The following is a 144179-nucleotide window of genomic DNA, read 5'->3' as shown; positions in this document are numbered from 1 at the left end:
ATGCAGATCAAAACCACAGTACGATACCATTTTATACCCACCTAAATGGCTCTCACAGTCATCATCATCATCAAGGAAATTAACAGGTTTTGGTGTGGATGTGTGGAAACTGGAACCCATTGCTGGTGGGAATGTTAAATGGTACAGCCACTATGCAAAATGGTTTGGCAGCTCCTCAAAAAGCTCAGCATAGAGTTACCATATAATCCAGAAATTCCACTCTAGGGCTATACCCAAAAGAATCGAAAATGGAGACTCAGATAGATATTTGTTCATCAGTGTTCATGGCAGCTTTACAATAGTCAAAAGATGAAAATAACTCAAGCGTCTACCAACAGATGAATGGATAAACAAAACATGTTCTATACATACAATTTAATGTTATTCAGTCATAAAAAAGAATGATGGGACTTCCCTGTTGGCACAGTGGTTAAGGCTCTGGGGGCCTGGGTTTGATCCCTGGTCAGGGAACTAGATCCCACACGCATGCCGCAGCTAAGAGTTTGCATGCCACAACTACAGAGCCCACCTGCCGCAACTAAGACCCGGCACAACCAAATAAATAAATAAATATTTTTTAAAAAATGAAGTACTGAGACATGCTACAACGAGGATGGACCTCCAAAACAATGCTAAGTGAAAGAATCCAGTAATGAAAGACGACATATTATACTATTTCATTTATGCAAAGTGTCCAGAATCAAATCTGTAGAGACAGAAAAGTAGTTTAGTGACTGCTTAGTGCTGACGTGGATGCGAGCATAGAAGGGTGATTGCTAAGGTACAGGGTTTCTGCTTGTGGAGATGAAAACGTTCCAAAATCGATTGTGGTGATGTTTGCACAGTTCTGTGCATATACTAGAAACCATTGAATTGACCACTTTAAATGGGTGAATTGTATGGTGTGTGAATTTCATCTCAAACTGTTTAGCTTACATTCCAGATTCAGAAGGATTAAAAAAAATTCAGGTTAACTATTGATGTGGAACGCTGTTTATAATTTTAGAAAAAGTAACAACAGAATACTTTAAGAAAACAAAACGTAAAAAGCTGTGTATTAGTGCCCAACTTGTTATCTGAGAAACGTACCAGCTGGCGTTACATTGTAATTTGCTCGTTAATATTAATGATGATAATGATGAAAATTGGAAATGTTTTCTTTTGCATTTTGGTTAAAGATACATACTCAGGAGAAGTTTTTCTGATCTTTTCAGTATACCTATGTGCCCATGAGAGCGTATCTTCTTGTGTGCATAATTTATGTATAACCTGAGATGCACACACATACATGGAAATGAATTTGACCCTGTGCATGTTTTAGTTATCCTCATGCATAGATCTGTACAAATTGCTGGTCAGATCCTTTTTTCTTCCTTCATGGCCGCACTTGTTCTCTTCACTTGCATTATGTGAATGATGCTCTTGGCTATGTGAATTATCCTTGTCTGACCCTGTCAAGTGCTATGACCACTGGTCCTAGGGGTCCATGGAGACATGAGCAACCGATGGGCCTTGCACAGAGCCTTCTTAGGCACAGCATCTAATTCCTCCTGGTTCCAGCTTCTGTTTCCCTAATGTCTTTCACAATCTAGCCAATCCACTTGTTAATTCAACCAAGGAAATGGTGATAAAAGTTTACATCCTGAGACTAAGAATGGAGTCTATCAGAACGGGGAAGAACAAGAGGAAAATATGAGGAGGAAACCAATTAAAAAAAAGATTACTGTGCCACACTTGATGGTTTGGTTTAAAAAGTCAGGACAGAATACACATATCCCAACAGGTCCAAGAGAGAATGTGTTGAGAACCCACGCCTCCTGGCCTGAAGGGTTTGTGTGGTCATTCATGTGGTTGTTTATAGTAGGGATAGTCATTGTTTTTAACATAACCTTGAGTTTTAATTTATTCTTAAAATCTTTCCTCTTATGATTTTTAAATAGACTTAAGTTTTAAGAGCAGTTTTAGGCTCCTAACAAAATTGAACAGAAAGTACAGAGACTGCCCATATGCCCGCCGCCCCACGTATAGCTTCCCCCACTACCAACATCCCTCCCCAGAGTGGTCTACTTGTTACAATTGATGAATCTCATGGTGAAGATCATTATCACCCAGAGTCTGTAGTTTACATTAGGGTTCACTCTTTTGTTGTCTGTCCTAAGGGTTTGGACAAATGTATAATGACATGTATAGATCATTACAGTATCATGCAGCTTAGTTTCACTGCCCTAAAAGTCCCCTGTGTTTCACCTATTCATCCCTCCTCCCTCCTAATTCCTGACCACTGATCTTTTTAACTGTCAATAGTTTTGCCTTTTCCAGAATGTCCTATAGTTGGAATCATACAATATGTAGCCTTTTCGGATTGCCTTCTTTCACTTAGTAATATGCGTTTAAGGTTCCTCCACATCTTTTCATTTCTTTGCAGTGCTGAATAATATTCTATTTTCTGAATGAACCAGAGTTTATCTATTCACCTACTACAGGACATCTTGGTTGCTTCCAAGTTTTGGCAATAATGAATAAAGCTGCTATAAACATTTATGTCTAGTTTTTTTGCGTGGACATAAGGTTTCAACTTCTTTGAGTAAATATCAAAGGAGCACGATTGCTGCATTGTATGGTAAGAGGATGCTTGGTTTTGTAAGCATTGTAGCTGTCTTCCAAAGTGGCTGGTGCATTCTGCATTCCCACCAGCAACGAATGAGAGTTCCTGTCGCTCTACATCCTCACCAGCATTTGGTGTTGGTGTTCCAGATCTTGGTCATTTCAGTAGCTGTATAGTGGTATCTCGTTGTTGTTTTTTTTAATTTAATTTTAACGTCTTTATTGGAGTATAATTGCTGTACATTGTTGTGTTAGTTTCTGCTGTCTAACAAAGTGAATCAGCTATATGTATACATATAACCCCATATCCCCTCCCTCTTGCGTCTCCCTCCCACCTTCCCTATCCCACCCCTCTAGGTGGTCACAAAGCACCGAGCTGATCTCCCTGTGCTATGCGGCTGCTTCCCACTAGCTATCTGTTTTACGTTTGGTGGTGTATATATGTCCATGCCACTCTCTCACTTCGTCCCATCCTACCCTTCCCCCTCCCCGTGTCCTCAAGTCCATTCTCTACGTCTGCGTCTTTATTCCTATCCTGCCCCTAGGTTCATCAGAACCATTTTTTTGTTTGTTTTTAGATTCCATATATATGTGTTAGCATACGGTATTTGTCTTTCTCTTTCTGACTTACTTTACTCTGTATGACAGACTCTAGGTCCATCCACCTCACTACAAATAACTCAGTTTCGTTTCTCGTTGTTTTAATTTCAATTCCCGAGTGACATGATATTGAGCATCTTCTCATGTACTTATTTGCCATTTGTATATCTTCTTTGGTGAGGTGTCTGCTCATTGCTTTTGCCCTATTCCTAATTGTTTGCTTTTTTTGTTTTTCTTATTGTTGAGTTTTAAGAGTTCTTTGTACACTTTGGAGAACAGCCCTTCATCAGATGTGTCTTTTGCAAATATTTTCTCCCAGTCTGTGGCTCGTCTTCTCATTCTTTTGTTAGTGTCTTTTCCAGAGCAGAAGTTTTTAATTTTAAAGAATTCCAGCTTATCAATTCTTTCTTGTATGCATTGTGCCTTTGGTATCACATCCAAAAAGTCATCGCATACCCGAAGTCTGTAGGTTTTCTTCTGGAGTTTGTATTTCACATTTAGGTCTCTGATCCGTTTTAAGTTAAGTTTGGGGAAGGGTTTAAAGTCTTTGTTTAGATTTTTTGCGTGTGAATTACTGAGCATTTATTAGAAAAAATTTCATGTTTTAAAGGAGTATTTCATTTCCCTTCCATGTGGGCCTTTTCAATGTTACATCATTTAGAATCATTCCTAAACAGTTTTTAAAGCTTTTTCAGAGTCTCAGTAAGGGACATGAATTTCTTATCATTTAGAAGCGGTGTGGACCTCAGCCAAGTACAGATTTGTTCTCTTGATCTGATTTTCTTTCCTTTTTCAACTTGGTTAGTAGGCAGGCAAGGCAGGGCATTTATCAGTGCCAGCCAGTTCCAGGTAAACATTGAGTAGGGGAAAAGGTTACTGCTGGTTTGGGTTTAGCGGGCAGCGGCAGCTGTTGTATAGGGCTAAGAGCACAGAAACGGATCCTAAATGGTCTCTGGAAGGGAAAACACAAAGCAGAAGCTACGGAGTAGGGCAGGAGGGGGCAGTGGTGATTCAGTGCTTTATGACTCCTTTTCTGAGTCACCACAGAAACAGTTTTCTCAAAGAGATGGTGATTGTTGGGGGAATGGCACCAGGAAAGCCAAGCCGAGCCCAGTTCTGCAAAGTGAACAAACTGCAGGGAAGGTGGGCCAAGCTGGGCCCCTGTTTCCTCAGGGGGTGGGGCTGGGGTGAGTGAGACCCCAGCAGACAGACACGCGGGGCATCTCCCGTGGCGCGTCCAGGCGCTGGTGGAAGGGGCAGTGGTCACGGCAAACACTGAAGTTCACACTTCCACTTTTCTCCATGTCTGGGTTTTTCTCCCTGGCTAATTCCTCCATCTTTCCCCTCTCTTTGCCCCTGCCGACCCCCACTCCATTTCTCACTCAGAGCCTTTCCTTGTTCTGGACTGTGGTTTTCACTGAGCCCCGCAGTGCGCCAAACCAGATTACTGAGTGTCTGCGCTGAGCCCAGACACTGGACCGGTACTGGGCCTTGGGGAAGAGAGAAGCAGAGGTACAGAAATGTACAAGACAGTAGAGTTACGGAGAGCTGGGAGGGGAGGTGCATGATGTGTCAATACCGCCATTTGGACATCAGGATCATTTTTTTCAGAGTATGGTAAAAAAACACATAATATTCGATTTACCATCTTAATCATGTTTAAGTGTACAGTTCAGTGGTAAGTATATTCTCATTTTGTGCAACAGATCTCTAAAACTTGCAACACTGAAATACTATACTGATTAGATACTAATTGCCCCAACATTAGAATACTTTTTATTTTTTTATTTTTAAATTAATTTGTATTGGAGTATGGTTGATTTACAATGTTGTATTTGTTTCTGCTATACAGCAAAGTGAATCAGTTATATATCTCCACTCCTTTTTAGATTCTTTTCCCATGTAGGTCATTACAGAGTATTGAGTAGACTTCCCTGTGCTATACAGTAATTTCTTGTTAGTTATCTATTTTATATATAGTAGTGTGTACAGAATACTTTTTAATATCTATGTCTTGATAATCACAGTGTCAGAAAACAAATGATTAAAACTTTCATCTTGAAAAACATCAAGTATATATATTTATATGCTTGAGCATATCCTGAATATCTCCGGAAAGATGAGTGGCTGCCTTTGGGAGAGGAAGGGACAGGGTAGTAAGGGAGACATTTTTCATGATACATTTTTTGTGCCTTTGGAATTTTGTGCCGTGTGTATATATCCTAGTAGAAAAAGTAATGAAGAAAACAAAAAAGATCAGGTCGTGTGTTTCACAGACCGCACACCACCAATCCCTGAGCAAAAGCTAGGCTCAGGGAGAGGTGGAGAGAAGGGGAAAGGGTAAGGGTTAAGGATGTCTATTAATATTTCTTGGTTATTAAAAATGAAATACAATAAGATAAAAACAACAAAAAGTAAAACCAATAACCTGTTTATATTTAGATACGACTGTTTGGATCCTGCCACCTCAAAACGTCTTCCACGCCCGAGTGGCCCTGTCACACCAGCGATGTCAGGACATCGTACTTGGCGGTACACCCCGAGAGATAAGGTACCATTGGCACTGCTCAGCAGGGGCACTGACAACAGCAGAGGCAGCAGGGACCACGGCGGGCTACGATGGCCTCAGAGATGGGATGGAAGGAGGGCGCCTGCAGTTGTGCCTGGGAGGACGGGTCAGGAGGGCAGAAAGGATGGAGGGGGACCTAGGAGACAGGAGAGGGAAAGTACCAGACATATTTAGCCAAGGGAAAGGCAGGAGTCTCGCTGACATGAGTACAGCAGAGAGAGTGAGGTGGGGGCCACTCTGTGGGAGATGTGGTTTGGTCAACACGCTGTAGACAGTGGTGAGGGGGGCCTTATGTCATCCTAATGCTCCACACACCTAGCTGTGTGTTCCTGGGTGGGCTGCTTAACCTCTCTGTGCCTCAAGTTTTCTCATCTGTAAAGTCAGAATAACAAAATGAAGATTGCTGTGGTTATTAAATGAATGGATATATGTCAAGATCTTAGAACAGAACCTGGCACGTAGTACGTGCTTAGTAAATGTTGGCTATTGTTATTTTTACTTTTATTATGGGAAGATTAATCTGTTAGATCAGATTAAAGGACAGAGAAAATGGAGGCAGGTAGATACATTAGGAGCAGAGGTAGTGTGAACCAAAAAAAAAAAAAGAGGTAGTATGAACCTAAAGAATGGTCGAGGCAGTGAAAATTCAGATGAATGCTAGAGAAAAGTTGAGGAAAGAACTCGGTAGTTGGCTACATCTGCAGTGGTGGGTTGGGGAAGGCAAGAGAGTGAGCAAAGTCCAAAGTGACCATGAACTTGAGTTTGGACTTGGGAGGCTATTGAAGCCATTAGTAGAAATAGAAGTCAGGCAGGGCAGCTGTTCTGTGGGGATGGAGGAACTCTAGCTTAATTTTAGATGACTTTGAGGTGACAGTGGGCCATTACAGTAGAAATGTCAAGTATGCAATCGGAAACGGTTGACTGGAGCCCATGAAGAGGGGACTCCATGGTCACTAATGGATTCATGATGCATCTTAGATCACAGTGGAGGCCGTTGTCCTCGCGGAGAGGTGACGGGGGAGGGGAGGGTGGTGGGGAAGCTCACTTGTCTAACGTAGAATGTCGTCTGAGTCCAAGGAAGGATCATCATGATCCTGGGGAGAGAGAAAAAAATACTGGAGAAAAGGACTCCAGAGTTGAAAATAGGAGATCCATGTTGACATTTTAAAGCACAGGACACTTTTCTGTTAAAACATTTAAAGTAAAAGCTTCCTGGCTTACAGTATTGAATGCAAGCTACAAAATATAAAGCAACTTTGGTTATTTTTGTGTCTGGCAAGACAAGTGCGTAAAGATTAAGAGAGAAACCACACGTTGACCACAGCACCCTGCGCTAAGGCCGCTTACCTGCTCTCCAGGAATCTCCTGATTCCACAGCAGGAGCGTGACTTCTGTTCTGGCCTTTCCTCCAGCAAACGTTTCCTGAGGCTGCCTGGGTACCGGGCTCTGGGGACACAAAGGTGAAGGAGGCGTGCTGGGGTTGGAGCAGCTCACAGCCTGGAGGGGGCAGGGATGAGCCCCCACTTCCCCTCCCCGCCCCCAATTGCCTTCTCTACTCAGATGTGGTTGTAAAGAACTTGTGTCTGAGTAGAGTGGGGTCGAGGATACTCACTGCATTTGCAGCTCTGTGTACCCCTCCCTGCCCCCCCTTTTGTCCATTTGCTGCTGCATTTTGAGTTCTCAGATGTCTTCTCTCCTTCACCTTGTTCAGCCTACTTCTTTCTAAAACTGGTCTTTCCACTGTGGGCGAAGACTGTCCCCTGCCGTATCAGTCAATGAAGGATGTTGCAGCCATCAGGCCATCAGTCACTGCAGCCGCCCTGACTGTGCACCCTGAGGGGATTCAGGATGGGGAAAAGCAGAACACTGGCTCTAGATAAGGTGCGTATCAGAGGAATGATTTCAGTGAGCCCAGACTCTTGCATCTTCCCATACACAGACAAGTGCTAAATTCATTAACTTGAGATGTCTGGTTTTTCTTTAATTAGCAGTAATCTTTTGAGGTTCCATGGTGAGGGTTTTTTTTTTTTCTAAAATTCCTATATCCTGGCTCCTTCCTTACCTCTTCAGAACAGTCCCTCTGAGCAATCTGAGAGGCTGTTTCCCTGGCTTAAGTCCTCAGCAAGTCTACCAAATAAAACATAGTTCGCAATTTTTAGGTGCATTTTTTTCGGTCGACACCACCCAGTGGTAAGAAAACGTCCTTCACCCCCCACCAGGTCCAGCCTCTGGAGTGCACTCTGCTCCGTGGCTTCTCTGTGTCCCTGCACCCCAGCCGCTCTTATTCATCTTCATGGCCCTCCCCACAGAAGCTTTCCTCTCATTGAATGCCCTCCACTAGGCTTCCATAGATTCTCCTGCTACAGTCTGTTCTTGGTAATAAACGAATGCCATGAACCGACCACCATCAGGCAGTTTTAGGGTATTGCCTTTCTCAGCTAACTTTGCTGTGAAACTTCCAGAGCCACGAGGGGTAAGTGCATGAAATGAGACCCCAGATTATGAGACTGGGCTGTGATTCCCTGCACTTCTCCGTAGCTGGTATGCAGGTTAAGCATGAATCTTCAAAACCAGCCCTGTTTTCAACTCAGTTAATACAATTTCCTTTAATGTTATAAAGCACATTCATGAATTCATTTAAATTCAATATGCTTGATTTTCTTTTTATTCACTTCAGATCCCTGAGCGGGCAGTTTATGACCTCAACACACAAAATTTTCCCAAGTAATGTAAAAAAGTTCTTAGAAATCTAATAAAAATTTAAATATTGTAAATCTCATGTTTTCTTAAATATTCCAGCATTGTTTGCAAATTTAGACAGATTCACACTGTTCAACTTCAAATCGTTAAGTCTAAAGATTAATGGCACATTTTAAATTGGAATCACTAACTCATCTGTCAAATACTCTAAAATGTCATTCTCTGAAAAATGACACTTTAAACACCAAATACATAGATTATATCTAACCTTAGCCCCGAAGTATCGATAGTGTGAATTTCATTTTAAACTTTCCGTGGTTGAAAACGATTTCACCCTTATATAATCTCAGTCTAAGGGTTTGTCAACTGAAAAATAAATGTGCAACCTAAAAATTGAGAATTATGTTTTATTTAGGGCATCACTGAAGACTATAGCCCAGGAAGGCAGCTTCTCAGATGTCTCTGAGGGTCTGTTCCAAAGAGGTCAGGGAGGAGCTGGGATATATAGGAGTTTTTGCTAAAAAAAAAAAAAAAAAAAAAAAAAAGGTAGTGGAACATCAAAAGAAAACCGCTAACTACATAAAACAGACATCTGGGCTTCCCTGGTGGCGCAGTGCTTGAGAGTCCGCCTGCCAATGAAGGGGACATGGGTTCGTGCCCCGGTCCGGGAAGATCCCACATGCCGCGGAGCGGCTGGGCCCGTGAGCCATGGCCGCTGAGCCTGCGCGTCAGGAGCCTGTGCTCCACAACGGGAGAGGCCACAGCAGTGAGAGGCCCGTGTACCGCAAAAAAAAAAAAACCAACAAAAAAAGACATCTTAAGTTAATGATTTTAGCACTTTTCTATATATGGGAAGATGCAAGAGTCTGGGTTGGTTGAAATCATTCCTTTGATACGCACTTTAACTATCTAGGGCCAGTCTCCTGTTTTACTCCTTCCTGAATCCCCTGAGGGCACACTGTCAGGGCAGCTGCAAGGGCTGCTGGCTTGATGGCCAGCATAATTTATTGTTTACCGGAAAGGCAGGCAACATTCTTTGTTCACAGATTTAAGGCTGCATTCTCTAGTTACAGAGCAGTGTCAAATTCCACAGCTGGCACTGAGATCTTGGTACAGAAGAAAAAAATGTCTGTTTTCAAGGGGGGGTAACAAATGATTAAAACAAAAGTGGTAGTTAAATATTTGTTATTCAATTTTTTTCAATTTAAAATGCAAATCGAGTGTTGCCCATGCTAATTAATGGCCTGAGGGGATGGAGTGGGGTCAGAAGAACGTCACTACTATATATATTTTTTATTACGAGGTCTTTTTTCTAATTTTTATTGGAGTATAGTTGATTTACAATGTTGTGTTAGTTTGAGGGGCACAGCAAAGTGCGTCAATTATAAATACACATATATCCACTCTTTTTGAGATTCTTTTCCCATATAGGCCGTTACAAGAGTATTGAGTAGAATTCCCTGTGCTGTACAGTAGGTTCTTATCAGTTATCTATTTTATATATAGTTGTGTGTATTTGTCAATCCCACTCTCCCAATTTATCCCTCCCCCCTTCCCCCTTGATAATCATAAGTTTGTTTTCCGTATCTGTGACTCTATTTCTGTTTTGTAAATATTATAAGTTCATTTGTACCATTTCTTTAGATTGCACGTATAAGTGATATCACATGATATTTGTCTTTCTCTGTCTGACTTACTTCACTCAGTATGACAATCTCTAGGTCCTCACTACTGTCTTGAATGAGCCCAGTGGATGGGAGTTTCTCAGGGGCCTCCCAGGACTTCTGTGACCTCTCTTAGGTTATGAGAGGTCCTTCCTTTTCTTCTGAGTCCCTCAACACAATCCCAGTTCAACAGTGAGAATGTCCCATCCCATATAAAAGCCGCGCTTCAAAGGTGTGACCTCTACCCTCTCCCTATTGGTGGGGGTGGGGTGGGGTGCTGCTACAGTGGGGTGCCAGGCCTCCTCCCCACTCCCTGCAGGATGAAGGGCTGGGGCCATAGACAAGTCCAGGTGGGGAGGCCTGTCCTAGGCTGGATTTGTGAGGTCATGCATCTCTTTTCTGGTTGGCCACTTGCTCCTTCTGCAGCCCTAGGAATCTGGGGGTGCTTTCAGCTTCTCCTGGCAGAGACCTAGTTGCCCCTAGTTTTGGACCAGCCCTGGAACCCCACGCTGGCTTCCTCTCGCGTGGCTCACCTCTGGCTCCTGGGAACACTTGTGCGTCTGCATCCAGACAGATCCTGGAAGCGCGTCCCCTCCTCTCTCCCTCCTCCCTCCCATTCCTCTCACTTCCCCTGGAGGGGCTGTCAGAAGATTCCAGATTTCCCTGGAGGGCGAAACTGTGCCCCTGCAGGCGGAGCACAGAGCATGCTCACAGAGGGGCCTGCTGAAGCCGAATTCAGGTGACGGCAACTTCCACCTCCCCTCTTTGAGGAAAGGGGATGAGGGGTGTCTCTAAACCCCTCATTTTAGATTCCAAAATCTCCTCATCTCCAATCTGACTTACATTCCTGATCTGGATGATGAGAGGTTTAAGATCCGTGTCCAGCGCCCCGAGTCTGGGTACCCCACTTGGGTAGCTCACTCCTCAGAAACCCTGCTGGAGCTACCATTTTGCCTTTCATCATGTGGACCAGCTCCACAGGCAGTGTCGGGGACCAGCTTTATTATTATTATTATTATTTAAATTAATTAATTAATTAAATTTTGGCTGTGTTGGGTCTTCGTTTCTGTGCGAGGGCTTCCTCTAGCTGTGGCGGGCGGGGGCCACTCTTCATCGCGGTGCGCGGGCCTTTCACTCTACGGCCTCTTGTTGCGGAGCACAGGCTCCAGATGCGCAGGTTCAGTAGTTGTGGCTCACGGGCCTAGTTGCTCCGCGGCATGTGGGATCTTCCCAGACCAGGGCTCGAACCCGTGTCCCCTGCACTGGCAGGCAGATTCTCAACCACTGCGCCACCAGGGAAGCCCTATTATTATTATTTTTTACTACCAATACCTTCACATGATTCCATCAATTTCCCTCTCGGCCCCCCTACCCCCTATGACATCTCAGACAGACCCACGTTTGTCCTGTTTTAGCTGTAAGAACAGTCTCCTTTGCAGTCATTTAAAAGTTAGCCTAAGTCAGCACTGTGACGTCACCCTGAGTTCCAGACGGGTCCCCTCCCCTGGGGGTGAGGAAGGGGCCTGGGGTGTGTACTCTGGCTCCATCTTGCTCTGTCACGCCTTCTACGTCCTCCTGCTGCAGGCTCCTCAAAGGTGTAGGGAGAGCGGGGGGCACAGAAGGAAAGGGTAAAGCCTATGTGACAGGAGCGCCATGATGAGGCCAGCTGGTACCTCTTTACTCTAAAGGCATGAGGTGTGTTTCTGGAACACACCTTTGCAAGGACCTCTGTGCCATGCTCTTTCTTGCCATTTGGTGGATTCTCTCCCTACCCTGGTCCCCATCTGCATCTACAATATCTGCTGTGGTCTGAATGTGTCCCCGCGACATTTAAATGTTGAAATCCTGCCCACCAATATGATGGTCTTAGGAGGTGAGTCCTTAGGGAGGTGATTAGGTCAGGAGGGTGGAGCCTTCATGAATGGGATTAGTGTCCTGATAAAAGAGACCCCAGAGAGATTCCTTGCCCCTTCTGTCATGTGAGAACACACCAAGAAGACAGCTGACTGTGAACAAGGAAGCAGGTTTGCATCAGAAACTGAATCTGCCATCGCCTTGATCTTGGACTTCCCAGCCTCCAGAACCGTGAGAGATAAATTTCTTCTGTTTATAGGCCACTGGTCTATGATATTTGTAACATGGACTAAGGCAGCCTCTTTCTGCTGATTCCCTCATCGCTGAAGACACTCCTCTTGGAAGGAGGAACTTCAAGGTGTTTCAAGCAGGCTGTGTTCCCTGGATCCTCTTGCTTCATGGGGATGTGTCCATCCTTGCACTCCTACTCACTGCTTATGAGCTTATGTTCACACGTATCCTCTGACTCGGGTTCTCCCCAACCCTCTCTCACCATCTACATCCTGGTGGCCCCACCAAGATGGTCCCATGAGTTTCTGTAGCTGGAGGGAGACCTCAGGCACCCCTTCCCCGGGAGCTCCCCGTCCGGCTCAGTACTTTTCCTGGAGACCTCTCAGCTGGCTTGTGGGAGGCCCCTGCCTCCCTCTTCTAGTCCTGTGAATTCCCTGCCAGTAATTCTCCTTTCGGTCTTCTTGTTCTAGGCTGGGGGTGTCCAGCTAGATTGGTTCTGCTCTAGTTTACTGGGTTATTGGATCTGCTCTCATTTATTAAAATGTTAGTTTATTAAATCTCAGCTGTCTGTAGGAGTAGAGGTCCTTGTCACTATCAGCCTCAGCTTGGGGACTTCAGCCCAAACTCTGAGACAGCAGGAAGCGTACCATCACGCCCCGCGTGAAGGATGTGCTTACACATAGGTTATCATACTTTTGGTTGTTGATCTTTTTCTTAAACCTACTTCATTTATGATAATCCCCTGCAAGCTTTGAGATTGTAACCCCGGCTCTATATCTCTCCTTATTTTTTAAAAGATTGTTTGATCTTTTTTTTGAATTGGAGTATAGTTGCTGTACAATGTTATACAAGTTACAGGTGTACAATATAGTGATTCACAATTTTTAAAGGTTATACTCCACTTATAGTTATTATAAAAGATAAAAAAGATTGGTCTCACTCTGGCAGAAGTGAATTAGGCTCCCATTGCTTTGTGTTTTATTAATTTTGCTGCATGTTCAACTTTTTGTGCTTTTTGCAGGAAAAGTTATCTGAAACTTGGAAACAGGAAAAAGAGAGAACACTGAAAGTGTTCTTTCCGTGCAATGCTAGGCCTGACTCTATTTACTAGGTATTTCACAAGCCCGTGGGGCGAGGTTAAGTTAACTTGCAGATGGTCGTCAGGTAGAGATGAAAATCATTTCTGTCCGGCGGAATAGATAACCCCAAAGGTTTATGGCCCTGTTGGACATTAACCAGTTTTGTATTTAACCCGTAATTAAATCATATGTACATATCTAGCTTCTCAGTTGATCTTTTGATAGGTTTGTTTGTTTGATTTTTTAACAACAGAAATTTATTTCTCAGAGTTTTGGAGGCTGGAAGTCTGAGACCAGGGTTCCCACATGATTAGGTTCTGATGAGGACCCTCTTACTGATTTGCGGACAGATGTCTTCTCTCTGTATCCTAACATGGCAGAGAGGAGAGAGGGAAGCAGGTTCTCTCCTGTCTCTCTCTCTCTCTCTCGTTTTAAAAATTAATTAATTAATTAAATGTTGGCTGCATCGGGTCTTAGTTGCAGCATGTGGGATTTTTTTTTTACATCTTTATTGGGGTATAATTGCTTTACAATGGTGTGTTAGTTTCTGCTTTATAACACAGTGAATCAGTTATACATATACATATGTTCCCATATGTCTTCCCTCTTGCGTCTCCCTCCCTCCCACCCTCTCTATCCCACCCCTCTAGGTGATCACAAAGCACTGAGCTGATCTCCCTGTGCTATGCGGCTGCTTCCCACTAGCTATCTACCTTACGTTTGGTAGTGTATATATGTCCATGCCTCTCTCTCGCCTTATCACAGCTTACCCTTCCCTCTCCCCATATCCTCAAGTCCATTCTCTAGTAGGTCTGTGTCTTTTTTCCTGTCTTACCCCAAGGTTCTTCATGACATTTTTTTTCCCTTAAATTCCGTATATATGTCTTAGCATACGGTATTTGTCTTTCTCTTTCTGACTTACTTCACTCTGTATGACAGACTCTAGGTCTATCCACCTCATTACAAATAGCTCAATTTCGTTTCTTTTTATGGCTGAGTAATATTCCATTGTATATATGTGCCACATCTTTTTTATCCATTCATCCAATGATGGACACTTAGGTTGTTTCCCATCTCTGGGCTATTGTAAATAGAGCTGCAATGAACATTTTGGTACATGACTCTTGTTTGTTTGTTTGTTTGTTTTTGCGGTACGTGGGCCTCTCATTGTTGTGGCCTCTCCCGTTGTGGAGCACAGGCTCTGGACGCGCAGGCTCAGCAGCCATGGCTCACGGGCCCAGCCGCTCCGTGGCATGTGGGATCTTCCTGGACCGGGGCACGAAGCCGCGTCTCCTGCATCGGCAGGTGGACTCTCAACCACTGCGCCACCAGGGAAGCCCTACATGACTCTTTTTGAATTATGGTTTTCTCAGGGTATATGCCCAGTCGTGGGATTGCTGGGTCATATGGTAAGTCTATTTGTAGTTTTTTAAGGAACCTCCATACTGTTCTCCATAGTGGCTGTACCAATTCACATCCCCACCAGCAGTGCAAGAGTGTTCCTTTTTCTCCACACCCCCTCCAGCATTTATTGTTTCTAGATTTTTTGATGATGGCCATTCTGACTGGTGTGAGATGATATCTCATTGTAGTTTTGATTTGCATTTCTCTAATGATTAATGATGTTGAGCATTCTTTCATGTGTTTGTTGGCAGTCTGTATATCTTCTTTGGAGAAATGTCTATTTAGGTCTTCTGCCCATTTTTGGATTGGGTTGTTTGTTTTTTTGTTATTGAGCTGTATGAGCTGCTTATAAATTTTGGAGATTAATCCTTTGTCAGTTGCTTCATTAGCAAATATTTTCTCCCATTCTGAGGGTTGTCTTTTGGTCTTGTTTATGGTTTCCTTTGCTGTGCAAAAGCTTTGAAGTTTCATTAGGTCCCATTTGTTTATTTTTGTTTTTATTTCCATTTTTCTAGGAGGTGGGTCAAAAAGGATCTTGCTGTGATTTATGTCATAGAGTGTTCTGCCTATGTTTTCCTCTAAGAGTTTCATAGTGTCTGGCCTTACATTTAGGTCTTTAATCCATTTTGAGTTTATTTTTGTGTATGGTGTTAGGGAGTGATCTAATCTCATACTTTTAAATGTACCTATCCAGTTTTCCCAGCACCACTTATTGAAGAGGCTGTCCTTTCTCCACTGTACATTCCTGCCTCCTTTATCAAAGATAAGGTGACCATATGTGCGTGGGTTTATCTCTGGGCTTTCTATCCTGTTCCATTGATCTTTCTGTTTTTGTGCCAGTACCATACTGTCTTGATTACTGTAGCTTTGTAGTATAGTCTGAAGTCAGGGAGCCTGATTCCTCCAGCTCCGTTTTTCGTTCTCAAAATTGCTTTGGCTATTCGGGGTCTTTTGTGTTTCCATACAAATTGTGAAATTTTTTGTTCTAGTTCTGTGAAAAATGCCAGTGGTAGTTTGATAGGGATTGCATTGAATCTGTAGATTGCTTTGGGTAGTAGAGTCATTTTCACAGTGTTGATTCTTCCAATCCAAGAACATGGTATATCTCTCCATCTGTTTGTATCATCTTTAGTTTCTTTCATCAGTGTCTTATAATTTTCTACATACAGGTCTTTTGTCTCCTTAGGTAGGTTTATTCCTAGATATTTTATTCTTTTTGTTGCAATGGTAAATGAGAGTGTTTTCTTGATTTCACTTTCAGATTTTTCATCATTAGTGTATAGGAATGCCAGAGATTTCTGTGCATTAATTTTGTATCCTGCTATTTTACCAAATTCATTGATTAGCTCTAGTAGTTTTCCGGTAGCATCTTCAGGATTCTCTATGTATAGTATCATGTCATCTGCAAACAGTGACAGCTTTACTTCTTCTTTTCTGATTTGGATTCCTGTTATTTCCTTTTCTTCTCTGATTGCTGTGGCTAAAACTTCCAAAACTATGTTGAATAAGAGTGGTGAGAGTGGGCATCCTTGTCTTGTTCCTCATCTTAGTGGAAATGCTTTCAGTTTTTCACCATTGAGAACGATGTTGGCTGTGGGTTTGTCATACATGGCCTTTATTATGTTGAGGAAAGTTCCCTGTATGCCTACTTTCTGCAGGGTTTTTATCATAAATGGGTGTTGAATTTTGTCAAAAGCTTTCTCTGCATCTATTGAGATGATCATCTGGTTTTTCTCCTTCAGTTTGTTAATATGGTTTATCACGTTGATTGATTTGCATATACTGAAGAATCCTTGCATTCCTGGAATAAACCCCACTTGATCATAGTGTATGATCCTTTTAATGTGCTGTTGGATTCTGTTTGCTAGTATTTTGTTGAGGATTTTTGCATCTATGTTCATCAGTGATATTGGCCTATGGTTTTGTTGTGGTACATGGGCTTCTCTCTAGTTGTGGCATGCAGGCTCCAGAGCACATGGGCTCTCTAGTTGTGGTGTGTGGGCTCAGTAGTTGCAGTGCATGGCCTTAGTTGTCCCCAGCATGTGAGATCTTAGTTCCCTGACCAGGGATCGAACCTGCGTCCCCTGCATTGGAAGGCAGATTCTTAACCAGTGGACCACCAGGGAAGGCCCTTGATAGGTTTTAACATCTTTCTGGTTACCTCATTAATTAGTTAAAATCTTTGACATATGTTCTTTTCTTTTAAGGTTATACTCCATTTATAGTTATTATGTAATATTGGCTATATTCCCTGTGTTGTACAATACATTCTTGTATCTTACTTATTTTATACATAGTAGTTTGTACCTCTTAATCCCCTACCCATATTTTGCCTCTCCCCAGTGGTAACGACTAGCTTGTTCTCTATATCTGTGAGTCTGTTTCTTTTTTGTTATATTCACTAGTTTGTTTTATTTTTTAGATTCTGCATATAAGTGATATCATTCAGTATTTGTCTTTCTTTGTCTGACTTATTTCACTTAGCATAATGCCCTCCAAGTCCATCCATGTTGTTGTAAGTGGCAAAATTTCATTCTTTTCTATGGCTGAGTAGTATTCCATTGTATATATGTGCCACATCTTCTTTATCCATTCATCTGTTAATGGACACTTAGGTTGTTTCCATATCTTGGCTTTGTAAATAGTTCTACTATGAACATTGGGGTGCATGTATCTTTTCAAATTAGTGTTTTCCATTTTTCTGGATATATAGCCCAAAGTGGAATTGCTGGATCATATGGTAGTTTTTAGCTTTTTGAGGAAACTCCATACTCTTCTCCCCAGTGGCTGCACCAACTTACATTCCCACCAGTAGTGTATGAGGCTTCCCTTTTCTCCACGTTTGCCAGCATTTGTTATCTCTTGTCTCTTTGATGATTGCCATTCTAATATTTGTGAGGTGATATATCACTGTGGTTTTGATATGCATTTACCTGACAGTTAGTGATGTTGAATACATTTTCATATACATGTTGGCCATTTATATATGTTCTTTGGAAAAATGTCTAGGTCCTTTACCCATGTTCCAATTGGATTATTTGTTTTTTTGTGTTTTTTTTTTTGCTGTTGAGTCGTATGAATTCTTTATATGTTTTGGATATTAACACCTCATCAGATATATTGTTTGCAAAGATTTTTCCCATTCTGTAGGTTGTCTTTTCATTTTGATAATCATTTATTTTGTTGTGCAAAAGTTTTTTTTTGAATAGTCCCACTTGTTTATTTCTATTTTGTTGCTGGTATTGATACTTTAGGTGTGATTTCCAGAAAATCATTGCCAAGACCCGTGTCAAGGAGATTTTTCTTATATTTTCTCCTAGGAGTTTTATGGTTTCTGGTCTTGCATTTAAGTCTTTAATCCAGTTTGAGTTAATTTTTGTGAGGTGTAAGGTAGGGGTCTAGTTTTATTCTTTTACATGTGAATATCCAATTTTCCTAGCACCATTTATTGAAGAGACTGTCTTTTCTCCATTGAGTATTCTTGGCACACTTGTCAAATATTAGATGATTGGATAAGTATGGGTTTATTTTTGGATTCTTGATGCTGTTCCATTTGTCTATGTGTCTGTTTTTATGCCAGTACCATACTGTTTTGGTTTACTGTTTGGTTTACAACTTTATAATATAGCTTGAAATCAGGATGCCTCCCACTTTATTGTTCTTTTTCAGGATTGTTTTGACTATTTTTTTTTTTTTGTGGGTCCATATAAATTTTAGGATTTCTTCCTATTTCTGTAAAAAAAAAATGCCCTTGGAATCTTGATAAGGATTGCATTGAATCTATAGATAGCTTTGAGTAGTATGGATATTTTAGCAATATTAATTCTTCCGATCCACGAACACAAGATACCTTTCCATTTATTTATGTCTTCTTTGATTTCTTTCATCAATGTCTTGTAGTTTTCATTGTAGAGATCTTTCACCTCCTTGGTTAAATTTATTCCTACGTACTTTATTGTTTTTGATGCTATTATAAATGGGATGGATTTCTTTATTTTTTTTCAGATAATTCATTGTTAGTGTACAGAAATGCTGATTTTTGTATGTTATTTTGTATCCTGCAACTTTACTGAATTCATTGATTAGATCTAATGGTATTTTGAAGTCTTTATGATTTTCTATATATTCAATTATGTCATCTGCAAGTAGAGACAATTTTACTTCTTCCCTTCTAATTCTGATGCTTTTTATTTCTTTTTCTTGCCTGGTTGCTCTGATGGGGAATTCTAGTGCCATGTTGCATAGGAGTGGTAAGAGTGGGCACCCTTGTCTTGTGCCTGATCTTAGAGAAAAAGCATTCAATCTTTCACCATTGAATATAATGTTAGTTGTGGGCTTGTTATATATGGCCTTTATTACGTTGAGGTATGTTCCTTCTATACCTATTCTATTAAGAGGTTTTTTTTTATCATGAACGTATGATGAATTTTGTCAAATGCTTTTTCTGTACCTATAGAGATGATCATATGCTTTTTTTTTTTCATTCTATTACTGTGATGTATCCTATTGACTGATTTGCATATGTTGACTTATCCTTGCATCCCAGGGATAAATCCCACTTGACCATGGTGAATGTTCTTTTTAATGTGAGTTTGGTTTGCTAGTATTTTAATGAGAATTTTTTACATCTGTATTCATCAGGGATATTGACCTGTAGTTTTTTTTTCTGGTAGTGTCCTTTTCTGGCTTTGATATCAGGGTAATGATGGCTTGTAAAGTGAGTTTGGGAGTGTCCTGTCCTCTATGATTTTTGGGAGACTTTTAGAAAGATTGGAGTTAATTCTCCTTTGATGATTGGTAAAATTCACCAATGAGGCCATTTGGTCCTGGGCTTTTCATCATTGAGTGATATTTGATTACTGACTCAATCTCCTTATTAATAATTGGTCTGTTCAGATTTTCAGTTTCTTCTTGATTCGATCTTGGTAGGTTGATTGTAAGAATTTTTTCATTTCTTCTAGGTTGTTCAGTTTGTTGGCATGTAGTTGTTCATAGTGGCCTCTTATGATCCTTTGTATTTCTGTGATATCAGTTGTAATGTCTCCTTTTTCATTTATAATTTTGTTGATTTGGGCCCTCTCTTTTCCTTGGTTAGTCTAGCTAAAAGTTTGTCAATTTTATCTTTTCAAAGAACGAACTCCTAGTTTTATTAATCTTTTCTATTGTCTTCCTGTTCTCTATTTCATGTATTTCTGCTCTGATCTTTATTATTTCCTTCCTTCTACCAACTTTAGGCTCAGTTTGTTCTTTTATTTTGGTCATGCTGTGTGCTTGTGGGATCTTAGTTCCCCAACCAGGGATTTGACCCGGGTCCCAGCAGTGAAAGTGCCAAGTCCTAACCACTGGACTGCCAAGGAATTCCTTCTTTTTCTTTTTCTAGTTTTTTGAGACATAGAGTTAGATTGTTAATTTGAGATCTTTCTTGTTTCTTAATGTAGGTGTTTATAGCTATGACCTTCCCTCTTAGAACTGATTTTGCTGCACCTGTAAGTCTTGGTATGTTGTGTTTCCATTTTTATTTTTTTCAAAATACTTTTTAATTTCCCCTTTAATTTCCTCTTTGATCCATTGGTTGCTCAGAAGAGTGTTGTTTAATTTCCATTATTCATATATTTTCCAGTTTTCCTCCTATTATTAATGTCTAGTTTCATACCATCATGGTCAAAGAAGACACTTGGTATGATTTCAGTCTTCCTGAACTTGCTGAGGGTTGTTTTGTGGCCTAACATTTGGTCTATCCTGGAAAATGTTCTGTGTGCACTGGAGAAAAATGTATATTCTGCTGTTATCAGGTACAATGTTCTGTATATGTTATGTCCATTTGGTCTATAGTGTTATTCAAATCTGCTGTTTCCTTATTGACTATGTCTGGATGATCTATCCATTGTTGAGAGTGGGGTATTAAAGTCCCCAGTTATTATTGTATTGCTGTTTATTTCTCCTTTTAGCCCTGTTAGGTTTTGCTTTATACATTTAGGTAGTCTGATGTTGGGTGCATAAATATTTACAATTTTTTATCTCCTTGATGGATTGACCCCCTTATCATTATATAATGACTTTCTTTGTCTCTTTTTACCATTTTTAGTTTAAAGTCTATTTTGTCTAAGTATAGCTACCCCTGCTTTTTTTGGTTAGCATTTGCTTGAAATATCTTTTTCCATATCCCTTTACTCTCAGTCTGTGTATGTCTTTAAGGCTAAAGTGAGTCTCTTGTGGGTATCATATTGTTGGATATTTTTTTAAAAAATAAATTTATTTATTTATTTATTTTTGGCTGCTTTGGTTCTTCGTTGCTGTGCACAGCTTTCTCTAGTTGCAGTGGGGGCTACACTTCATTGCGGTGCATGGGCTTCTCATTGCGGTGGCTTTTCTTGTTGTGGAGCATGGGCTCTAGGCGTGTGGGCTTCAGTAGTTGTGGCACGTGGGCTGAGTAGTTGTGGCTCGTGGGCTCAGTAGTTGTGGCACGTGGGCTTAGTTGCTCCGTGGCATGTGGGATCTTCCCAGACCAGGGCTCGAACCTGTGTCCCTGCACTGGCAGGCGGATTCTTAACCACTGCATCACCAGGGAAGCCCCCCCCCCTTTTTTTAATCCGTTCATCCATTCTATGTCTTTTGATTGGAGAATTTAATCCATTTACATTTAAAATAATTATTGGTAGGTAAGGACTTATTATTGCCATTTTGTTAACTGCTTTCTGGCTGTTTTGTAGATCCATTGTTCCTTGTTTCTTATTCTTCTGTCTTTCTTTGTGTTTTGAGGTCTTTTAGTATCAGTATGTTTTGACTTCTTTATCATGTTCTTTTGTGTAATTACTATGGGTTTTTTCCCCTGTGATTACCATGGGACTTACATAAAATATCTTAATATTATAACACCATATTTTAAACTGATAGAAACTTAACTTCAATAGTATTCCTAACTTTATGCCTCACAATTTAGGTTATTGATGTTACAGTTTACAAATTTTTTATATTGTGTAACCAATAACAGATTATTGTAGTTATGGTTATTTTTTTACTACATTTGTTTTTTTAACTTTTTTTTTTTTTTGCAGTACGTGGGCCTCTCACTGTTGTGGCCTCTCCCATTGCGGAGCACAGGCTCCAGACGCGCAGGCTCAGCGGCCATGGCTCACGGGCCCAGCCGCTCTGTGACATGTGAGATCTTCCCCGACCGGGGCACGAACCCATGTCCCCTGCATTGGCAGGCGGACTCTCAACCACTGCGCCACCAGGGAAGCCCTGTTTTTTAACTTTTAAACTAGAATTGTAAGTGAATTATGCACCACCATTATCATATCACGAAATCTAACTTTGACTATATATTTATCATTACCAGCAAGTTTTATTCTATCTTCTTATGTTTTTAATATGTTAAATAGCATTCTTTCACTTTCACTCAGAGAAGTCCCTTTAGCATTTCTTGTCAGGAAGGTCTAGTGGTGATGAACTCCTTCAGCTTTTGCTTGTTGGGGAAGTCTTTAACCCTCCCTCATTTCTGAAGCTTTGCCAGGTATAGAATACTTCATTGACAGGTTTTTTTTCTTTCAATATCTTTAATGTGCCACGGCATTCTTCCTGGCCTAAAAAGCCTTACTGAGTTTTCTTTATGTGAATCTTCTCTCTTTTCTCTTGCTACTTTCAAAGTCTTTTTTTGTCTTTGACTTTTGACAATTTAATTATAACATGTCTTGGAGTAAACCTATTCAGGTTCAACTTATTTGAGATCTTCTGGGCTTTATGGATCTGGATGTCCATTTCTCTCCCCAGGTTTGGGAAGTTTTCAGCCATTATTGTTTTAAATATACTTCTTGTCCCTTTCTCTCTTTCTTCTTCTTCTGGAATTCCCATAATGTGGATATTACTTCTTTTGATTGTGTCCCATAAGTCCTGTAGGCCTTCTTCACCACTTTTCATTCTTTTTTCCTTTTACTCCTCTGATTAGATAAATTAAAATGTCCTGTCTTCTAGGTCATTGATTCTTTCTTCTGCACAGTCAAGTCTGCTTTTGAAGGTCTCCTTTGAATTCTTCAATTGTATTTTCTTAAAGTCATTGTATTCTCAGTTCTTGAATTTGTTTGTTTTCTTTTGATGTTTTCTATTTATTTGTTGAAATTTCCATTTTGTTTATGCAATGTTTTCCTAATTTCATTTAGTTGTCACTGTGTTCTGGTGGTTCACTAAACTTCTTTTTTTTGTGGTACTCAGGCCTCTCACTGTTGTGGCCTCTCCCGCTGCGGAGCACAGGCTCCGGATGCGCAGGCTCAGTGGCCATGGCTCACGGGCCCAGCCGCTCCGCGGCATGTGGGATCTTCCCGGACCGGGGCACGAACCCGTGTCCCCTGCATCGGCAGGTGGACTCTCAACCACTGTGCCACCAGGGAAGCCCTCACTAAACTTCTTTAAGAGGATTATTCTGAATTCTTTGTCTGACAGTTCATAGATCTCCATTTCTTTAGGGTCAGTTATCATACCTCTATTGGTTTCCTTTGGTGGTGTCATGTTTACCTGATTTTTCATAATCCTTGATTCCTTATGTTGGTATTTGTCCATCTGAGTAAGTGGTCTCCTCTTCCAGACTTTACATGTTTCCTTTGGCAGAGGCAGGTCTTCACCGGTCAGCTCAGTTTACGTTTCTGAATGTGTGTGCTGGTAATGCTCTTGGGCAGGTAAGACTTGCTAGCAGGGTCTATTTTTGGGTGAGGCCACTGCCTGAGCTCTGAGGTGGCAGAATGGGGTTGTGCCACTGGCTGAGAACAGTTGGATAGGACTACTAGCTTGGTTCCCTGCCCAAGCAAACTTGGTTCTCTGCCTAAGCAAAGTTGTAGGATGAGCTCTCTGGTTGCCTCAGTTCTCTGATCAAGTTTACTAGATGGTCAGGATTGAGTACTCTACTCAGCAAAGGATGGGGCTATGAATTAGCTTCCCTGTCTTGAAAGGGCAGCAGGATGGGCCCCAGGACCTGCATGGCTTATTCTCTGGGGACTTGAATCAGGTAAGACTGCGCTGAATTCCCTGGCCAGTTGGGACCTCTGGTTTTGCTCTGCAGACAGGGAAAGCCGTGAGTGTGCTCTCTGTTCAAGTGCCTCTGTAAGTAGGACCATTGGGTGGGCCGTGCAGCTTCCCATGTGCTCTGGTCAGGTTTTCTGGTAGGATGAGCAGAGGGCTGCATTTAGCAGTGGGTGGGGCTACAAATTAGCTTCCCTGCCCAGGTGCAGTGGGAGAACCAGTTCCAAGGCCTGCAAGGCTCTTTGTATGTGGTCTTGACTCAACCTGACCCATGCCCCAAGTTCCCTGGCTGAACAGGGCCACTGGCTTTGCTCTGCAGACCACCAGCTCTCTGCTCAGGGGTTGCTGGGTTCACAGCTTCCAGGTGTTATGGTCAGGCTTTTTGGTCAGGTGGGGCTGGAAGCTACACTCATCAGTGAGTGGGGCTGACTCAACTCCCCTCCATGGGCAGGAGGAAAAGCCAGCTCATGGCTGCTTCCCAGGTGTTCCTGATCAGGCTTTCTGGTCAGAAGAGGCCAGGAACTACACTCAGCTGTAGGTGGGGCTATGGTTTAATTCTCCTGCTTGGGTGAAGAGGGGAATTCTCCAAGCCCAGCAAGGCTTTTTGTTTGTGGTCTTTACTCAAGCTGACCCACTCCCCAAGTTCCCTGGCCAGTTGGTGCCACTGGCTTTGCTCTACAGGGCATCAGCTCTGCCTGCCATATCCCCTGCTCTGCTTGAGCACTGCTGGGCTATGCAGCCTCCCAGGTGTCCCCAGTCAGGCTTTCTAGCTGGAGGGGCTGGGAGCTACACTCAGCAGTCGGCTGGGCTCTGACTCAGCTCCGCCGCCTGGGCCAGGGCCGAACAGCCTCCAGGGCTGGCAAAGCGCTTCGTTTGAGGGCCCACACCAGGCAAGCCTGTATCCTGCCGAGTTCCCTGGCCAGACTGTGCCCATCTTGGCTCCGCAGATGAACAAAACGGCTGCAGTCGTTGGGACCACTGCTCAGACGCCACAGGTAGGACTCGGGCTGCTAAGATCTGAGTGGCGGTTGTTGCCAGCCCTTCCCCACTTCTCCATCACAAGCAGATTCCCGGGGGTCAAGTCCTGCAGGTACCCCTGCAATTCCTGTGGGGCATGACCAGAGTGGGGGGCTCCCAAGAAGGGACCCACAGTGGGAGCTGGATATGTACCCTTGGCTCTCTTTTCCCACTGGAGGCGCCATAGACTCAGGGGCGATCTCTCAGTGTGATACTGCACCCGCCTGGGGATGAGGCGGTGCTGTCAGCATGCAGCGGCTCCTCTTACCCTTCTGATGTGGTGTCTTGGTTCTGCAGGGCAGTGCTTGCTTCACCCTCACTCTTGTGTTCTAGGGTTCTCTCAGTGGTGTCTTGCCCATGAAGAACTGTTAGTTGTTCTTCTTGAGGGGGAGTGAAGGCCTATAGGAATGGATAGTGTCACTGTCTTGGTGATGCCACTGTCCTCTGTTGTCTCTTGTCTAACATTATTGGATGAAGGTTCCACCCTGTGACCTCATTTACCCTTAGTTACCTCCAGAAAGGCCTGATCTCCAAATTCAGTCACATTGGGGGTTGAGGCTTCAATGTATACATTTGGGGGGGACACAAACATTCAGCCCATCAGAGCAGGGCTTACTGATTTTGCCGTGGGGTTGCCGTCTGGGTTGTTTCTTGAGGAACTCTATATGATTGTGTGTTTAAGTCTTTCCTCTCGGGCTGGTTATTCTCTAGAAGAGCCTGTCAGTTTCTGGCCTGTGGGGAAACATCTTGTCAGCATTCTGAAAACTGAGCTGGGGAAGACGGCGGGAAGTCTCAGTACTCACTACTTAATATGCATGGGTTCACTTCATCATCCTGTTCTCAGTTGTTACCCCGACCTTCGGCTTCGTCTGGAGTTCTCTCACCCAAAGATCCTCTCTTGTTTGACTCCCTTAATTCACCTCCAGTCTGTTGCTGAGGTAGTAACAGAGCACGTGCTGAATGGAGGGAACCCAGGGAACCCAGGACCTATAAAGGGGCTCTGTCAGTCCTGCTCCGGCTCTTCCCTTTCCCTCCAGTGTATGGTGTTGCCAGGTCCTGTGGCTTAAATTGTACTGGAACTTTCTCCACTATCCAGTCTCAACTGCCAACTGAGTTACTATCGTCCATCTGCTTTAGAGCTTCCAAAATCTTAGCACTTTCGTCTCCTCTTTTGTCCTTGTGGATTAAAAAAAAAAAGAAAAGAAATCCCCTTTAGTCTGTGTGAGCTTTGGTTGGGAGCCAAACTAGATGTGCACATTCACTCCTCTATTTTAATTCGGAAGCGTACATCCTTTTCTCTGAGAGTAACTTCCAGAGTTACTTGGTTTCAGCTCTCTATTTAAGTGGATTAATTACTTACTGCTGGTTCTCTGTCTGTATTATTCCTATTCCTAAGTTCCTTATTTGGATATATCTCTTGGCTGTATTTATTCGAGTTGTTTTTCAAAGGAGAGCTCACTGACAGTTGTGGTGAGAAGTGGCTTGAGGTTGATGGGGGTGGAGAGCAAAGAGCATCTGCAAGGCAAACATAGCTTCAAAAAAAAAAAAAAAGGAAAAAAAATCCCTTTCCAACCCAATTGCCAGCCTGAAACCATCGGTTTTAGAAATTCTAGAGCCACCACTGCTTATAGGTATTAGGGTCCTTAAATCTTTGCAAGTTTGCGAAAGTCAACCTGTTGCCTTTATACTTAGCTCTTCACTTACCAGCTTTGTGGCCTTGGTTACATCATTTAACCATTCGGAACCTTGGTTTCTCATTCATAAAATGGGGGCCAAAATTCCTACCTCGGAGGATTGTTGTGAGGGCAATACCAGGCCTGTCCGCTCAGATATTCTTCCCTTTCTCCTTCCCTTTCCCCAGAGTTCCTTTCCCTTCCTTCAGGTTGATATAAGTAGTCCCTTAACTACTGCCCCAGCACCCCAAGCACGCGGTGGTCCAAGACCCTAGTTTTTGCAAAGCTAGATGGAGGCAGAAGCCAGCCTCAAACCCAGGCAGCTGGATGCCATGCCGGCTCTTCCTTGGAGGGTGGGGTGGGGTGGTGGCCAAGTGCCGGGCCCCTCCCCACGCCCCGCTGGACAGTAGGGACTATCGTCTTCCTGGCTCACTTCCCTGGTGGCACAGTGGTTAAGAATCCGCCTGCCAATGCAGGGGACACAGGTTCGAGCCCTGGTCTGGGAAGATCCCACATGCCGTGGAGCAACTAAGCCCATGCGCCACAACTACTGAGCCCACTAGCCACAACTACTGAAGCCCGTGCACCTAGAGCCCACGCTCTGCAACAAGAGAAGCCACCACAATGAGAAGCCCGCGCACCGCAACAAAGAGTAGCCCCCGCTCGCCACAACTAGAGAAAGCCCGCGCGCAACAACGAAGACCCAAAGCAGCCAAAAATAAAAAGATATTAATTTTAAAAAAAGGGAGAGAGTTACAGAGAGGGCATGTGAGCCCTGAAATACCATTAAAAAAAAAAAAATGTTGTGAGGTTAGCTCATACCGCTAACCTCACAGACAAGATCGGCCCTGAAACAAGAGGATAACCTTCCCTGCAGGGCTTGAGCAGTTGAGGAATGTGACCTGAAGCAGTAACTTCCATCAGGGGAGATGAAATAAGGTACGGTCACCTCTGACCTCAATGAAAGTATGTTCACGCTCCGGCGCCTCTCGGGGATGCAGAGCTTGGCATTTTGTGTGATGGGACTTGCTCCCAACCGCAGGTGCTGCTGCCTCTGCCAGGGCACGGCCAGGCCGCAGGCAGGTTGCTCCTTCCCCATCTCCTGGAAGGTGGGTAACAGTGAAGGATGGAAGGGCTTGGGGGCGAAGAACCACAGGGAGGGACACAGAAGCCTGTCACGGATGAGTGAGGCTTATAGAAAAAAACGAAAGCAAATCTTAGTATTGAGTCAACGAGTGTATGCAGCCCCCATGCTTCATACACAATTCTAGCTATTGTGACAATGAGGATATAAAAGAATGTAAGATATGAGAAGACCCACTTAAAGTGTGGGATCTGCAGACAACGGGAAGCTAGGAAGTCATTAAAAAGGATGAAGTAGATCCGTGTGTACTGACACGGGAAGATGCTGGTATTACTTACATTTTGTGGCGTGAAAAAGGTTACAAAGCGACATGCACTGTGTGACCATTTTACGTAAAGGTGACTGATGGCTGTGTGTGTTCGGGTGCGGGTGAGACGCATGGAAGCACGTTCATCACAGGGCTTACCAGTGTCTGATGGTGGCATTTCAGGTTATTTTGTACCTTTCTGTTTCATTTCAATCTGTTATATTGAGCATATATAATTTTTAGAACCAAAAAAAGCTATTTTTATTGAAACGGAAAGAGCAGACTCTCCCTTTGCTCTGCGTTCTCTCTTGATGACATCGTGCCCTTCCACTACCTGCACTGGGGAAAACCAGGCTGGTGACAGGACTCAGGTTACAGGTTGTTGTGAGGATGACATAATATGAAAGCATGGCCTCGTGCTCAATACTTGTGTCTTCTTTAAACATAAGCTGACTGAAAACATGGGGGTGGAGTGGAGAAAGGCCGAGTCGGTGACTCGCGTTGGAATCCTAAACCCACTTAGTATTATAGCTGAGCTCAGGGCTTCTGTGCTGGGCCGCTCTGCGGGCAACTTTCACGTGGATGTGTATGCGATCCGTGGACATTTAGGGCTGGTGCCGACTCTAATGGGCAACGTGGTGGCCCTGGGGCTTCAGGCCCAGCCATGATGACACCAGCCTGTGTCTTCATTTGTTCATGGGCGAAGATGAGCGTTGACCATGAGGGCTGCATAAGGGTGGCCTAGATAGAGAAGCAGCACATGGTGGGCCTCAGATGGCAGTTCCCTCCTTGGAGGAGGAGTCCTCCAGGTGGACAGAAGGGTATTCTAGGCATGTGGAGACAGGAAGAGATAAGGCTGCACATTTGGCTGTAGAAAAGCAACTGGTTTGCCCCTTGTTACAGGCATGTGTTTGATTATCTATGTTAAAATCAGATTCTTTAAAAGGTCTGTAAGCTTAGTTTCTGGAGCTGCCTGCACGGAGTTCAACACAAGCGTACAGAGGGCACACACGACCCTAAGGCACAGATGGGGCACAGATGGGGCACTGCTTCTCCTCCCTGCCACGGAAGGGGGCCAGCCTCCCTCGGGGGACTCCCTAAGTGGATGTGGCTACCTGTGCACACTCATGGGAGACCGCAGTCCATGCTAATACTGGACAACCTTCCGGGAAGCCCCCAGAATGACAGTGATATTTGGAAATGCTTTTTGCTGTTGCAGAGTCTCAGCTAGTTTCTTGTCCCTCAAAGCATGGATCTGACGATTTGTAACCTTAGACTTATGTGAATGAAACAGAAGGAATGATCAAAGGATGGGAGAGAAGGCAAAAGTTAGAGATTCTAGCAAAAAATAAGATTCTACTGCCAACAGATAAGAAACTCCCATGTTAAAATGGGCCAGATACTGCACTTGTTACATATTGGTCATAATAGCCAGTGCCTGTAGTGTGTTTTACATTCCACAGGCCCTGGTCTAAGAAACTGACATACGTGAGCTCATTTAATCCTGACAACTACTGCATGGGGGAGAAACTGTTATAATTTCCACTTTACAGACAGGAAACTTGCTGAGAGGCAGAGTGTTCTTGCTCGAGGTCACACATCTGTCGAGAAGCCACTTCACTGGAGTTAACCGCATTTTACATAATGTCGTGGTTTAGGCAGTGTCTCTCAAATGGGACCCCACTGGACCTTGCGCTTACCCTGACAGATGGGCGATTCTCTCATGTTATAAATTGGAGGGGGGGGAGTGTGTAGCTGAGAAAGGGGAGGGGACTTGCCCACAGCTTCAGAGTTAGTAAAGGAGCCCAGGTTTTCAGAACCTAGATCTTGAGCTCTTTCATCAGCTTAAGGGTCTGTGGGTTCTTTATGAACAAAATTTTGTTTTTAATTAGGTGATAATCTTAAAAAACAACCACCACCCATAAAAACCTTTGGAAATGAAAACCTGCATTTCGAAAGCTGTTTTCATAGAACAGGCTTTGGCTTTTAAGTTGTACTTTTCAGTATTTGTTTGTGTTAGCAGGCATTTTTTCCTTTAAAAGGGCTCCACATTCATTCCTAAGTTGGGGAAACAGTGAGCTCTACCAGGCCCTTTTACTTGGCGATAATGTATTTTTAAAGTCTCATTTTTTATTTGAATAGATTTCGGTCTGTTTTTGACAATTTAAAAACAACAACAAAACCTCTCCAGGTGATTTAACAAAAACTTGAGTCAAAAGCGGAGCTATGTGAGTGGGCCTGAGATGGTTGCTAAGGAGTCATTCAATACAGATCAGAAACACAAACTGCAGCTTTAAACGTTTCACGCGGAGGCCGACAGGATCCTGCCTAACTGATCTTTCTCACGAGGTGGTCATTTGAGCCGGTGCACGTAATCTCTAGGAGAGCCAGGCCAGCCGGGCTGTGGAGGCGCCAGGCACCACAGATGCCGGGGACAGTGCTTGGCAGTCAGGGGAGAAGCTGAAGCTTCTAGCGGCAGAAAGGCTCGGTAAAAGAAATGTTCACATATCGAGGTCTGGGGAAGTCATTCTGGCTTATCCATGAGTTAACTTGAATCTGATGCTAAACAGAACAGCCTGTTTGTGGCCTATCAAACATACACTGTACATCTGCTTTAATTATTAAAGAAAAGGGCGCACTGACTGGAAGAATGTCGACGTTCAACATGAAGATTAAATGCCTCTCTGGCTGGGAAGCCAATGCCGATACTCCTTCCATGACAAGACTTCCTTCCCAGGTGCCAAGAGCATACTGACTCGCTGTGTACGTGCTGATCTTTTTTGTTTTTTGGGTTTTTTTCCCCCAAGACTGTGCTGAAAACCACGCTTCTCTGGGGCAGTTCCTCAGTTATCTGAGAGGCTGTGTTCTGGGCTATAATTGTCAGTTTGGCTCAAGATGGAGAAGTAGCTGACTTCCTTAAATGGCACTCACAGGAAGCCTCTGCAGTGCCACAGCGAGCCCACAGGATGTCAACGCCGTTTGCCTTGTAGCAGTTTAACAAAATGGCAAACAGGACCCAGGAAGAAACAAACAGTGCCCCGGGCAGGAAACCCAAACCCGTAAGCTCATGGCAAATGTCACTGCGTTTACAGGGAGAGGAAAAAACCTTACGTGATTCTTCCTTGTATGTTGAAGATTTTATTTTTCAAACCTTTAGAAGAATCAATTCCATTTAATAAACCTTTGTAAAATGCCACAGAAGCCAAGGGATGCAGGGTTAAGCTATGTTCTTAAGAACAGACCCTCTCCAGGCTGAGTCTCCTTAGATTACCTGGAAGTTACATAGAGGCAGTTCTATAAAGATGAAACTTTGAAAAAGCCAGTCTCTTTCCTATTTTTAGATTTGGGCCTGTTTTCCATTTTTTTGCTTTCACAAAAAAGTTTAACCCTGATTTTTCTCCGTTTAAAACAAACCAAAATCGATTTAAAGAATTAAAATAAAGGGAACAGCACCTGTGGATGTGCCTCTTGACATCCACAGATGTCACCCAAACCCAGACACATGCACAGCAGACTCTGCCTGCTCAGGACACACCAATGGGGAAGCCAAACGCCTCTCTGGGAGAAAGTGCCGCCCACGGTGTTTTGCAATTGTCAAGAGTGCGCAAAGTACAGACGATTAAAAATGTGAAAGGCTGGTTTCAAGCTTGAAACATAAGCCTACAATCTTGCTTCTTCTCTCCCCATCACACTGTTATTTCAAACCAGAATGATGTCCGTGAAAAGAAAAGCTCATTTTCTTGACCTGTGCTGGAAGGCATATGTAGTTATAGGTCAGAGATCAACGTGACAGTTTTCACATGTCCCAACCTGGCGCTTTGTCTGTACAGGATATAAATAACCTGCTGATAGAAACTGGATATAAATAACCTGCTGATAGAAACTATGTGTCCTCCTCAAATGACATAGCCAGTTTTTAGTTCATGAACCATGCAGTTCAAATGAGATGATCAGTTTGCTTTTGTCACTGTGCCTGAGTCATGGTTAGGTCACTTGCAGGCCTCATGCAGAATTTAGAAATTGGATATAGGACTTAAGCCTCGAAACGGAAGTGACGTCTTGAGAACATGCAGGAGGGCGCGGTGCGGGGGCTCTGAGCGCCCAGGCTCCGTAGGCTTGGTCAGCAGACACCCGGCCCGGCCCTGAGTGCGGCTTCCAGTCTCTGTGGCTCCAGCGGGAGGGCGAGGGGGAGGCTCCTTGTCAGGGGGTCAGGGAGGTCCATGTGCTTCGCTCAGCCTCTGTGCTGAGTGTTCAACACATCCTGAATCTCTGTTTTCTGCCAGGGAGGACAGGTGTCAAGGTGCGCTGGTGTGGCGGTTATTTTAGATTTTTTACCATGTACGGACCTTGCAATCTGTAGCCAATCTTTCTGTAATAATTCCTGGTGCCAACCCCTGTGAAGAAGCAGAAAAACGTCAGAAGAGTCTCTTATTAAGCATTACTTTAGCAGCCCTCAAAAGCCAGCACACGTGCCCCTCGTAGCCGTCCTCCTTTTCCCACTCTCATTCACAGACCAAAGTCCTTTCCAGATCGAATCTCATTTGATTAAGTTTGGAACTTTAAAAACATTCTGAATTCAAGTTGCATTAAAACACAGGAACTGTATTTCAGAGCCTGTGGGTTTACAATCCTGTGGGTACCATGCAGCACGGCTTCAGGTGTTATAGGTGAATGGGAAGTGGTGGATCTAACGTGTGAGATGTCCACACTCCAAGTGAAGCGAGACAGCGTTATGGTTTCCTGGAAGGTTGGACGAGAGGTCAGGTATGGGAAGTAGAGTCTCCACAGCCGCCGGCAGCCAGGGTGCCCTGACCAAGTGAAGTGTCAGTGCCACTCACTCATCCAGAGCAACGATTTTCACCAAACACCATCAGTGGCATTAAATTAGTGCTACTTAATTTGCATTTCATTCACTTTAATTTTTTTGGGGGGGTATTAATTGGTATACTTGTTTTGATATACGAGCAGTGTTAAGTACCAGGAGTTTATGTCAGTATTATATTTGCATCCATTTGAGGAACACTAGCTGATTTAAGTCAATATTAAAGGTCCGTGAAGTTTTTTTCTTTAAAAGGAATCATTATCCTAAATGGTGCCGCTATAATGAAACATGATCACATTTAAGAAGCTGAGCTCCTAGGAGGATAAAGCATGGCTTACGTGGTACTAGCTATACGAGTGGCTAAGAGAACGGGCTTTCGATCACTCAAAAGATATGGATTTAAGGTCTAGACCTGTCATTTTAAGGGCTGTAGCTTTGGCCATTACTTAATTACATTTTATCATCTATAATAACGTACCTATGTTTTAAGGATATTAAATATTGAATGAGATAGTCCTTGATATGTGCTTAGTCCGGAGTCTGGAAAAAGCCAATTCCTCCAGAACACTGGCTGCTGCTGCTATTATTTTAGAGCTTTTCATGGTCTGATATCTGATTATACTTCTAGCTTCACTGCTTGCTACTGTTCTCCCCTGAAACACTATGCTTCAGCCCCAGTGAAGATTTAACTTTTCTGAAAGCTCCCGGCATGTCGGGCTCTGCCTAGCTTCCAGGCTTGGCTCATGCTGTGCCCTCTAGCAAACTGATCGAACCCAAGGAGGGGGTCGTGGGAACCTCTGATCTGGAGCTCGTCGGTCAGAAGCACAGTGACAACCTAGACTTGCAGTTGGCATCTGAAGTGGGGTCAGTCCCACCGGACCGACCTGTAACCTGTGGAGTCTGATGCCACCTCCAGGGAGACAGTGTCAGAACGGAGGCAATGGTAGGCCACCTGGCTGGTGGTGCAGAGCTGAGTGATGTGTGGAAACCCCACACCTCCGGCGCAGTAGCGTTGTGGTTTTCGTGTGTGTCACGTAAAGGAAGACGCCGGCGTTTCTCTTTACCGTACTCCTCCCCACGGCTCTCCCCACGGTGCACTGCGATTGCTGGTCGGCTTCCCCACGTGGTGGAAGCTCTTATGTATCTTGTTCGTCACTTTGTAGTCCTAGCGATCAGTATGTGCATGAAATCAGATCCCTGCTAGCCCCCTCCAGTCTCGCCTAATTCTGTAGCCCAAACATTTACTATTTAGGAATAGGGTTTCCTACCGTGTTTTGTTTCCCACCTCTTTCAAAAAAATTTCAAGTATTAAGAAAATGGAACTGAAACTGATGTGATGAAGGTAACAGAACCGTGTCATGTGATAATAGGTCACTGGAGAATTTCCCTTTTAATCCAAGGATTACTGATATTCTGTCTTGCACAATTTCAACCTTGTCTTTGTGTTCTAATCATTACTTTTGTTCAACACTGTGGCTTGGGGTAGAGCAGGGGGAAGACAAAAACATGAACAAATAATGGGTCAGGCAGCAGCTCAGACCCACCGGATCCAGGAAGACATCTCACACCCCTCAGAGGGTACAACCACTTTATTGTTTGCACTCTCTCCTAAAGTTCTATATCCGGAAGCATGTCCTATGACCCAGCAAGTATACTCCCAGAGTGAAAAGAGAAATGAATGCTTACAGCCAACAAAAGACATGTTACTCATAACAGCCAAAACAGGAAACAACCCAAATATCTATCAATAGTAGAATGGATAAATTGTGTATTTTCACGCAATGGAATATGATACTGCAACAAAAAAGAAAGAACTAGAGCTACCTGCAATGCCATGGATGAATCTCACAGACCTAATTTTGCATGAAAGAAACCAGATGTAAAAGATTTCATCAATGCAAAGTTCAGACGCAGGCAAAACTAATTTTACGGTGATACAAGTCAGAATACTGGTTACATTTGGAAGATGATATGGACTGAAAGAGGGAACAAGGGAGTCTTCTGGAGTGCTGAAAAATGGTATATCTTGATCTGGATTATCACTGCATGTACGTCTTAGCTCAATTTAAAAAAACTCAAGAGGGGGCACATGCATTTACTAGATGTTCAATGTGTTTTGAGAGCTCAACTTGTCCAAAGAATTCAGCAAAATAAGGAAAAAGGATGAGAGGCAGGTGGTTAAGAAATCATTACTGGAGTGATCACTCTATTACATAGATGCCTCTGACGTCATTCAATGCAGTGCTTTCTATTTCTAGAATCCTGCATGCTAGAAACTATTTTTTTCATCCTCTTTCTCTGCACTTTAAAAGTTCACATTCAAACTGAACTATGCTCTGTGACATGACAGCATTCGTCAGAGGCACAGGCATCCTGAGATTAAAACGTGCTTTTCCTCATCACCTACATGTACAGACTACAGCATAAATCTAAGAATTCTGAGCAGAGACGTGACATGATTGACTTACATTTGAAAGAGATCACTCTGACTGCTATTTTGAGAACAGAATGAAAGCTCCAGGAGGGCAGGGATTTTTACCTGCACCCGGGGCTAGCACCCGGAGCAATGCCTGCATATATTAAGTACTCATTGAAATATCTGTTCGATGAATGAATAAGTGACCAAGGGCAGAAACAGGGAGACCAGTTAAAAAGCTATTGCAATAATCCAGATAAGAGATGGTGGTGGCTCAAAGCAGAGTCAGGGTGGTGAAGAGTAGCTGGACCCTGGAAACATTTAAAGGCAGAGTCAAAAGAATCTGTTGATGGATGTAGGGTGGGACACACAGAGAGGGGCCCAAGATGACTCTAAGGTTTTTGGCCTGAGTACAGGAATGGTTTGGAGAAAGAATGAACTGCCAGTTAGTGAGACTGAAAGATGGTGAGAAGAGGGTGGTGGGGGGAGGACATCAGGAGCTCGGCTTTGGCTGTGCTGCAGGTGAAATGGCTATTAGACATTCAAGTGGGGATGTTGAGGAATACGTGGTTTTGGAAGCCTTTCTTGCTCTTAGATGGTCTCTTTTCTTGGATGCTCTTTTGGAAAGAAATTTGTTTTCTTTATCTTAATTGAAGGATAATTGATTTATAATAATATTAGTTTCAGGTGTACAACACAGCGATTCAAAATTCTTATAGATTATACTCCATTTAAAGTTATGATAAAATACTGGCTATACTCCTTGCTCTGTACAACATATCCTTGTAGCTTATTTTACACATAGTAGTTTGTGCTTTTTTTTTTTTTTGCGGTACGCGGGCCTCTCACTGCTGTGGCCTCTCCCGTTGTGGAGCACAGGCTCTGGACGCGCAGGCTCAGCAGCCGTGGCTCACGGGCCCAGCCGCTCCGTGGCATGCGGGACCTTCCTGGACCGGGGCACGAACCCTTGTTCCCTGCATCGGCAGGCGGACTCTCAACCACTGTGCCACCAGGGAAGCCCTAGGTTGTGCCTCTTAATCCCCTACCTTCCCTCTCCCCACCGGTGACCACTAGTTTGTTCTCCATAGCTGTGAGTCTGTTGGAAAGAAATTTCTGACTGGGGCAGTTGTCTTACGAGGGGAGTTGGCTGAGGAGGAAGCAGGTGGGTGGAGGCTGGTGGAGTGGGCAGCTGAAGACAACCTGGGTCCTTTTTGATACTGTTGAATCAACAACTAACCAAGTCTGAAGCTGCTCTACCAAGGAAGCTGTTAGGAAATAATGTTTTCCGTTTGGTTTAAGCCATTTTGTTTTGGTACTTTTTTGTATTGTACTAATATACATAAGATACTTATCATTTTAACCACTGTTAAGTGTACGGTTTACTGGTATTAAGTACCTTCACACTCTTGTGCAACCATCACCACCATCCGTCTCCAGAAGTAAAACTGAAACTCTGTACCTAGTAAACAATAGCTCCCTGTTCCCTCTTCCCCCTGTCCCTGGCGACCCCCCACTCTACTTCCTGTCTCTATGGATTTGGTTACTCTAGGTACCTCATGTAAGGGGAATCATTCCGTATTTGTCTTGTGGTGACTGGCTTATATCTTCAAGGTTCATCCATGTTGGGTTTAAACCATGTGAGTTGAGTTCTGTGTTACTTGTAACTGAAAATGTTGTAACTGACATGTGAGCTTGAGGACAGGAAGAGATTAAACACATGAGGTCAAGTCAGCACTTAAAACCATAAATCAGGGTGGTAATTCTAACCATGCTGCTGTCTTATTGGCAAGTCCCAAGACAGAGCTCAGATTCCTCAGCCTGATTTTCACAAAGCTTTTCACGTCCCGTCTGGTTTACCTCTAGTTCCTGCCACAACTGACCTCAGTCCTTATAGTCCGGCGTTACCAAACAAGGCATAATTTCACTAATCCACTGGCTTGGTCGCTGCCCCTTCAGTGCTGCAGCCCATGCCCCAGGGCACTCCCATTCATCCTTGAACCCTCACTCGGACACCACTTTCGCCAGGAGACTGCTGCACACACCTCCCCTCTCCACAGAGTCTGGCATTCATAACCCCCCTCTCCACGCTGGCGGGATCCTTTAGAGTTCTACTGTTTCAGTAGTCATGCTGTGCTTTATTTTACTTGCATGTCTAACCCCCTTCCTAGAATGTAAGCCTTTTGAAGTCAATGACTTCTATCCTCAGGGCTTAGTACATATAATCAACAGGCAATAAATGCTTGCGGATTTACTGTACTGTATTCAGTTATCATTATGTTGTGTATATATAAAGAAATGTGCTCCTGGGGGATGTATTTTTTTTTAAAAAAGAAAGAAGAACTGGCCCTATGTTAGCTGCCAGGTAGTGGGAATGACTCAATGGAAAAGGGATGAAGGCGGGTAGGGCTTCTTAATCTAGTTACAGATTTCCTACTTGGTTAGCTTACAGATGTAGAGGCAGCTCTCTGATTTATACTATTACCTCTAATAAAAAACTTCCCCTAAAATTTTCAGAAATATTTCTGGATTTTTAAAAAATTGAAGTACAGTTCATTTACAATGTTACCTTAGTTTCAAGTGTATAGCAAAGTGATTCAGTTATGTGTGTCTGTGTGTGTGTATATATATATATATATACACACACACAGACACACATATAAGACATTGAATATAGTTCCTTGTGTGATGTAGTAGGTCCTTGTTGGTTTGTGTGATGTAGTAGGTCCTTGTTGGTTATCTATTTTACATATAATAGTGTATATCTGTTAATCCCAACCTCCTAATTTATCCCTCCCCCCACTTTCCCCTTTGGTAACCATAAGTCTGTTTTCTATGTCTGTGAGTCTATTTCTGTTTTGTAAGTAATTTCATTTGTATAATTTCCTTAGATTCCACATATAAGTGATATAGATTCCACATATAAGTGATATCATATATTTGTCTTTCTCTTGCTTACTTAATATGATAATCTATAGGTCTACTATGTTGCTGCAAATGGCATTATTTCACTCTTTTTTATGGCCGTGTAGTATTCTATTTTCTGTGTGTGTGGGCATTATTTTGTTCCTTTTTATGGTTGAGTAATATTCCATTGTACATATATACCACATCTTCTTTATCCATTTATCTGTTGATAGACATTTAGGTTGCTTCCATGTCTCGGCTATTGTATCACTCAATAATGCTGCAGTGAACACTGGGGTGCATGTATCTTTTCGAATTCGAGTTTTCTCTAGATATATGCCCAGGAGTGGGATTGCAGGGTCATATGGTAATTCTATTTTTAGTTTTTTAAGGAACCTCCATACTGTTCTCCATAGTGGCTGCACCAATTTACATTCCCACGAACAGTGTAGGAGGGTTCCCTTTTCTCCACAACCTCTCCAGCATTGATTATTTGTAGACTTTTTAATTATGGCCATTCTGACTGGTGTGAGGTTGGCTTTTTATACTTCTAATTTTACAAAATAGATGCCATTTCCCATGGGCTTTTACAGAGAATTTCAAATATACAAAAGGAGAGACAATGGTATATTGAACCTCCACAGACCCACTACCCAGCTTCAACGATTATCAATTCATCCATCAGACTTCTAATGCTTCTAGCTGTCTACCCATGTGAAGTCACAAGACAGATTTAACATTTCCTTTTGGTTCTGCTCAGCTCAGTCACTGGAGACATGTTTAATTCCCCTCTTTCAAATAAAGATGATGGTAATCTTTACCATCTTCTTTACCAGTTATTACCAGATTGAAGATGTGCAGCTGGTCAAAGAGCTTTACTTCCCCAAACATGCCACAAGCTTCATCTGTCCACCATAAATAGCTGTAGAGGTGAGAGAGAAGCTGTTCCTTACACCTAGCACAGGACTCAACACCCCTGGACAACCACAAAGTGCCATGTTCTGGAGTGCCCTGATTCCCTAAGTGTGCTGGTTAAAGGGACAGCTTTACTGGGGTATAACTCAGCATTCCTCAGTCAGATTCCCACTGAGCATGCAGGCTCCTCAGGTTCTCTACTTTTGCCCTAATACAGGAGGTGGGCGCTGGAAACTGCTACCACCTTGAGGAGAGAGGCACTCAGGCTTTGCTATGAGCCTTTTTGAAGGAAAGGCATATCTTTCAAGCTCCTCTCCTTGTTTTCAGTAACATGCTGTAGCACTGAGATGAGAAGTCTACTTCTAGACCTTCAGGGAGGCCTTAAGTCTTTTAACCTCTAGCCAGTCTGGACTCCAACCTCTTACTTAAATGACTAAACAAAAATATTCCCCATTTGTATTTCTCTGTGCCTCTTGTTTCTTGAAAGAAAGATTCTTCCTCCGTTTCTACACTCTGCAGAACAGGCTGGCAAAAGTATTAGCATTCTTAGCCAGCTTAGAAGGGAACACACCATCACCAGCGTGGGTGGGCCACACTCGGCAGCCTTCTCCTCCTTGGTTAGCAGGGCTCCTACAGTCCTCGTCACAGTAACTTTCCTCTTGTTAGCCAGCCAAGAAAAAGCAATTACCTTTCACAGCTGACGTCAGCCAAGCTCCTGGACTGACGTGGGCAGCTGTGTCACAGGCTCCTGCCCTTGAGGACAGACACGCAGCGGGGCTGTACAAGTATCCGTGTTCTCTACCTGATCGCCTGCGTGCGATTCTGCCAATCCCTGGGCTGGGGGTGAGCAGGAGTAATCTCTGTGCAGCAGTCCTCAGGGAGCCCTAGTGGCAGAGCCAACAGTTGTCAGCGGAGCAGTAAGGACGGGGAGCAGAGGGGCAGTCCACATGCTTGCTTTGTTTTATCCTCCAAGTTGCTGAACCCACAACCTGTATCTACCTATATCACGGGGGCCTTTTTCCTACTCTTGGAGGTAGGATAAATATTTTTATCCTCACTACTTTACCAGCTATGATGATGATGAAAGGAGAGAAAGTGAAAAAGAATACCTTGGGGCTCCCCTGGTGGCTCAGTGGTTAAGAGTCCGCCTGCCAATGCAGGGGACACGGGTTTGAGCCCTGGTCCGGGAAGATCCCACATGCTGCGGAGCAACTAAGCCTGTGTACCACCACTACTGAGCCCATGCACCTAGAGCCCGTGCTCTGCAACAAGAGAAGCCACCACAATGAGAAGCCCGCGACCGCAACAAAGAGTAGCCCCTGCTCGCCACAACTAGAGAAAGCCCGAGTGCAGCACTGAGGAACCAAAGCAGCCAAAAAACCAAAACAAAACAAAAAACTAAAAAACAAAAGTGTGTGTGTGTGAGGGGGGAAAATCACAAAACCTTAAAAAGATGAATCAAAGATGAAAATGGAAAAAACCTAGCTGTTTATTTAAATTCTACTGATTCTATATTAGAAAGTATGCAATCTATTTTAACATAACTTTAGAGGAAGCAGGCAAAAGGGAGTAAACTAGTCAATGTGGTACCTGATTTGGCTGCAAAACTCTGCTTCTCCACCTTACTGCAGCCCTTTCTTTCTAAGGGGATAAATCCAACACCAGAGTAAAGCTTAGAAGCTGAAAATAAACACATTTTCCCTTTAAAAGAGAAAATAAGTCAGGAGCAGGAAATGAGCCTCAACTCAACCCAGCTTGTGATTCTAACTAACTCCATCTCAAAACAAAAGAAGCAATAACTTTATAGCTGAGCGACTGTGAAGTACAAAGCTAGAGGAAGACGACTCTTCGGAGCCCTTAGATACATGCCAGGCACGCATGCTGGATGCTCAACACACACCAACAAGACGAGATTACTATCCTGGGAGGCGCGAGAGCTTCAGAAAGGGTCATAACTCAAGGTCACATGGCTGGGAAGTAGAAGAACCATAATTCAGGGCCAGCTTGTCTCCACAGCACGCAGAGTGTTCCCAAGGAGCCATGGTGCCTGTGCTGTGCGTGACGCCAGACCCTGCTTCCCCAGCTCTGGCTTTAAATATCTAGTTGGCTCTGATAACAGTACATCCATTTTTTATTAAAGCACAGAAAGGACATTTGACTTGTCTCAATCACCTCACCTCCTCTATCTGTGTCTAATTTCTCAGTGTCCTTTGTTTGATAAATCACTAGATGAAACAAACATGGTGACCTTATTTCCATTTCACTAACAGAGCTCAGTAAGAAACAATACTTACATAAAAGATTCTGATAACATAGGTAGGCAACACAAAACTGTGTTAAAAGACATGGCTTACAAGTGTGAGAACTACTGGGAAGGGGGATACTTTTAAATAACAACTTGATAAATGTGGTCACCCTTTTTAAAATGAAGAGAAATACGATGTAGAGTTTGGGGGAAAAAAAGCAACAAAGATGGAACAATGATGGAAACTAGACCCTAGAGGAGGAGACAAGTCAGGAGTATTTAAGCTTACAGAAAAGGTGACTTCAGTCTTTGACCAGGATCAACTTCCCAGCTGAAGACAATTTAGACAAAATTAAAAATGCTTCCACTAGAAAAATATCAAAGATCTAACAGTTATTATCAGGCAGAAAATAAGGAGAAAACGTGAGCTTTGAGACGGAAGTAGAGCCTTTTCTACCTCAGTGGTGATGCCAACCCAGGAAGGTCGACCAGAGACAAGTAGGATGGGAGGAGTCACGTGGCCACCAGAGGCAGAGAACCAGCTGCCAACACCTTGAATCTCACTCCCCTTCACGAAGGGAGGTGGGGGAGCAACGAACATCTAGGTCTTGAAGTATTCCTGAAAGCAAATTCTCTCATAAAATGCTCAGCGAATAATAAAAACAAGGCACACTTAGAGACGACAACATGATAAGAAATAAGAGACTTCAAATCTGGAGTCCCTGCCATTATCTGACATAGACTGTAGAAAAGCTATGTTTACTACATACATGGAAATGGATACCGAATTTAAGAATGTTTAGAAGCAACAGGAAACTATAAAACATGAAATAACAGAGTTGAAAAAGATGCCAGAAATCAGAGAATTGAATGACAAAATAAGAACTTAGGCATCAATGGATGAGTTTAATGGTAGATTAGACTTAATCAGTAAAGTGTAAGTTAAGTCAGAAGGAACTATCAACAAGGAAGCATGGAGAAACAGAATAAGGGGTGGGGGAAAGAGGGTATGAGACACAATGGATACAATGTATAGGTCTAACATATGTTTAACTGGAGTCCCAGGATGAGGGGGAAGAGAATGGGATAAAATCAATATATGAGTCAGAGACTGAAAATTACATGGGGAAAAAAAAAACAAACCACCACCAATTAAAGAAACCCAAGGAAACCTAAGTAAGCTGAAGCAGAGGAAATGCACATCTAGCAACAATCATGGGAAAACTAGAGAAACAAAGACGATCTAAAAATAGAGATACTAAAGAAAACATAAAAGCAGCCAGAGCGCATCCTCAAAGACAGACATCTGACCTCCTAACTGCATCATTAAAAATCAGAAGACCCTGGAAAGACAGCTTCAGGTGCTGAAAAAAAGTAAATGCAAACCCAGAATTCTATACTCAGTGAAAACTTACTTTAATAAGCAAAATAAGATATTTCATACAATCAAAATTAGAATAATTTGCTACCAGCAGATTATTACTAAAATAAATTCTTTAGGTACAAAGAAAATACTTGCAAATTACCCGAATAAAATACTCATCAGTAGTGAAACAGATAAACTGTGCTATATCCACATCATGGAATCCTATATATCAATAAAAATGAATAAACTATCTTAGAGATTCAGCAACGATTGAAGAGCAAAGAAAGCGATAAATATACCAGTAAATCTAAATGAATATGGACTGTATATAACAATAATTATAGTAGTAATAATAATAATATCTTTTGGATTTTTGAAAAAATATATCTCACACCCAGACACTTCAGAAAAGAGGACATCTAAATGGCCAACAAGCATATGAAAAGGCAGTCAACTTCATTAGTCATCAGGGAATGTAAATTAAAACTACAAAGAAACACCACTACATACACATCATACTGAACAACTGAAACTCTTATACATTCCTGGTGGGAGTGAAAATTGGTAGCCCTTTGGAAAACCACTCTGCAGACTCTTATAGTTGAACACATGTATTCCCTGAAATCCAGCAATGCCACCCCTAGGTATATATTCCACACAAATGTGTGTTTATGAGCCTTAAGATACATATATAAGAATATTCATAAGCCCAAACTGAAGACTACCTAAATATCCAGCAAGAGTAAGACAGATAAACTGTGAGATATTTGCGTAATGGAATCTAGCCTATCAATGAAAATGAATGGACATAGCCACACACAATGTGACCTAATCTCACAAACAATGTTGCACCAAAGTAGCCAGAACAACAAAAATATACCAAAATGATCCCACTTATCTAAAATTAAAAACAACAAAACTAAACTATTTATAAATGATTCATAATTAGGTAGTGAAATATAAAGAAACACACAGAAGAAAGTAGGAAAAAAGAGGCTACTGGTGAAGGAGGAAGGCAAGGAGAGGGGAGGGGATTACAATGGGGTGGGGTCAACAGGGATGTTGGTTATGTTCTTGACCTAAGTGGCAGCTGGTTAAACAATTCATTTTTTAACATCTAATCAACTTTGCTGTCTATTTGCTACAGTTCACTGTCAACTTTTAAAAATGAAAAAAAAAAAAAAATGAAAACGAGAAGGTAAGATTAACTTATTTCAACTACATGAATGTTTCTTTAAATGGGGAAATAAATCAGTTCTTCATGCATATGGAAAATCAAATGAGAAAACTTGGGTTTAGTGATTCCAACTGGACAAAGAAAACATGAAATTTCTAATGTGACTTAATAGAGGAAGAAATCGTTTAATCAAGTATTTATTGAGGATATACTAGGAGCCTGGAAATTAATGAGTTTTACCTCCTGGAATCTTCAAGAAAAGAAAAACTCTAGCCTAATAGACATTTTCATGTCTGAAGAAGGAAAATGAATTCGAAATCTGGAGGTTCATTCCTGTTCTTTGACACGACCTTTGTTAGGGCACAGGGCTGTGCTTCATGGCTAGTTATGTGTTGGACTGAATTAAAATTGAGCCCACATCACATTCCTAAAGCCAAACTTGAAAAAAGAGAGAAAATATGCTAAATCTATCCTTTGAAACTTAAATCTCTGATTTTTCTGATTAGATGCAAAAGACTGAGATAAGTCATGATCACTTAGTAAAAAAAAAAAATCAGTGAAATAAAAATAACTTCAAAAAACTGTTTTAATTACTTTTGGGTTCAATTAATCAACTATTTATTGAGTGCTTGATATATGACTAGCAGTATTAATACAAGGCAAATGTATTCATTAGTTTCATTCATTTGCTGCTGAAATGAGATTTTATTACATCTCATTGATCTCTTAGTAGGATGGCAATATTTCACTCTTCAACAATACACACTGGTATCAGAGTTGGGGAAAGGTTTTTCTTCTGTTTGAAAATGAGCCAGATTAACTCAATGACCCTAAATCTTTGAAAGAGAATTTTTTTTCCTGTTCTGTTAAAAAGAAACTCTTAGAAGGTTACCCACATATGATCTTAGCTCTTCAAAGTAGTTGGTTATTGCAAGTCATTAACACAGCACATTAGTACATTTATTCTCCATCACAGAGACTATCTCAGGAGAAGAGATTCAACCAGTTACCCAGCAGCCTAAAGGTTCCCCTGTTCCTTCTGAAATGGGTACACCAAAATAACAAAGTAAAAATGAACAAAGAATAAAAGCAGTAACTTATAAAGCGCGTATAGACTCTAAATAGAAGCTACTGTGGTAACTTACAGTAGGGTGATACTTACAGTAGGGAGATGCTGGAGGGTTATCCTATAGCTCTTAGGTTTATTCTTCACAGGGAGTCTGACATAGGAGGGCCCACAGTCATCTAATTCAAAAATGAGTGGCTCTGTTCCCACCAGTGCAGAATGTATGCTATGTCACAGATTGTTTTCACTACTTCATGTCTCAAATCATTAGTGTGTTTCTGTAGAAGTTAAAGACTGTCATCGGTAACCTGGTAGGAAGAGGGATCCCTTCTATTTAGTCTTTAAAAAAAAAAAAAGACTTTAAGAAGGAAAATGGTAGAGTAGAAAACGCTAGAGATCAGTCCCTCTACTGAAACAACCAGTAAGCTGGAAACAACCATCAAAGCCAACTACATGGGGACACCAGAACCTGATAAGGCACTTACAGCAACCAGGGGAGTGCCTGATGAAGGGAGAGGCCGCTGCCCTTTGGTAAGAGGGCAGCAGATGTGAACCACCTACCATCCCCCTCTCCTAGAGTGGCCAGCTGGAGCCAGGGTGGGCAGTAAGGGTATCTATTGTATTCCCTTACCACCTTTTTAAAAAAGATTCAGACATTTAAGGAAATCCCTGTCAGGTCACAGGCTGATTGCAGAGAAAATGAAACAAGAAATTTTAGTGAGCACATGCAACAAAGAATACTGACTTTGCCAAAATAGCTTGAAGAAATACAAGTGGATGACTACAGCCCTTAAGAGCAATCCCCGAGAAGGGAGAGAATCTGACTTTTATAATTCTTGAGTATGTGCAGTTCTAAACAAAAAATTGCAAAGCATACCAAAAACAGGAAACTAAGACTCATTCACAAGAAAGAGAGAAGTGGACAGAAACTATGCCTGAGGAATCTTAAACACTGATTACTTGGCAAAGTCAACTGTCTCAGTTATGCTCAAGGAGCTAAAGGAAATCATGTCAAAGAACTAAAGGAGCACAAACAACAAAAGCAGAAGTCAACAAGTGGGACTGCATCAAACTAAAAAGCCTCTGCACTGCAAAAAAAAACAAACAAAATGAAAAGGCTACCTACAGAATGGGAGAAAATATTTATATTTGCAAACCATATACTGGATAAGGAGTTAATATCCAAAATATATAAAAACTCATATAACTCAATAAAAAAAATCTGATTAAAAAAACTGGCAGAGGAACTAAATAGACATTTTTCCTATTGGCCATAGAAGACATTCAAATGGCCAACAGGGACATGAAAAGGTGTTCTACATCACTAATCATCATGGAAATGTAAGTCAAAACCACAATGTGATAGCACCTCACATCTGTTAGAATGACCATCACCAAGAAGTCACAAGAGATAACAAGTGCTGGTGAGGACATGAAGAAAAGGGAAGCCTGGTACACCACTGCTGGAATGTAAGTTGGTAATGTTTTTTTCCACTATGGAAAACAGTACAGAGGTTCTTCAAAAATTTAGAACTACCATATGATCCAGCAAATTCCACTTCTGGGTATATATCCAAAGGAAATAAAAACAGGATATTGAAGAGAAATCTGCACCTCCATGTTTATTGTAGCATTATACACAATAGCCAAGATATGGAAACGACCTAAGTATGTCAATGAATAAATGTATAAAAAAACTGTTCACACGCACGCGCGCACACACACACACACAGAGAGAAATATAATTCAGCCCTAAGAAAGGTGGAAATTCATTTTCAAACCATTTGCAACAACACAGATGAACCTTGAGGACATTATGCCAAGTGATATAAGTCAGATAGAGAGAGACAAATACTGTATACCACTTGTGGAATCTGAAAAAGCCAAACTCGTAAAAAGAGAGCATAGGATGGTGGCTACCGGTGGCTGCGGGGTAGGGAAATAGAAGAGATGCCATTTAAGGGTACAAACTTGACACCTGTAGATAAATAAATCCTGGTGATCTAATACACAATATAATGATTACAGACAACAGTACTGTGTTATAAATATCAAATCTGCTAAGAGACTGGATCTTTATTCTCACCACAAAAAAGAAATGATAATCATGTGATGTCTTAGAGGTGTAACACTCAAATGGCAATGATACTGCATTATATAAATGTAACAAATCAACATGTTCTACATCTTAAACTTACACAGTTATATGTCAAATCTATTTCAATTAAAAAAAGAAAATAAAAAGGACTAAAGGAAATGAGAACACTGTATGAACAAAGGGGGGAACCCAATAAAGATAAATTATAAAAAGGAATCAAACAGAAATAGTGGAGCTGAAAAGTACAATAGCTAAAATAAGGGACCTGTGTTACACCACCACCATCAAGCATACTAACACCACATCATAGGAGTCTCAGAGGGAGATGAGAGAAAGGGTAGAAAAAATAAATAATGGCCAAAAACTTCCCAAATTTGATGAAAGACGTGAATCTACACTCCTAGGAAGTTCAACAAGTTCCAAGCAGGATAAACTTAAAGAGATCCACACCGAGGAACATTATAGTCAAAAAAAAAAAAAAAAAAAAAAAAATTTTTTTTTTGGCTGTGCCGAGTGGCATGTGAGATCTTAGTTCCCTGACCAGGGATCGCACCCGGCCCTCTGCAGTGAAAGCACAGAGTCTTAACCACTGGCCCACCAGGGAAGTCCCCAGTCAAATTGTTGAAAGCCAAAGACAGAATCTTGAAAGTAGCAAGACAGAAGTGACTCGTCACATACAAGGGATCCTCAATAAGATTAAGAGCTGATATCAGAAACCATGGAGGTCAGAAAGGAAGTGGGGTGACACATTTAAAGTGCTGAAAAAAAAAAACTGTCAACCAAAAATTCTTTATCTGGCAAAAGTATTTTTCAAGGATAAAGGATAAATTGAGACATTTCCAGATAAACCAGAGCTAAGGAAATCTATTATCTAAACCTACCCTACAAGAATCCTTCAGGATGAAATAAAAGGATATTAGGTAGTAACTCAAAGCCATGTGAAGAAATAAGTAAACACTGGTAAAGATAACTACATAGGTAAATATAAAAGCTGATATTATTGTTCTTTTGGTTTGTAACTCCTCTTTTTTCCCTATATAATTTAAAAGGCAAATTCATAAAAGAATTATAAATTTATGTCAAAGGTCAGACAGGTATAAAGATGTAATCTGTGACAGTAACAATGTAAACGAGATAGAGATGTATAGGAGCAGAATATTTGCATATTACTCAAACTAAAATGATTATTACCCAAACTAGGTTGTTATAAATTTAAGATGTTAATTGCAATCCCTAAGGTAATCACTAAGAAAATAACTCATTACCAAAAGAGAGCTGGGGTGGATTTAGTATCAAATGAAACACATTTTAAGTAAACAAAAGTTTATAAGAGACAAAGAGGGACGTTGCAAATTGATAGAAGGTTCAATTCATCAAGGTTTAACAATTATAAATGTATATACATCGAATGACAGAGCCTCAAAATATATGAAGCAAAAATGGACAGAACTGAAGGGAGAAACAGATAGTTCTACAAGAGCTGGAGACTACCATACACATTTTCAATAATGGAGGACTTGAACAACACTTTAAACCAATTAGATCTAACAGAACACATCACCCAACAACAACAGAATACACGTTTTCCACAGTGGACACGTAGCATTCTCCAGGTTAGATCATATATCAGGCCATAAAACAAGTCTTAATAAATTTTAAAAGACTGAAATCATACAAAGTATGAAGAAAAAAAGTACAAAGAAAAAAAGACTCAAATCACTAAAATCAGAAATGAAAGAGGAAACATTACTACTGACTTTACAGTAATAAAAAGAATTATAAGAGAATATGAATAACAATATGAATATGTATGTACACCAACACATCGGATAACCTAGTTGAAATGGACAAATTCCTAGAAACATAAACTACGAAAACTGACTCAAGAAGAAACAGGAAGTCTATATAGTCCTGTAACAAGTAAAAAGATTGATTCAATAATCAAAAACCTCCCATCAAAGTAAAACTCAGGACCAGATGGATTTACTGGTGATTTCTACCAAATGTTTAGAGAATTAACACCACAATCCTTCTCAAACACATCCAAAAAACTGAAGAGGGACACTTCCTAACTCATCCTATGAGGCTAGCAATACCTTGATACCAAAGCCAGACAAAGACACTACAAAGAAAATTACAGACCACTATCTTTATGAATATATATGGGAGAAAATATTTAAGAGTCTTGTAGCCAGAGAATATTAAAAATTCCTACAACTCAACAACAAAAAGACAAACAACCCAATTAAAAAATGAGCAAAGGACTTGAACAGACATTTTTTAAAAGGCACAAATGACAAATAAGCACACAAAAAGATGTTCAACATCATTTTAGTCATCAAGGAAATGTAAGCCGAAACCCCAATAAACATCACTTCATATCATTAGGATGGCTATAAAATTAAAAAAATTAAAAAAAAAGGAAAATAACAAGTGCAGGCAAGGATGTGGAGAAATTGCACCCCTTGTGCACTGTTGATGGGAAAGTAAAATGATGCAGCAGCTGTAGAAAACAATTTGGTGACTCCTCAAAAAGTTAAATGGAATGACCACTGATCCAGCAACTCCACTTCTGGGTACAGACACAAAGGAACTGAAAGCAGAGACTCAAATAGATATTTGTATACCAACGTGATAGCAACATTACTCACAATAGTCAAAAGATGGAAACAACGCAAGAGGTGTGTGTGTGTGTGTGTGTGTGTGTGTGTGTGTGTGTAAAGCATGGATGAGCCTTCAAGACATTATGCTAAGTGAAATAAGCCAGACACAAAAGGACACATATTGTATGATTCCATTTCACAGAGTCAGAAAGTAGATTAGAAGTTACCAGGGCACTTAGGTTGTTTCCATCTCCGGGCTATTGTAAATAAAGCTGCAATGAACATTTTGGTACATGACTCTTTTTGAATTTTGGTTTTCTCAGGGTATATGCCCAGTAGTGGGATTGCTGGATCATATGGTAGTTCTATTTGTAGTTTTTTAAGGAACCTCCATACTGTTCTCCATAGTGGCTGAACCAATTCACATTCCCACCAGCAGTGCAGGAGTGTTCCCTTTTCTCCACACTGCCTCCAGCATTTATTGTTTCTAGATTTTTTGATGATGGCCATTCTGACTGGTGTGAGATGATATCTCATTGTAGTTTTGATTTGCATTTCTCTAATGATTAATGATGTTGAGCATTCTTTCATGTGTTTGTTGGCAGTCTGTATATCTTCTTTGGAGAAATGTCTATTTAGGTCTTCTGCCCATTTTTGGATTGGGTTGTTTGTTTTTTTGTTATTGAGCTGCATGAGCTGCTTGTAAATTTTGGAGATGAATCCTTTGTCAGTTGCTTCATTTGCAAATATTTTCTCCCATCATCGGATGAATGGATAAAGAAGATGTGGCACATATACACAATGGAGTATTACTCAGCCATAAAAAGAAATGAAATTGAGCTATTTGTAATGAGGTGGATAGACCTAGAGTCTGTCATACAGAGTGAAGTAAGTCAGAAAGAAAAAGACAAATACTGTATGCTAACACATATATATGGAATTTAAGGAAAAAAATGTCATGAAGAACCTAGGGGTAAGACAGGAATAAAGACACAGACTTACTGGAAAACGGACTTGAGGATATGGGGAGGGGGAAGTGTGAGCTGTGACAGGGCGAGAGAGAGTCATGGACATATATACACTAACAAGCGTAAGGTAGATAGCTAGTGGGAAGCAGCCGCATGGCACAGGGATATAGGCTCGGTGCTTTGTGACCGCCTGGAGGGGTGGGATAGGGAGGGTGGGAGGGAGGGAGACGCAAGAGCAAAGAGATATGGGAACATATGTATAACTGATTCACTTTGTTATAAAGCAGAAACTAACACACCACTGTAAAGCAATTATACCCCAATAAAGATGTTAAAAAAAAAAAAAAGTTACCAGGGGCTTGGGAGATGGTGAAATTGGGAATTACTGCTTAGTGAGTACAGAGTTTCTGTTTGGGGTGATGAAAATGTTTTGTAAATAGTGGTGATGGTTGCACAACGTTGTGAATGTAACTAATGTCACTGAACTGTATACTTAAAAATGGTTGTAATAGCAAATTTTATGTTATATACAATTTACTGCTTCCCCAAATGGGGGGAAAAAGTCTTTAAGGTGCATTAACTATCTTCGGTATTTATGGAGAGGAAGGAACGTCCGTCGATTAGGGTCAGATCTCCCTAGGGAAAGCATGTACCCTTGCCTAAGATGCTCTTCTATATTCCATAGCCTAGAAGGAAGACATAAATGGGCAACATCTTAGACCTAAAGCGTGAGACATTTAGACAGGCCTGTAAGGGGAAACAGAGGAATGTCCTCATGGAAGAGAGGGCAGACATAGGTCAGATGCAGGTGCTTCTTGTGCGGCCTGCCAAACTCCGCTTAAGACAGTGTTAGGTGTGCCTGTGCTGCATGATGGCTGCATGAAAATACTGACATCAGGACGGGGACAAGAACCCCTAATGCTAGGTATGCCCAAAGACAGTCCATCCTGGGAGAAGGCTACATGAAGTTTCCTGTAGAAAGGGGCTGGATGCCTATTAATCACAAGTTAATGAAAGTGTATTCGCTCACTTAGTATCCAAAGATGGTCACTACCAGAGCCTCTCTCTTTGAGAAGTGGGATTTTTTCCTTTCCCTTTAAATCTGGGCTGGCCCAATGACTTCCTTAACCAAAAAAAATGGGGCAGAAGTCACATCGTAGCAGGCAGTCTCTAAAATGACCCTCGAAGTTCACTGTCTCCCGGTATTCACAGTCATGTGTACTCCCTTTCCCTTGAAGGTGGCGTTAGACTCGTCGGCTCTCTTCTGAGACCAGGCTATGAAGACTAGGCTTCCATGTCAAAAGGACTCTGTCTCTGTGATCACTCTGCTGGGGGAAGCAGGCTGCTACGTGATGAGCAGCCCCACGGAGAGGCCCACATGGCATGGGGAGGAACGGTGGCCCTGAGACCAACGGCCCGTGAGAAACTGAAGCCTGCCAAAAACCATACAGTGAACTTGGAAGTGACCCTTCCATCCCAATTGAATCTTGAAATGATTACAGTCCCGGCTGACACTGTACATGCAGCTTTATGAGAGGCACCCAGCTAGGTCCCTTCTGGATTCCTTACCTACAGGGACCATGAGATAACTGCTTGTTGTTTTCAGCCACTACGTTTTGTGGGTTTTTTATTACACAGCGATAAATGATGCATATAAGATGTTCTGCAACTTCTAAACCGAGGCCTTTCCTCCCTCCTCTTAGAGGCCAGCCTTCATGCTAGGAGCAGTTCAAGGCATGTGGAGAAGCAGCAAGGTGCTCACGTGGACAGTCTCAGCCAAGCACCTGCTACCAGCTAGAAGACAGACTCTAGGCAAGCCAGCCCAGCAGCTGCCAGCCATTCAAGCCACTCCAGCTGAGGCCCTAGACATCATGGAACAGAGATAAGCCATCTTCTCCATGCCCTGCTGAATGTCTGACCTAGAGAATCACTGAGCAAATAAAATGGTTGTTTGAAGCCACTAAATTTTGGGGTGGTGTGTTCCACCACAATAAATAACCCAGACAACCACTAGTTAGTAGGATTTGCAGTAAGAGGTAACAGACCACACAGGGTATAGATCTGGGGCTTCTGACTGGTCTACTAGACATCAGTGATTCATTCACAAATGGTGGGCAAACTGAACAACTGGATGCATTGGGAGGCACAGGATGAGGTGCGTAAGGAAACATTACCCTGTGGCTACGATCTAAAACCTAAATCCACCACTTAATGTCTTGAAAATGTGAGCCGTTGGTTAGAGTCAACAGTTTAAGCCAGACTGACCAAAGAAATCCCCTGTGTATCTCTTGCTGGAATTAGAAATGCCCAAACTAAAAAGGCTCTATAATATCAGTATCTTGGTTGTTGCTAAAAAAAGGGAGCATCAGTATTTTCCAGCATTATTTAGTTACCTGCTCACCCAAATGGGAAGAATCTGCCAAAGCCCTGCCTCTAACAGATCTAAAAGAGAAAAGCTTTATCAAATTGAATGGGTTATAGCAATGTCAAACATTTAGAGAAAAGCACAGTACTAATCACATGAATGTTACACTGGTAAGGAGTTAACACTGCAACAAACTATAAAAGAGCCTTTGTGATAGACAGCAGATGGTGAGCAGTGCAGGCTAGACCACTTTGGAAAAGGAGTCCTTGCTCAGAAAAAAGCCTGTGAAGCATGTAACTTTACAATAAAGGCGGTCCTTTATATTAAAGCTCCCAGACCTCTCGGGCATATTATTAGGAACCACATAACTCTATTCCTCTACCCAAGCAGAAGTATACAGCTATCATTCCCAATACCCGTAAACAAAAGGGAACAAGAATGGGGAGAAAAAGTCTACAAACGTAGGTGTGTCAGCCAAATTAGCAAGGCTATCCTCCGAGACTTTAACCTGCACGTTTCGGAGACACAGGAAGACTTGACAGCATGGATGTGGGAAGAGCAACAGCACTTGCCACATGCAAATCCTGTTCCTCCAGTGCCAGCATATCTACTGGTATCACTAGCTTCTGCCTAGGAAACGTCACCAAAAATTCACTTGCCCACAAGATCCAAACAGTGGAAACTGACTAATGGCCTATTTGGGAATATTTGAAAAACATGCATTAATTAATATAGTCATGTGATGCCAAGTGAGAGATGGGTCCAATGCACTTGATATGCAATGTACTATATAACTGTTACCTGATTCATCTATAAATGAATAAACATCAAGTCAGGGAATAAAGAGTCCTGAAGTGAGCTATGCATCAATGCCTCCACAGCAATACAGACACCACTTAGCACACATTTAGCTAATCTGATACCAAGCTAAGTATTCTATGTCATCAGTGCTAGTCTGATTAATAAAGACGATGAAATTAATAAAGTTCTTGTTGTAAAGCAATATTTTATGTTGTACCTATTGTTCTTGAAAAGAAAGATATTCACCACCACCACAACAAAATCCCACTGGAACATGCACCAAAAAAGAAATATGTATGATCACAGTCAGAATATCAAAATGAAAGAAACAGAGGAATATACAGAGCCCTAATAACGTGCATTTAACGAGGGAATAGTTAGGGGATAATTTATGAAAAGATAAATTATGTAAAGGGATGAAACAGAAGCTATAAAAGAGCAAACAGCCTTTTCCCTTCCTTTCTGAGAAGTCCTATGTTAACACATGCGGCACAAACCGGTTTGCATTTGGCAGGCTTCCTGTGTCCATTAGCAAATAGGTAAGCCAAAATAAGGAAAGCTTTCCTAGGCATTTTGGTAATGATTACAAGTCCATTACCAGACAGATCTAGTTACAAATGTACCCTTTTTTTTTTTTCCAATTAGATTATAATGCAAAGAATAAAACTACCTTTACCTCAAAAGGAGGGAGATGTGTCACAGCCTGGAATACAGGCCAAGTTTCTGGGGCCCAGTAAGTAATCTCAGTCATTGGTAGTTCATTGAAACAAAACGACTGTTACTTTCTGCCCACATATCATTTGATTAATCAGTGGCTCTGGGGCACAAGACCATTACTTTCAGTCCCAGGAAGCCATATCGGATGCTATAAGTCTCAGGCACATTGATTTTTTTCACTAGTGGGGATTGTACATGTGGCTTTAGAGTCATACAACTCTGAGCATCATGATCTAGAACGATGTCATCCCACGGTGACTCGTTTGCTCATCCTGTATTTAAGCTCTTCTCCCCTCTTCTCTGCCTTTTTAAAAGGTTTAAACAAAATGGCTATCAGCCTCTGACTTCAGTGATTTCTGTCATCAAACACTCAGACATTTTCCTCGTTTCTCATAATCGTTTGATCCGTCAGCCTGGTACAATTCTTGGCCAATGGCCATGTTAATTTTCTACTTGAAAGAACACAAATAGGATACCGCTTATGACGAAGGTAGTAGGGGGAGCTTGGGGAATAGCTGTTCATCTTGATGCACAGCAATTAGCTTGGCAAACAGAAACAGGAACATGATTGGATCTGATGCCTAGCCAAAATTGCCTAAAGGAAAAAAAATCATTTTGTTGGAGGTATTAAGTGGCTCTTTAAATAGTGGCTATCAACAGTTATATTTGCCCTTTGAGAAATCACACGGGCAGTGTGACATCAGAGATCTCCAGTTTCCATGGTGATTATTAGTGATGGCATTTCAAATGTTATGGGTAAGTTCTACAGTGTAATCTTTGCACTTTACACCATATGAGAGGGAAGGAAAAAACTGCTCCATCTTAACGTTTTTAAAGGAAAGAATGCTGATCATCCAAGTAGATAAACATCATGGCTTTTAAGGAGATACGATTTGTTAATCTTAAACAGATGTGTGCTGATCGAAGCTACATGAGTAAGTTGATGAAAGATACTAAAGTACTTGGACTTAAGTATTAATTAACTTAATTAACTGCTTAGATTAATTAACTGCTTAGATATTTAGCAGCAATTAACTGTTATTTCCTGCCTACACATTATAAGCTGGTTGTTCTCATACTACTGATTTACCCATTTTTGTATGTAGGAAAAGATGATTTTCTTACGCTGAAGCAACTAATCCTGAGTTGAGAAATAGTCTAAGTAGGGAAAAATTTGTCTTCCTCTGCAGTTAAGGACAATCTGCAGGGTGAAGACTGAGCGAGCTGCTCTGGCCCCATCAACATCCCTCAAAGGCAGGGTGGCATCTCCTCCTTCCTCTCTCTGCCCTCTCAGTCCATGTTCCCCACACACAGGAGATACTCAATACACGTAGTGTTTCGATGTTGATGAAGTTTAGCCATTTCATTTTTGCTTTGTTTCATTTTCACATTTAGAGTTGATGGTTAATTTTAAAACACACAGTTTACTTACTAAGACAATTTTATATACTTAAGCAGAATGAATAAACTTAAAAGTCACTCTGAGAAAGTGCTTCATTGGACTCTGATAAACAAGTTTTCAGTTTTCTCATGTAGCTATAAAGTTAGTCTTTTAAAAAAGATAAATCAGCTATAAAATATACAGTATGTACCTTTTATTAACAAAATATCTTGAGGTAACAGATAAAAACAATTTGGTTTTTAATATGGAAAAATAGACTATATGGAGTCTTTCTGACTAGTGATTCACATCTACTGTGTAGTTAATAATATTGTCTAGAGGCAGAATCAAAGGTTATAAATCCAAGAAAACAGAGAAAATCTGCTGGCAAGATGAAGGGAAGTCACAATGAATCAGGATGTAATTAAAAAAAAATTCTACATAAATGCATTCCTCTTACAGTCACAGAAACCAGAATGATAAATGATCTGTCTCTCCCTTTACTCAAGCTACTAGTTATGCCAGGACAGAATACCTAGACCACCACCGTGTATGAGTTATGCAAAAGCCTACAGACCAGAACAAAGATGGATTTACAAATAAAGGACAAGGTCAGGGAAAAAAAAGTAGGACACAGGTCATAAAATATCACTACTTGGGACAGAAATAGACATACCTCCACAAATCATGGCTAGGATTAGCTACCTATGGGAAACTTTATCATCAAATACCCCAAACTAAATGAGACTGAGATCAATTACTAATGAAATTAAAGGGTCTCTTAATATGGTTTTAGAAAAGAATCTACTTCATATGTAATCAGTACAGCATAGTTGGTCTTGTTGAGAACTAAAAGAAATGAAGATATTAAGGGGCAGAATTCTAGACTGTTAGAACTGTAAAAGATAACCTAACCCACTTATTTTTAGTAGAGAAATAAAGGTCCATGGAGATCAAGCAACATTATTCAAGATCACAAGGAGAGCTACTGTCAATGCAGGAATAGAATCCTAACACCCCCGTCCAAGTGTCTCTTCTTACACACCACATCTAATGAAGTCTTGTGAATAAATGCAGCACACAAGCACCAGTACTATCACAAGGAGATTTGCATTCTAAGGATCAACCTATGGAGAATAATTCACTTTTTACAAAAACCAATTAAACACACACACACACAGCACTGTACTTAAATCAGAAAGACCAAAGTCAACTGAACAAATATGGAAGAAAAAAAACAACCAAAGAACACATTATGTTAAAAAAAAACATTTTAAATCTGCCTTCCTTGAAGTTCTGAATAATGGACGCCTCAGATGTCTGATTCAGAAACTTAAATAGAACAGTAATATATTACTAAATTAGAGAAATAAAATGCATCACACAGAGTAACTGTTCTTGGTGTTTTCATTTGAAGAGTGATCAGGTTGTCAGTCAAACAGCAAGTCAAGGCCCTAGCTGGTTTCCCCAGCACAGAGCAGTGGTGGGGAAGCTCACAGACCAGAGAGACAGGAAGTAACACAGAACTCCCTTGAGCGCCAAGAATGCATTCCAGGGCTGCTTCTGTAGAAACCCTCTGGCTAAGAGAAACCCCTGTACAGAAACCAAGAAGTCTTACTGTGACAACTAATAAGCAGAAAGGTTCTTCCCTGTTATTTTTAGCAAGTCTCTTCTTGTTATTTTAAAAGTTCTACAAGCAGATGATCTGAAATTGAGCTATTATTTAGAGTATAACAAAAGGCTAGAAAGAGGACAGACGCTGATTTCCACTTAGAAAGACACTGCTCAAAAAGCAGAAACTGAGGCTCTTACAGGCAACTGAATGTGACCTCAGGCAAGTCAGAGGCCCCTCTCTGCATGTAACATTTCTAAAAAGAGATAGATATCATGAAGGCAAATTAAATATAATGGAGAAGTGAAAGAATACAGATGCCCTGGGACTTCCCTGGTGGCGCCGTGGTTAAGAATCCGCCTGCCAATGCAGGGGACATGGGTTCGAGCCCTGGTTGGGGAAGATCCCACATGCCACAGAGCAACTAAGCCCATGCACCACAACTACTGAGCCTGTGCTCTAGAGCCCATGAGCCACAACTACTGAGCCCGTGCGCCACAACTACTGAAGCCCTTGCGCCTAGAACCCATGCTCTGCAACAAAAGAAGCCACCGCAGTGAGAAGCCCGCACACTGCAACAGAGTAGACCCTCTCACCGCAACTAGAGAAAGCCCGCGTGCAGCAACGAAGAACCAACACAGCCAAAAAAAAAAAAAAAAAAAAATTAAGAAAAAAAAAGAATACAGATGCCCTTCAGTTTTAAAACTGATCAAGTTCCCACAGATACTAGAAAATCACTTGACTGCATATCAGACTTTGGGAATGCAGGCACTGCCAGGGTCACAGAGAATACCTTTACCTTAGTGATCTGAAAGAGAATACTACATTTGGAAGAGAATACTAAAACCCTTGCTACTCAAAGTATGGTCTGAAGACAATCAGTATAGGTTATCACTGGGTGCTGGTTAGAAATCTAGGCTTTCAGGCCCCACCCCAGACCTAATGAGTCAGAATCTGCATTTTAACAAGATCTCCAGATGATTCACAAGCACATTAACGCTTGGGAAGTACTGTACTGAAAACACTGACAGTGCGCTGGCAAAAGAGGCCACTGAAATTTCGGGTAATCCACGGGTGCACATGTACAAAGAGCTCTGAGTTGGTCTGGCTCTTTCCTGGTACCAGGAAAGGCTGACTTCTGGACAACCACAGGCTAAACAAATGAGAAGTAAACATTTTTTTTATTACAAATATTGGCACCAATTAGGTGAACCTCATTTAGTTCCTACTTCTTTAGTGGGATTAAAGATAACACAGAAAAAACAGAGAAGAGACTTGTGGTTGCCAAGGGGGGAGGGGGAGCGGGAGGGAGAGGGATGGACTGGGAGTTTGGGGTTAGTAGATACAAACTGTTACATTCAGAATGGATAAACAACAAGGTCCTACTGTATATCACAGGTAACTATATCCAGTCTCCTGGAGTAAACCATAATGGAAAAGAGTATAAAAAAGAATGTATATATGTGTATAACTGAGTCACTTTGCTGTACAGCAGAAATTAGTACAACACTGTAAATCAACTGTACTTCAATAAAAAATATTAAAGATAACACAGAAACATAGAGCTAGCCATGTTAAAAAATGCTTATTATCTGTCTGGATAATGCCAAAAACCATAGCCAGACTGAATAATCGATTAAGTGAGCCTGGGTCATTACATTTCCGTATTTGGAATCATTGAAATCTGGGCAAAGGTACTGATCTATTGATTGGCAACAACTTACTGATTTTTTAAAAAAAAGTGTCATTTCAACTTTCATTTAATAATGCCATAGTCTAATGGGAAAACAAATGCTGGAGGGAAAATAACCTGAATCTTGATCATGGCTTTCACCATGTTAGCTTCTTATTGAGAATAGCAAAGTCTGTGAGGACATGAGTGAAAGGGTGCATATGTGTTATTTCTTGCTCCACTTACAGCAGGCCTTCCTTTACATGCCCACTTCTCCATTTACCTGATGTCCTAGGCACGGTAAGGGGAAAGCTTCCAAACAGGGGAAATCTGTTCCCAAGGAACAAAGTCACTGAAAACAATTTTTAAGGAGCAAGGAACTCTGCCTTTCAACATCTGGTACTGGCAACTAGGTTCTGTTTTAATTTCCAGAATGATACTGACAAATCTCCACACTGACTTATGATTTTCTTAGATCCATATCATCAAATTTCATTTTTCCCAGACAGAGTAACTGGGCACAAAGCACAAGAGACCAGTGTGACAGACCACGAGGAAGACAGGATATGGATTACTGGCCTGGCCACTCAAGAGATGGAGAGCTTCTGCAAGCTCTATTCTGCCAAACTGCTTACAGGAATTTTCTTTGTGCTTGAGCACCAGCCTTTCCCTATTTGGCTCTGCCCAATTTTGAACATAATAATCATATATGGGGAAAAGAGAGGCCTGAGGTACTTTTCATTGTGGTACCAAGTTAAAGGTGTGAACGAATCATGAACTTTGCCCTCCCCCAGTTACCTGATATAACAGCTATTTTCCCAGATCCATGTTCTTCTCTAGCTATTCTTTCTGCTTCCTCCATCAGTAGCATGCCAAATCCCTGTAAGAGGCAATGGAGGGGTTAGGGAATTAAGAAGGGAAGAAGTCATTAAGAGGGGTCCATAAAACAAGAAGGGTAATATTTTGTAGCTGCTAAACTCTTTTAAGATAAGAGTGACAAAAAACCATTTACGGGGGTAAGGAAAAGTTTCACTATTCAATTATACCAGAAGCACACTGTAGCAGACTAGGAATAACTCTGCAACAAAAGCCATCAAAAGGTATTCTGTGGGTGACTAATCTAGTCACAGCAAGGGGGTAATTGCCTCTCGACTTGTCTCTTTTTAAACAAGTTCTAGGCAATCTCCAGGTGATGAAAGTCTGGGGCATCTACCCTTGTATTATTAGTCACCCCTTCAGTTTCTAAAAGCTTTTTGAAACCAGGCAATATTCTTAAATCACCAATATGGGGGTTTATGCTACATCCACCATTAGCAGTTTTAACCTATTCTCCTGAAATTTAAAAAAGTGAGTTATTTATTTAGGTTGTTTGGGGGAGTGGAATAGTGTTCCACTACATATATCACATAGCTTGCTTGTCTTTACGAAGTGCTTTAACATTTCATAAGTGCTTTCTTTCAAATTATCATCTCCTTCGATCCCAAAATAGTTGAATCATACGAAATTGCCAGTATTAGACCATTACTGACTTTCAAAAATAGCAATTTCATACGGTTCAGTCTATTATTATATTCCACTTGACTGAGTCTCAATTTGTCTCTCCCTCCCCCTCGCTCACACCCAAAGGGGAACAATTTAAAGAGAAAACATCTCTGAACAACTGTAGTATTATACTGGTTCCTGTTTCTACACTTCCCGAATTTCCCCTCTCCTTTTCCTCTGCTCCCACCCTTGCCCCATTCTTTTTCTCTTTTCCTCCTTTGAGCAATTTCTTAATCACAGTCAAACAGAAATGGAATACAGGATACCTGATGCTGAAATTTAGTGGGATCCCGACTGCTGACGGGGACGACACTTCCATACACATGCAGCTCTCGGACTATGGACACCCCGCCGACCAATTCGAAACGGAATGTCTCCTCTGAGCACTTCCGTAATCTCAGGAGGCCAATCAAAATGTCTTGATCGGGGTCTTCATAGGATAAGAATGTCTCCCAGCCACCATTTGCAACATAATCTCTTCTTACCAATTCAACCTGTTTCATAAAAAGCCACGCAAGAACTTTTTTTTTTAAACTAGAGAACAAAGTACGTTTCTATTATTATATATGTTTATTTAGACTAATATCCACGACTAGGGATAAAGAGTAAATAACCACAAATTATGTTTCTTTTTACTTGTCTCCTCTCAATAGCACTGATTAAACGAGAGTTCATGACTTGTTCGTGGACTATAAAAAAGGAAACCAGTTTTACAATTTCATAAATATCTGAACCTCATTAACCTTGTGATTCTTACAGTTTGGCTCAGTAAATGCTTCCATGTATTTAAATCTGATCCTCCATGAAGAGTCTCTAAGGTAAAATTATACATTATGTCACGTGTGCAGCTCTTGGGAGCACCCTGAGGCCCCAGAACTGTCAGGTACTCAATGGTTTTCTTTTCTAGTCCTTACCTCCTCCACTAAAACCTGCTTTTAGGGGAAAAAAATGTGTTATTGGTTACTTATTCCTTGATGGAATTTTTTAAAAAAGTATCCCACAGGACCTTTAAAATAGTATGCCTAGTTATGAGATTAACACGTTAAAGAAAATCCAATCACCGGAGAGGTGCTTTTGGGGAAGCTTTTGTGTTAGCAGTCTACATGGGCTTTTGACTCTTGCTTCCTGCTTGAGTGTCCCTCGTACTTTGCGTAAATATAATCAATATGCATGCAGAGAAAGCTACATATGTGGGCATGGTCACACCCAGATACACTGAAAATGGGCAGACTGGACCCACAGCGAGGTGAATAAACAGACTAATACTGATATTCCTCCTCAACTTAATGTTTGCTGGATAACTGGATTGCACAAGAATTTGACAAAATGACTAACTATGCTTGGGTCTACTTTTTTCCTCAAAAGATCCAAAATGTGAAAAACGTCAATCAAATAAACAATTCACTTTGAGAACAGGAATATCGATGCAGATCTACTCTAGCCTTTCTCAAATGGGCTCCTACACGACAGCTAACCCCCACAGAAAATCTGGCAAATGGCTAACACGATGTCATTCTAGGAGAGAAGTTAATTCATCACGAACACGTTGTGTGGAACCCCTGTTGATATGGCTGATCTATTCGCTTGATTACCATCAACAGGCAATAATTTAACAGTTGCACACAGAGATAAGCACATGACACTCAGCTTTACCTAAAGGTAGCCACTAGTCACATTTGGCTATTTACATTGGAATTACTTGAAATTAAATAAAATTAAAAACTAAGTTCTTCTTTGCACTAGCCACATTTCAAGTCCCATGTGACTGGTAGCTGATATCCTATTAGATGGCACAGATTATAGAACATTTCCAACACTACGGAAAGTTCTACTGGACAGTGCTGATCTACAGTGAAGTTCTAACTTGGTTTTCCTAACCTGGCTCTTCTAGAGTTGAGCCACCCTCATATCTGGCTTTCCTGGCTTGACTTCATTCTGAATTACTCTTTGCTCTTAGTTTACTCATTAACTTCTAGGGTTTGGTCCTACTGGTAAGTAGGTGTAGGCCCAGGCTTGACAAAGATTAATGAACAGGACCCAATCTCTCTATAAAATGAAGAAACTAACCTGGTATGGACGCACTTTGTGATGAATTTCTTGGATTCCAACCTCTCTGGTTCTCACGTCTCGACACTGCCAAAAAAAAAGAAAAGAAAGAAAGAAAGAAAAGAAAGAAAAAAAAGTGGGAAGGGGGGGCAAATATAAAACTGGTAACTAATTCAATTTTTATTGAAACTTCTCCACCAAATCCTGGGCTCAAAATTAAGTTTGGACATAATTTACATTGAGGTAAAAGAAATGAATTAAAAATGAAGCCATCTTTAATAAACCTGAGGATAGGGAAAAACAACCTAGAAATACATGAAGTTGGTACAGTATTGCTTTTAAAATAAGTTTAGAATCCAAAGGAGATCAATATACAATATTGAAAGTAAAGAACATACATTCTAAAATCTGAAAATCCAGAGGATATAACTGTATCTGAAAGTGCAACCCAAAACTATGTCTACCGAAGAGTAAAAACTGAATTCCTGGGCTTCCCTGGTGGTGCAGTGGCTGCGAGTCCGCCTGCCAATGCAGGGGACACAGGTTCGTGCCCCGGTCCGGGAGGATCCCACATGCCGCGGAGCGGCTGGGCCCGTGAGCCACGGCTGCTGGGCCTGCGCGTCCAGAGCCTGTGCTCCGCAACGGGAGAGGCCACAGCAGTGAGAGGCCCACATACCGCAAAAAAAAAAAAGAAAAAACCCAATTCCTAATTTTTTAAAACCTTCACCATTTTATGGCAGTTAACATTTTTAGCATCACCATATTTGTATCATTTTAGGAATGTCAGAAAGAGGGAAGCTAAGACTGCTGTTTTTTGCAGAGAAGGGCTCTGTGGAAGAAAGGATGCGAGGGAGGAAGGAAGGGAAGGAAGAAGAATGGAAAGAAAGAACCTTGAGCTATTTATTATACAATCTGAACCACAGTCACAGATTGGCTCTTTGAGTGTCCCTGGGAAGCACAAAGCTGCCTGTGGATGATACGGAAGCAGTGCCTGGTCTGCACGGCCAAGCTATGTGATGTAACTCTTGCTCCTATTCCACAACCCAGTGTGCAGGCTACACAGCCTGACATTTATAATTACAGTTACTATTATATGCCCTATGATATATTTTCCCCTATAGAACTGTAAAAATTATTTCCAGGATTCTAACATTTTCCATCAGTGAGAAAAGACTGCCATAGGAAATCTGATGATGTCATGCAGCTATACTACTAATAGTATATTTAGTATATATATGGATGGAATTCCATGAGAAAAGTAAGAGCTCATTATTCAGTTCTAAAAGAACTAAGCTATTTCCATGCCCCGGGAACCCATATTACATACTTTTAATGAACACTTGCATGCTTTTTTCTTTTTTTTTGGAGGGGAGGGGAATGCTTTTTAAGGCAGAGATTGGTGTGTGCTTATTTTCTAGTAAAGACACTGCCTATGTGAACTGGATGTCTTTCGGTGTGACTGCATTCCAGTCTTCAGACTCAATCCCAGTTTACCTTACGACAGGCTATCACGGTTTAAGAGGGGTACAGGGTTAAAAACAGTGCCTGGTTGATGAGGTCAGCAGGCTGAGCAGGCCGGGTGGGTCACTGGGCAGTGGTATTCTCAGGAGGAGGAGCTGGACGACAAGGACAGGCAGGGACTTGGAGGCTGAGTAGGCACACGCTCTTGTTTGGGGCTTTCATTACTGTACATACATTTGCTGTTTTTCTAGAACTGAAATTTTTTTGGGGGGAGGGTAGAATAAGCCATAATGTTCACAAATTCTCCTACGGACAAACAACTTTCTGAAAACTTTTCTCCATAATATATTGACAGAGGACAAAATGTTTTGGGTAGGTCCACAAACATGATATGCAGTCCTCTCAACGACATCTTTCGAAGTGGGGTCCATGTTTGCACTGTGCATGAGAACCTCCCACAGCTCCATCCCAGATGGAGTGAACGAGAATCTTTGAAGGCAGAGGCCAGGAATCAGTGCTCAGGCCTAGACACCCTCCTGGCCTTTTCTCTTTAGCCCTAGAAATAGCTCCTAGGGCACTGAGTTTCAAACCTTATCGTGATTTCAGAATCATCTACAGACTGTCAAATTGCAGATTCCTGGGCTCTTTCAGGGAAAGCAGAAAGGAGGTGTTTAGTAAATATTTGTGAAATAAATGAGTGAGTGAATAGACATGGGGGTGGGGCAGGGCGAGGGAGACTGGTATATCTGGGCAATAACATTGCTAATTATTTCAGTATGTAAGCCTTGTTTCTTCAACGGTTGTATTCTTCTCTAACCACTAGTCAAGAATTGAACACCCAATACTTCAAAACAAAAAAAAAAGTTTTTTTAAAAAAGGAGTTGAACACATAGTTGGCAATCTGAGAAGGCAGGAAAAACAACCATTAAATTGACAAACCTACGCTCTTTTAGAAGAAAGCAGAGGGGTGTAGGGGATAGGATGCAGACTTTGCAACCACTAGCTTCAATTTCAATGTGTTATACAGTAAGAATGGCTTCAATACATGAAAGCTTTTTGACCAAACCTGTAAGTTTGTAATGTGATAGTATCACAGGTTTTCGCGTCTCAGACTACTTTGATCTCAACAGTTATGGTCAGACTCTTACCTGTATTCCAAGGTCTTTCATTCTTGCAAATGCCAGCTCTCTCAAGTTACCATGCTCTACTCCTGAGCTGACTAAGGGCATTGGAATATCTCTGTAGGAGAAAAACATCAGCTGTTGTAAAATATAAGTCACTCTCTACAGCAGTAAAAGGCAGGGATATTTAAAAAAACAAAAAGAACAAAACCACCCCTTCCCCACCTCAAAACCGACCAGGAAAGCAGAGGTTGAATATTCTGACCCAAAAGCAAGGTTCACCGCTTTTCTACCTCCCAGTTTTCCCATCTATGAAATTATGATTTTCACCTATCACTCAGGGTTTTTCTAAGAAACATCTGATGAAAACACTATATAAGATTACAAAGTACAAAACAAATGCCCAATAACCATTAGTAATGATTTTTGGCTGAAGAAACAGACATCTGTACTAAACAAAACAAGAAATAAAACTGTTTTTTACAAAGTTTTTACAAAGTCCAATTTCAGAGGAGAAATAAAAATTATTATTAACACACTGATTTATAGCTTACAAACACTTTCCCATACAGTTGCTGAATGACAAGTAACCAGGAAGCGCACAAGCCTGGCTTAGACAACTGGTCTCAAAGAATAAATTTTTTCCCATTTCCTAAAAATCTAAATTAGAAGTGACTCTGCATTCGAAGAATAAGAACTTGCCTAAAGATGAGAGTAGATAAAAATTTTTTTCCTGGCATTAATATAGTGTAAAGTGCCCAGTACCAAGGAAATGTCAAGCAAAAGTTGAAATTATGAGTTTCATTTTAGTAGCCCCCACTATCCCTTCTAGACAAAAATCAGTATCTAAAGACAGTTTAAAAAAAAACCCTAAAGTAAGAATACGCTCAGCACATCTCCAGTTTAAAGACAAATCCCCTATTTCTTTTGTCTAATATTTGGTTGATTAGAAGACTTGGAGAATATGTCATTTATCTTTTCTTCTCATTTTTGCTTTTGAATCAGCTTGAGTCTTTTCCTTCTCTTTTCACTTATCCCTCCAAATGTTAAGTAAATAAAATTAGCTAATTCATCTATTTGATTCTAATAAGATATTCCTCAATCACTCAAAAAAGTATCAAAAGCCAATTGATAAGCATTAGAAACTATACACAATAAATCTATCAGGCTCTGGAAACAACTATAAAGCACTGATAAGCCAAAATTCTTTAAGAGAAAGACATACCAAGGAGTTCAAAGTGAGAGCAACATAAAAAACATATTTTAGAGTGATTAGTTAATAGATACGGTTTACTTATACTTTCTAGTAAAATAAACTTTCTATCTTTGGAACTATAATTTCTTAAAATCAAATTCATCTTAAATCAGTAAGCAGATGAAACCGAAAGAAGGCTAGTCAACTAAAAAGTATAGTTTATTTTAACAAGAAATGCACAAACAACTGTTTTAAATATTTTACTATTTCATATTATATAAGTCAAAGTTAGTCTTCCACATGTCCCTTTTAACCCTGAAATATTTTATAAATCACTCACAAATACATACGTATAGTTTCACAACAGAATAAAATTTTGAACACTGTTATACATCATGTGAAATTAATCTGATAAAACCAATGGCAACCACTGTTAGTGATAGGGACAAAGTAAAGGGACAAATTAGGCAATTAAATAGTTAATCCCACTAGGGGATTGTAAGTAAAGAAAAAAGTATGGGAGACCCCTGTAAGTTAATGGTCATTCAAGAAAGCAGGTTTGCTTAACCACAAAGCCAAGCAGGCCTGCTTAGCAACAAAACCCATGCATGAGACAAGCCCTAAAACAATAAAAACAAGGGTGACATGAGACCTACATCCTGCCCAGTGAGCTCAGTAAGTTAATGATCCCTAGGACATGCTCTCTGCACACATAAAAAACAGTACTTTATGGAAAGGTGACATTTCAAAGTGAAAGACCTGAAATAATTTTTCCATAGTGCCATGACAGTCCTGGCTTGACCATGTAGGGACAAGAAAACTCCCGTGCCCAATCTGGAGGAGGAGCTGATGATGGAAGCACGACGTCTACTCAAGAATGAGGAAGAAGGTGGTCTTTTCACCCTCCCCACTTTTCCTTTGATTACAAAACTGTAGCCCACTAAGTTCTCAGGGCGCAGCACCTTCTTGCCCAGCCGCTTGTAAGCCTCACAAGCATCCTATTCTATTCTAATAAATCACTGCTTATCTATCACTTTGACTCTCGCTGAATTCTTTCTGTGCTGAGACATAAAAGACCGGGCTCCTTGGGGCCCCCCTGAAACGACACTTATCGGTTTCGGCAGTACCCATTACACGAGATACATCTGATTCTTGTTATTCATGGCAGTGAAGTCCTATAATGTGCCATGAACACTGAATTAGCAAACAGTGAAGCACTGCTCCTATGGAAAATGCAGGGTTAGGTTCCTGTGAGCCTTTAGTCCATTTTCTCCAACTGATCAACATGTAACCTTGCTTTATGTGGGTTTCCAGCTAAAAACACTTTATTTAACACAGAATTGATTCGGTAACATTGCACTTGTGGCCAATAGCACTATAATTCATGCTGCAATGAAGCTTATCTAACACATTCATTTTCTTTGTAAGACACATCACAGCCTTCTTGTACTTAGGAACACTAGATAGACAGCACCTCGGCACTACATGTGGGGGCTATTTTAAACAGCAAAATCAACAAAAAGCATAAAAATGTGAAAAATATGTTATTAAATGGACTGTGAAAGGACACTTGTTACAGTATGAGAGCTGAAACAAGTACACTGCATCATGCCAATATCCTGTTCCTCACCAAGCCTCCAACTACCAGTCTAGCATCCACCGATGACTCCTTCTGTATCACCGTCCCTATAATAGACATCAACGGTGATTATCTATTTCTACCATCCCTTCTGCATTTATTAGTTGAGCTTGTATATTAAGGAAGAATGTTCCCTTCTCTATTTATTCATTTATTTATAAATGCATAGATTTCTATTTTATTCAATGAGCTGTAATCTGATATTAACAGTATTTATTTTGTTGCTTACATTAGATTTGGTCAGTGGGCATGCATTCAGGCTGGCTTTGGGGTCCTTTTGACATGTTCCCACCATTCTTTGAATATTTCTTTACTTTCTGGAACAACATGATGTTACACGTTGATCTTATATGTTTGCTGCCCCAGTCCTAGAATTGGCCACTTATCCAAGCATCGCTGATTCCTTTTAGTGGAGGGTGGTATTTAGAAACCAAGATCTGAGCACTCATTGTGCTCATTACTATTGAGGTATCATTGCCTCTAGACCCTTTCAGTGTACACAACTAAGAAATTTATGTATGTATACACATATGTGTATATATATTTATATTCATATATTCAAATATATAAACATTATAACCGTTTCTACATACAAATTTAAAAAGCTGTGAAATCATGCTGATAATTACAATTCTAATCCAGTGCCTCAGTGTTCTTTTCAGCTTTCTACCCTTCAATGTCTGTAAATCCCTTTGGACAGTGAGAAACCTGGCTTCCTTATCTTTAGTATATTTATTTGCTTGCTAAATCAAACAACTTATTTGCTCAATACAACCAATCTCCCAACTACTCTTGGTGACACCTCTGCACTCACTATTACTCTACATTTCTTCAGATGCCAAGCATGCTGCTCTCAACACCTCTGTGGCACTGCTCTGGAGGTGATGGGAAGGGGAGATGAAGGGAAAGGAAGATGGGCTCTACAAGTATTGTTAATAATGAACCGGTCCTTGGGCTTCCCTGGTGGCGCAGTGGTTGGGAGTCCGCCTGCCGATGCAGGGGACACGGGTTCGTGCCCCGGCCTGGGAAGATCCCACATGCCGCGGAGCGGCTGGGCCCGTGAGCCATGGCCGCTGAGCCTGCGCGTCCGGAGCCTGTTGCTCCGCAACGGGAGAGGCCACTGCAGTGAGAGGCCCGTGTACCACAAAAAAACCAAAAAAACCAGTTTGCCACAAATAAACAATACAGTAATAATGAACCGGTCCTTTTTTTTTTTTTAACATCTTTATTGGAGTATAATTGCTTTACGATGGTGTGTTAGTTTCTGCTTTATAACAAAGTGAATCAGCTATACACATACATATATCCCCATATCTCCTCCCTCTTGCGTCTCCCTCCCACCCTCCCTATCCCACCCCTCTAGGTGGTCACAAAGCACCAAGCTGATCTCCCTGTGCTATGCGGCTGCTTCCCACTAGCTATCTGTTTTACATTTGGTAGTACAAGTAAGTACATGCCACTCTCTCACTTTGTTCCAGCTTACCCTTCCCCCTCCCCGTGTCCTCAAGTCCATTCTCTGTCTGCGTCTTTATTCCTGTCCGCGTCTTTATTCCTGTCCTGCCCCTAGGTTCTTCAGAATCATTTTTTTTTTTAGATTCCATATATATGTGTTAGCATACAGTATTTATTTTTCTCTTTCTGCCTTGCTTCACTCTGTCCATCCACCTCACTACAAATAACTCACTTTCGTTTCTTTTTATGGCTGAGTAATATTCCACTGTATATATGTGCCACATCTTCTTTATCCATTCATCTGTCAATGGACACTTAGGTTACTTCCATGTCCTGGCTACTGTAAACAGAGCTGCAATGAACATTGTGGTACATGACTCTTTTTTGAATTATGGGTTTCTCCGGGTATATGCCCAGTAGTAGGATTGCTGGGTCATATGGTAGTTCTATTTATAGTTTTGTTTTTTTTTTTGCGGTACACGGGCCTCTCACTGCCGTGGCCTCACCCACTGCGGAGCACAGGCTCCAGATGCGCAGGCTCACCGGCCATGACTCACGGGCCTAGCCGCTCCGCTGCATGTGGGATCTTCCAGAACCAGGGCACGAACCCGTGTCCCCTGCATTGGCAGGCGGACTCTCAACCACTGTGCCACCAGGGAAGCCCTATTTTTAGTTTTTTAAGGAACTTCCAAACTGTTCTCCATAGTAGCTGTATCAGTTCACATTCCCACCAACAGTGCAAGAGGGTTCCCTTTCCTCCACACCCTCTCCAGCATTTATTGTTTATATATTTTCTGATGATGGCCATTCTGACTGGTATGAGGTGATACCTCATTGTAGTTTTGATTTGCATTTCTCTAATGATTAGTGATGTTGAGCATCCTTTCATGTGTTTGTTAACAATCTGTATATCTTTTTTGGAGAAATGTCTATTTAGGTCTTCTGCCCATTTTGGATTGCGTTGTTTGTTTTTTGATATTGAGCTGTATGAGCTGCTGGTATATTTTGGAGAAGAATCCTTTGTCAGTTGCTTCATTTGCAAATATTTTCTTCCATTCTGAGGGTGGTCTTTTCGCCTTGTTTATGGTTTCCTTTGCTGTGCAAAAGCTCTTAAGTTTCATTAGGTCCCATTTGTTTATTTTTGTTCTTATTTCCATTTCTCTAGGAGGTGGGTCAAAAAGGATCTTGCTGTGATTTATGTCATAGAGCGCTCTGCCTATGTTTTTCCTCTAAGAGTTTTATAGTGTCTGGCCTTACATTTAAATTTAATCCTTTTTTTTTTTTTTTTTTTTGGCGGTACGCGGGCCTCTCACTGTTGTGGCCTCTCCCGTTGCGGAGCACAGGCTCCGGACACGCACGCTCAGCGGCCATGGCTCATGGGCCTAGCCGCTCTGTGGCATGTGGGATCTTCCCGGACTGGGGCACGAACCCGTGTCCCCTGCATCGGCAGGGGGACTCTCAACCACTGCACCACCAGGGAAGCCCCTTTAATCCATTTTGAGTTTATTTTTGTGTATGGTGTTAGGGAGTGTTCTAATTTCATTCTTTTACATGTAGCTGTCCAGTTTTCCCAGCACCATTTATTGAACAAGCTGTCCTTTTTCCATTGTATATTCTTGCCTCCTTTGTCACAGATACAGTGACCATATGTGCGTGGGTTTATCTCTGGGCTTTGTATCCTGTTCCATTGATCTATCTTTCTGTTTTTGTGCCAGTACCATACTGTCTTGATTACTGTAGCTTTGTAGTATAGTCTGAAGTCAGGTAGCCTGATTCCTCCAGCTCCATTTTTCTTTCTCAAGATTGCTTTGGCTATTCGGGGTCTTTTGCATTTCCATACAAATTGTAAAATTTTCTGTTCTAGTTCTGTGAAAAATGCCTTTGGTAGCTTGACAGGGATTGCACTGAATCTGTAGATTGCTTTGGGTAGTATAGTCATTTTCACAATGTTGATTCTTCCAAACTAAGAATATGGTATATCTCTCCATCTGTTTGTATCATCTTTAATTTCTTTCATCAGTGTCTTATAGTTTTTTGCGTACAGGTCTTCTGTCTCCTTCGGTAGGTTTATTCCTAGATATTTTATTCTTTTTGTTGCAGTGGTGAATGGGAGTGTTTTCTTAATTTTTCTTTCAGATTTTTCATCACTAGTGTATAGGAAATGCCAGAGATTTCTGTGCATTAATCTTGTATCCTGCTACTTTACTGAATTCATTGATTAGCTCTAGTAGTTTTCTGGTAGCATCTTTAGGATTCTCTATGCATAGTATCATGTCATCTGCAAACAGTGACAGCTTTACTTCTTTTCCGATTTGCATTCCTTTTATTTATTTTTCTTCTCTGATTGCTGTGGCTAAAACTTCCAAAACTATGTTGAACAATAGTGCTGAGAGTGGACAACCTTGTCTTGTTCCTGGTCTTAGAGGAAATGGTTTCAGTTTTTCACCATTGAGAACCATGTTGGCTGTGGGTTTGTCATATATGGCCTTTATTATGTTGAGGTAAGTTCCTTCTATGCCTACTTTCTGCAGGGTTTTTATCATAAATGGGTGTTGAATTTTGTCGAAAGCTTTTTCTGCATCTACTGAGATGATCATATGGTTTTTATCCTTCGGTTTGTTAATATGGTTTATCACATTGACTGATCTGCATATACTGAAGAATCCTTGCATTCCTGGGATAAACCCCACTTGATCATGGTGTATGATCCTTTTAATGTGCTGTTGGATTCTGTTTGCTAGTATTCTGTTGAGCATTTTTGCATCTGTGTTCATCAGTGATACTGGCCTGTAGTTTTCTTTCTTTGTGACATCTTTGTCTGATTTTGATATCAGGGTGATGGTGGCCTCATAGAATGAGTTTCAGTGTTCCTCCCTCTGCTATATTTTGGAAGAGTTTGAGAAGGATTGATGTTATCTCTTCTCTAAATGTTTGAAAGAATTCGCCTGTGAAGCCATCTGGTCCTGGGCTTTTGTTTGTTGGAAGATTTTTAATCACAGTCTCAATTTCAGTGCTTGTGATCGGTCTGTTTATATTGTCCTCCTGATTCAGTCTTGGCAAGTTGTGCTTTTCCAAGAATTTGTCCATTTCTTCCAGGTTGTCCATTTTATTGGCATATAGTTGCCTGTAGTAATCTCTCATGATCTTTTGTATTTCTGCAGTGTCAGTTGTTACTTTTCCTTTTTCATTTCTATTCTATTGATTTGAGTCCTCTCCCTTTATTTCTTGAGTCTGGCTAATGGTTTGTCAATTTTGTTTATCTTCTCAAACAACCAGCTTTTAGTTTTATTGATCTTTGCTATCGTTCCCTTCATTTCTTTTTCATTTATTTCTGAACTGATCTTTATGATTTCTTTCCTTCTGCTAACTTTGGGTTTTTTTTTGTTCTTCTTTCTCTAATTGCTTTAAGTGTACGGTTAGGTCGTTTGAGATGTTTCTTGTTTTTTGAGGTAGGATTGTATTGCTATAAGCTTCCCTCTTAGAACTGCTTTTGCTGCATCCCATAAGTTTTGGGTCCTCGTGTTTTCATTGTGATTTGTTTCTAGGTATTTTTGATTTCCTCAGTGATCTCTTGTGAACCGGTACTTTTAAAAGACACTAAAATTTTCAATACAAGTAAACTCTCTAAGGTCTAGGTTTTATCATATGGTGTTGTTAAGCAGAACTATATGACAGAAAGACAGAATTACCAGCAGGGCTAGCTAATAATTTGTGGTGCCTAGTGCAAAAGGAGAACAGGGGGCCTCTTCTGAAAAAATTATTAATGGTTTCAAGACAGTGAGAGAAGAGCATTAGGCCAAGTTAAAGACCTATGAGACTACACAGGTTGCATGTCCCTGAAGCTGGCACTGACTACCCCAAAGCACAAGTCAGTGTGGACCTGGTAACACAGGGCTTTATAATGATGCTGACAGTTCATAAATGTCCTTAAATTTATGTCTGTCACTACAAATGCAATATGGCTTTAATGGTCTTTGGCAGTGAAATGCCTGGAGTGTACCAGACAGGAGTTTTTCCTCATTAGGGAATAGAAATGTGGCAATCTCCACTTTCAGTGATAAAGTTTTTTTCACTAAAAATGAAGAGAGAGAGTTCTATATATGTTGAGCATCTTCTATGTGCAAAGTAGTATATTAAGCAATTTGGAATATATAAATAGACACTGTTACAGACTCCTAGGAGTTCAAAACCCAGGTAAGATTACTGACCATCTGAACTTGATACATCCATCTAGGTGGGACTTAAAATTATTTTTAGGTTTTTCCATTTGTTTCACTTTCTTGGCTTGAAGAGATACTACATTCAAAAATATTCACTTTTCTATTTCACAGGTAACATTTTCAAGCTTACAGGCACTAATATTTGCAATCTGCTCATCAAAATCCTTTCAAAATGCTGTCTAGAGCTTTTTTGGTCTGAAGTTTCTTGCACTTCAGAAGCATCTTTTGGCTGCAAATTGGTATTCTATTCTAATGCTTCACAGTGATTTAAAAAAATCACATCAAGGCAGACAGCTGTTACACAGCCTGTGGGCACCAGCAGTTTAATGTGGCTCCATCATGTGCCTGGACAGAATTTTACATTTAATCATTGACTGCACCCTTCAGGGCTGCAATACAGAATAATCTATTGGGATGCTACTTCATAAAAACACCCGGTAAAATGGTATTGACTCAACTGTCATAAAATTTAAAGTGTAAATTAATTAAGAAAAAAAAGGGGGGTGGAGTGGGGAAAATGGCCAATTAAAAAAATATCAGGTAATCTAATAGTAAATTATAGTGTTTTTTTAAAAAAAGACAAGTGTAAAACACTGTGTTTTCACTTGAAATATCTTCCCTCCCATTTTCCTTCCTTTGTTCCTTCCTTCTGACACCTGTCTAGAAAATAATTCCTAAAATCTTCTCCTCCATGTATAAGTTTAGATTTGCTAGTGAACACTAAGCAAGTTGCTTGTAATTAGTAGAAGCTGTCACTAGGTGAACCAACATAGAGATAGCCAGATTTTCTAAAGGCACAGAACAAAAAGACACACATGATTTTCCTTTACTATGATTTAAAACAAAAATTAACTATAATTATTAAAATCACCTGGATTAAACACCCTAAGAGGAGGCTTTTTGCTTTGCTAATGGCTTCTTTCCAGCAAGACATAACCAACTGCTTCCAAATTAATAGAGTGAGGGTACTTAACTGCACTTCTAGACCACTATCAGTTTTCTACATTTTCAGAATCGTTCTAAAAGTTTAAAACTGAAGATAGAAGAAACAGTGCGATTCTCTTTTCCCAACTCAAAAGGTTTCTCAGCCCCTGAACACTGTCTAAACACTCAGCCTTCTCTTGTACACATCTGTATGTAAACCTTGAGTTACCCATTAACATTTTCCTTAGCACTTCTTTTTCAACATTTTACCATCAAGCCCTCGATACAAGTTTCTTTCTAGAAGTCCAGATATACCAAGTTCCAGCTATATCTGAATATAACTTTAAAAACATCAGTAAATGGAGCATAAAGTTTTTATGCAGAGATATGAAGCTGTTTTATCAGAACACAGCTACCAAATTGTTATTAAGTGTTAAGTGTACTATGTGAACAAGGACAGCTCTCCAGAGAGCTGCAATGGGGTCATGACAGGAGAACTAGGAACAGGGAGGTGTCTTTAATCAGCCTCATGTTTGTTATCCATAATATCATGCCTTTCTCCTTGTACACCCTTTTGGTTGTATAATATACGTATTCTTAATTCTTGCTGTCATAGCCCCTTTACAATTTTCCTATAGAGACTATATTTGCTGCTCCTGTTTTCTTGAAATCCTTATTTTTTCAGTTGGTGGTAAGCCAGGATAATGTTCCATAGTGGTATTTCATAAAGCCTATAAAATTAAGCTTTTACCGTTATAGCAATGTCTTTGTTGCTTTTGACTCGCTGGTTACAGCAGTAAGAAATTTAAAGCAAAAGGAGGACAAGGGGAAGATGGCGGAAGAGTAAGACGCAGAGATCACCTTCCTCCCCACAGATACACCAGAAATACATCTACACGTGGAACAACTCCTACAGAACACCTACTGAACGCTGGCAGAAGACCTCAGACCTCCCAAAAGGCAAGAAACTCCCCACGTACCTGGGTAGGGCAAAAGAAAAAAGAATAAACAGAGACAAAAGGACAGGAACGGGACCTGCACCAGTGGGAGGGAGCTGTGAAGGAGGAAAGGTTTCCACACATTAGGAAGCCCCCTCGCGGGCGGAGACTGCGGGTGGCGGAGGGGGGAAGCTTCGGAGCCGCAGAGGAGAGCACAGCAACAGGGGTGCTGAGGGCAAAGCGGAGAGATTCCCACACAAAGGATCGGTGCCGACTGGCACTCACCAGCCCAAGAGATTTGTCTGCTCACCCGCCGGGGCAGGTGAGCTGGGAGCTGAGGCTCGGGCTTCGGTCGGATCCCAGGGAGAGAACTGGGGTTGGCAGCGTGAACACAGCCTGCAGGGGGTTAGTGCACCACAGCTAGCCGGGAGTATGGGTAAAAGTCTGGACCTGCCGAAGAGGCAAGAGACTTTTTCTTCCCTCTTTGTTTCCTGGTGCGTGAGGAGAGGGGATTAAGAGCGCTGCTTAAAGGAGCTCCAGAGACGGGCGCGAGCCGCGGCTAAAAGCGCGGACCCCAGAGACGGGCATGAGATGCTAAGGCTGCTGCTGCCGCCACCAAGAAGCCTGTGTGCGAGCGCAGGTCACTCTCCACACAGCCCTCCCGGGAGTCTGTGCAGCCCGCCACTGCCAGGGTCTCGTGATCCAGGGACAACTTCCGCGAGAGAACGCGCGGCGCACCTCAGGCTGGTGCAACGTCATGCCGGCCTCTGCCGCCGCAGGCTCGCCCTGCACTCCATGCCCCTCCCTCCCCCCGGCCTGAGTGAGCCAGAGCCCCCGAATCAGCCGCTCTTTTAACCCCATCCTGTCTGAGCAAAGAACAGATGCCCTCCGGCAACCTACACGCAGAGGCGGGGCCAAATCCAAAGCTGAGCCCCGGGAGCTGTGAGAACAAAGAAGAGAAAGGGAAATCTCTCCCAGCAGCCTCAGAAGCAGCAGATTAAAGCTCCACAATCAACTTGATGTACCCTGCATCTGTGGAATGCATGAATAGACAACGAATCATCCCAAATTGAGGAGGTGGACTTTGAGAGCAAGATTTATGATTTTCTCCCCTTTTCCTCTTTTTGTGAGTGTGTATGTGTATGCTTCCGTGTGAGATTTTGTCTTTATAGCTTTGCTTCCACCATTTGTCCTATCCGTCCATTAAAACAATTTTTTTCTTAATTATTTTTTATTTTAATAACTTTATTTTATTTTACTTTATCTTCTGTCTTTCTTTTTTTCCTTCCTTCCTTCCCTCCCTCCCTCCCTCTCTCTTTCTTTCTTCTTCTACTAATTCTTTCATTCTACTTTTTCCCCCTTTTATTCTGAGCCGTGTAGATGAAAGGCTCTTGGTGCTGCAGGCAGGTGTCAGTGCTGTGCCTCTGAGGTGGGAGAGCCAACTTCAGGATACTGGTCCACAAGAGACCTCCCAGCTCCACATAATATCAAATGGCGAAAATCTCCCAGAGATCTCCATGTCAACACCAGCACCCAGCTTCACTCAACGACCAGCAAGCTACAGTGCTGGACACCCTATGCCAAACAACTAGCAAGACAGGAACACAATCCCACCCATTAGCAGAGAGGCTGCCTAAAATCATATATGTGAATATGTCCACAGACACCCCAAAACACACCACCAGACATGGACCTGCCCACCAGAAAGACAAGATCCAGCCTCATCCATCAGAACACAGGCACTAGTCCCCTCCACCAGGAAGCCTACACAACCCACTGAACCAAACTTAGCCACTGGGGACAGACACCAAAAACAACAGGAACTACGAACCTGCAGCCTGCAAAAAGGAGACCCCAAACACAGTAAGATAAGCAAAATGAGAAGACAGAGAAACACACAGCAGATGAAGGAGCAAGATAAAAACCCACCAGACCAAACGAATAAAGAGGAAATAGGCCGTCTACCTGAAAAAGAATTCAGAATAATGAGAGTAAAGATGATCCAAAATCTTGGAAACAGAATAGACAAAATGCAAGAAACATTTAACAAGGACCTAGAAGAACTAAAGATGAAACAAGCGACGATGAACAATACAATAAATGAAATTAAAAATACTCTAGATGGGATCAATAGCAGAATAACTGAGGCAGAAGAACGGATAAGTGACCTGGAAGATAAAATAGTGGAAATAACACTGCAGAGCAGAATAAAGAAAGAAGAATGAAAAGAACTGAGGACAGTCTCAGAGACACCTGGGACAACATTAAACGCACCAACATTCGAATTATAGGGGTTCCAGAAGAAGAAGAGCAAAAGAAAGGGACTGAGAAAATATTTGAAGAGATTATAGTTGAAAACTTCCCTAATATGGGAAAGGAAATAGTTAATCAAGTCCAGGAAGCACAGTCCCATACAGGATAAATCCAAGGAGAAATATGCCAAGACACATATTAATCAAACTGTCAAAAATTAAATACAAAGAAAACATATTAAAAGCAGCAAGGGAAAAACAACAAATAACATACAAGGGAATTCCCCATAAGGTTAACAGCTGATCTTTCAGCAGAAACGCTGCAAGCCAGAAGGGAGTGGCAGGACATATTTAAAGTGATGAAGGAGAAAAAGCTGCAACCAAGATTACTACCCAGCAAGGATCTCACTCAGATTTGATGGAGAAATTAAAACCTTTACAGACAAGCAAAAGCTGAGAGAGTTCAGCACCACCAAACCAGCTTTACAACAAATGCTAAAGGAACTTCTCTAGGCAAGAAACACAAGAGAAGGAAAAGACGTACAATAATGAACCCAAAACAATTAAGAAAATGGGAATAGGAACATACATATCGATAATTACCTTAAATGTAAATGGACTAAATGCTCCCACCAAAAGAAACAGATTGGCTGAATGGATACAAAAACAAGACCCATATATATGCTGTCTACAAGAGACCCACTTCAGACCTAGAGACACATACAGACTGAAAGTAAGGGAATGGAAAAAGATATTCCATGCAAATGGAAACCAAAAGAAAGCTGGAGTAGCAATTCTCATATCAGACAAAATAGACTTTAAAATAACGACTATTAGAAGAGACAAAGAAGGACACTACATAATGATGAAGGGATCGATTCAAGAAGAAGATATAACAATTGTAAATATTTATGCACCCAACATACGAGCACCTCAATACATAAGGCAAATACTAACAGCCATAAAAGGTGAAATCAATAGTAACACATTCATAGTAGGGGACTTTAACACCCCACTTTCACCAATGGACAGATCATCCAAAATGAAAATAAGTAAGGAAACACAAGCTTTAAATGATACATTAAACAAGATGGACTTAATTGATATTCATAGGACATTCCATCCGAAAACAACAGAATACACATTTTTCTCAAGTGCTCATGGAATATTCTGCAGGATAAATCATATCTTGGGTCACAAATCAAGCCTTGGTAAATTTAAGAAAAGTGAAATTGTATCAAGTATCTTTTCCGACCACAATGCTAAGAGACTAGATATCAATTACAGGAAAAGATCTGTAAAAAATACAAACACATGGAAGCTAAACAATACACTACTTAATAACGAAGTGATCACTGAAGAAATCAAAGAGGAAATCAAAAAATACCCAGAAACAAGTGACAATGGAGACACGATGACCCCAAACCTATGGGATGCAGCAAAAGCAGTTCTAAGAGGGAAGTTTATAGCAATACAATCCTACCTTAAGAAACAGGAAACATCTCGAATAAACAACCTAACCTTGCACCTAAAGCAATTAGAGAAAGAAGAACAAAAAAACCCCAAAGTTAGCAGAAGGAAAGAAATCATAAAAATCAGATCAGAAATAAATGAAAACGAAATGAAGGAAACAATAGCAAAGATCAATAAAACTAAAAGCTGGTTCTTTGAGAAGATAAACAAAATAGATAAACCATTAGCCAGACTCATCATTTGAGAAGACTCAAATCAATAGAATTAGAAATGAAAAAGGAGAAGTAACAACTGACACTGCAGAAATACAAAAGATCATGAGAGATTACTACAAGCAACTCTGTGCCAATAAAATAGACAACCTGGAAGAAATGGACAAATTCTTAGAAATACACAACCTGCCAAGACTGAATCAGGAAGAAATAGAAAATATGAACAGACCAATCACAAACACTGAAATTGAAACTGTGATTAAAAATCTTCCAGCAAACAAAAGCCCAGGACCAGATGGCTTCACAGGCGAATTCTATCAAGCATTTAGAGAAGAGATAACACTCATCCTTCTCAAACTCTTCCAAAATATAGCAGAGGGAAGAACACTCCCAAACTCATTCTACGAGGCCACCATCACCTTGATACCAAAACCAGACAAGGTTGCCACAAAGAAAGAAAACTACAGGCCAATATCACTGATGAACATAGATGCAAAAATCCTCAACAAAATACTAGCAAACAGAATCCAACAGCACAGCAAAAGGATCATACACCATGATCAAGTAGGGTTTATTCCAGGAATGCAAGGATTCTTCAGTATACACAAATCAATCAACATGATACACCATAATAACAAAATGAAGGAGAAAAACCATATGATCATCTCAGTAGATGCAGAAAAAGCTTTCGACAAAATTCAACACGCATTTATGATAAAAACCCTGCAGAAAGTAGGCATACAGGGAACTTTCCTCAACATAATAAAGGCCATATATGACAAACCCACAGCCAACATGGTTCTCAATGGTGAAAAACTGAAACCATTTCCTCTAAGATCAGGAACAAGAAAAGATTGTCCACTCTCAGCACTATTGTTCAACATAGTTTTGGAAGTTTTAGCCACAGCAATCAGAGAAGAAAAATAAATAAAAGGAATGCAAATTGGAAAAGAAGTAAAGCTGTCACTGTTTGCAGATGACATGATACTATACATAGAGAATCCTAAAGATGCTACCAGAAAACAACTAGAGCTAATCAATGAATTCAGTAAAGTAGCAGGATACAAGATTAATGCACAGAAATCTCTGGCATTCCTATACACTAATGATGAAAAATCTGAAAGAAAAATCAAGAAAACACTCCCATTTACCACTGCAACAAAAAGAATAAAATATCTAGGAATAAACCTACCTAAGGAGACAAAAGACCTGTATGCAGAAAATTATAAGACACTGATGAAAGAAATTAAAGATGATACAAATAGATGGAGAGATATACCATGTTCTTGGACTGGAAGAATCAACATTGTGAAAATGACTGTACTACCCAAAGCAATCTACAGATTCAGTGCAATCCCTATCAAACTACCACTGGCATTTTTCACAGAACTAAAACAAAAAATTTCACAATTTGTATGGAAACACAAAAGACCCCGAATAGCCAAAGCAATCTTGAGAAAGAAAAACAGAGCTGGAGGAATCAGGCTCCCTGACTTCAGACTATACTACAAAGCTACAGTAATCAAGACAGTATGGTACTGGCACAAAAACAGAAAGATAGATCAATGGAACAGGATACAAAGCCCAGAGATAAACCTACGCACATATGGTCACCTTATCTTTGATAAAGGAGGCAGGAATGTACAGTGGAGAAAGGACAGCCTCTTCAATAAGGGGTGCTGGGAAAACTGGACAGCTACATGTAAAAGTATGAGATTAGATCACTCCCTAACACCATACACAAAAATAAGCTCAAAATGGATTAAAGACCTAAATGTAAGGCCAGAAACTATCAAACTCTTAGAGGAAAACATAGGCAGAACACTCTATGACATAAATCACAGCAAGATCCTTTTTGACCCACCTCCTAGAAAAATGGAAATAAAAACAAAAATAAACAAATGGGACCTAATGAAACTTCAAAGCTTTTGCACAGCAAAGGAAACCATAAAGAAGACCAAAAGACAACCCTCAGAATGGGAGAAAATATTTGCAAATGAAGCAACTGACAAAGGATTAATCTCTAAAATTTATAAGCAGCTCATGCAGCTCAATAACAAAAAAACAAACAACCCAATCCAAAAATGGGCAGAAGACGTTAATAGACATTTCTCCAAAGAAGATATACAGACTGCTAACAAACACATGAAAGAATGCTCAACATCATTAATCATTAGAGAAATGCAAATCAAAACTACAATGAGATATCATCTCACACCAGTCAGAATGGCCATCATCAAAAAATCTAGAAACAATAAATGCTGGAGGCAGTGTGGAGAAAAGGGAACACTCTTGCACTGCTGGTGGGAATGTGAATTGGTACAGCCACTATGGAGAACAGTATGGAGGTTCCTTAAAAAACTAGAAATAGAACTATCATATGACCCAGCAATCCCACTACTGGGCATATACCCTGAGAAAACCATAATTCAAAAAGAGTCATGTACCAAAATGTTCATTGCAGCTCTATTTACAATAGCCCTTAGATGGAAACAACCTAAGTGTCCATCATTGGATGAATGGATAAAGAAGATGTGGCACATATATACAATGGAATATTACTCAGCCATAAAAAGAAACGAAATTGAGCTATTTGTAATGTGGATAGACCTAGAGTCTGTCATACAGAGTGAAGTAAGTCAGAAAGAGAAAGACAAATACCATATGCTAACACATATGTATGGAATTTAAGAAAAAGAAATGTCATGAAGAACCTAGGGGTAAGACAGGAATAAAGACACAGACCTACTAGAAAATGGACTTGAGGACATGGGGAGGGGGAAGGGTAAGCTGTAATAAAGCGAGAGAGAGGCATGGACATATATACACTACCAATCATAAGGTAGATAGCTAGTGGGAAGCAGCCGCATAGCACAGGGAGATCAGCTTGGTGCTTTGTGACCGCCTGGAGGGATGGGATAGGGAGGGTGGGAGGGAGGGAGGGAGACGCAAGAGGGAAGAGATATGGGAACATACGTATATGTATAACTGATTCACTTTGTTATAAAGCAGAAACTAACACACCATTGTAAAGCAATTACACTCCAATAAAGATGTATTAAAAAAAAAAGAAGAAATTTAAATCTAAAAATGAATGGGGAGAATGCAAATTCTTCATCTGATTGCCCGTGTGATCTATGCCTTGTTACTCTTGGTAGGAAAACTATGGTGTCTATGGCTGTGAAATTTCTATTCTGTGGTACCTGTTACCCTGCTCTGCTGCTGGGAAGTAGTGTCTTCACTGTTCTCTGGTTGCCCCAGTGAGTTAAATGCAAATACTATTTTTCTTTTGTTGTTATTAGTATTACTTATTGCATCTTTGTTTCTACTGTATTAAGTTTTTGAAACAATCTCAAAGTCACAGAAAAATTCCCAAGTGTGGTACAAATAACTATATTCCTGAAGTATAATATTTGAAAGTAAATTGGGAACAAGATGTCCCAATACCCCCAGAATACTCTAAGTATTTCCTACAACAAGGATATTCTCTTGGGTAACAGTAATACAACCATCAAAATCAGGAAACTAACATTGGCACTTTACTGTTGTCTAATCCTATACTCCATCCCAGCTTCCTGTGAGCCTCCGGTCACAGCATTTCCATCAGCTGATCAACACATGACCTTACTTTATGTGTATTTCTGTTTAAGGTGTCGGTGTGTCTCTCTCTCTCTCTCTCAATAAATAGGCAGATGATTCATTATCATGAAACTCATGGCTCATAGCTCATGTCTGAATGAAGCTAATCTAATACATGCCTTTTCTAATCAAACTCTCAAAAATTAAATACAAAGAAAACATATTAAAAGCAGCAAGGGAAAAACAACAAATAACACACAAGGGAAACCCCATAAGGTAAGGCACAGCATAGCCTTCCTGCACTCAGGAACACTACACACAACACTTCAGGCCATTTTAAACAGTGAAATCACCAACAGACAGCACAAAACTGCAAAAATCATGGCCATTAAACAGACTGTGAAAAGGACATGTGCACACACCATTGTATTTGTTATCGTTTGTTACATTTACAGTTATTTCTATCTCTACCAATATGTTGAAAACCACAAGTTCACACCAGTATCTCCTATTCCCAAACACCATGGGGTACATTAGAATTTTCTCCTTTTTCATATTTGGCATTCCCTTTTCAGATAACAGAAAACCCAGCTCCCATTATCCTTAATATTATCTGCTTATTAGATCCACCCCTTGCAAGTTACTGACCCTCTGTTGCTGTCCTCGTCTCCACACCCCTCAGACACATCCTCCTCGCCCTACTGAGCTCTGACATCTGGTGCCAGGTCAGCCGTCAGTGAGAACGCCTTCCTCACACATCTGGGCTGCAGCAGCCTGAACCACACCACCACCTCCTCCCTGAGAACACCCTTCTCCCCGTGCTCTGGGCCCTGCGGCTCCCTGTGTCCCTTGTGTGGATGCCTGCGTTGCTCAGTAGCTCCTAATGTCTTTTGGACTGAATTGTTCCAGAAAGGTGGAAGAGAAGAGGAAGGATAATGCAAATGATTTTGATGGCTGATTTTCTAGTCACTATCTCCTTAGTATTTTTAAAAATAGAGATCATTAAGCAATTTAGGTCCTTAAGTTGGGCCAATAATTTAAATTTGAGAAATAAATACACTGTGCCAGAAATGTGGTGTAAATATCCTTTGACCTTTAAGGAAATCCATTATTTTATATCCTTGATAATTTCCCTTTAGTTGATAGTTCTGCTTTATGTTATTAGTAGCACAGTTGTTGTGCTCAGTGGAATCCTAGTCACAGCAGCTGACTGGACATGCATTTATCGATCCCCATTTAGCCTTGTACTGGTAATACTGGAATACAGGCAGTTTTTGGCAGGGTGGTGGAAATGTGCCTTAACGACCAGGAAGTACAGGAATGGCTTTGTCAGGATTGTAGGTAAATAGGTAACTTTATGGCTTCTAAATTTTTCCTTCAGTGTTATGTTTCTATTTAAAAAAAAAAAAGACCACGATTGAAAATGAGATCTCAGTTTCTCCTAGAAAAGTAGTTCAGATGATTTCCTTCACACTATCAGGAATATGTCACTCTTTCTCCACATTTACATTAATGTCAGTAAAGAATGCTCGTTGCTACTCTTTCTTTTTTCTTCAGAGGCTCTAGAACAGGGATAACAGACACATGGCTCCACGTCCTCCTCCCACACTCACTAGAGTATCTGGGTTGGAGCAGATCTGAGAAAGGAAACGCTGATGTAGATCACAAGCTCCTGGAACCAAACACCATGCTCACTTCCCATCATCCTCCACCTCCTGGCTCGCGAATGGAGAGGTGAACATGTGAATAAACGTGATACTGGCAAAGAGGCTTGGACGTGCTGTCCTATCATTTCCATCCTCTCTATCTACAGACAGCATTCTAGGTGTCCCATTTTTAATTAAAAAAAATTCAAACCCATCAATTTGCAGTAAGACTCTTCTCATTAGAAACTGTTAACAGATAAGACTCATCACTGATGACTTCTGGCATAAAAGATTAACACATTACCTCTGCACTCGGTACACTCGGGTCCACGGAGGCACGAGGGCAAGGATCCGGGCCACCAATTCAATCAGGTCACTGGGAGAATAACTCTTGTATCTTCCCGATTTCCACAACTCATAAAGCCCAGTTCCACGAATCACCAGGGTAGGGTAGAGTTTCAAACCATCAGGACGAAAAGCAGGGTTCTCAAAAAACTCCTGTGAATAGAGAAAATGACTTCTCCATTAGTTATATGGAGATTACCCACAGTGAAGTTTCAATCTGGGGCTGGCTTCTCTCACATACCTATGTGGTTCTTAGACTGACTTTCCTTCCTATCAAGCGAGGGAAGGTATACAGAACAGAAACTCATTGTTTTTACAGCCTCAGTGGAGCAAAACATGTGTGTGCTGGGTGACCAAGCCCTTGCCAACCAACCCAACCCTGGTCCACTGCTGTGGTGTCATCGCATGCCACCCTCCCCACCTTGCTTTTCTGTCTTTGCAAAGGCAATTTCCTCTGCCTGGAAATTTTATCAGTTTTTCTTCATCTAGCTAATCTTCAGGTCTCAGCTTGAATGCCAATTCTTCAGAGAGGTCTTCCTGACCTTCAAATACAAGTTGCTTCACTTAAAAATGTTTTCTGGAATTCTGTATTCTTGCCTTCCTAGCAGCATCATACTGACAATTTATCAGATGCCTGCATTCACCTCTAGACTGTATCCTCCTTTAATAATGGAATATATTTAATTGTTTAAACTTTTAAAAGTTGTGACATAGATCACCATCTGGGCTGCAAAACCTAAACTGTCTACTATATGGCCCTTTGCAGAAAAAGTATGCCGACCCCTGGATAGGACTATTTTGTCCTCAGGCCAACTGGCACCATTCCTAACCCGGGATACACACAGTCCATTTGTTATCTGGACACTGAGGGATACATCTAATTCATCTACTTTGACACAGTAATTTCCTGCACTGTATCATCCCAGCTGGCTGCCTTATTTCTTTACTTGGGTTGTAGCAAGGAGACATCAGGCATTCTCCTTTCTATGACTTTGCACTGCTAATCTGCTCTTATCTTGATTTCGCTTGACATGTGATAGAGGAATGAAGGTGGACTCATACAGCTCCCTCTCACCCCGACCCTGGCGTTAGTACTTAAACGGCCAGCAGTACCGTATCTTGTGAATTGTGAAAATGCTTTTTTATCTTGTGCTGTTATTCTTACAGAGCTTTCCATTGTTTAACTTGGTTTTCAAAGAAATATATAACTATAGAGTTTTCGATCTCTCTCGCTGATTTCTGTCACAGTCTTAAATGCTATAATCTTTGTGCACCATTTGCTCTTAGGGCTATTCTTCTGTAATTGCATGTAATTTTCCCTGTAACATTTATATATTAAAGATTCATAAGGTCTTTAATATTCTATAGCCATCCACAAAGAGTATGTATGCAAGTCACTTTCTACCTAGTCTGCATCTATATTGGAACACAGGATTTCAGTAAAGTACTTCTGGTTACTCGTGTAATAAATTAGGGGGACATATGGGCTGATATAATCCTTTCATAAGAATGATGATAGATGGAATTGGTGCTGGACTTCCGGTTAAACATGGAGAATTAAAATATGTGTTTCTTTCCTTTCCTTCCAAAATCACACTGAAATAAGAGGAAATAATTTTTTTAAAAAGCATAAACCCAGAAGAACAAAGAGAACATCAGAGGAGACAGGAGGGGGAATAAGTGATAGCAATAAATTTTTGGAAGACAGAAAATGGATGGAAGATTGGTAAATGACTTTGCAAATGAAGAAAACTGTAAACAAACTATCTGCAAAGGGGGATACGGATGAAAGGGCAGCTCAGTCACACCAGAGTCCCAGGAATGAGCATAGATCAGAAATAGCAGTAATGACAGTTCTTCAGAATACAATTATGATTCAGATGATGTGAATATTATACCAACAAAAAGACAAAAACCTTAGTGATTGATTCTGATATGGAAAGTGAAAATGAAACTCACGATGCTGGAGAATGCTCCTCTGCTTCTACAGAAGAGTGGACTGAAGACAAAATTTCATGAAAATTAGAAGACTCTACAGGTGTGTCAGGTGTAACTATTGAATGTAATAACCCACAAAGTGTTAGTGAAATAACAGAATTAATTTTGATCAGCCGAAATAAAAATTGCTGGCCATAGGCATTAATTTCTGCAAAAATACCCCGGTCAATAAGGAGTTTAAAAAAAAAAAAAAAAAAAAGGAGGGAAAATGATTTCACAGAATTCTGTAAGTGTGAAGATATTAGAACAGAGACATTTTTGGGCATGTAAAAGGCTTACTTCCCATGATGAATCCTTTCTTAGAAAGCTGCTGGAGAATGTGTTTTTGTAAAGTAAAGGAGTAAACCAATAAAAAGGATTAACTTGGTTTCTAAAAAACAAAGGATCTGATCCTAGAGAGTAGAGAAGAGGAGCCCTAAGGAAGACCTCTGTGAACTAGGCACAGAGAACTGCCAGTCCAGTTTGGAGCTGGAAGATTAGACCTCCAGGAGTTATGACTCCAGCCTAAAAAAGGTACTTAGAGAATATCTGATAGGGTCAGCCACTGAGAGAGGGGCTTTAACACTGAATGGGCACACTTGAAGGTTACAGATACTCAGAGAACTAATAAGCAAATAAAGAAATAAGACAATTTTACTGTTAACTCTAGGAAAAACAAAAAGTTATTTAAGAAAAGAAAGTAGGTATAGTATATTACTTGGCTCCATGCAAATAATAATAACTTATGTAAAAACTGTAATGAAAACACTGACTACTCATATAACTAAAATAGTGGCCTAATAATATTGGGAGAATGGGAGTTCAAAGAACTAACACTTTAACTATTGTATTGGTAACAGTAAGACAAGAGAATCTCTCTACTGATAGTCAGGAAACAGGAATCCAAGCATAGAAGAAGGAAACATAGTGGTAAATACTGGGACCCCTCCCCCACCTCCCCTGGCCTGGCCACAACAGTTGAAAGTGGCGGAGGACTACTGTGTTTTGATGTGACCCCTTTAGGACTTACTGGATTTTCAAACACTAGTTAATAATAACTTTATTAATTAATACCTTTTATACTATAAAGATAAAAATTAATTTAATAAACATAATTTTGGTGGCAATGTGGATGATATATTAGAAGGGAACATGGCTGGTGGCCGTGGGACTTAGCTAAGCAGCTGTCTACCTGTGCAGTGAGCTGACAAAAGCATGAATTGAAGTTGTGGCAGTGGAGATGAAGAGGAGGCGACAGCCCTCAAAAATATTCAGAGGGAGTAACAGACAGGACCTCCTGTTAGATTAGACCCACGGTAGAGGGAACAGCGACAGCAGCAGTGATGTACTGAGCACTCGGTATGTGCCAGGCATTCTTCTAAGCATGATGCATGCATTACCTCTGCCCACCTTCACAACAGCCTCATTCAGAGATGAGGAGACTGAGGAACAAAGCAGTCCGTTTGCTACCAAGTGGCGGGTGGGGCCAGGATTCAAACTAGGCCCAGTCTGGCTCCACATATTCTCTCTTTCCTTCTGAATGACTGAATGTCTAGCTTGGGAGGGTATGTGGATGATGGAACACCAATATCACAGGAAACAGAAGACAAGGAGACCACAGGGGGAATGAAGTGTGTCCATATTGGACACGTTAAGTCCGAAGTACAAGTAAGACATCTGGTGCTAGTTGAAGAGTATTCAGCAATTGGACTTAAGGGCTAAGGCTTAAGGCTGGAGAGGAAATGAGATTAATTGAAGTGTAAGTGGTAAAGTTAGAACAGAAGAAAGATAAGCATATAGATGAGAGCAAAAGACAGAAGCCACATTTAAGTGGTGGGAAGAAAAAGGAGATCTAGTGGAAAAGAAATAGTCCTAGAGGTTAAAAAGGGAACCAGGGGACAGCAGAGTCACAAAAGCCAGGGAGATGAGAATTTAAAACTGGAGAGTCTTTAACAATAACAGGTGCTAAGACTGGATAAAATGTCAGCCGAGAAGTATCCTTTGGATTTGGAGATTAGCAAGTACTTTACAATGTTTGAGAGAATAGTTTCAAAGAGAGAGAGAGAGAGAGAGAGAGAGAGAGGGAGAGGGAGAGAGAGAGAGAGAGTGTGAGTTGGCGGGCAGCGGGGAGTGAGTAGAAGCCAAGCTGCAGTGGATTTGGAGGAAGCAGGGACACTGAAGCGTTTGTAAATGACGTGGGGGCACTCAAGGGAAAGGAAGGCAGGGTACTGCTGTTTTTCACTGTAGGCCTTACAGTACAATTTGACTTTTAAAATTTTGCATGTGTTCCTTTGATACAAATAAAAAATAACTGAAAACGTAAAGTTCTGTTTCTGTAAGATCCAACCCGACCAGGATTTCAACATCATTCGGGTCATGCATAGTCATTCATCATAAAACAGACTTTCCTTGGCCTAAGAAAGGAGACACAGAAAGGTGCAATAGAAAGGGTGCCTTCCTAAGAGCCTGTTTCTACCTGAGACTCACCATGGCCTTTAACAGTTACTTAACTGCGTCAGGTCTTGTTTCCTTGTCTGAGGAGGCTGCAACAGGTGGTCTTTTCTGATATAATTCTACACTACCTGTATTCTATGATATTACCTTAAGTATCGAGCCTTTACATTAAGAAAACCAAGCAAATGAAGAAGTAACAACAACAAACACCTCTAACCATACCTGCCAAACTGTAACTTGATCACACTGGCTTTTGGGAAAAACAGCTCAGTGGGGGAAAAAAAGAACTTCTGAGTGTCCAAAGGGTGGGCAAACATTAATGGACTTTGAAAGATTTCGCATTACTGACAAGAGGTTCTGGAGATAAATTTTTCCTCAAGAGAAACTGACACTCTCTAAGCATTTTCAGCAACCTGAGCTTGGATATCCAGGAGCAGTCTAATTTTAAAAGAATACAATACAGGGCTTCCCTGGTGGCGCGGTGGTTGAGAGTCCGCCTGCCGATGCAGGGGACACGGGTTCGTGCCCCGGTCCGGGAAGATCCCACATGCCGCGGAGCGGCTGGGCCCGTGAGCCATGGCCGCTGAGCCTGCGTGTCCGGAGCCTGTGCTCCGCAATGGGAGAGGCCACAACAGTGAGAGGCCCACGTACCGCAAAAAAAAAAAAAAAAGAAGAAAAAAAAAGAAAAGAATAAAATACAAAAACAGCTAAAGGTTATTTTGAGTAGTAAATGATATACCATTTTGGAGACCTGAGGACAGATGGAAAGGGTGAAGTTAATGCTCGGAGGATAAATTCCTAAGATGTTAAACATTCTCCATCACAACCAGGACTTTCAGCTTATAAGAAAAAAGAAAACTTCACTTCAAAAATAAATCTCAGTTACTGAAAAATATAAGCAAGTGCTATTTATCAGAAACAGCTATGAGCTCTGTACCTACCACTAGATAAGAGTGTGAATCTGCAATGAACAGACGCAAATGACCAGCTCTGCTCTTAGTGACCCGGAACTGACCTAAGCAACAAGGTGTGAGAGCAAAGCCAATTTATAATTAACACATGCAGGCACATAGCTGGGTAGAGGCTTTATGGATCCGTGCCAGGCAAGGCTATCTTGTCCTCTACAGATATAACATTTTTTAGACTTCTACAATTATACAAGTAGACCCTTTACTTAGCAACCCTTCCTATGGATAAAACACATTAAGGAAACTGTATCTGTGGGTTGCTAATAATGTGACAATAAAATAAAGTAGGGAAAAAAGAAGTTTTTAAAGTGTAAAATATACTGCCTACTAATTCAGGAAAAGTTGTGAATTCCAAATAGGCCCAAACAAGATTTCTTAAACAAAAACTAGTTTAAAAAAATTTTAGTAAACGTTTTATTGAAATATATCTTAGTATAAAAAAGTACACAAATCTTTAAGTGTACACCTGATAGATTTTTACAAATCATGTAGCCAGCACCTAGACACTCAAATCAAGAAAAGGCACCTTATCCAAACCTCAGAAGCCTCCCATATGCCTGTTTCCGGCTACAATTCCATCCAAAGCTTCTGAACCTCACATTAACAGGATTGTACGTTAGGTAGTCTTTTGGATCTGGTTTCCTTTGCTCAATATTATGCTGAATAGAATCAGCCACGTTGTTGCATGAAGTCATAATTAATTTACTCTTATTGTTTTATGTATTTCATTGTTTGACTACACCACAACTTACAATATTGATGTATTTGACTTTAATGGACACTTGGGTTGTTTCCAATCTGATGATACTACACTCAGTAATTTGTGACTGTGTCTTGGTAAATATGTGTGTGCATTTCTGTTGGGTAAACGTGAAGGAGTAGAATTGCTGGGTCATGGAGTATGCCTACGTTCACTTTTAGCAGATATTGTCAAACAGTTTTCTAATATGATGTACTATATTCCCACTGGCAGTAAATGAAAGTTCCAGTTGCTCCATACTCTTACCAACACTTGATATTGTCTTTTTTCATTTTAGCTATTCTTAGCTATTCTGATGAGTATACAGTAGCCATGCATCGTAGTTTTAAATTTCATTTCTTTGAAGATAAATGACTTTGAGAACTTTTAAATAGTTTTACTGAATATTTGAATATCCTATCTGTGAAGTGTTTGTTCAAGTTTTTTTTTTTTTTTCCCATTCTCCTATTAGGTGGTCTGTCTTTTTTTTTTTTTTTTTTTTGCGGTACACGGGCCTCTCACTGTTGTGGCCTCTCCCATTGCAGGGCACAGGCTCCGGACGTGCAGGCTCAGCGGCCATGGCTCACAGGCCTAGCCGCTCCGCAGCATGTGGGATCTTCCCGTACCGGGGCACGAACCCGTGTCCCCTGCATCAGCAGGCAGACTCTCAACCACTGCGCCACCAGGGAAGCCCATGTCTTTTTTTTTAAAATTGATTTGTAAAAATATTTAAGACCATCTATAGATTAATTTTTCAGAGAATTTTTCTCTAGAGAGAAATCAGATTTCTCATTTTAGCTCTATTTTGTTACTCATTTGCTGGGATGCAGTTAGAAAAGGCATATGGTCTGCTCACATTCCCTGTAGGTTTCTTTGAAAAGATTATAAACAAGCAGATAAATCCGTTTACATGAAGGACTGTCTTTGCAATATTATTTCTGAACTATTCTTTATTTTGAAGACACTAAGAAAATGAATTTTAAGACTCAGCTATTTGCTATTACTTGACATATTTTTTCCAAGGGCACTTAAAGTTATGAATTCTGGTTATACCACTGGCCCACCTAGGAGCTGTGCTAAAGAAAAGTGTGTTTCAGGTGCCTTTTAGGCTTGAAGTCTGGGTGCCTGGCTAGTACTACTGAGGGGAAGATATTGGACTCAAAATCTATTACATAGTCAATATGGGAGAATTAATAACATCTGTGAATTAATGCTGTCTTATAAAATAGGCTTTTATTTGTAATTCATTGGCTTAGAAATAAACTTTTTAAAAGGAAATAATTATTAACTTCACAAATAAGGCATGATGAATTCTATTGTTCTAATAAACAGAGCAAAATAAAAGCAATTTTGTGGATGAAATAACTTGATAAATATTTTCATTCTCTTCTCTAGAAGGATATCCTTAAGCCACTTTCCCTATTTGAGAATCTGAAGGAAAAAAGCGTTTTGAACAATCTCATTTCCCAAGACAAAGCTAACATGAATCAAGCTAACATGTGATAGAGTAAAAACAAACAAACAAACAAAGAAACAAATGAACCCCAGAGTTAGGTATTAAAATTCAAAGAACAGAAAGCCTAGAGGAAAACAGAATATTTTCTTCCACTGTTTAATGAAATGCTGTATGAGAAAGGCAGTTCTAAGCTTAGAAGTATCTCAAGAAATCATCACTAAGAAAGTAAGTAAGTAAATAAGATAGATTTGACAACAGAAACAAAAGGTCAAGGATAGGTTGGGGGAAATATTTTTAACAAATATAAAAAACAATCCATAATGTTATTACCTAGAAAGTCCATATAATTAATATTAAAAATATTCATATCCAATAGAGTAACTGGTCAGAGGACAAAAACACACAATTCCAAAAAGATGAAAGAATTATACTTATTAAATACAAACCTGAAAAATACATTACTTATAATTACAAAATACAAGTTGAAACGGCACTTTTATCCATCAAATTAACGAAGATAAAATATTGTGTGTGTGTGTGTGTGTGTGTGTGTGTGTGTGTGTGTGTGTGTGTGTATATATATGTATGTAGAAAATACATACACAGGAGAGAATTATTTTGGGAGAAAGATAACCCTGCTGAAATGAGTATAAGTTGTTACAACCCTGGGAAAAACAACTAAGTAATATGGTGAGATTCTTAAAGTAGTTATACCTTTACCTGATAATTCTACTCCAGGGAATTTGTCCTAAAGAAATAACCCTAAATACTACAAAAAATTACAGGTGTAAAATTTGTTGATGTGCAGTCTATTTATAATATCAAAAACTGATAATATCTTCAATTAAAAAAACTGGAAGTGGTTAAGCAAAGTATGGCATATTTGTTCAATGGAAATTAAGTGGATATTTAAATATGTTAACCTTTTAACAGAGACCAGGCTATAACAGGAATAAATGCTTGCTATAATGTTAAGTGAAAAAGCTATTAAAATAATTACCTATCATATACATAAGTATATCTCTGTGTATCTATGTATCACCCACCTCATCCCCTAAAAAATTCTAAGTATAAAAAAGTCCTGGGAGTATACTGACATGTTAGAGTTTTATTTGGTGTCGGGGCTGTGAGTGACTCCTCTTTCTCCACTGTGTCATAATGAGAATGTCTTGCTTTAATAATGGGAAAAAAATCAACAGTAAATAATCAAAGAGCAGAGAGGGTAGAAGCAGCATGCAGAGGCATTCTCAAGTAGCTTGGTTTAAGGTAACACTTACTGTAAACTGTTCAATGTCTCTCTCTAGTCCCACATTTGGCAGATCGGGCATCATATGAGCCACAACTTTGAAACCAGAATCTTTGGCCAGGTGAAAGGACTCACATACCGCCTTCACAGTGTGGCCCCTGAAGAAGAAAATTCACTACCTGTTACACAAATAAATGGGCAACAAGGTGAGTACAAGGAATAGAGGGAAAACAATCTCTGAGACAGGTAACAGTAGCTCTATAATGAAGAATATGGTTGGGGAAAAAGAAATCTTAGAGAGTCATTTTTACATCTCCACCTCTGAGAAGGCCTGGAAAAAAATAATTTTACTTCTGAGATATTTCTCAGAAATTCCCTTATGCACTTACTCAAAGTTCTGACAGTAAGTGACTGAGGTCACAGGAGTTAATATACACTAAAATTATTTGATTTAGCATCATCGGCCAAAATAAGCTTGCTAATGTAAATATCTAGGTTAAAAACAAGAATAATGAGCTCAAAACCATGCAGGAGCAGCATCTTGTTATGCTCTTTCCTTTAAAAATCTTTTAACAAATAATTTCATTTGGAGAAAGAAAGGGAGGGAGGGGGGAAAGAGAGGAGAGAGGAGAGAGAGGAGAGAGAGGAGAGAGAGAGAGAGAGAGAGAGGGAGAGAGGGAGAGAGGGAGAGAGGGAGAGAGGGAGAGAGGGAGAGAGGGAGAGAGGGAGAGAGGGAGAGAGGGAGAGAGGGAGAGAGGGAGAGAGGGAGAGAGGGAGAGAGGGAGAGAGGGAGAGAGGGAGAGAGGGAGAGAGGGAGAGAGGGAGAGAGAGAGAGAGGGAGGGAGGGAGGGAGGGAGGGAGGGAGGGAGGGAGGGAGGGATACATCTATACACAAAGTAGATTTCACTCTGGTGGCCTGGAGGGCCCTAAAAAAAAAAGTAAGAAGAGAGAATGATTTAGTGACAAGGCAGAATCATTTGGGGCCAGCTGTATAAATCATCTTAACATTCTAGTGCCACATTCAAGTAAGAAGCAAGCCCGAATAATAGTTTGGGGCTACTAAAGACTGAAGCCCTGTGTCAATCCTTTCACCACCTAGCCATTCCCATTCACCACCAAAGAATCCTACAAACCATGGACTCCTTCCCACTCTCTGAAGGTTCCCATCCATTTCCATGGCTTCCATCTCTAATCTCTCTCTCTTTTTTTTTTTTTTTACGGTACGCAGGCCTCTCACTGTTGTGGCCTCTCCCGTTGTGGATCCGGACGTGCAGGCTCAGCGGCCATGGCTCACGGGCCCAGCCGCTCCGTGGCATGTGGGATCCTCCCAGACCGGGGCACGAACCCGTGTCCCCTGCATCGGCAGGCGGACTCTCAACCACTGCGCCACCAGGGAAGCCCCTCTAATCTCTTTTTGCTAATGACTTCTCAATCTATATGACTGGGCCAGGCCTGTCTTCTGACACCACGCCCAAATATCCAATACTCTAATGCTGCACTGTACAATATTAGAGTCACGAGGCACACGTGGTTATTCAAGTTTATCTTTAAATTAATTCAGATGAAAAATTCAATTTCTCGGTTGTGCTATCACAGTGGACAGTGCGGGTACAGAACATTTCAGTCACTGCAGAATGTTCTGCTGGACAGCCCGCTCTAAAGCAAACCTTCAACCAGTTGTCCCACAAGTACCTAAAACTTAGTTTATTCAAAATGAAACTCACCTTCCCTCCAAGCCTATTTCCCATTCTCTCTTACGCTCATTCCCACTCAGTCACCGAACACTGCTTTTCAGGACATCATTTCCTGCTTAAATTACCGCAGCAGCCTCTGAACTGACCTTGCTTCTAGCTTGGTCTCCTTAGTCCACCCTCACACTGTGATCCCCAGGACTTCCCTGCTGGTCCAGTGGTAAAGAATCCGCCTTCCAATGCAGGGGACGCGGGTGCAATCCCTGGTCAGGGAACTGAGATTCCACATGTCGCAGGTCAGCTGGGCCCGTGCGCCTCAACTAGAGCCCGCATGTCTCAAACTACAGAGCCTGTGCACAACTAGAGAAGAGAAAACCCGCACGCCACAAATAGAGAGAAGCCCGTGCACCACAACAAGGAGCCTGTGTGCCGCAACTGAGACCTGACGCAGCCAAAAATAAGTAAATAAAATAAAAAACGAATCTTTTAAAATAAATAAATAAATAAAATAAAATGCAGGTACGCCTTGATCACAAGTTAGCTTGCAGCCGGGCCTTGGATTAAAGCCCAAACTTGCTGGGCTGACTTCTAAGGCGCCCCATGGTCTGGCCATCCTGCTGACCCTTTCAGCCTCACCTCTTACCACGCTCCTACCTCACGCTCCACACTCCCACCAAATGAAACCACTCCAATTTCCCGAAATGTGCCATGTGCTCCTATCCTCAGGAGCTTGCTCGTACTCTTCTTTCTGCCTGAAAAAATCTGCCTCTTCCCCACCTGACTAACTCAGACTCTTCCTGTAAGTCTCAGCTTCAATGTCACTTTCTTCGAAAAGCTTCCCTGACCTTCCAGAGACTCCTTCCACCCCCAAGGTACCTCTCTGGTGTAGCCTTCGTTACTGCAGCAGCCCTACCAGCGTTCCCGGTTCAAGCCTTCCCCGACAAGAATGCATCCTATGCAGGCTGATCTTTCTCAAGCTTGATATCCATCTGACTCTTCCTGTGCAAAGTATTTAATAGACCTCTATTACCTAACGGGAAGCATCCGCCCTCCTTAGCCTGGCACTCTTCCTGGTTGTTGCTAAGATGCTGACCCATGTGTTTCCCTAGTTTCCCTTTACTTCCTTCTCTGAGCACAACCCTCTGCCATGTCTACCCAAATCCTATTAAAGTGAAGCAGCCTTTAAGGTCCAACTCAACACACACTTACTCCCTGAAGCCTGCCTTTATTTCTGGAGGGAAGAGAACTTCATATGGCTCTATCAACCCTTATTTCTTTCCTTCCTTAGACTCCCAAATTTCTCAAAGTTTATACCCATCACCTCACCAGCCTTTCTTTCACTACCCTACCAACTGGCATTTGCTTCACCAAAACTAATTTCTTAAATCTCACACTAGTTTCCTTCTTGTTCAAACCCTTTTCTTTGTTCCTATTCTCCTTGGCCTTCTCTCATGCTTTAAACTACTAACCTTGAGCCCTGCCCTCTGCTTTCCAAATGGGAAAGGCTACTTATCGCAAGAATTGGAAGAGAGATCAGCATGTTTATAGACTACTGGAAAAAAGCCAGTAAACAAAGACCGAAAATCAAGGAAGGAGGAGATGGAATTAAGAGCACAGACAGAAGAATGAATAGGAGGAATTCCTAGACCTCTCCCTGTCAGATGGGTAGTAACACAGATCCAATCGGTGGGGGAAAAGGAAGGCTTGTGCAAGATCATCTGTACCGTCTTACCGGTTGGTATCTCTGGCCACATCCTCATAGACACTCTGCACCCCAATCTCCAGCCTTGTGCAGCCATAAGTCAACATATCACTTAAATGCCGCTTCATGCAATAATCTGGTCTGGTCTCAATAGTAATTCCGATGCACTTTGTGAGGCTTCTCTCAGAATACCTGTAGAGTAAAATCGAAAAGTAAACAACTTGCCAAAGCTTTAGGACATCTACTCTCATTTAAAGGATGTCTTCCTTTTGTCCTCCCGGCTCTAACCCAGTGGTTAAGAGCATGGGCTCGGACTTCCCTGGTGGTGCAGTGGTTAAGAATCTGCCTGCCAATGCAGGGGACACGGGTTCGAACCCTGGTCCGGGAAGATCCCACATGCCGCAGAGCAACTAAGCCCGTGTGCCTCAACTACTGAGCCTGCGCTCTAGAGCCCGCGAGTCACAACTACTGAGCCTGCGTGCCACAACTACTGAAGCCCGTGTGCCTAGAGCCCGTGCTCTGCAACAAGAGAAGCCACTGCAATAAGAAGCCCGCACACCGTAACGAAGAGTAGCCCCTGCTCACAGCAACTAGAAAAAGCCCACGCGCAGCAACGAAGACCCAATTCAGCCAAAAATAAATAAAATAAATAAATTTTTAAAAAGTTAAAAAAAAAAAAAAAAAGAGCATGCGCTCTGGAGCCAGACTATCTGAGTTCAAATCCTGGCTCTGCTATTTCCTAACTATGCAAACAGGAAAGTTATTAACCTCTCTGCGCTTCGGTTTCATTATCTGCAAAATGAGGATAATAGTAGCTATACCTCATGGGACTGACGTGACTGAGCCAGCACAAAGTAATGTTATCATCACCATTATCATTATTATTCTCCTCAGTGTGCTGCAGCCATAATCTCCTTGAAAGCAGGGATTTCAACTGTGAGAACCCTAATTTTCAATTCCTAGCAACGATTTTTCATGGAAGTGAAAACCATCTGCATTATATATTTCCCACTCCATATTTTAGAGTTATGTTAAATAAAAGAAAACAAAAGAGGGGGGAAGGGAGGGTATGCATAATGATCATAGGAATAATTCAGATGAAATGTCTTCTATACCCACAAGTCTTTTTGTCAAGCCTATTAATCTTAGCAACAACTTACAAAATTAGGAATCATTTTTCTCCTTCACTAAAACCAGATATCAGAGTAGTGAGGACCATTTTAAATTTATTTATTTATTTATTTTGGCTGCGTTGGGATCTTCGTTGCTGCGTGCAGGGTTTCTCTAGTTGTGGCGAGCGGGGGCTGCTCTTCGTTGCAGTGTGTGGGCTTCTCACTGCAGTGGCTTCTCCTGTTGTGGAGCACGAGCTCCTGGCGCATGGGCCTCAGTAGCTGTGGCTCACGGGCTTAGCTGCTCCGCGGCATGTGGGATCTTCCCAGCCCTGGGCTCGAACCCATGTCCCCCGCATTGGCAGGCGGATTCTCAACCACTGCGCCACCCGGGAAGCCCATGAGTACCGCTTTAGATTCAAGCTAGAATCTAGAAGAAGAAAATGACTTGCTAAGTGGTCTGCTGATGCGATGGAATAGGAACCATTACCTAGAGGCCACTGCGGCCAAGCACTGCACTATATACTCCACACGCACTGAATGCTCCCGTTAGCTCTATGAAGTATGTCTTATTATCCCCATTTTACAGATAAAGAAACTGAAGTTCCTAAAGTGATTAAATACTTTGTCCAAGGGTACAGAGCTCATAAAATCCAAGTCAGGATTTGAAGGTAGGTCTGTCTGACTTCAAAAATCCTACCCTGTGTTTCACTCTATCACATGGCTTGGACAATTCAGCATGGGACATCCGATCTGTCCTCTCTTCAACTTCTCCTAGAACGAAATAATTCTTCTCAGTGTACCCTTCTACAACTTTCTCAATTCTTCGGGCAGGGTGAGGGAAGCCTTTTTTTGCCACTTAATTTCGTGTTTCCAAAGAAGTTCATAGCTTTTTTTCTTGAAAAATAAAAATCATAAAATTTCCATAGTTTTGTAACTACTGTTCTCCTTTAAGTTCATTTATTATTGACAATTCATAATTGTCAATAAAACTGACTTATCTAATTTAATAATAATTATTAAGAAGGTTACGAATCACTGAACTGAAGGACTGATTCTGAAGTCTTTCACTCTAGACGTTCAAAGTGTTTACACTATTACCCTATTCCTAAGGTTTTATATAGGATTACTACAGGCAGCAAGAACCAAAGGTAAACAACTAGTCTATAGTTACTAAACGATGAATCATAAGACAAAAAAGGGCACAGATCTTATCAAATCTTGCCTCTGACAGCTAGCTTCTCTGAAACAATCAGATCAGAAAGTCTCATGTCTCTCAAACAGGTGGGTCCCAAGGCATGCAGAATACATGTAACTCACCTTCTTTGAATACCAATTATTGTGTTTGGAGAAAACCATTGTTTTAAAATATTAAGGGACTTTCCTGGTGGTCCAGTGGTTAGGAATCTGCCTTCCAGTTCAGGGGACGTGGGTTTGATCCTTGGTTGGGGGAACTAAGATCCCACATGCCGCGAGGCAACTAAGCCCGTGCACCACAACTACTGAGCCTGCACTCTAGAGCCCGCGAGCCACAACTACTGAGCCTGCATGCTCTGGAGCCTGTGCCCCCACAACTAGAGGGAAGCCTGTGCGCCACAACAAAAAAGATCCTGCGTGCTGCAACGAGGATCTTGCGAGCTACAGCCAAGACCCGACACAGCCAAATAAAATAAATAAATATTTTAAAAAATTTTAAAAAAAGAAAACACTAATGTATTATGGAGAAAGCATATTGCATGACAGCTGAAAAAACCAAAAAGCGGAAAACTCTAAGTTTTGAGTATATTTAACAAAGTAAGTGAGAACATTTTACAATCAGGCATTCCAAAATTGTATCATAAAACCTCTCTATTAACTGATATTTTTATAAAACCCACAGTATTTCCTGGGACTTCCTTGGTGGTCCAGTGGTTAAGACTCCATGTTCCCAATGCTGGGGGCACGGGTTCAATCCCTGGTCAGGGAACAAAGATCCTATGTGCCGCAAGGCGCAGCCAATAAATAAATAAGTAAACACAAACAAACAAAACAAAACAAAACAGCAACCCACAGTATTTCCTAAAAGGATGCCATTAAGTTATCAGCAAAGTTGGCAGCACAACAGTACCTAGCAATACTAAAACTAGAGGACAGGCAACTGCACAGATGGGAATTCATCTAGAGGAAAGAGAAATCCACTAGCTAATCTCTATTGCACAGATCATCAAAGGCCCAAGCAAGACTGATAGAGAAAGCTGCTGCGAGGATGATAAGGTCTCTTCATAAGTAGTTAGAATGTAGTACAGGACAGAGGCAAACCTTATTCGCAAACAATAATTTAACTCCATTTCAAAAGTGTCTTTCCTCTTGGGGAAAATGTCATTACCTTTTGCAGGAGCAGAAATGGAGGAACAAAAAATAACTCGTTTTTAAAAGCCAGTATTTTCTATTTACCACTATCTTTCTTTCAGAATTGTATTTTCATCTGAAAAGCAATTAAGCAGAAATACCTACAAATTTGAGCAAAAACAATGGAGTATTTTCTAAGGAACAGAATATAAGGTCATCTTATACAGTATAAGGTCATTTTTAAAAGGATTTTTGTTAATGCTATATTTAGTTCTACATATCACTAATTCTTGCCTCTTCATTAAAGGGAGATGTAAAGATATCAGTATGATTGGTTTTTTAAAATATTGCAAATATGTTCACAAAGGCTGTCAACTAATCTAAGCAAAATGTCTGCGCTGGCATTTTATGGCCTGCTATAACCCACCACACTGTTCAGACAGCCATCCGACAGTGTGGCTCTCATTTACTACCGAGTTCAATTACCATACCATTGGGGAGCGGGGAGAGGCAGACTTGTTAAAATCTTAGGCGTTCAGGAAATGTACCAAATTCTCCAACCCTGATCATGAGCTTCTAAGAGACAAAGTCAGGACTTGGACCCAGGTCTTCTGATTCCAATTCCACTTCTTTTTTTGTGGCATTATAGGGTCATTTTAAATAAGCCTAAATGCCACCACTGTGGGGCTATGCTGAATCCTACACTTTTCTGTATGCCATAGGAGTGGCATCAACTATAAAAGATGCTAATGTTCTCTGTGAAGCATAATTTAAGCCAATAACTTATGCCGACAGCATTTATTTTTTAACTGGGGGGTTGGGGCTAGGAGGGGGTGGGAGATGGGACAATAACCTGGGAACATAAAAGCAAATAAAAACCAAACGCTACCCAGACTTCAAAACAAAGCTCAAATACATTTCTCCTGCCATGACATCTTCCCAGCGCCTCTAAGTAATTCTGCGCTCTCATTCCTAACGTACCTTGCCCCTACTCCGAATGGAGTTTGTCTTGTTATTTGTGGCTATGTCTGTCTATCCACCTAGACAGGAAGCTTCTGGAAGGCAGTAGGCTCGTATACATTTAGAGGTAAGGGCTTCAGCACTAAAAACTCTCCTTCAATATAAAAATTACAAATATGAAGAATGAGTAAATGAATGAGGCATAACCGAAGACATAGGAGGTCTCTCTCTACTCCCATAGCAGCCCCTAGCTAATTCTACTGGTTACTTTTCCTCTTGCAAATAGATAACCCTAAAAGTTGCTGAACACTAGGCCAGGTAATCTACAGAAAGTAAAGATACAGTAGTTTTTGTCCCAGAGATGCTCAACAGTCTAGCTGTAGGGATAAGACCCACAGCTAAAACCAAGAACCACTTAAGAACAAAGAGCCAGAAGTGGCAGATATATAACTGGATAGAAATGATTTCTTGGAAAGCATGCTTCTATTTCTGGAAGGAAGAAAGTGACCTATAAAAGTGACATCTATTGTTATTACTTACTGTCCCTTCACACTAAGGTCCCAACCAGGGGGACACGGAAGAAAGACGATGTGAAGGTCTCTTTATTATCTCCTGTAAACGGTTTCTGATTCGCTCCAAGAAGGCTGTGGCATCAAAGAACACTTCTGATTACTATTAATCTCCTGAAGTCCACTCTAAAACCTCTGTCATTAATTAAGTTGGATGTGTCTTACTTTAGATTTCCTGTGTGAAATCTCACTAGAGGTCTAAGCCCAAATTTCTGAGAGGTTTATGGACCCTTTCCTACATGGACATCCCTCTACCTCAAACTCAACCTGCTCAAACCAAATCACAACGTAAATATTTGTAATATGTAGATTAAATATTGATCTTCATTAATCACAATGTACAAACTCTCTTTTGCATCTGCAGTCTCAAAATGAGTAAGTAGAATTTATAAACTTCTTTGGACAGCCAAAGATTTTTTTGACTTGCCAAACAACATCTGGAGTTATTGGTGTAATTCCTCAGTAGTACCACAGAACACATGCTTTTTTGGCGGGGGGCAGGGTGGTGCGGGGGCTATAATCATATCTGGAAAATATCTCAACAAAATTTTATGTTCTGTATAATGCTGTGCTAGTGATATTCCAAACTTAAGAATGACTGAGTTGAATGTTTGAGAATTTTAAAATAACTATCTTTTCCCTTTTGAGATGGTGGTCAAGTTTGCTTCCTGGATATTGGCAGTTATGTCAAGAGGGTCTATAACATAAGGTTCTGCCCAACACAAACTGAGGAAACAGACAGGAACAGAAGTTCAATTTTTAAATGAGTACAACCTATGAAAAACTCACCTGGTAACATAGCTTAGAGAGTAATCAGGGACCTTTGGTCCCTTATCATGCTAGTTGACAAGGTTTAAGATATATGAAAAACAACCCATAACAGTTTGGGTTTTGATTCTTTCAGTAGCCGACAAGAATGCTACCATTTTATACTCCTAATCAGATAGCTGAAGAGCCAACAGCAATGTACTATTAATAGAAAAAAACAATCATGGTTATTGCACATTCTTTTAATATTGTATTCACATTCAAATTTAAGGGCTATACACATAAATGCATTATAGAAAAGTTGTCATTGTCAGAAAGTGACTGCTAGATGAAAAATAACCTTCGAGCACATCTTTTATTATTATTATTATTTTTTATTTTTTTTGCAGTACGCGGGCCTCTCACTGCCGTGGCCTTTCCCGTCGCGGAGCACAGGCTCCGGACTCACAGGCCCAGCGGCCACAGCTCACGGGCCCAGCCGCTCCGCGGCATGTGGGATCCTCCCAGACTGGGGCACGAACCCGTGTCCCCTGCATCGGCAGGCAGACCCTCAACCACTGCGCCACCAGGGAAAGCCCCCGAGCACATCTTTTAGATAAAAATTCCCATTCCAGTAGAAATCTTCAAAGCATACAATGTCACAGAAAGAAGTAACTTTAGAAATAATATAGTCCTGCCTCCTCGTTAATAATGTAAGATAACAAAAGAAATAAGTCTGGAACCTAATTCTTAATGCACAGTTCTTCCCACTGCACTCATTTAACAATGTTTTTTAAGTACAGTAAGTCCCCTACATACAAACGAGTTCCATTCCAAGAGCACATACGTAAGTCCAATTTGTTCGTAAGTCCAACAAAATTAGCCTAGGTAACCAACTTTTACAGATAATGCCAGACACATGAACTAACTTACATGTCTGGACATGCAAACGCATGTTCACATCTTTGAAAGTTCGCAACTTGAAGGTTCGTATGTAGGGGACTTACTATACCTTCTCTCCTCAAGGAATTGTGTTAGGTATGACAGACCCTCTCTCTTAAGAAGACATTCCCTATTAAAAGATATAGAAAAAATGCATTGCACAGAATTAGACAATAATGGTATTCAGTAAAACCATTACTCTTGGCTACTGAAAACCAAAGTGAGGGAGTGACTAAATTGGTAGATGCAAATATTAATGGTATCTAATGTTAACAGATTAAACATTCCAATTAAAAGGCAGACATTGTCAAAATGGATAAAAAAACAAGACCCAACTACTGTAGACTTCCATAAAACTGCCAACTAGACTGTTAAAAGAAACACAGTTTCAATGCAGAGACACATATGGGTGGAAAGTAAATGGATGGAAAAAGATACTACATAGGGAAAACAGTTAAGTATGTAAAAGCTGTAATGTCTAATTTAACATCAATAAAAGGAAACTTCAAGACCAGAAAGAAAGGACATTTCATAATGATAAAAAGGTAACTTCATATTGATAAAAAGTTCAAATACCAGGAAAACATATCAATCATAAATGTGCATACTCCTCAGAGCAGATCTTCAAAATAAATGAAGTAAAAACTAATATAACTAAAGGGAGAAACACATAATTCTTCAATCATAGTTGGATATTTTAATCTCTCTTAGCAACTGATAGAACTACACAGAAAACAAAACAAAACAAACCAACCCCAAGACAAGGACCATCTGAACAACACTATCTACCGCTTTGACTGAATTGATATTTATAGAACATTACATCCAACAACTGCAGAATACACATTCTATCAAATATACATAGTTTGTTCACCAAGACAGACCATATATGCTGAGCCACAAAATAAGCCTCAATAAAAAAACTTCAAGAAACTGAAATTGTATAGAATAAACCCTCTCTGACCAATATGGAATTAAATTAGAAATCAATGACATTAAGAAATCAAGAAAAACTCCAAGTTTTTGGAAATTTAGAAATTAAACCATTTGTATATAATCCATGGGTCAAAATACAATTTTAGGAAACATTTTGAACTGAATAATAATTAAAATACAACATATTAAAATTTGTGGGATTCAACCAAAGCAGTGCTTAGGGGAAAACTTCAGAGCTTTAAATACTTATTAGAAAAGAAGAAAGGTCTATAGTGCTAAGTTTCTATACCTTACTTAAGCATAGAAAGAGCAAAGGAAATCCAAAGCAAGTAGAAGATGATAATAAAAATAAAAGCAGAAATATATTAAGTAGAGGACATAAACAAAACCAAGAGTTAATTCTTTACAAAGAACAAAATTTGATAAACCTTAACTAGACTAATAAAGAAAAAAAGAGAGAACACAGGTAATCAATATCAGGAGTGAAGGAGGGATGATCACTAACATCCTACAGACATTAAAGACAAAATAAGGGAACATTATGAACAACTTAATACCAAAAAGTTTGACAATCTGGATAAAACAAATTCCTTGAAAAGTATAATATACCAAAATGGACACAGAAGAAACAGAAAATTTGAATATCCCTTTATCTATTAAAGGAACTGAATTAATCATCTAAGACCCTCCCATAAAGAAACTCCAGTCTTGGATAGTTTTACTGTTGAGTACTAGCAAACACAGAAGAAATAATATTCATCTTACACGAACTCTTTCAGAAAATAGAGGAGGAAACACTTCATAAGTTGTTTTATAGGGCCGGCATAACACTAAAACCAAAACCTGACAAAGAAGTTACATAAAAGGAAATCACAAACCACCATCCCTCATGAAAAAAATCCTTTACAAAGTATTAGAAAGGTGAATCCAGTGATATATAAAAAGAAAAATACATTTTGACCAAATAGGGTTTATCTTAGGAATGCAAGGTTAGTTTAACATTAAAAGATCAATCAAAGTGCTATATATTATCAGAATAAAGGAGGAAAATCATATGATCATTTAAATACAGAGAAATCATTAGACAAATGAGTTAATGATAAAAACTCTTAGCAAAATTCTTCCATCTGATAAAGGTATCTACAAAAAAACTCACAAGTAACACTATACTTAACACTGCAATATTAAATGTTTTCCCTGTATTACTGGGAATAAGAGAGAGAGACTCACTCTCACCACTTCTATTTAACACTGTACAGAATGTCCTAGCCGTTGCAATATGGCAAGAAAAAGAAAAGCATGCAAATCCAAATGGAAAAATTAAAACTCACTGTATTTGCAGATTATATGATTGTTTTTGAAGAAAATCCCAGCAAATTTACAAAAACAACTTTTAGAACTAAGTAGTGAATTTATAGTAAGGTCATATGATATAAGGTTAATATACAAAAATCAACCATGTATCTAGATACTAGCTGCAAACAATTTGAAAATACAATTTTTAAAAATTTCATTTAATATAGCATCAACAAAATACTTTGGAATAAATTTAACAAAAAGCTTACAAAATATCCAAACTGAAGACTGCTAAGAGAAATTAAAAAACACTTAAGGAAACCAGGAGATAGACTATGTTCAAAAACTGGAAAACAATAAATGGTAATTTTCTCAAAATTCTTCTATAGTTTAAACACATTCCCAATCCTATCACACTTTTTATTTTTTACTTATTTTTTTTAACATCTTTATTGGAGTATAATTGCTTTACAATGCTGTGTTAGTTTCTGCTGTATAACAAAGTGAATTATAGTTATATGTATACTTACATCCCCATATCCCCTCCTCTTGTGCCTCCCTCCCACCCCCCACATTCCACCCTGCTAGGTGGTCACAAAGCACCGAGCTGATCTCCCTGTGCTATGCAGCTGCTTCCTACTAGCTATCTATTTTACATTTGGTAGTGTATATATGTCAATGCTACTCTTTCACTTCATCCCAGCTTACCCTTCCCCCTCCCCGTGTCCTCCAGTTCACTCTCTACGTCTGCGTCTTTACTCCTGTCCTACCCCTAGGTTCATCTGAACCTTTTTTTTTTCTTTTTTAGATTCCATATATACGTTAGCATACAACATTCGGTTTTCTCTTTCTGACTTACTCCACTCTGTATGACACACTCTAGGTCCATCCACCTCACTACAAATAACTCAACTTCACTTCTTTTTTGGCTGAGTAATATTCCATTGTATATACGTGCCACATCTTTATCCATTCATCTGTCGATGGACACTTAGGTTGCTTCCATGTCCTGGCTATTGTAAACAGTGCTGCAATGAACATTGTGGTACATGTCTCTTTCTGAATTATGGTTTTCTCAGGGTGTATGCCCAGTAGTGGGACTGCTAGGTCATATGGTAGTTCTATTTTTAGTTTTTTAAGGAACCTCCATACTGTTCTCCATAGCAGCTGTAACAATTTACATTCCCACCAACAGTGCAAAAGGGTTCCCTTTTCTTCACACCCTCTCCAGCATTTATTGTTTGTAGACTTTTTGATAATGGCCATTCTGACCAGAGTGAGGTGATACCTCATTGTGGTTTTGATTTGCATTTCTCTAATGATTAGTGACAACTGAGCACCCTTTCATGTGTTTGTTGGCAATCTGTATATCTTTTTTGGAGAAATGTCTATTTAGGTCTTCTGCTCATTTTTGGATTGGGCTGCTTGTTTTCTGGATATTGAGCTGCATGAGCTGCTTGGATATTTTGTAGATAAATCCTTTGTCAGTTGCTTCGTTTGCAAATATTTTCTCCCATTCGGAGGGTTGTCTTATTGTCTTGTTTATGGTTTCCTTTGCTGTGCAAAAGCTTCAAGTTTGATTAGGTCCCATTGTTTATTTTTGTTCTCATTTCCATTTCTCTAGGAGGTGGATCAAAAAGGATCTTGCTGTGATTTATGTCATAGAGTGTTCTGCCTATGTTTTCCTCTAAGAGTTTTATAGTGTCTGGCCTTACATTTAGGTCTTTAATCTTTTTTTTTTTTTTTTTTTGCGGTACGCGGGCCTCTCACTGTTGTGGCCTCTCCTGTTGTGGAGCACAAGGCTCCAGATGCGCAGACTTAGCGGCCATGGCTCACAGGTCTAGCCGCTCTGCAGCACATGGGATTTTCCCGGACCGGGGCACGAACCCATGTCCCCTGCATCGGCAGGTGGACTCTCAACCACTGCGCCACGAGGGAAGCCCTTTAATCCGTTTTGAGTTTATTTCTGTGTATGGTGTTAGGAAGTATTCTAATTTCATTCTTTTACATGTAGCTCTCCAGTTTTCCCTGCATCACTTATTGAACAGGCTGTCTTTTCTCCATTTTATATTCTTGCCTCCTTTGTCAAAGATACAGTGATCATACATGCGTGGGTTTATCTCTGGGCTTTCTATTCTGTTCCATGGATCTATATTTCTGTTTTTGTGCCAGTACCATACTGTCTTTTTTCTTTTTTTAACATCTTTATTGGAGTATAATTGCTTTACAATGTTGTGTTAGTTTCTGAGTATAACAAAGTGACTCAGCTGTATGTATACATATATCCCCATATCCCCTCCCTCTTGCATCTCCCTCCCACCCATACTGTCTTGATTACTGTAGCCTTGTAGTATAGTCTGAAGTCAGGGAGCCTGATTGCTCCAGCTCTGTTTTTCTTTCTCAAGATTACTTCTGCTGTTCAGGGTCTTTTCTGTTTCCATAGAAATTGTAAAATTTTTTGTTCTAGTTCTGTGAAAAATGCCATTGGTAGCTTGACAGGGATTACACTGAATCTGTAGATTGCTTTGGGTAGTACAGTCATTTTCACAATGTTGATTCTTCCAATCCAGGAACATGGTATCTCTCTCCATCTGTCTGTATTACCTTTAATTTCTTTCATCAGTGTCTTATAGTTTTCTGCAAACAGGCGTTTTGTCTCCTTAGGAAGATTTATTCCTAGGTATTTTATTCTTTTTGTTTCAACGGTAAATGGGACTGTTTCTTTAATTTCTCCTACAGATTTTTCACCTTTAGTGTATAGGAATGCAAGAGATTTCTGCGCATTAATTTTGTATCCTGCTACTTTACCAAATTCACTGATTAGCTCTAGTAGTTTTCTGGTAGCATCTTTAGGATTCTCTATGTATAGTATCTTGTCATCTGTAAACAGTGACAGTTTTAAGTCTTCTTTTCCGATTTGGATTCCTTTTATTTCTTTTTCTTCTCTGATTGCTGTGGCTAAAACTTGCAAAACTATGTTGAACAACAGAGGTGATAGTGGGCAACCTTGTCTCGTTCCTGATCTTAGAGGAAATGGTTTCAGTTTTTCACCATTGAGAATTATGTTGGCTGTGGGTTTGTCATATATGGACTTTATTATGTTGAGGTAGGTTCCCTCTATGCCCACTTTCTGGAGAGTGTTTATCATAAATGGGTGTTGAATTTTGTTGAAAGCTTTTTCTGCATCTATTGCGATGATCATATGGTTTTTATCCTTCAGTTTGTTAATATGGCTATCACACTTTTTAATAGAAATTGATAAGCATAAACTTTATATAGAAAGGCAAAGCACCTAAAATATCCAGAGCAATCTTGAAAAACAGTGACAGAGTTAGAAGACTTATGCTACTTAAAGGTATAAAACTACAGTAATCAGGACTGTGGTACTGGCATAAAGACAAAAACACATCAACGGAACAGAAGAGAGTACAGTCCCAAATTTATATATCCAATTGATTTTTTAAAAGATTATTTTATTTATTTTTGGCTGCATGGGGTCTTTGTTGCTGCGCGTGGGTTTTCTCTAGTTGCAGCGAGTGGGGACTACTCTTCGTTGTGGTGTGCTGGCCTCTCATTGCGGTGGCTTCTCTCATTGCGGAGCATGGGCTCTAGGCGCACGGGCTTCAGTAGTTGTGGCTTGTGAGCTCTAGAGCACAGGCTCAGTAGTTGTGGTGCATGGGCTTAGTTGCTCCACGGCATGTGGGATCTTCTGGGACCAGGACTCGAACCCACGTCTCTGCATTGGCAGGTGGATTCTTAACCACTGCGCCAACAGGGAAGCCCTAGCTAATTGATTTTTGACAAAGGTGCCAATACAATCTATATAGGAAAGGGAAGTTTTAAAACAAGTAATGTTGAAACAATTAGGTATGTATATGGAAAAAAAGAAACCTTGACTCCTACCTCACACTGTATATAAAATATTAAATCAAGATGGATCATAAGCCTACGTATGAAAGGTAAATACAAAGGCTAAAACAATAACTAGAAGAGAACACAGGAAAATATCTTTTTGCCTTGTGAGTAGGCAAAGGTTTGTTAGAGATAATACAAAAAGCAGTAATTATGAAAGAAAAAACTGCAAATTAGACTTTACCAAGACAAAATACTCTGCTCAAATACATTAACATAATGAACACTCAAGCCACAGACTGGGTTTTCGTATTTGTAAAATATAGATCTAACAAAGGACTAGAATCCAGGATATATAATAGCCCAATAAAAAATGTGCAAAAGATTTTAACACACACTTCACAAAGGAAATATATATAGAAAGCATAAGCACGTAATAAAGTGCTCAACATCATTAGTCATCAGAAAAATGCAAATTAAAACCACAACGAAACCCACAACACACCCACTAGAATAGCTAAACTTACAAAGACTGACAACACCTTATGCTGGTGAGGACGTGGAACAAATGAACACTCATACATTACTCGTAGGAGTAAAAATGGTACAACCACTTTGGGAAAATGTCTGGCAATTTCAAAACTAAACATATGATGTAGCAATTCCACTTCTAGTTATTACCCAAGAGAAATAAATACATATATTCACAAAAAGACTTATATAAGTATGTTCACTGAAGTTTCATCATAATAACTACAAACTGGAAACAGCCCAGCTATCCATCAATAGAATGGATAAACAAACTGTGCTCTATGCATATAACAGAATCCTACCCAGCACTAAAAAGGTAACAGCTACTGAAATACCCAACGTGGATGAATCTCTAAATATAACGCTCGGTGAAAGACGCCTTACACTAAAGAGTATGTGCTATATGGTTCCATTCATATGACGTTTTAGAACAGGCAAAACTAATCTATGAAAGGAAAAAAAGAGAAGACTGCTGCTTCTGGGAGGTGCAGGTGAGGATTTACTGGGAGGAGACAGGAGGAAACTTTCTGGGATGATGGTAATGTTCTATATCTTAGTATGATTTTGTTGCACAGGTATATGCATTTGTTAGAACTCATCAAAGAGTACCCATAAGACCTGTGCATTTCACAGTATGTAAATTTACTTGAAAAGAAAATATTACAAACAGTGAAGTAGCTAACGATGTGCAAATGCACGTATTCGGGGAGAAGGGTACTGAAGTCTGCAGCCTGCTTTGAAATGTCTTAAAAAAATAAAAAGAAGGATTGATGGGTTGATAGAGGAATGGCTAGTTGGATAAGTATGTGATAAAGCAAACACAGTAGAACCTCGGTGACAGGTATGGGATGTTCACTGGAAAATTCTTTCAATTTTTGTTTGTTTCAAATAAAATGTTGGAAGAAAAACAACTAATATCACCTCTTTTTATGATGACTAAGATTGTATCCTAGGTTGGACTGCCAATGTTGAGGATCCTGGTCACCATCTACGAAAATCTGATTACCAAGGAAGAAAGTAAAAGTGATCAACAATATGAAGTGAGGGGCGGGGATGGGGAGGGTATTAGAGCCAAAGTCCAGACATGCAAGAGGTTCTGAGGCCTGCCAGAAATAAGGCCAGGGCAGCAAGGCAGGAGATGGCCACTTTCAGGCCTTCTTAGGTTGCTTTGCTTTCTTCATTCCTCTGCAAGTCTATGAAATTAGTTTCTGGGCCTGGGACCCAGCATTACCGAGCACTCTAGTTTCTCCAAGACACAGAAGGACATAGTTGGAGGATTTAAAGTCATTGATGGAGGGGGAAAAAAAGAGGAAGGAACAGAACTGAATTAAAAATTCCACAGGGAGAAGGTATGACTCACCTACTTCTTGGTGGGTAACTACCCTTTTAAATTGCATCTTGTGAAAACAGCCAAGGAGCATTAAAAATTGAATGCAAAACTGCTTCTGGGCAAGGCTGATTAAAAAGGAATAAAACCATTTTAAAAGGTTGTTTTGAGATATTTGGCAACATTTGCATTCTGGTGAACGGGTGACTCAGATCCCACTGCTGGTCCTTTTCACCTCCAGAGCTATGATTTTTAGAGGATGATAGTCACCAGTAATTGATGATCTCTGGAGATTACTGCAGTCTCAGTCTAGCTGATAGTAATGAGTGATTATCACTTTGCTTGATTTAATGAGCCTTCACAGAAATCATACCTGCTTTGTCCTTGACCTCTCTGTTCACTCAGCTTTCCAATGTTTCCATCTGCAAGGATATAACATACTGCTTGTTACTAACCTGCCATAAATAACAACCAAGTTCACCTTGTTAGGGCTTTTCCTTACCCTAACTCTTAATCTTTTAAGAAAAAAACAAAACTTTAACCAGATGGCACACACAATAGCAAAGCAGAGACACACTTGAGCTGATAGTAGAACTTGACACTAATTCGAACAAAGACTTTTAACCTTAAACACGGTTGACTCATCTGTCACAATATGTAACTTTTAACTTAATTTAAAATTAATATTAAAAAAAAAACCCACCTAGGGACTTCCCTGATGGCGCAGTGGTTGAGAATCCACCTGCCAATGCAGGGGACACAGGTTCAAGCCCTGGTCCAGGAAGATCCACCTGCCGCAGAGCAACTAAGCCCGTGTGTCACAACTACTGAGGCTGCGCTCTAGAGCCCACAAGCCACAACTACTGAGTCCACATGCCACAACTACTGAAGCCCGCACGCCTAGAGCCCTTGCTCTGCAAAGAGAAAAGCCACCGCAATGAGAAGCCCGCACACCGCAACAAAGAGCAGCTCCCGCTCGCTGCAACTAGAGAAAGCCTGCGCGCAGCAACGAAGACCCAACGCCGCCAAAAATAAATAAATAAAATAAATAAATTTATTAAAAACAACAACAAAAAACACCCCACCTATGCTAAGCTTGTCAAAGTCAGTATTACATCTGTGTAGTTGTACTAGTATCAACTACTAGTAAAATAAACATGAAATTCATCACCTTACCTCTGAGAGAGGTGGGTCACGCTGGGTAACCCAAACAATTTTCATGAATACCCTCTGCGCAAGAGAACTTAGAGAACGGCAAAGTAAATACCTCATCCAAAAATTTTGAAGAAAACGTTATGTTCAAAACACAGTATCTCTGGGCTGCTCTACATTTTGCAAAGATGTCAACATTTGAAAATAGTTTTCTATGTCTCTATAATACAAACCAGACAACTATTTCTTCAAATTATACAAAGCTTCCCTGAAAAACAAATACCAACTCTATTATAGGGAATTGGCAGTAAAAATTTACCTCAACAAAGCAAACAAGATACCAGAAATTGGCTTTTTCCAGATAATCTCATAAAAGTATAGAGACCAGGAGTCAAAAGCAAAACACGTCGAATGTGGGTTGGCAGGATTCAGTGTAGCATTTATGGATGGTTTCATGACTCCCAGATTGTACTTTTACTACTTCCCGAGAGCCTTGCAATGAAGGCTCAAATCCCATAAAAATTTTTATCCGAAAGTAAAGTGTTTGTTGCCCCCTTGAGGTAAATTCAAGAAACAAAACAACGCCGGCTCTGCCTGGTCCATTAGAGAAAGAGGCTTGCTTCTCCAAACGGCTTTTTCTACACACATACCGTAATCGCAAGTTATAATAATAATAAAACTCTATTTTCACCTGGAAAAAAAGAGGCAATTTACAAACACCACTAGACACTGCACCATTTCTGCAAAAATAAAGATAAAACTTCACACAAAGAATATAGCAAATATTTTAAAGTTTCAGCTGATGAGATGTCAGACTAACTGCATCCTAAAAATTCATTATGCAGATCTTCAGTTGGCCTAGCTCACATGACCCGGGGGACCCAAACTGTAGACTGAAAAGCTCTGCAGCAAACTTTCATGGGGGTGGGGAAGGGCGGGACAAGTCCAAGATATTTATGGCTCAAATCCACATAATGTGCAAGGTCTGCAACATGAGAACAGCTGCACTAACGAAAAAATATATAATACATAAGCATGCGTAGAAAAATATGATGGTCTGAATAGATTATCCTGTGAGGGAATTCTCAGAGTTCAATGGATTTTAGTCAGTAATCCTCTGAGGTACTGCTGCCATCCTAATATCATGGGGCTTTGAACTAATTAAGGTTGTTTTTCTTCCTCCAATTGCATTTTATTCTAAGCTATCATCTGATTTTCAGTATTATTAGGAAGAACGCGATGGATTTACATCATTACTCCTCTAAAGATTGAAAGACTTCAGCGTTTTACTCAGCATGACTCATATTCATGAATGATCAAGGTTCTGAATGAGCAGTAAAATACGGTCCCATCTCATCCTGCTACGAAAGGCCCTGCAGGATGGAGATCACCTGGGCCAGCTGTTGCTCAAAGTCCAGATCCATGGACATAGAATTAACCTGTCACATCCTCTACTGGCAATCACACAAAGTAGCTGCTCACACATGCTTTCCCAGCTGCTGAACTCTCTACCCAGGCCCCTCAAACTACCCTTGAGATTTCTTTAAACTTATGAAAAAGTCTCTACTCTTTTCATTTTTACCAACCCAAAGGAGAGCAAAAGAAGGGGCTAGGAGAAGTAGGGAGAGCACAAAAAGACGGCCCTGTCCCCAATTCCAAGAGGAAGCCCTACCTAGGTCGTTAGCTGTCAATATCTGACCAACAGATGGATCATTCAAAATTCATTCACAAGTGTGCTTGTCCAAAACTGTCTTAATTACAGGGTAATGAAAGTTTCCTCACTTGTAGAACAGGGATAAGTTAAATACTTAAAGACTTCTTATAAGAATTGGATAAGTGAATACTTACCACAATGCTCAGCACACTGTACGCTGTATGCGTCCTCCCTTACCCCCACGTCTCATGTCCCTTTCTCCTCAGTGCTAACTATTGCCTATGCTGATCACCATTCTACCACCTCTTCTATGCATTTATACTCACAGGCACGTATACAAAAATGATGGGCTCACACTGCAAGAATGGCCCTAAAAATTGCGTTTTCATGTAGCATACCTTGGAAATCTGAAACTCTCCCATAAGGTGACCTTATCCATTTGCATGGCTATAAATACCATCTATGAGCTGATAATCCCCAATTTTATATGGCCAGCCCAGACATCTCTTATATAGCCTATGGACATCCCCACCTGAATGTATTCTAGGCATTTCAAACTTAATGCAGCCAAAGTAAAACTCTTGATTTCCTCCCACAAACCTGTTCTTCCTTCTGTCTTTTCCATCTCAGTATGTGACACAACTCTCGATCATTTCCTACAACCAAAACCTGGGTGTCATCCTTGATTCGTTCCTCTTTCTTACCGCGGACCTGATCCAAAATCTGTCAGTTTCCACACAAAAATACAGCTATTCCATCTATTCTTTTCTGTCATTACTGCCACCACCCTCATCTGAGCTGGGGTGGATACAACACTCTTCCATCCAGTTTCCCACGTCCACTCTTGCACCAACATTCTCATGTTGCAGCCACACAATAACCAGAATGAGCTTCTTACAAACCCGAACACATCAGTCTCCTGCTTGAAACCATTCATCTACTTCCTACTGCTGATTCGAAAGTTTTTAAGTCCTCAAAAGCATGTATAATCAGGCCCACACCTAACTTTTCAATCTCCCTTCATGACATATGCCCCCCTTTTCACTGGAATCTAGATACCCTGGCCTCCTCTCTGTTCCTGGAACACCTCAAGTTCTTCCTCATTTCAGTGCCTCTTCTTTTTTCTGCGCTTGGCCTGACTCCCTCCTTATACTTCAGATCTCAGCTTAAACGTCACCACTTTGTGTGCAGAATCAGCCCAGGTATTCTCCATCATAGCCGTCTATATCCATCACAGCACTTGCTGTTTGGTATTTGTTGAACCAGTAGAATGTAAGCACCACGAGGGCAAGGACAACATCCGTCTTGTTCACCACGTTGTTCCCAGTGTCCAAGGCAATGCATGGCCCCTAATGGGCCTTCAATTAATGTTCAGTAAATAAAAGAGAATAGTACACAGTAACTTAGCCAGGTGTTCCTGAAATTTTTGAAAATAAAAACTATTCTAAGACTTTCACTTCTTAAATCATTGAACTATATATGAAACCTTAGTATTCTTCTCACTAAAAATGGAGATATGAGGTATCAAAAGAAAGCATAATTGTCTTCCGTCAACTAGAATTTGAAATAAATGATCCCATCAACAAATTATTTAATAGTTATTAAACAGTAATTAGAACAATAGTTATTAAATAATAGTCACTTGTTTTTCTATGGCTGAGTAATATTCCATTGTATATATGTGCCACATCGTCTTTATCCATTCATCTGTCGACGGACACTTAGGTTGCTTCCATGTCCTGGCTATTGTAAATAGAGCTACAATGAACATTGGGGTACATGACTCGTTTTGAATTATGGTTTTCTTAGGGTATATGCCCAGTAGTGGGACTGCTAGGTCATATGGTAGTTCTATTTCTAGTTTTTTATTTTTTTTGTGGTATGCGGGCCTCTCACTGTTGTGGCCTCTCCTGTCGTGGAGCACAGGCTCCGGACGCGCAGGCTCAGCGGCCATGGCTCACGGTCCCAGCCGCTCCGCGGCACATGGGTCCTCCCGGACCCGGGCACGAACCCGTGTCCCCTGCATCGGCAGGCGGACTCTCAACCACTGCGCCACCAGGGAAGCCCTCTATTTCTAGTTTTTTTTTTTTTAATATTTATTTATTTGGCTGCGCCCGGTCTTAGTTGCGGCACGTGGGATCTTTGTTGCGGCATGCAGAATCCTTATAGTTGTGGCATGCCAACTCTTAGTTGCAGTATGTGGGATCTAGTTCCCTGACCAGGGATCGAACCCGGGCCCCCTGCATTGGGAGCACAGAGTCTCAACCACTGGACCACCAGGGAAGTCCCTATTTCTAGTTTTTTAAGGAACCTCCATACTGTTCTCCACAGTGGCTGTATCAATTTACATTCCCACCAACAGTGTAAGAGGGTTCCCTTTTCTCCACACCCTCTCCAGCATTTATTGCTTGTAGATTTTTTTGATGATGGCCATTCTAACCAGTGTGAGATGATACCTCATTGTAGTTTTGATTTGCATTTCTCTAATGATTAGTGATGTTGAGCATCCTTTCATGTGTTTGTTGGCAGTCTGTATATCTTCTTTGGAGAAACGTCTACTTAGGTCTTCTGCCCATTTTTGGATTGGGTTGCTTGTTTTTTTAATATTGAACTGCATGAGCTGCTTGTATATTTTGGAGATGAATCCTTTGTCAGTTGCTTCATTTGCAAATACTTTCTTCCATTCTGAGGGTTGTCTTTTCCTCTTGTTTATGGTTACCTTTGCTGTGCAAAAGCATTTAAGTTTCATTAGGTCCCATGTGTTTATTTTTGCTTTTACTCCCATTTCTCTAGGAGGTGGGTCAAAAAGGATCTTGCTGTGATTTATGTCAAAGTGTTCTCTATGTTTTCCTCTAAGAGTTTCACAGTGTCTGGCCTTACATTTAGGTCTTTAATCCATTTTGAGTTTATTTTTGTGTATGGTGTTAGGAAGTGTTCTAATTTCATTCTTTTACATGTAGCTGTCCAGTTTTCCCAGCACCACTTACTGAACAGGCTGTCTTTTCTCCATTGTATATTCTAGCCACCTTTATCAAAGATAAGGTGACCATATGTGCATGGGTTTATCTCTGGGCTTTCTATCCTGTTCCATTTATCTATATTTCTGTTTTTGTGCCAGTACCATACTGTCTTGATTACTATAGCTTTGTAGTACAGCCTGAAGTCAGGTAGCCTGATTCCTCCAGCTCTGTTTTTCTTTCTCAAGATTGCTTTGGCTATTCGGGGTCTTTTGTGTTTCATTACAAATTGTAAAATTTTCTGTTCTAGTTCTGTGAAAAATACCTTTGGTAGCTTGACAGGGATTGCACTGAATCTGTAGATTGCTTTGGGTAGTAGAGTCATTTTCACAATGTTAATTCTTCCAATCCAAGAACATGGTATATCTCTCCATCTGTTTGTATCGTCTTTAATTTCTTTCATCAGTGTCTTATAGTTTTCTGCATACAGGTGTTTTGTCTCCTTAGGAAGGTTTATTCCTAGATATTTTATTCTTTTTGTAGCAATGGTAAATGGGAGTGTTTTGTTTGGATGGGTCTAGAGTCTGTCATACAGAGTGAAGTAAGTCAGAAAGAGAAAAACAAATACCTTATGCTAACACATATATATGGAATCATTAAAAAAAAAAAAAGGTTCTCATGAATCTAGGGGCAGGACAGGAATAAAGACGGAGACATAGAGAATGGACTTGAGGACCCAGGGAGGGGGAAGTTGGCAAGCTGGGACAAAGTGAGAGTAACACTGACATATATACACTACCAAATGTAAAACAGATAGCTAGTAGGAAGCAGCTGCAACATGCAGGGAGATCAGCTTGGTGTTCTGTGACCACCTAGAGGGGTGGGATAGGGAGGGTGAGAGGAAGACACAAGAGGGAGGGGATACGGGGATATATGTATATGTATAGCTGATTCACTTTGTTATACAGCAGAAACTAACACAACATTGTTAAACAATTATACCCAATAAATATGTTTTTTAAAAAAAGTCACTTGTTTTGTTGATTATATAGCAGTTAAATGTCTCAGATTAAAAGTACTCCCAGTGCTCTTTTTGGGTGGGCTCACCTAGTCCAATCAAAGCTACCCCTGCAGTTTAGACCAGCCTCAGGCTGAGAAGAGCTGCACAGTGGTTTTTCTGGGTTTTAAAGTAAATTTATTTACTTATTTATTTATTTTTGGCTGCATTGGGTCTTTGTTCCTGCACGTGGGCTTTCTCTAGTTACGGCGAGCAGGGGCTACTCTTCGTTGCGGTGTGGGGGCTTCTCACTGCGGTGGCTTCTCTTGTTGTGGAGCATGGGCTCTAGGCACGTGGGCTTCAGTAGTTGTGGCACACGGGCTCAGTAGTTGTGGCTCACGGGCTCTAGAGTGCAGGCTCAGTAGTTGTGGCACACGGGCTAGGTTGCTCCATGGCATGTGGGATCTTCCTGGACCAGGGCTCGAACCCGTGTCCCCTGCATTGGCAGGCGGATTCTTAACCACTGCACCACCAGGGAAATCCCTTGGTTTTGGTTTTTTGTTGCTGTTGTTCTTTTTCTTTTTTTTTAGTTTCTTTTTATTCTTCCACATAGTGATTTTGTGAAAATACTAATAACCAATGAACCATACTCACTTTTTAAAAACATAATCCTTTTTCCCACAAAACAGAAGCAACTACAAGGACTAGGACTGTATGAGATGACAGATGTTAACTCAGCTTACTGTGCTCATCATTTCATGATATATGTGACATCAAATCATTATGCTGCACACCCTAACTTATACAGTGCTCTACGTTCATTGTAGCTCAAGAAAATTGGGAAAAAATGTATTTAACCTTACAACCCATGAAAGGTATGCAAATAAAAAGAATGACATCCTCTCCCCTCCCTCCCCAAAAGAACTAGGAATATAGACATAGAGCAAAAGGAATTCTCACAGACTGCTGCTAGGAGGATAAACTGACAACCAGCGTTGGTGAATATGATAAAATAAGAATTTCTTACTTGACTGCCTCGTAAATATTGTTGGAGGTATGTCCTGATAAGGCATCATGTAAATTTCGAATAAAATAATCTCTGTATTCTTCTGGAAGCGCCATAAATGTTCCACCCATCACAATAAATTCCACTTTATCCACACTGTGACCAAGCTGTTTTAACTGAAAGACATAAATTCATCAGCATTAGAAAGATATAGTCAACTACCCTGAGAAGGTTATTGCAAATTTCTAATTTTACTTTGCGGTGTTCTCATCTGTAGTTTAAAAATGAGAAGCAAACATGTTAAGCAAATTCTATGGACTAAAAAAAATAGACTCCAGGGTCTGAAAAGGAAATTATTGCTCAAATAAGGAGGACGAGAATTAAAAATAATAAACAAGAAGTCTGATGTCAACTTACAGAGTTAAGTGAAAACTTAATAATACAAAGAATATAAATTAGAGAGCAGCAAAGCAAATAACACAGTATGTAATAGAATAAAGAAATATTTATTGATTACATATTTTATGCCAGACTTTGTGGTCAGCATTGGGGACGAAGAAGACTATATACAACATAATCAGGACTTGATGCAAGTGAAAGAAAGAGAACACTAGATTAGAAAGAAACGTTAAGAAAGCAGCTTTAAATTAAAAGTTTTGAATTAATTATGAAGTTTCTGGGTACAGGTAGCACCTTAAGCCTAGTTTCAGGGGTGGGGCAAGGACAATAAACTCTGAAATATGACATCTCTTCTATTTGGGAAGAGAATGGTATAGATCTTTCAGTTTTTCAACTACAATAAGGCAAGATTCTAATTTTTAGAAACAGGTATTTAAATTTCTTGCCATATCTTAGGCCTGAGGAAAACTAGGTCAAGTAGACTACAAATTATGAACTCTAATGTACTACGTAAAGAGGAGGTCCACACTTAATATGAGCAAAAAGTTACTTTGTTTTATACTTGTTTCTGAAAATGGCAAATAACTTATACATACATACATCCTTATACATATGTAAATCCTTACAGATACGTAAGCATATGGGCAGGCATGTGCATACACATGCAAATATATATCTGTAAGTACGTGTACATAGCTATCAACACTAAAAGAATACTCTATAACTACGGTTGTTTACCAGGAATACACAACAAAATCTTCCTGGTAGCTTTTTCAAAATATCTTGCCTGGACCCTAAACCAGACTTAATCAGAACTTCAGCAGTGAAATCTGACATGTATTTTGGAAAAGTTACTCAGGTGATTCTAGTGCATTTACAGTTAGGAAAAGAATCACTACTCTCTGGTAGTTTCTAAAATCTTTCAAAACCCATGCTCCTGTTTGGAAAATATAAACATTTTGAACTCTACTGAAACACTTCAAATGAGTTAAATATCATGGCTAAGGGAATTCCCTGGTGGTCCAGCCAGTGGTTAGGGCTCCGTGCTTCCACTGCAAGGGGCATGGGTTCCAAAAAAAAAAATAATTATGGCTAAAAAAGAAATTGAAGCAATGGTCAGTTTAGGAACTATGTTGGCTCCCTGCAGGTGGGGTCCTCTCCTACAGCTGACAATCCTGATCCATATATGCTTGGGTGACAATGATGTGAAAATCAGAAGTGTCTGGTATCCACTCGTAATAACAGTTAAGCACAGAAGCGACTTACTGACTATGGTATGTGCTACTTTCCATTTGAGATTTTCTAGTTGTCTTACTAGATGTAACTATAAAAACTATGGACAGTGCTTGCATTGTTTGAAATTGGACAAGTTTAAAATAAAATTGTGAAAAAGAAAATCTGTATTAATGTTCAGAGTTCTTGAACAGAGCAAGGCCATCTACACAGTACTTGTCTTTAATCAGTTATATTGAGGTATAATTTTTGTGTGTGTGTGTGGCTTTGCCATGCAGTTTGCAGGATCTCAGTTTCCCGACTAGGGATTGAACCCAGGCCACAGCAGTGAAAGCCCGGAATCCTAACCACTAGGCCACCAGGGAACTCCCGGGGTATAATTTATATACAACAAAATCCACTAACTTTAACTGTACAATTAAATGAGTTTTGACAAATGTTTAGAGTTGTGTAACCACTGCCACCACCACCACCAGTATACAGAACAACTCCATGGCTCCCAAGAGTCCCTCATCCCCCTGTACAGTCAATTCCCCATTCACACCCCAGCAAACTAGTCACAATACTTCTCACTTGGCTTATGGAAGCTAAAATTCAATCCACCCACCTATTGTCTAAGACATATCCACATTCTGTAAATTTCATACCATAAATAACTTTCTACAAATTGAAAGAACTTTAGAGACTATAAAATCCTTACAGAAAATAATACAGTCTTTAAAGGAAGCAGTGTTTTTGACCTTGCTAGGTATTGCAAAATAGTCCCCCTCCCTCAGATGGATATTAAAAACTTACAAAGGGGAGAAATACTCTTTCAGTTCTTATTTCTGGTTCAACTCAAATCAAGCAAGAATACCTTCTAAGTATAAAGATCTAATGTAACAATGCTTTTTAAAACCTTACCTGTTCTATTCGGTGTCTTGTCTGTAGATAAGGGTCATACCTAGCACGGATAGCTCGCATGGAGGTTGGCTAAGAAAAAAGAGAAGTATCCTGTTATGCCCACACTGAATTAAGAATAAAAAGTAGTTTCAAAAGGGTATTAAAAATAAAGTTCCCTTGGGCTCCTTTCTTCCTCTCTCAGTCTTGTCAGGGTTCAAAATAATGTCCTGAATAACATTTGGCTGGTCTCCACTCAACAGGAGGCAGCTCCTTGGACCATAGTTATATCTTTGTGTAAACCCTTATGGAAACCCCAGGGTCACCAAATTGTTATACTGCTCACAGACATAGCTGTGTATACACATTCAAAAGAGTTACTTGATAAAATAACCTTTAAACCAGATCATTAAATATCAATACAACAACAGTTGGTAATGGCTTAACAAAAAGCCATCATGTTATCATACAATGGAATAGTCTATGGCCATGAAACAATATACTGATATAAAATGTTCCCTAAGATACATTGTCAAATGAGAAAGGTAAGGTGCAAGGTTTTGATAGACTACCTCCTGTGTAAAAAGTTAGGATAAAGAGTATGTATTGCTTTTATATCTATATATTATCTCTGAAGGGGATGATACTGATTGTCTTCGGGGGCTGAAGCAGAAAGGGGTGGCCAGGGGAGAGTGACGAGAGGGAGTCTTCACTGAAAAATTCTTTTAGTATTTTTAAAAATTTGAACTATGAAAAACAGGTAAGAAATGAAAAACCATGTATAAGAAAAAAGTCACATGGTTTCCTGGCTGCTGGCCTCTTTGGATGAGGCCGACGACTTCGAAAGCCTGCTCGCTGGCCTCCTGCTTTCTCTTGCACCCGCTCTAATCCTGCCCTCACAGAACCATCAAATGATCTTTTAAAAACCAACACTGGATTATATCAACCCCTGCTTTAAATCTGGATGGCTTTTCACAACACCTATAACAAACTCCTTGCCCTGGCTTACAATCCCCTGCAGCACCCGTCTCCCGAATCTCATTCTCCCCTCACCTGCTCTGCTCCAGAGCCCCCCACTGTCATTCTGAGCCTGGCTCCGTGTTCCAGCTATTCTCTCTGCTAGGAATGCTCTTTCTTGGTATTCTTGAAAGGCTCTTTCTTGTCATTCAGGGCTCAGTTTAAATGTCACCTCCTCAGACCATTCCTTCCTAGCCCCCAAGGCTGAAGTATCCACCCTGCTACGACATCTTACTTGACTTTACTTCCCTGCTTTGCATTTACTAGTACCTGATTGTTTTTTCTTGTTTGTTTCTTTACTGTCTACCCCCATTTATTAGAATGTAAATTTCTCAAGACCTGACCTGTTTTTTCACAGCTGCAGAGGCAGGACAATGTACTGGTGAGGAGCACAGAATTCAAAGCCCGGCCCTGTTACATATTAGGGGCATGTCTCCAGGCCAGTCATGTAAGACTCCTAGGCCCTGGTTTCCTTATCTAAAAAACTGGGATAATAATAGTGTCTACCTTCAAAATCCTGCTGTCAGGTTTAAAGTTGTAAAGCACTTAGAACAATGTTGACATATTAATAATAAGTGCTTACATAAATATTTCGCCAGTGACTAGAACAACAGACACTCAGCAAATGTTTGGTTAATGAATAACTTATGTAATCAGGAAAAAAATAAAAATTTTAAGAAAGCCGGTACTTATAAAAGCAGACTCTTAATAAAGTATGCTGTAACACTCCTCAGGACAGCCTCACATTACTTTACCTCATATCCAGTATAAGACTGGGTCGAATATTCAAAGTCTGAATCAGGTCCACCAGGGCAGTATCTGCCAATACAATAAAATGAAGATGTCAGATACAGAACTTAGTTCAACAGTCTAGTTCAAGTATCTACAGGCTCCGTAAAATCCTGACTGAACCAGCTTCATTTTCGAATCCTAACAGAAGGTTGTACCTTTGTAGCATCTGCAAATATATACATTTTCTACTAACAAGTAAAAAGATAAACATATAAAGGAACATTATTACAGTCATTTTCAGAGTATTGCAGTCACTATTATTTTAGAAGTTTAAGCTTTTGGGGCAAATAACTGGGCCTAAGTTTTCCTAAGTTTGGATTGATACTCACAGTGCTCTCTTGGTAACTACACTTAAGAAAATCTTTCTCCTGATTAATAATCTTCCTGTCTAGAGTCATGAATATTCTTCTGCTAATTTTTCTAATTATCTAAATTTAATAAGTTTAAAGATTATTAGTAAGGATAAGTTTTTACTTTGATACTTTTCTGATCCAAATTCATTATAAACTTCTGACATTTGGAATTTACGCAGCTCATATTTCCATGTATTGTTTATCAAGTTAACAGAATATCTACTGTTTTGAGTTCTGTAACCTATGAATTTTTTTTACTGTGTATTGCAACAAATTAAAATCTTTATATGCTTCATTTTTAAAGCATTGAGACATCCTACTAATAGGTGCTTGTTTCAAAGAACTAACTTATGAATCTATTAAGTCAAAGTTTTAAATATTACCAGGGAGTTCCCTGGTGGCCTAGTGGTTAGTGATGCCAGGCTTTCACTGCTGTGGCCCGGGCTCAATCCCTGGTCGGGAAACTGAGGTCCCACAAGCCGTGGCCAAAAAACAAATACAAACAAAAAACAGTTTTAAATATTACCAGCATGTATTGATCAAGGCTCTAGGGGACTTAACTGGTTCAATTAAAATACATACACATACACAACTTATCACAATCATCATACTCACACACATATGTTTCCTGTAAAACTGATGTGTGGACATCTGTGGGGTTTGCACATGACAGCCACAACAGCAATCTATAAAAGGAAGATTAATAAAAAAGCAATTATGAAATAATTCATACAGGCGGCACAGGTGCCACCCGCTGGGGCTCCACTCTCCTTGCACAAGCCTGCGCGTCCTTCCTGGCGAGGTCCCTGCGCGGCACGGCCAGGCTCAGTGCAATTTTGACAGCAATCATCATACCAAGCTATTATGAAGTGTGATGTCAGTCTGGAGGACGGATAATATATAAGCCAGTTCTTGACATGCTATCTTACAAGGAAACATCTGAGACCATCAGTCCACTTCACTTTGCCATTGAACATGAGCCCTATAGGCATATAATACATAATTGTTGAAGTGTAACTAAAATGTGGAAAATATATCTTCTTCTGGCTCAAGGAATATTATTATAGAAGAGTTAAAAACTGTGGCCTCTCATTTATACAAACAGAAAATTGTATTGACTTCTCTCAAGTAGTAAGGCTTCTAATGTGAGGAAAAACATGGCATGACAAGTGTGGGAAAGAGCAAGCACTAAATTACTGTCAAAAAATAAACGGAGTAGCACAGTGGTGCTCAGTAATTTACAGGGGCAATTAGTCACCACCCCACGGCGCTGCTGAGGACAGCATGGCAGCAGACTCGCCAGGCCCGAGCTGAAGAAGAGGCTTTGCACTGCTCTCCAGACAACTTTTCAAACAACAAGAGAGGATATTTGAGTACATTAGGTTCCATGTCTTCCTTCTGGGTGCCCACCCTTCACATTATTCGACCAACCTAATACATAGACATATTTTCAGCACAATATTAACTTGTTCTGTGTGTGTTAAAAAGACCAACTGCAGCTTTTTTCTCTCCCACTGTCCAAAGTTGGTGTTTCCTTATCCTGTAAAAAGCAAAACAACCAAACGGAAAAACCCTTTCCCCACTCACAAATTGTCCCCCTGCTATGTGCCTTCGGTCTGTCTCATTACTTTTGCATCTTGCTACTATGTTCTATATTTGCTCAGAGCCACTGGGTGCTAAGGAATTTGGTCTGCTGCTCCTCCAGGGAAGTTTGGTGAGCTGGTACAAGGAGGTGATAAACAAGGCCATAAAACACAGGGTAAATGAAAAAGATACATAAACTTCCTGGTATTTCTTTTTTTTTTTTTTTAACATCTTTGTTGGGGTGTGGTTGCTTTGCAATGGTGTGTTGACTTCTGCTGTATGGCAAGGTGGGTCAGCTGTGCATGTGCATGTGTCCCCATGTCTCCTCCCTCTGGCGTCTCTCTCCCACCCTCCCTGTCCCGCCCCGCTGGGTGGTCACAGAGCACCGAGCTGATCTCCCTGTGCTATGTGGCTGCTTCCCACTGGCTGTCTATTTTACATTTGGTAGTGTATATATGTCCATGCCACTCTCTCGCTTCGTCCCAGCTTACCCTTCCCCCGCCCCCGTGTCCTCCTGATATTTCTTAACATGTTCTTTAACATACTGTATGTAGTGCCTATGTATATGTGCATAACAAAAGAAGCCTGGTAAAATGTAAAAAAAAAATAATAATTCATACAAAATTCTGGAGAGTTGTTATCGCTCAGAAAGCGGGAGAGGAATGCAATCAGAGGGTGGCACACAAGGGGGTTTCAAAAGTACTGGTAACGCTGTATTTCTTAAACTGAGCTGTGGGTACCAGGGTGATCTTTTCAATATTATTAATTTTCAAAATGTACATATGCATTGTATACACTAGTTTGTATTATATTTTACAATAAATTAAGTGCAAAATAAGGAATTAATAATTTTTAAAGTCACGGTGATTCTTATTTTCTTGCTCTTTCTGATTTGTTTTAATAAAATAGCCTATAAGAGAACAATTACTTATGCAATTCTGTAAAATTATATCTAAACCTAACCTTTGTATCTCAAACTCTTCCCAATAGATCTCAATATTTAGAATAGAGACTATTAAACTGGAGCTAGACTTCAGAGTGTGTGCAAGATATTCTCAGAGGGGTCTGTCAGAGCCCAGTGGGGTAGGAAGAGCATCTGCTTGAGAAGGACGTGATGGCAGCGTTAGACAATCAGTTACATATGGGGGCAGCTGGTCAAATAAGGGTATACACTAAGATGAATGCAAGCCAGATTTCTTACTGTCAGAGAAGAAAGTTATGATTTTTTAATTTAGTTTATTGAAGTATAGTTGATTTACGATGTGTTAATTTCTGTCTACAAAAAACTGATTCAGTTATACACGTATATACATTCTTTTTCATATTCTCTTCCATATGGTTTATCACAGGATATTGAATATAGTTCCCTGTGCTATACAGTAGGACCTTGCTGTTTATCCATCCTATATAAAATAGTTTACATCTGCTAGCCCCAAACTCCCAATCCATTCCTCCCCAACCCTGCTCCCCCATGGCAACCACAAGTCTGTTCTCTATGTCTGTGAGTCTGTTTCTGTTTTGTAGATATGTTCATTTGTATCATATTTTAGATTCCACATATAAGTGATATCATATGGTATTTGTTGTTTCTTTTTCTGACTTACTTTACTTACCATGTTGCTGTAAATGGTGTTATTTCATTCTTTTTTATGGCTGAGTAGTATTCCTTTGTATACAGGTACTACATCTTCTTTATCCATTCATCTGTCAATGGACATTTAGGTTGTGTCCTTGTCTTGGCTGCTATGAACATAGGGGTGCATGTATCCTTTTGAATTATATCAATAGTTTTATCCAGATACATACCCAGAAGTGGGATTGCTGGATCATATGGCAACTCTATTTTTAGTTTTCTGAGGCACTTCCATACTGTTTGCCATAGCAGCTGCACAATTTACATTCCCACCAACAACGTAGGAGGGCTCCTTTTTCTCCACCCCCTCTCCAGCATCTGTTATTTGTAACGACTTTTTAATCATGGCCATTCTGACCGGTGTGAGGCGGTCACTCAGAGAAGAAAGTTAAAATACGCAAAAGGAGAGAACTAGAATGAACTCTGTGGGTTGGATGAAATCAAAGATACTGTTGTGGACTCACAGTACACACACACACACACACAAATATAGATGCAAATGTTTTATGTATATGTGTGTGCACGTATGTACATAATATTTCCTAGTTTGGTCCATGGAGAGGGTCTGGGAGCAGCAACACCCTAACGGCATTGAGCACATCTAGTACTCAGATCTTTGTTTCTAAATATTCTTCTCCACTAAAAGAAACCAGGGCTCCTTGGAGAAACAGCTGATTCCAGGGCTGGGGTAAAGAAAGTACAAGATGAGCCTGGAACATTTTATTATGACTGAAAGCTAGAAACTGCCCAAAGAATGATGGGGACATTTAAAAAAGAAACAGAAAGCAGCTTGAAAGGGCTCCTACTGGTCAAAACTGGGAAAATTTGTACATCAAAATAAATAATGATGGAACAGATTATAACCCACCAAACAGGAAACCATTTAATCCAGTCACACAAATGAATGAGGTAACTGGAAGTCTGATAAGGAACAGGATATTTGCATGGTTTCAAAGTACTTCACTGGGCTTCCCTGGTGGCGCAGTGGTTGAGAGCCTGCCTGCCAATGCAGGGGACACGGGTTCGAGCCCTGGTCTGGGAGGGTCCCACATGCCACGGAACAACTGGGCCCGTGAGCCACAACTGCTGAGCCTGCACATCTGGAGCTTGTGCTCTGCAACAAGAGAGGCCGCGAAAGTGAGAGGCCCGCGCACCGCGATGAAGAGTGGCCCCCGCTCACCGCAACTGGAGAAAGCCCTCGCACAGAAACGAAGACCCAACAACAGCCAAAAATAAATAAATAAATAAAATAAAATTTAAAAAAGTACTTCACCACACAAAACTTCTTAATTACAAAGTGGAAAAGAATAACTTTACAAAGGGGATGCCTAGCAGACATCACCTTGATCAAAAGACAACATCAGTGACAGGACAACAAACTATGCACCACCTGACAGGATATAATAAGAACGCAGTATCACTTATGTGATGTTCCTGCCAGAGATGCAAACCCGAATCTTATTATGAGGACACATCTGATTAAACCAAATTGAGGGAGATGATACAAAACAACTTGCCTGAAATCTTCAGAAGTGTTAAGGTAATGAAGTAAAGGAAAGACAGAGGAAGTGTCCAGACTGAAAAGCCATGACAACTAAACGCAGCACGTGATTCTGAACTGGGTCCTATAGGTCATTACTGACACACCATAAGAAACTTGAATGAGGTCTGAGGACTAGATGATGATAATGTATCAGTGTTAAATTTCTGATTTTGATGGCTGTATTGTGGTGATGTAAGAAAATGTTCTTGTTTCTAGGAAGTACACACTAAAGTATTCAAAGCCATTGGCTTTGCAACTTACTCTCAAATGGCTCAGGGATAAAGTGTTCTTTGTAGTGGATTTTCAACTTTTCTGTAAGTCTGTGATTATTTTTTAATAATAAAAATGATTAAAATTGAACTTAAATCATTAGTGATCTAGAGAAACTCCAAAATAAATAATTTTGCAAATCAAGGGCTTCCCTGGTGGTGCAGTGGTTGAGAGTCCACCTGTTGATGCAGGGGACACGGGTTCGTGTCCCGGTCCGGGAAGATCCCACATGCTGCGGAGCAGCTGGGCCCGTGAGCCATGGCCGCTGAGCCTGCGCGTCCGGAGCCTGTGCTCCGCAACGGGAGAGGCCACAACAGTGAGAGACCCGCGTACCACACACAAAAAAATAATAATAATTTTGCAAATCTGAATTAAAAACTTAGATTTTCAAACAAATGTTTGTATTTAAAATGAGACACCAGTGGTATATGTATACCACTGATGAGGTCAATCTAATTTCCCAATCTTTTATTGAGGGCCTACAATATAGGCCAGGTTCTGAGCTACACAGAGCAGGTGGGCCCTAAGACTACAAAAATATTAATGCACTGCCTCTGTCCTCTGAAATCATACAAGCTAGCAGGGGAGGAGGACATAGAGAAATAGGCTTTTTCAAAACCACATGGTAAGAAGCATGTGGTAAAAGAAAATATTAGGGATGCCCAAAGAAGGGGATTAATTAGCCCTGACCAGGGGTGTCAGGGAAGCCTTCCTAAGGGGTTGACAGCCATGCTGAGTAAGAGTTAACTAAGCTAAGAAGGCAGAGGGACGTGGGGACCAGGGAAGCAATGTGCAGGAGTTTTCAAGCATTTTTTAAGTGGCTGAACTCTCCCTTCAAGTAATGTTTTACTTAGAACGTCAACTTACAGAAGAGAGAAAAGCAACAGCCCTGGGTGAAGTAGAGATGGGGCCTGCTCCCACGGCTTCCCTATTATTCCCCACAGTAGCTCCTAAAACACTTATACGGATCCTGTAGTTTTGTAGAATACAGCTTAAAGATTACTGATAAGGTAGAAAAAGCTATGACTTTGGAGTCAGCCAGAGAGATTAACCTTTGAATCTTTTCTCTGCCTCTTACTGTGTATTTTCCTGTTTTGTAAAATGAAGACAATACTACCCTACCCTCAAAACAGTTTTGAGGATTAAATTAGAAAACACACCAGTGCAGTGGCTGGTATGTAACAGGTGGGCAACATATGGTCACTACTGTTACAATGAGTAATGATACTACTCTGAATAATAAAAATCATGATTTTCAAAGCAAAAAACCCAACAAAATGAACAAAAACTCAAATACAAACAGACTCAAAATGGATCATAGACTTAAGTATATTAAAAAGGTATGCCACAGACTGGGAGAAAATATTTACAAAACACATGTCTGATAAAAGACATGTATCTTAACTATTAAAAAAAAATCCTTACAACTTCACAATAAAAAACCCAAACAACCCAATTAGGAATAGGGCAAAAGATCTGAAGAGACACTTCGCCAAAGAGGATGCACTGAAGGCAAAATAAGTATATGAGAAGATACTCAACATCGTACGTCATTCAGGAATTGCAAATTAAAGCAATGAGATATCACTACATACCTAACAGAATGGCCAAAATCCAGAGCACTGACAACACCAAATGCTGATGAGCTTGTGGAGCAATAGGAACTCTCATTTACTGTTGATGGAATGCAAAACAGTGCAGCCACTTTGAAAGACAGTTTGGCAATTTCTAACAAAGCTAAACGTAGTCTGACCATATGATCCAGCAATCATGCTCCTAGGTACTTATTTACCCAAATGAGTTTGAAAACTTTTGAGTATGCAAAAACCTTCAAATGTTTATCGCAGCTTTGTCCATTATAATTGCCAAAAATTGGAAGCAACCAAGATGTCCTTCAATAGGTGTGTGGATAAACAAGTTGTGGCACACTCAGACAATGGAATATTATTCAGTGCTAAAAAGAAATGAGCTATCAAGCCACTAATAGGACATGGCATAACCTTAAATGCCCACTGCAAAGTAACAGAAGCCAATATGAAAAGGCTACAAAACATACTGATTCCAACTATATACCATTCTAGGAAAGGCAAAACTACAGAAACAGTAAATAGATCAGTAGTTGTGAGAGGTATGAAACAGGAAATGATGAGGGGAGTTTTAGGACAGTGAAACTATTCCATATGATACTGTAACGATGGATACGTGAAATTATGCATTTGGTAAAACCGACAGAATGTATAACACTGTGAGTGACCCCAATGTAAACTACAGGCTTTGGTTAATAAGAAGATAGCAATATTGGTTCATCAATTATAACATATGTGTCAAACCAATGCAAGGTATTAATAATAGGGCAACCTGGGGAAGGGGGAGAGGAAGTATATGGGAATTCTCTGTGCTTTCTGCTCAATTTTTCTGTAAGCCTAAAGCTGCTCTATAAAAAAATATAAAGCACTACAGTAACAGCAGAAGTAAAAGCATGGAGGTTAGTGGGCATATATCTGGAGAAAACTATAATTCAAAGAGATACATGCACTCCAATGTTCATTGCAGCACTATTTACAACAGCCAAGACATGGAAACGACCTAAATGTCCATCAACGGATGAATGGATAAAGAAGATGTGGTACATATAAACAGAATATTAGCCATAAAAAATAATGAAATAATGCCATTTGCAGCAACATGGATGGACCTGGAGATTATAACACTAAGTCAGTCAGAAAGAGACAGATAAATATATGATATTGCATATATGTGAAATCTAAAATATGACGCAAATGAACTTATCTACAAAACAGAAGCAGACTCACAGACACAGAGAACAGACTTGTGGTTGCCAAGAGGGAGACATGGTGGGGGAAGGATGGATTGGGATTTGGGGATTAGTTGATGCAATTATATATAGAATGGATAAACAGCAAGGTCTTACTGTATAGCACAGGGAACTATATTCAATATCCTGTGATAAACCATACTGGAAAAGAATATGAAAAATGTATATATGTGTATAACTTAATCATACATTTGCCATACAGTAGAAATTAACACAACATTGTAAATCAACTATACTTCAGTAAAATAAATTTTTTAAAAAGCAAAGAGGTTAGGATGCATAGCAGCTAGGGAATGACAATCAGCTGTGTTCATTTGATATTTTTAATAGTCACTCTGGTGATACGGCAGAAAATGGATTTGGTGCAGGTAAGAAGAAGTAGGCCCATTAGGAAATGAGTAAAACAATCTAAACAAGAAATAATAAAGGCCAAAACATTCCTCCCAGTGGTGGTAGGAATGGACAATGCATTTCCCATCTTTTAGAAACTGAGTGGACGGGGGCACCATTAGCTAAGGTGGACAAGGAAGATGGGTGAGCAAGTCTGAGGTTTTGGTTATGCTACACTTAAGGATATACTTACAGGCAGTCAAAGGAGAAATGTCTAACAGGCAATCCGACACGGATGTGAAGCTTGGGGAGAAGTCGGAGCTATGAGTCAGCATATGGCAATACTTAAAAACATCAATGGATGAGATCACCAAAGAAAGCATGTATGGCACTAAAAGCAGTTGGCCCAGGACCACAGAAAAATCAATTTTTAGAGGGAAGCAGAACAAGAGTAGCTATCAAAGAAAGAAATGATCCGAGGTAGGAAGAAGACAGAGAGAATGGAATTATGAAAGCCAAGTGCATTTGTCAGGTTGAAACATTGCTAAACCTTTGTCTCCATGGTAGCAAGCCCACACACAATGCTGAAAACTGAAAATCCAAGACTCACCCATAAAGCACGTTATTTAGGAATATGGAAGTAAATGCCAAGAAATCAGCTAAGACCTAAAAGTGGTTGCCCTGGGGGAACAGTCGGGGGAGAATGGGAGGTGAGGGGTTTGGACCTATTCGTTTTTCTGAAAGAGTCTTTTATACTAGGTACAAACAAACAAACCCCAAACACTTAAGTTCAAAGGAGAAGAGACTAGGATAGGTGGTACACTCTATGTGAAAGGTCTGGGGTTTAATTAGTCACAAATATATGATCCAGGAGATACGGCTACCCAGCAAGTCATTATAAGCTGCATTTACTAGAAGTACAATATCCCCATCCAAAGAACAGACTGAACTTCTTAGATCACATCAGGAACACAGCATTCGCTTCTGGGTACCATGTTTTAAGAGGGTCTAAATACTATCAATTCTTCCCTCATGTCTTTCACACTCATCCTTTTTATCCTGGAGGCCCTACCTTGATTCAGGCTCTTAACACTTCACACCTAGGTCAAACCAAGAGTATCCCAACTGGTCCTTTTGGCTCCAAGCTACCCTACAACTTGTATGCAAATTAATTTTCTGAAAGTCTATCTGGTTCCCATCACTCCCCTTCTCAAAAATCTCTCAGTTTCCTATTATCTGGCTATTTTGCAGGACATTTAAGATCTTTTACAAGTGGATCCCACACTAACTCTTCACCCCAATGTCCTGCGGCTTTCCAAAATGAATTGTCAGCCCCAGTGAGTCTGGTACACTCGTGGTTCCCTGCACACACACACCTCTTACATCATCTCTACCTCTGTGCCCTAGTTCCTGGGTCCTTGCTCCCATTACTCTTTGAACCTGCTCTTCTCTGCTTGTATGGGTGCCATTTATATGTTAGTCAAGCTCCACGCTTCCTCTTGGGCTTTCCCTAGTCCCTTTTACTGCAGGGACATCTCTGTCCTCTGGACTCCCATATCACTCCCTATGGTGTCAACTGTTTCACAATTACCATATATATTAACAAAATGACTTTGCACTATCAATTTAACTTTTCAAAATACCTTTTATAAGTATCAATCTTATAAGCCACAAGCTTAAGATGGCCAACAATATTGGTCATCTTATGATAGTCACCAAGCATCTAGCTATATTTTTAAAGACACCAAAAATCAAAACATCATCTACTCCTCTAAGAACAGTGACCTTTTCCCCTGTGCCCTCCTAACATTCTGCACGTGTCTCCACTCCAGCACACACCATAGCATATGGATTTTATTAGTCCAAATCCCCCACTTCCACCTCACTACCTGGGTTTTACATGGAGGCAAGGATCTGTGGTGGAACAGATACACAATCAATCTTTGATGAATTGAATCACTCACCCCACTGGCAGTTCTGATGGGTTTTGCCTTTAACTTGGGGACCAAGACCTTTCGATACTGAGGTGGGACTGCAGCAATGATATCCACCAGGCGGGGCTGTGCTGAAAGGCCATATTTGGCAGCTGTCCTGGTTTTCACCCTGAAAATAAAGCATCTAGCATTATCAAGATCACAATATTTCAAGGACAAGCTACCAAAAGGATAACCTATAAATAACATCATCAACTCCTTTCACCAGATGACAACAGTGGTTTTAACATTTGTAATTATCAGGGAACTAGAACAAAATTCATGACTTCCTTTTCTCCAGAGTACCAGAAAGAAAACCAGATGACTACAGGGCGGGGGCCCAGGACAGTGATACAATGTAGGTCTCGTTCAAAGTAGTGCTCCAGCTTCGAAGGATTCTACCATTTTCTCAGCTTCCACACTACTACGTTTGGGATCAGATTAATTCTGTTGTGGAGGACTGTTCAGTACATTATAGGAGGTTTAGCGGCATCCTTGGCCTCTACCCACGGGCACCTCTTCCCGCTGTAACAACCAAAAATGTCTCCAGACATTGCCAAATGACTTGGGGGTGGGGATGGTCATGCCTGGTTGCAAAGCACTGCCTCAGGCCAACAAAACAAAACAAAACAATTCAAAGCAAAGCTATGTGGAACCAAATAGGAAATAAAATAGATATATTTTTAAAGCTTTAAAAGTTTTTTTTTTTTTTTTTGCGTTATGCGGGCCTCTCACTGTTGTGGCCTCTCCCATTGCGGAGCACAGGCTCCGGACGCGCAGGCTCAGCGGCCATGGCCCACGGGCCCAGCCGCTCTGCGGCATGTGGGATCCTCCCGGACCAGGGCACGAACCCATGTCCCCCGCATCGGCAGGCAGACTCCCAACCACTGCGCCACCAGGGAAGCCCAAGCTTTAAAAGTTTTAAAACTTAGTTTCTAATTCAAAATATTATATAAAGATACATATAAATATTATATAAAGATACATATAAATATACTCTAACAATTATAAAAGAATCACTCTTGTAACCACATTCCACGAAAGAGAATATGATCAGCACTTCAGAAGACCCGTTTGCCCCTTCCTGACCGTAACCCTATCCCTAACCCCCAGAAGTAACCTTTATTCCAACTAATAATTCCTCGCTTTCCTCTATAATTTAGAAATTTTTCTTTTCTTTGTGGCTGCTAACCAAATCCTAATAGTCACTTTATCTTCTCACTTTAATCCATCTAGAAGTATTACGGGGTGTTCAAATCATTTCAACAAATGGTTACTGAGTACCTGATAGGTACAAGAGACTACCTATGTACTTGGTACGTCAGGAGGTGTAAGGCATAGCTGTTTCGTGCTCTATGTTCGCATGTTTGCAGACAGGCATGCACAAAAATAAATCTACAAGTAATAAAAACATATGTATCAATAATAAAACACACACACAACAATGAATGATTCCAGAGCTCAAGAGAGGAACTCAGTGTGTGCTGGGGAGATATTCAAAGAAAATGGGCACAGAAAAAAGACAGGCTTCAGACAGGCAATAAAGACACAGAGATGACACCGAGAGCAGACAGGCTGGCTTGTGTGAAGATGCAAAAACAGGATAGTACAGATTTTAAGAAATATGAGTAGACCAACTTAACAGAAAGCAGAATGTTTTCAATATGAAGATACAGAAGTTTAAAAAGTTGGAAAAGTAAGTTGAAGCCACACCGAGAGGCCTTACATAATGGGCTGAGGAATCTGCGTTTAATTCCACAAGCACTGGGAATGTGCTGAAAGTTCCCGCACAGGGAAATGATGAAGGAAAATTAATCCAGCAAGACAGTAAAAAGAACTGAAAGCATAAACTACTGCAGGAGTCCAGACTTAAGTTTAAAAAGGAATGGAAGAGGAAGTTGGTGGTGAACAAGAAAGAGTTATAATGAAGAAACAGTAGGCAAAATTTTGACTCTAAGTGGACCTAAGGGAAAAGATTCAAAGATGACACTAGAGTTTCAAACCTGGGTGAAGGTTAAAACAATTAGGCAAAGAGACATCTGAGTAGGGGCTGGTTTTAAAGAAGATGCTAGCTTTAGCTTTAGATGTGCTAAATTAAAGAGAATGACAAAGATATACAAGAAGTAGAAATGTTCATGAGAAACAAAAGATTTGTATAATTAGGGGTATAGCCAACAAAGATGAGGAAAAAACCCCACTGCTAAACACATGGTAGAAAAACCAATAAAATATAATGTCTTCATGGTATAAAAGAATAGTTATTAATTTATTCCTTAGCAAATGTTTATCAAGCACAATGTTCCAAGGAAGGGGTATAACATTGTAGTATCTCATGTAACAGAAGACAGAGTCCAAAATAAGGTCATGTGCGTAATGACTAGACCATTGACAACCTGGGGATGGGGGGAGAACCCTTTCACTACAGCAGATCTGTATCACAAATATATAGTAAATAAATAGATGCAGAGAGGAAAAACCACTCTTATTTGAGGATGTAGCCAAGTCAAAGCTGAACATGGTTGTGGAGAGGAAGTGGATGAACGTGTCCAGGAGGTTCTGAAGTAGGGAAAGGTTGGATTTGATCAAAGGTCCCAAAGAGAGGGCTTCCCTGGAAGAGAGCTACCATCTCTCTGAGACGACCGGGAAGAGAGGAAGGATATGAAGTGAGACGGCACAGAAGGACAGCGCCTGGGCTCTGGAGATGGATGACCTGATTCTAAATCCCAGCTCTGCCAATCATGTTATTTACTCCTGAACAAATTATTTAACCTTTCTCTGTCTAAGAGGACCCATCTGTCAAATGAGGTAAATACCTACCTCATATAGTGTTTGAGAGGATCAGCTGAGCCAATACACATAACGTACTACTAACAGTGACCGGAATACCGTAAGCACCCAAGGAATGTTAGAAACTATCAGTATTATAAGGCTATAAGGCAATTTTTCCATAAATAATCTATAGGCCAGGGCAGAAAGCTAAATTCTCAACTAAAACATGAAACATGAGATAGAACCAGTAGTATTTGATAATTTCATAAAAGAAATCTACTACCCAAGAACAAGATTACCTTCTTTTTTATAGATCCACTTACTTATTTAGATCGATGTCTTTCCCCTGTTCGTGGGCTTCAATTAGTTGTTTAATAACATCTCCTATGGTCAGCATCATCAGCTCAGCAGGGCTGAGATCTCCTGAAAGGATAATATTTGACACTAAAAAAATCATATTATTCAGTAAAGGTTTTTGTATTTATTAGGAGTTTGTCTTCCAAAATCATTCCAATCATGTCAAAATGATAGCTCAAGTACACAAGACACTATTGTTTACAATTTGATCATATATTTTATATCTTTAGTTTTAAAACCAACCTGGCTTCACCTATATATGGGAAGAGTTCACTTTAGAAGCATATACACCTCAAGAATGATAGATGCAGGAAAGAGTAGAGACAAACATGAGGAAAAAAGAACCTAATCACACAGGAAAGGACCAAAGTAGTTAAAGTAGCTTCCCTTTATCTCCAGATTGATAATTACATTTAGATGCATTATTTCATCTGATTCTCAGAACACAGTGAGGTAGACGGAACAAGAATATTTGGCTGTCCCATAAAAATGCTACCAAGGGGTGAAGTTGAAACTCAAACCCAGGTATCCACAGAAGTAATGTTAATACTATTTTGAAAAACAAAGCAATGTAGTACTATTTTGAAATACAAAGACATGGGTCTGTGCGTGCCTAGGGATCTTAACACATCTGTAAAATATAGTCTGTCCACCATCGCAACATTCTCCTGGCAACCGAGGCCGCCCTTCTCCTCTAAAAGGCAACAGCAGAAGCTGACATGTTCTTACATGACCCCACCCCTCCAGTTAAGGCTGACTGGTTCAAGGATGGGCACCTATCCAGGTCGGGCAAATCTGAGCTCTTTTTCTCAAGGCAAAAGACACCAGCCCCTCTCCAGTGATAAAAAGTTGTGAGATTTCAGCTTGGGAGCTCCTAGCAAGCCTGCCTCCTGCCTGCAGAGAAAGCTGGTGTGCAAAGATAATGATGTCATCGGAGAGAAACACAGATGAGAAACCCCTGGCGCTCATGGAGCCCTTTCATTTATCTCATTTGAAACCTCACAACACTGGAAGGTAGGTATTGTTACCACATTTCACAGATGTGAAAAGTTAAGGCTAGTTAAGACATAATTGTAAATGGCATAGTTAAGACTCAAATCCAGGTCTTTTCTCCGCAATTTACATGCTTTTAACCATTGTACCAAGCCACATCTAATTTAATGAGGTAAAGCTAACACATACAGAACAATCTGAGAGAAAAAGAAGTCCATCTATAGTCAAAGGCTTAAGTGCTTTCTAAACCATGTAACTCAGCCCTTCAGAGTTCTACAAAGGTGCCTGAGGGGCCATGTAACAGGTCGGGCTGGTGGTGATTAAGGTAAAGGAGGAAGGGAGGGAGAGGGAGGGTCTCTTTCTCCATTTCAACCAAAGCCGCTGGGCTTTCATCTGTTTATATGCTGAAGTTCTGCATAAGAATTTGGAGAAAAGGTGATTCGGGTGATAAAAATACAGGCAGACCTCAGAGATACTGCAGGTTCGTTCCAGACCATCACAATAAATACTGCAATAAAGCAAGTCACAGGAATGTTTTTGGTTTCCCAGTGCATAAAAAAGCTATGTTTACACTGCACTGCAGTCTGTTAAGTGTGCAAGAGCATTATGCCTTAAAAAAAATACCTTAATTAAAAAATACCTTATTGCTAAACAATGCTAACCATCATCTGAGCCTTCAGCAAATCATAATCTTTTTGCTGGTGGAGAGTCCTACCTCGATGTTAGCTACCAAACTGATCAGGGTGGTGGCTGCTGAAGGCTGGGTGGCCGTGGCGATTTCTTAAAATAAGACCACAGTGAAGTGTGCCTCATCCATTGCCTCTTCCTTTCATGAACGATTTCTCTGTAGCAGGCAATGCTGATTGACAGCATTGTACCACAGAACTTTCAAAACTGGAGTCAATCCTCTCAAACCCTACCACTGCTGTATTAACTAGGTTTAACCTAATAGTCTACATTTTTTATTGTAGTTTCAACAATCTTCGCAGCATCTTCACCAGGAGTAGATTCCATCTCAAAAAACCACTTTCTTTGCTCATCCGTAAGAAGCAACTCCTCATCCATTTGTTTCATCGTGAGATTGTGGCAATTCAGTCCCATCTTCAGGCTCCACTTTCAATTCTAGTTCTGTTTCCACCACATCTGCAGCTACTTCCTCCACTCAAGTCTTAAACCCCTCAAAGTCATCCATGAGGGCTGGAATCAACTTCTTTCAAATTCCTATTAATGTTGATATTTTGACCTCTTCCCAGGAATCATGAATGTTCTTAATGGCATTTAGAATGGTGAATCCTTTCCAAGTAGGTTTTCAATTGACTTTGCCCAGGTCCATCAGAGGAATCACTATCTATGGCAGCTATAGCCTTACAAAATGTTATTTCTTAATAAGACTTGAGAGTCGAAATGACTCCTCGATCAGGCTGCACAATGGATATTGTGTCAGCAGGCATGAAAACGTTAATCTTGTACGTCTCCATCAGAGCTCTTGGGTGACTAGGTACATTAACAATGAGCAGTAATATTTTGAAAGCAATCTGCTCTCAACAGTGGGGTTAAAATAATCAGTAAACCATGTTGGAAACAGATGGGCTGCCATCCAGGCTTTGTTCCATTTAGAGAGCACAGGCAGAGTAGATTCAGCATAATTCAGAATGGTTAAATGAACATTAGCTTCAACTTAAAAGTCACCAGCTGCATTAGCCCCTAACAAGAGAGTCAGCCTGTCCTCTGAGGCTTTGAAGCCAGGCACTGACTTCTCTCTAGTTATGAAAGTCCTAGATGGCATCTTCTTCCAATATAAGGCTGTTTTGTCTACATTGAAAATCTGTTGTTTAGTGCAGCCACCTTCACTAATTATCTTAGCTAGACCCTCTGGATAACTTGCTGCAGCTTCTCCATCAGCACCTGGGGCTTTGCCTTGCATTTTTATGCTATGGAGATGGCTTCTTTCCTTAAACATCATGAACCGGCCCCTGCTAGCTTCAAACTTTTCTTCTGCAGCTTCCTCAACTCTCTCAGCCTTCAAAGAATTAAAGTTAGGGCCTTGTTCTGGATTAGGCTTTGGCTTAAGGAAATGTTGTGGCTGGTTGATCTTCCATGCAGGTTACTAAAACCTTCTCCATATCAGCAATAAGGCTGTTTTGCTTTCTTATCATTCATGTGTCCAATACAGTATAATCTTCAATTTCCTTCAAGAACTTTGTGTTCACAACTTGGCTAACTGGTATAAGAGGCCTAGCATTCAGCCTACCTCAGTTTTCGACATGCCTTCCTCACTAAGCTTAATCATTTCTAGCTATTGATTTAAAGTGAGAGATGTACGACTGTTCCTTTTACTTGAACCCTTAGAGGCCACTGTAGGGTTACTAATTGGCCTCAATTCAATATCGCTGTGTCTTAATAGGGAGGCCTGAGGGGAGGGAGAGAGATGGGGAAATGGTCAACAGGTAGAGCAGTCAGAACACACACAACATTTATCAATTAAGTTCATCATCTTATGTGGCAATTTGTGGGGCCCCAAAACAATTACAAGAGTAACATCAAAGATCACTGATCACCAAAATAAACATAACAATAATGAAAAGTTTGAAATACTGCGGGAATTACCAAAATGAGAGACATGAAGTGAGCAAAAATGCTGTTGGAAAAATGGAGCTGATAGACTTGCTCAAACGGGTTGCTACAAACCTTCAATTTGTAAAAAACACAGCATCTGTGAAGCACACTAAAGCTAAGTGCAATAAAACGAGGTATGCGTGAAGATAAAGATTTTTAAAACACTTGTATAGCCCTTGAGTATATCAAGAATTAACCAGAGAAGTAAATTAGTAAGAAAAGGCTTCGTGGAGGAAATCACACAGGGATCTTTAAAGGGCAGGATCTGGACAAGTGAAACAGAGGGCAATCCAGAAGGAACAATGTTAGGTATAGGAATTACCGATCATCTTTACGTGCAGGAGTACTGCCTAACTAGAATAGAGGCTTTTTGACAGGGTTCAGTAATAACAGATTACTGGCTACAAGGCAAAGGCATTTAAATAGGATGCAATACACAGTGGAGAATTATATGTTCTCAAGTTTGGGAGTAAAAAGATGAAAGTAGTGTTGAAAGAAAATAAGTACAGATTGATCCTTGAACACTGGCTTGAACTGCACAAGTCTACTTATATGCAGATTTTTTTCAAATAAATACAGTACCTGTATTTTTATTTTACAGATCCTTAAATTAACTAAGTGTGCGGAAAAGTTTGTGTTTGAGGATCTGAGTCCTGATTCTATCCAAACTGTTTCAGTTTCCTGCCCTTTGGTGAGTCATTTATCAATTCCTTTGTTTTTCAGGCAGAGATAGCAACACTCAGAATTTCAACTGTGCAGGGGTCAGTGCCCCCAACCACCCCCCTCCATTGTTCAAGGGTCAACTGTATACAAAATATACTAAAGAAAAAGAAGTTACAAAAAATGATTCAGAAGATGAAAAGAATACACATCCTCTGGATACTAAGTAAAAGGCTCTTGAAAGGCAACATTGCTAAAAAACAAAACAAAACAGATTTACAGTAAAAAACTTGGATGACAGACTCAGTCCCTAGCTTCCAAACCCTACTAGCTGTGTGATAATGGGAAGATGAATGGCTTCTGAGCTCCCAATTCCTTGTCTGCAGAATTAGGATAATCCATACATATCTTTCACAAGATTCAGTAAGAATCAACAAAAATAATGTATATATGAAAGCCAAAGTATTATTCAAATATTAGTTCTTAATGAAGGTGGGTTGGGGGATGGTAGCTAGAATGATGAGGAATAAACTATTTCAAGAAGCAATTTCTGTAAGAACAGGACTTGGTGATAAATGAAGTCAAAAGTTTAAAGCTGGAGATGGAGGAGCAAGTTAGAGGGAGAAGATGACTAATCAATTAGGGGCATGTAGAATTTGATGCCACAAAACAACTGAAGGTAACTTGGACACTTGGAGCAGCTGATGCCAAGAGGCACAGTGATTAAAGAACAGATTTTTTTTTTAATTTTATGTTTTTGGGGTTCATAGAGACAGCCTGACAAACCAGTTCTGGGCTAAGAAACTTACTGAACTCTTTTAATCTCGGCTTCTTCATTTGTGAAAAGGCGACGATATCAGCCTAAGAATTATTAGCAAAGGCTCAACAGATGGCAGCCATAGTTATCATACCCATCACTATTATTAGACCGACTGCTCAATTGAGCTTAGAGATAACACTAGCACCTGTGAGAAAATACTTTAAGTTTGACTCCATTCGGCTGAAAAACTAAAGGTGGAATTGCTCCACGCTAACTCAGGAGGTAATACAAATGGGAATGGCTGCCTAACTGCCCCCACAGAATCCAAGAATAATTCAGTGGTTTTCTTTCTTTTTTTAACTTTGAGCTTTAAAACAATCTCAGATCAAAAAGCACGTGAAATGTGTCGTAAAACGAATCTTGGCAAATTAAGAGTCCGAGAACGTGTTAAATCCACCGACCACGTTAACTTCTTGGAGGGTATACCTTGGACTAGAGCTTTTGTCCTTTATGCAAAAGACACCAAGCGACTGCCAAAAAGGAAGAGTAAGGATAAGTTGGTTCAAAAAACACAACAGGTGAAAGGAGAAAGCAGGGGGCAGGAGGCCACAGACAGACCACAGGTGGCTGGGGAGACTGGATGAGGTAGCGGATTCCCGCGGGAAAAACTGGCTTCAGCATCTGAGGGCCCGGGGTTCGCCCCTTCCCTACCACCGCCCCGTTCCCCCTCCCTTTCGCACCTTTCCGCTTCTGCCTCATCTCTCCGCTGTCGTAGCAGACGCCACCCCAGACAATGTAGCGCTACCCACTCGGGCCTCTGGTAAAATTGACAGCCACAAAGTAACCGTGTCCTGTCGTAAAATGACGCTCAATATATCGTAAAGCTGTTCCCAGAAGACAGCGCGCGCAAAGGGTCCGCCCAGCTTCCTTGCAGCTGCTCGCAGAGCTCCAGGAGGCGGGGCAAAGCTGTGGCCCGGGCTAAGCAGGCTGGAGTCTAAGGGCTGTAGGGTCCCCTAAGGGCAGCTTGGGCATTAGAAACCGCGATCTGGGCAGCACAGCGACAGGACAGAGCTTATGGACAGAGGCTGTGCCAGGAAACCTAGATAAGAGGGTGGATGTGGGTGGTCTCTAAATAAAGGTGGAGGAGCCCAGGGTGCATTGCGTCCAGGGTGGCTGGGCGGGAACGTGAGTGGGGATCGCGGGAAACTAGATTCAGAGCCTGGAAGAGACCACGCAGGAATCAAGTAACGATCTGAGGTTCAGGCTCTGACGCCAATGGATCCCCCTGGTCTCAGATGAATGGCGCGTTATCAATAACCATCAGATAAGCTCTGGAGGTCTCCAGAAAAACGCACACACGCACAAAGTTTTGTAGTGTTTGCAGGCAGGACTTGGAATCATGTTTTCCTGAAACCCATCCATGATCTCCTTTGTTCATGGACCAGAAATCAAGAACGCCGCTCGTTAACAAAGACAGGAATCTGTGCTGTTTCCAATTCCTTACTTTCCACTACAACTGAGGTACCTCCAAGTCTTTGACTTCACCATTGACACTGAAACTGTCCTGGTCTTTTGTGACTGCCCAGCAGGACAAATTCAGTAGCATTTATGTGTTCTT

General features: G+C 40.6%; 1 protein-coding gene across 1 annotated transcript; it reads right to left on the bottom strand.

Annotated features, from left to right (window-relative positions):
- Window positions 1-29990: 29990 nt before the first annotated feature.
- ELP3 (elongator acetyltransferase complex subunit 3) lies at window positions 29991-143407 on the bottom strand. The gene is made up of 15 exons (XM_082655906.1): window positions 143302-143407; window positions 137499-137598; window positions 134398-134536; window positions 124853-124923; window positions 123848-123911; window positions 122100-122168; window positions 119586-119740; window positions 97232-97393; window positions 93840-93966; window positions 84928-85121; window positions 65121-65211; window positions 62533-62598; window positions 60732-60959; window positions 59722-59803; window positions 29991-32189 (listed from the first exon to the last, which is right to left on the bottom strand). Exons 1-15 carry the CDS (start codon window positions 143318-143320, stop codon window positions 32113-32115), a joined length of 1644 nt encoding a protein of 547 aa, XP_082512032.1. The 5' UTR covers window positions 143321-143407; the 3' UTR covers window positions 29991-32112.
- Window positions 143408-144179: the final 772 nt, after the last annotated feature.

Source organism: Grampus griseus (assembly GCF_964374135.1).
Source record: "Grampus griseus genome assembly, chromosome: 6".
In the NCBI taxonomy this organism is placed as follows: domain Eukaryota; kingdom Metazoa; phylum Chordata; class Mammalia; order Artiodactyla; family Delphinidae; genus Grampus; species Grampus griseus.
The sequence above is the reverse complement of the archived record's forward strand: the minus strand, read 5'-3'. Positions and strand labels throughout refer to the sequence as shown.

Excerpts from the sequence above, each read along its gene's own strand:
- ELP3 (XM_082655906.1), bottom strand. Across the intron at positions 134,537-137,498 it reads AAAGACATCGATCTAAATAA|GGTGAAAACCAGGACAGCTG; the intron begins GTAAGTGGATCT and ends CTTTATTTTCAG. Across the intron at positions 124,924-134,397 it reads CCATCAGAACTGCCAGTGGG|ATTGCTGTTGTGGCTGTCAT; the intron begins GTGAGTGATTCA and ends TTCCTTTTATAG.